Consider the following 144,179-nt stretch of genomic DNA (forward strand, 5'->3'; position numbering starts at 1 on the left):
TTATTTGGAACACTAAAGTAAAAGGACTGTTTCCTCAAAAAACCAGTTGCTAAAAATGTTAGGTTAATGCCAATGAGTCCAGTTTAATTAGTGCGATTTGACTATTGCAGGTACTTAACACGTAATGTAAAAAGTCAACATTGTGATCGAAGTTTTTAGATTAACTGCCATCTGATCTATAATATGTCATTGTCGTGGTGACAGTTATAATGAAGTACTGTGTATAGTTGTTCGGAATATGGTGTTAGGGAAAGAGGCCACTAGCACCTAACACTTGGGCTGCCCATTTCTCCCAGCTTGTATATTCTCTGCACACATTTAATTTTCATGTAAGCACAGATTCCTAACTAGCAAATTCTTTGCTGTGTATAGTGGACCATTCAGAGTGAGGCGGATTGTCCATGAAAATGCTGTTTTGATTGAGACGATCAAGGGAAAACAATCTCGTAGGCTTCATCACATTTCTAACATCAAATTATGGAAAAGTTAAGGATAGATCGAAAGTAGGCAATTTATGGTAGATAATCAGTGTATTTATTTGTGGTGTGTAACGTTGTGCAGGGTCAAATCGAACATAACAATTTTCAGGTGGGATGTCAGGAAGTATGACGGAATAGACTGGTCGAATGAGTCATGAACAGGAGTCGACAGAGTGGTGTATGTACATATTTTTTATCATATTAATAAGGATCAAGCAGAAATGACGTGATGATTAATGAGTGGATAAAGATGGTAGATAGAGAAGCGACGTGATAAATAGTAGTGGATAAAGGTGATATTTAAGGAGAGAAGCGACGTGAAGCAGTGTGATTAATAAAGAGAGATTCGACGTGATGAAACAGTGGTAAATAAAGGTGAGTAGAACTAATAATGTGGAGATGTCTTAGAGGTATGTTACAGAGAGGCCTGTGTATGCTGCAATCGAGATTGATGCGAATGGCGAAGGAAGACCAGGAAATGATGGAGTAATCGACGGACGGAGAGCCGAAATACGAATGAAGAGATGAGGACAACTGCACAACGTGAAGGGACATAAAGGGAGTATGAGATCCAGATGGTGAACGTTGTGGAATACTGACGTAAGATGTAATATAAGTGTAAATCTAATTCTTACCATAACATTTGCAATAGAAAAAAATAACTTTTGTTGTTGTTGTTGAAGCCTGGTACCAGTATAACTAATCAAAACGGTACCAAGAATGTGTACAGTTATTTTGCAGGATGAATAATTTGTGTATTTTTTGTTCTTAGATGAAATGTCGCAATTCTAAGTTGATATTTAGCAGGATGAATAATCGGTAAAGTGAATGCAGAGGTAAGCCGATGGAGAGAGGTGCCAGAGTGAAAGGACGAATTCGGAGACTGGAAAGCTATCTCCGAAACAGCTTCATGTGTTATGTGGTTGAGTATAAGGGAGCAAAGGTATGGTATGTTGTCGTGAGTGTGGTGGTGTTAAGGTTAGCTGACTTCTAGACCTATTCCGTAAGTGTATTAATGGATTGAATGAGAAGGAAAATGTGATGTCTCGTGAGTGAGAGTCGTAGAGTAGTGTGATCAATGCGCACACTCCTGTAAAGGGGATGCTACCGATCCATAACTAAAACATTATTGTGCTTTATTGTTTGATTTGGATGAACCTCGATGGCAGGTCAGGATCTGACATCATGTGGATGGTACATACATGTCCTAGAAATGTTGCTATATATAATAAAAAGGTAAAATATATAAAGAGACACTAATTTCAGTCTGTCACAAGCACAAAGGTGCATTGTATGTTGTAGATTTAGAGTCACCAGTTTCTAAAATGTTTATTGTGTTAGGATGTTAAAGTAGTTTACTATTTAATAACATGTGGTAGGTAATTGTGAGCTGTGTAGATTATTTCTTATTTTTTTGTTAGAACACTTTCAAGGGGTATTAATTTCAGTCTGTCACAAGCACAAAGGTTCACTGTATATTGTAGTTTTAGAATCAACAGTTTCTAATACTTTCACTGTGATAGGATGTTAGAGTAGTCTACTATTTGATATTGTAATTATGAGCTGTATAGATTGTTTCATATTCCTTTTGTTTTTTTTTCTTTTTTACACTTTCACGTTTTGTATGAGGGACGACAGGTACAATCAATAGCACAAGTGTGGGCTGTATATAGAAAAGGGATAAATGTTGATGTTGTATGTGTAGAAAACTAGGGTGTATGATTTTAAGTTTTTTAGAACGAAGATTCTTTTATTGCCAATGTATCTAATAGATCATACATATAATCAATGAGTATTTAAATACTGTAAGAATATCCTTTTGTCTGTAATGTTGCGAGATGCACGGAAGGGTCTAACTGATTGGGTGTCGTAGCACTGAGGTGCTCATGCAGAACGCGCCCGTACCTGCATAAGAAGGCGGGAGGCCAAGCTGACGTCGCCATGGGAGAGGCGACAGAGCCGTGGCACACCCCACTCCACTGCCGGTCGGGGTACACTCCATGCGACCACTACAGCAGGTCAACGGCCTGGAGCGACACGCACCTACCACTGGCTGCCATTCATAAGTTCCGCCACCCTTATGACTGGAGACAGTATCCTGCGGAGGCAACAGCGGGTGGTTTCTTCGGCTCAACGGCTAGCGCGGAGGCGGCGCCACGGCAGAATGAACGATGCGTGGCAGAGTCCGGCGGGCATTTTTTACGAGCAACTATTAACTAGTACTGGACTGTGGAGCCGTGAAACAAGATGACTGCTCGTATGTCTCCATAACGTGGAAAGTGAAGGACAGGTGTTATCACGTTGTGAGTGGTGGAAAAGATTTTGTCTTTAGCAGAAAGGACGATTGTCTTGTTTTGTCTTGACCACTGAACGGTGTGATCCATAAACTTTTGGCAGTGACTTGTTAAGTGTGCTTTGTGAATTGCATGTGGGATGCTTGGTATACTTAAAGAGGACAGTTGTCGTTTGGTGACTAATTATTGTATGAACGCAAGAAACTAAAGTGGGACATTGACATTTGCATTTGTAGTAGGAGACATTTCTTTAATTGGTGCGGGAATAAGTGCTGGTTGTTGGAACTTACGACTTTTAATTACACCATTAACTGAAAGGACAGAACCGTGGGTAATAGTAGTTGTAGGGCCATTTCTGGAAGACCAGATTCGTGTGGATGGTACTCTGAGAGTGACTATGACATTTGTGTTTAATGTGAGATACAGTTTACTGTTCAGTGCGTGTTCAAAATGCCGATTCGAGTGACCTAAAGACTTTCGTCCGGGTAACCATGGGAGAGCTTTGACACCAAGACAGTGTTTCTAGGGAACCTGTCAGCAACTTTTTTGACCCCAAGAAAATCACAGAATGAAATGATTCCGTGTGACTCGCGAGATAGGGAATAATGTATTTGTACTTGTAATTGTGTAAATTTTTTTATATGTTTCATTCCAGAAGGAACAGCTAGTGTAATTGTATTTCATTAATATTTGTGTTTAGAATAGTTAGTGTTTTTGTTTGTTTGTTCTGGGTTATCAAGTTCACGTAGCATGTTTATTAGATTATTTGGTACAATGATACTTTAATTACTAGCCAGTGGCGTAATACTAATGTAGCGGCTCTTGTTGCATTGGACAGTAAGGTTGTCACAGGGGACAAAAGTTTGCATTGCACAACAAATATCGGAATTAACGGATGCACTTTGATGTCGTGGACAGTAATAATCTTGTTGGTGTGTTGACTGAAGCCACTTATTTGCATTATCACAGTGGTGATATTTCACATTAAAGTGTAACGAAGGCTAGTCGAAATGCAAGTTCTTGTCGTCTAAATGTGTAACAACAGAGAAATGAGCAGTATAGTAAGATACGAGAGCTACTGGTGGATTCAAGCACTTATTGCTAACAATTTACTCCGTGTATTGATCAAAGTTGATGGACTGACTAGCTCAGCAGCAGGTATTTGTACTGGTGGACAAGGATAAGGTTAAACTCACAGTCGAGTAGTGATGGCAATTGCTTAAGTGATGATAGTTAATGAGGTATGACATGATGTCTTAGGTTGACTATATTACGTAACCAGTATGTAACTTGTGGTATATTTCATTGTTTTTCTTCTCAGTTTTATTTCTCTGTAGGTTTGATGTATATTTTAGAGTACTGATATGGAGCCTGACATTATACATGGAACTAGTGTATGCAATTTTTTCTTTTGTTGATTTTGTTTTGTATTTAGACATTGCCGTGTAAAGATTATTACAACGCTATTTATGAATGTCAGATTACTTGTTCTGTGTTTGGACGGTGAGCTATTTAAAATTTCATGAGTACAATTAGTATTTTTTTATTTGTCATAGAATTAGTGAAGTCTGGATTACTCATAAAAATAACGAAGATCCCAGTAACTAAGCACATTTTTATCTCAACATTATTTTTTATTTGTATGATGTAATGTTTTATTTGTCATGTGGATTGCTGTAAATTTGAATGTGTACGTTACTCCGGATTGTGGAGAGTACAATAATGCAACAAATGTGTCAATAATTTGGTAAAGTAACAGCATTTGGTCGTCTATTTGAGGTCACCAGGGGCTAAGGTCTCCTCCTGGTTATTTTGATGACTTGCTACGTTTGTTCTAACACAGCTTGCCTAAAAAAAAATGTTCGGAACGATCCTCGCACTGCAAGGATAGTACCGTGCCATTTTTTTCTGCATGGGTAGCCGGTGGTGAAAGGGTACAGTACCGCCCGACATTGAAAATAGGTACAACATACTTCATTATTCGGAACTATCCTCGCACTGCAAGGATAGTACAGTGCCATTTTTTTCTGCATGGGTAGCCAGTGGTGAAAGGGTACAGTACCACCCGACATTGAAAATAGGTACAACATACTTCATTATTTTTGTCAGAACAACACATTTTTTTGTAAAATAACTCAATTTCAATTAATACAGCGAAGCTGGATACCAGTGTGGGAAAGAATGACAATTTATTTATTTAATTTATCACATGTGCACTCCCACAAAATAAATCGCCACATCCAGTTTGGTGAGATGTGTGAAATGAATGAATGTATGGTCGTCTACTAACCGCAGATAGTGAATGTGAATATATGATCATCTTTGAGTCGGTACTTGGGTCACCTTTGGTGGGACCAAAGAGATGAAATTTACCTGAGCTTTGAGCGCCTGAAATGTGGCTGACCAATACGGTAGCAGGGTGCTCCCCCACTTCGGCAGAGGTGCGAGAGGACCTGAAGAACGGCCATGTTTCAGCACTCTGCCGCTGGATCTTGTGCTGTTAAGACCTGTCTTAGGTGTGCTCCATAAAGACAAAAGAGTGGAGACATGGTATGCATGTGGAATATTTAAGAGTAGTTTGAAATAATAATTTCTCTATTTCAGGAACTTTTGTGGGGAGAATAAAATGTCAGGCAGGTAATATTAATGGGATCATAGTAATCTTCGGAAGTGACCAACGGTCACAATGAAACCACGTGTAGCAATAAGTTGAAATACTTCCGTGTGCTTAAGTTAAGCTGAATTACTAGCGTGTGTACTATAAGTTGAAATATTTAAGAAATAGCGTGTGCAGGACTTGATATTAGAGGCGATTACTTCCACGTGGTGAGTACTGTGTGAGTCTCAATCTGTGTATGAGACAAAGGATAAAGAGAAGTACTCGTCCATGGTATCAGTTGAGGACTCGTGTTCTGGTATGATTTTTTTTTTTTTACTAATTTAATTGAAAGCTTTGTTGCTTTGGTAAAAATAAAATTGGTTCTTTTTGTCATGACAGAATAAATTACTATTAATCACACCAGATTTGTCGGAGAACAGCAGCAACATGTGTAATTGATCCAGCTTTAAGAAATTCTATTACCTTTTAGCGGAAAATTCGTGCGGTACTCTCCGACGTTAGAAAAGTCGTGGTGTTCCGTTCGGAGCAGGAGGCGGCTGTCTTTTCTCATTCGCGATATCGAAAATTACTAAAAAAAATGAACAGAAATTTTTTTCGGAGGAAGATCGCGCGGAGAAAACAGACGGAAGTTACATGAAAGAAACCTAAGGGACCAACTAATTGGATTTGTATGAACATATAAACGGAACTGAAAGAATTTGGAATAAATACTATAACGATGTCATCACAACAGCCTCCTGTTCCGACAGAACATACGCTGCATCATAAGATGCATAAATCTTTTAAACAGGAAAGATTATCACAAGTATAATTAATAAAAATAAGGTTGAGAGATTTTCTTTGAAATTAAATAAACTTCAAGGCTTCAAGTATTATATTATGAAATGGAAACTTACATTAACATGGCCACCCATTGTGGCGGTGGAGCGAATTTTCATGATATACATTCTCGCTTGTTTGTGGCTACATATATTTTCTAATCACTTAAACTCTTAAAGCTACAATAAAATGATTATATCAGTATGGAGCACAATAATTTTGCGTCCGACTCGCAACACATTCACAGAATAGCTAGAGAGCGGCGCGGCTCCCTGCAGTAGTAAAAATTGGCAATTGTTATTTTGAAACATAGGTGCATCGTTTTTTTTTACTGATCGATAGCAGCGTATAACAGTTTATAGCTATCGTGATATTCTGCGCTTTTCAGGAGCGCGGCAAAGATATCTGGTTACAACATTCATTGGTATATGTTAAAAGTTCGCACATAGTGACGCGAATACAGAAAAAAAACTTTTACATGTTAAAAATCGCAGTGATAAAGGCTGTAATGTCACAGTGTGTGTGATGAATATGTTCTTAATATTACTTTGCGTGATATGTTTCCGTGTGACGCTGGATTCAAACTATAATACTCTGAGAGAGAAGCAAGGTGAGTCAGCCGTCTATCCAGCAACGCCACTTGGCTTGCATTGCACAGGAAGACGTGCATATATCTCCAGAGTTCATAGTAGGAAAGTAGAATTACAAAGTGGGACAGTGTCGTGTAAAACTGGGATAAATATTAATTGAAGTGGGAAAGCTGAAAGTGATAATGTTGTGACTATTCCCTGTCTTGTATTTCATATTGTAGTGTGGTGTATGTCATGTAATTTGAGTATGTGTGGTTTGCATGGGAGAGTAGCAAGGTAGTTTCAGAGGTAGTGGGTTATGCGTGTTCCTTTTGTACCGCTCGGTCTGGAGGAAAGTTTCGTGATGATGGTTGTGAGAGTCGAAGTGTGAGATATAGCAAAAGATCCACCATCCTATCCAGAAAGTGCACTGTAGCGTTAAATAATTACGAGACCATAAGGTAGAGAATCACCAATGTAAAGCCATGCCCACTGCGCGGAATTTCTCATGTGTTATTGTTGTAGGTTATAGAATTTCTGTGTTTAGGTTATAGAATTTATCGGTATAAATAAGATAGTGAACAGAAAAAGATTGGTGGCCTTTTCCTTCGAATTGTATGTTGTCATGATATCCAAAATTTATAATGTGTGCGCCACTCATATTCAGTGCGACGGCCAGGTGTTGATAAAAGCCGTTAAATAAAAAAAAAAATAAATGTGGTATTGCCAGTGTGTAGTGAACAGTCAGAGTTCTGTAAATTACTGATAGTCAGACGTTCGTTTCCGTTGCGTATTATTCATATAGGAGGATAATTTGTAACTCAATTGTGAGTACGAGAGCTGATGTTACTCGATAAATAAGAATGAATCCACTCGCTTGGCAGACCACTCATCTTGCAGGCCTGACTGCTTGATGCCACAGTATGAGCAAGGCATGTGGGTGCCTCTCAGCTGAAGAGGAGAAATTTGTTAACATTCAGTATAGATTTAAGTGTTAGGAAGTTGTTTCTGAAAGTATTTGTATGGAGTGTAGCCATGTATGGAAGTGAAACACGGACGATAAATAGTTTGGACAAGAAGAGAATAGAAGCTTTCGAAATGTGGTGCTACAGAAGAATGCTGAAGATCATATGGGTAGATCGCATAACTAATGAGGAGGTATTGACGAGAATTGGGGAGAAGAGAAATTTATGGCACAACTTGACTAGGGATCGGTTGGTAGGACATGTTCTGAGGCATCAAGGGGTCACCAATTTAGAATTGGATGGCAGTGTGGAGAGTAAAAATCGTAGAGGGAGACAAAGAGATGAATACACTAAACAGATTCAGAAGGATGTAGGTTGCAGTAGGTACTGGGAGATGTGGGAGCTTGCACAGGATAGAGTAGCATGGAGAGCTGCATCAAACCAGTCTCTGGACTGAAAACCACTACAACAACAACTCATGATTGCAACATTCTTCGAAAGAATTATTGCATTGCAATTCAGCTAGGCAGGTAGAGTAAAGGTGATGTACTATTTCTTTCTAATGATGTCTTCCATACTCAGTTAGGTAACATGTGAAATGTTTGGTCTCTCTGCCATATTGTGGGATGGTACCTGTGACGCCCTGCCACATCCTGTCCACGTTCTGTGTGTGAATGGAACTATGTTTCGTATCTCTGAAGTTCAGAGCACTGTTCCCTTTAAGATGAATCTTCGCTACCTTGAGTGTTGTATGATCTGAAGTAAATACTAATGATCGTGGACTCAGGGGGTATGTTTTCTTTTATTATTCTGAAGAACACTTCCTTGGTCTGAAATTCTGCGAGCGCAACAGCATTTTCTCGATTCCTACTGAAAAACCACTGAACATCAAGTTTCCTACGATTTCACGGTCTTCGTTGTGTTTCCATTTCCCAAATTTCGCTTCCCCAACGCACAACCAAACTGTACATTCATGTCCCAGCCTAACAACACCATAGGAAGTCGCGAGATATTCGGTAAATACAGCTGAACCACACTCCTGGAAAACGAGACCTATTTGTAGAACAACAACAAAGTATTTGTAACAACAAAGAATATAAGAGTCACTGCTTCATTCCCAGCAATTTAACTCTAGGTCACTGAACCTTACTAGAATTTAGGATTGCAGATGGTACCAATTCGTGGTTCCTGTCAACATTTTGCGCAGTAAAATTATCAGTATATGGCGTAAAACAGGATATTCTGTACTAATTTTGTATGAGACATACCACTGGAGACCTCGTATTTAGCTCCATTCGATTTTCGAGGATTAACTTCTGTTTTTACTTCCAAGCCATACCATACTCTCGGATATTGCGATATGGAAGTCACGACATATTCAGAATAAAACAGCCATATATTTCTCTCAAACAAGGGTAGCACTAATTACTTCATCAGTTTAAGATGTCGTCTTACATCCCAGCCCAATAACATCTCTGGCGGAAAAAAAGCAGAACCAAATTTATACATGAAGCCATAGCCCTTCTTATTACTATACTGTACGTCTTTTGATTTGTGTGTCCACTTGACGAAATAGTCACGTTGTCGTTGGCTGGATAGATTACGTCTGCTATGCTCACTGTAATTGGCTAACTAGATCACGTGGCCTTTGCTCAGATTGCATAACAAAAGCACATCATATAGCACAGTCTCAGTTTCACAGTGTGGTGTCACCGCCAGACACCACACTTGCTAGGTGGTAGCCTTTAAATCGGCCGCGGTCCGTTAGTATACGTCGGACCCGCGTGTCGCCACTGTCAGTGATAGCAGACCGAGCGCCACTACACGGCAGGTCTAGAGAGACGTCCTGGCACTCGCCCCAGTTGTACAGCCGACGTTAATAGCAATGGTTCACTGACAATTACGCTCTCATTTGCCGAGACGATAGTTAGCATAGCCTTCAGCTACATTTGCTACGACCTAGCAATATATTGAAATGGAGATTATATCTGTACAAGAGCGATGTACACCAATTATGGATTAAAGTTAAGTATTCCAGCAGCTACGTACTTTTCTTTATAGCATTCATTACGTATCCTGTTTCAGACCTCACGCCAGTCAGCGTGTAATTAAACGCGTGCCTTTCAGCTACCCGTCCTAGTGGATTGGCTATCGGGTCAGTCCACAATACACAGTTTCCGAAGCTATTGTTTCCTATTTGGTGGATTTCATATTTGTGCTTGCTTATTCCGCAAATAGGCAGTTTCAGTGCCACCGTGCATCTATCAAGGAGACGTCCTTTTATTTTCCATTTGTTGTGCTACATTGCCTGTTACCTTTGAGAGTGTGTCATGACTAACATAAGAAGTTGGCCTAATTAGTTATATTCAGTTCTTCTGCATGCTTAAGGAGACTTGTATGTGAATAACCGTCAAAAAATCGACTTTTTAATTTTTGTGTTAAAAAACTCTCTGTAGTTTTCTGAACGAGAAAAAGTTTACTTCCAGGAAAATGGACCACAGAAAGTATCAAAATTAGAGGCATTTAAAAGTGGCTGCATGCATCACAACGTCCCTATGGCACAAAGTCAGTTATTTTAAAAATAAAGATTTGCTCTCATTTGTTCCATTTTTATGACTTTTTAGTCCCTTAGGTCGGCTAACATGCGGAAGCTTCATCTTTCGTTTGTACAGAGAGTTTAGTCATTGTTTGCGGTTATTTTGGCACGAATATTTTGTTTACAGCGAAGTAATTGAGTGTGTGAGTTTCTTATTGTGACGTGAGTTTCTTATTCCACTTGAAAGCATTGAAAATCGTAAATGTTTGATTAATTTTAGTGGTTTTAGTGGCGGGATGGGATTGGAAGATATTGTGAAGATATTTCACAAGTCAGTGGAGAAATATGGTTTGATGTATACATCTTACCTAGGAGATGAGAACTCAAAAGAGTACCAAACAGTTTGTGAATCCAAACCTTATGCTGACACAAAAATTGAAAAAATGGAATGTGGTGGACATGTCCAGAGAAGGGTAGATACAAGATTGAGAAACTTGAAGAGGAATTTGAAGGGAAAGAAATTAACTGATGGTAAGTGCATTAGTGGACGTGTTCGGCTTACAGATGAAGAAATAGACAGTTTTCAGTGTTATTGTGGACAAGCCAAAAGACAAAATACAAATGACCTTGAGGGAAAGAAAAAGGCAGTATGAGCTATCTCCTTCCATAAACCTTCCACTCTGCCCACTGGCAGTGATTCATGCTGTGGATACCAAAGGGCTATTATTCAAGATGAGGCTTACAACCATAAACATTCTTTGCCATTTGCAATAATGGAACTTATAAAACCTATATATAGGAATCTTAATGACACAAGATAATTAGAGAAATGTTTACATGCTATGACACAAAATCCAAATGAAAGTTTCAACAATTGTATATGGGACCAGACATCAAAAACTGTTCTAGTAGGACTAAGTACTTTGAAAATAGGTCTGCTAAATGCTGTTCTATGTTTCAATGTCAGTGCAGTGTCAAGGCTTAATGTTATGGAAGTGATGGGAGTACCTGCTGGACTAAATACACATAGAGCTCTAATAGCCCTTGATCGAAGGACACTCTTCAAAGCAGAAAATGCAGTGTTGGAAGCCACCAAAGAAGCAGTGTGAGGTAACGGGCGAGTTATGGCGCCCTGAAATTGTTATATGTTCGGAGTTAGAGCGGCTGCACGGGCCTCTCGGCCAGCCAGGGCCCAGCAGCAAACACGTGGTGCCAAACGTTAGCCAGATGAGAGTGGCAGCCTCATCGCGTGGTCCAGCCGCATGGCTGGGAACTCTGCTGTGATGAGGATGGTGTTTTGTGTCAACAAAGAGACTTTGTGAAACCATCATGGCAAACATTTCACAGTTCGTATAGAAATTAATAATAGCCAAATGAATCATGATACCTCAAAAAGAAACACATACATTACGATTATTTGCACGAGTATTCTGATGGTGTAATTAGATTTTTAGATATCTTTATTAGTTTAAAGTTTACTAGGTGATGGTAAATTATACAAGTAACACCTAGCAACGAATTTCCAAATTCTAAACACTTCATCCGATTTCAACGATCAACGTGTGTTTAGAAAGCTATAAGCGTAAATCTAAATTGGTATGAATTACAGGCATGTAACTTCAATAGTACATTAGTTATTGGAGGTCAAAGTGGCCGATTACTACCGATCGCGTCAGGCCTTAAGTGCTCCACAGTTACACGAAAAACCGGTAGGAGCATGGTTATAAATATATTTATTCATCTATGTCTTTCATTATATCTGATATATACTTTTCATAAAGAAATTGTTTAAATATTTACTGTGTTTTAGAAAGCACAGAGACATTAGACCACGGGCTTACCTTTTTTTGATATTCCTTTGATATATGTTTATGTAATTTGTTTATGTATTTAATAATGTGTGTTAGAGCGTGTTTATTGTGCAGCTGTAGGAACATTTATTTAATTTCAAGTTATTTAAATGTAAATCCAGTATTTCAAATGTGTTTCATTATGTTTGTGTGGATATTTTGGCTTGGAGCCATGGAGGGAGTGCACTAGCCAACCACAGCGCTCGTTAGTAAGAGAAACGTGTGGAGGTTGGGGAGGAGTATAGTTTCCGGAGAGGACACGTAGTAGTTTGGAGGAGTGCGGCGCAAAGGACAGTCACACACAAGACGTGGAGTGCTGGACGCGACGGCGCGACGGACGGACAGTCGCGGGAAAAACTTGGACTGGCAGTTTGCGCGTGGTCGCGGGAGGTAGAAACATTTCGGAGTGCCGACCTGTGCTCTTGTGTGATTTCAGTGGCTTCTGCAGTGAAGACGTAGTATACGTTCAAAAGCGAATATCTCGCAAGCTATATTGTTGTTCACAACTAATTACTTGAAGTAGGAATCTATTGTTTCCCTGTTATTCAACATATATTTTGTATAATTACTGGACCATCGACACCAATAAGTGTTTTTCAGAAATATACCGCATTCTTAAAAGTACTTCTACTATCGTACTCACCATTTAAAGTCATTAAGATAGTACCTGCAGATTTATTTAATTGCAATCTTTCATTTATAAATTTATATGTTACTTTCATAATTCGCAATTGCCGAGTGGTAGATACGTTCGACCATTCGATTCATGTGTATTCTTATCGTATACTGTAGACCCAGCAGTATTTGGCCTGTAATGCGACAACAACGTATCCCAGCCCCTAAACAACGAAACCAGCCAAAACTTTTAATATTGCAACACTGAGTCGGAGGGTACGTAGTTGAGGGCCACTCATCACATATTTTTCTGTTTTGAAAGCCCAAAATTGGGGGCTCTTCCGGGATCTGTGTCCTGCAAAGTGGTAATTCCTTTGCTCTTTGTCATCCAGCGTACTATACGAAGCATAAAAAACCTTTCCAAAACCAGTAGAGGTTTCTGTAGAGCGAACCTCTCACAAAACACAATGTGAGACCGTTTTTTACGCAATAAGTGTCTGGAAATAGTGAAATTACACAGCAATTTTCACAACTGACACGTGCTATCGATAGAGGTCCTAATCTGTCACGTTAAAGGCAATTTTCCTGGTGGCTCAGAGTCTAAAAAGTTGATTGCAGGGAACAGTAGCTGTTAACGCGTTTAACAGACAGCGGTATCGAAGACGGTTGGAACACGCGGTAACTGGCAGCAGCTACAGTTACATCAGTTTATTTCTCCAGTGGCGGACGCAGATCCAACAGCAGTACGACGGCAGCATCTCCGAGTACTCCAGGGCAGTCTTCAATGTCTTCTTCCACTACAACCGACGGCATCATCATGGTAGAGGGAACTATCTAAAATCAGATAAGTGCCTGTGCAAATAGTCAAATAGTGTGTGACTCTGAAGTTCAATCCCCACTTAAAGAACTCGCAAATATGAAACAGTCACCTAGCATGTGTAATTCTGAAAACAGAAGTGAGCCAGTTAGTCCAAAACAAGAGTGCGAAAGTGTAACTAGTAGGAATCCATTCAAGATGAATTAATGTAGGTGAGATATGATGTCCCAGCTAATGCAAATGATCCAGGGATTGGGAAATAATATAAAAGCACTGGCAAATAATATCTGTACAATTCAACAGTTATGGATACAATTCGAACTGATATAGGTACAATGCGAACTGAAATAGGTTCCGCTGTGAAAGAGGAAGGTGAAAAAATTATGGGTAACCTTGAAAAAGCAATTGATGATAAATTAAAATGTGACTGAGTGGATATGGGGAAAATTACAGACGAAGTTGTAATAGAAAAATCTAAAATCGAATCAGTGGAAACAGATCTTGGGGAAAAAATGGATAAGATACAGACAGAACTTGGGGGCAAGGTAAGCGACTGAATAAAAGCGCAAGATGCTCATAAAAGCGATATAAATTTAGCAATTAGTGACATTGCCAATTGTGTAGGTGAGGGGGAGAAAGAAGTAAGCAAAATTAAAGATAAAATAGTGAAAATGAATTTAAAAAAACAAATGCAACAGATAAAAAGTTATTTAAATTCGTTAGCCTCCCAACAGGCCATGGCGCTTATAAATATCCCTTGGGCAAATACCGGATCTGTGAAATGCTACGCAGATGATGCAAAATATCACCCAGTAAATTTCTTTGCTGTGTTTAGGGACACCTTTGTTCACAGCATGTCGGACGAAGCGAAAATAAAATACGTTAATCGGCATTTGAAGTGCGAATCGTACGAAGTGTTTGAAAAGTGTTTTTTTTGAATAAATTTTGGAGTGAGGCAAAGCAGATGCGGATCCAAAAATAATTTTTGAAGGGGTCGATTTACAGGTATGGTAATGGGACGATGAGAGATTTTTGCAAACGCAAACTTGGCAAGCTTATACATGTGAAACATCTGTTGGGGGTTTTAACAGAAATCACCATGTTAAAAAGGCGATCACCCGAAAATTTGCAGTGGGATCTTGTCCATAGTCCATCTGATCCTGTGGAGAATTTCTAGAATTTGTAGAAAAATTAGAGAGGGCTTTGAAGTTTAAACCTCAGAGCAAATCGGGTGGTAGTTATCAAAATGGGAATCGTAATAATCACCACCAAAATAATAATCGTGAGAGAAATCAAAGTAATGATCAGGGAGATAGTAGCTGGAATGAGCAGAATGGTTGGAGAACATACAGAAGTGATAACTTCCATGCACGGGGTCCGAGTAAAGAATGAAGATTTGACGGAGGAAGTTCGCGTGAAGTGCAATCACATGACAACCGGTCGGGAAACTGATGTAGGCCACATCTCAGATCCGGGGATGGCGATCTAAACATGTGATGAAAAGCACTAGAGTTAATGGTAATGATAGAAATGATAGGTTTGGAGACAGGCAACAAATAAATAATATGGAGTATGTTAAAGACGGAGGCTATATAAGTGGCTCTTTCAATAAACGAACGGCGAAAGCATAGATTTCTGAGAGATTTAAGTGAAAGTAATGGAAATAAATTTGTGGCGAATGATGTAGGTTATGAATGTGTAATGAATGAGTGTGTGAATGGTGATGAATGCAAAGATTCCGATATATACTATTCATGAAGAAACTGGTTAAATATTTACTGTGTTTTAGAAAGCAGAGAGACATTATGCCAAAGGCTTACCTTTTTTGATATTCCTTTGATATATGTTTATTTAATTTGTTTATGTATTTAATAATGTGTGTTAGAGCGTGTTTATGGTCCAGCCATAGGAACATTTATTTAATTTCAAGCTATTTAAATGTAAATCCAGTATTTCGAATGTATTTCATTATGTTTGTCTGGATACGTTGGCTTGGAGCCATGGAGGGAGCGCTCTTGACAATCACAACGCTCGTTACTAAGAGAGACATATGGAGGTTGGGGAGTCGCATAGTTTCCCGAGAGGACACGTGATAGTTTGGAAGTGTGTGGCGTGAGGGACGGTCGCACAGAACACGTGGAGTGCTGGACGCGATGGTGCGACGGACGCACAGTCATGGGAAAAACTTGGAGTGGAGCAGTTTGCGCGTGGTCACGGGAGGTAGAAACATTTTGGAGTGCCGACCTGTGCTCTTGTGTGATTTCAGTGGCTTCTGCTGTGAAGACGTAGTATACGCTTAGAAGCGAATATCTCGCGAGCTTTGTTGTTGTTCATAACCAATTACGTGAAGTAGGAATCTATTGTTTCCTTGTTGCTCAACTTATATTTTATTTACTCATAATTTAAAGTCATTTTGATAACTACCACCCGGTTTATTTAATTGCAATCTTTCATTTATAAATTTATATGTTACTTTCATAATTCGCAATTGCCGCGTGATAGAAACCTTCGACCATTCTATTCATGTGTATTCTTATTGTATACTGTAGACTCAGCAGTATTTAGCCTGTAATGCGACAACTACGTATCCCCAGCCCCTAGACAACGAAACCAGCCAAAACTTTTAATATTGCAACACCAAGTCGGAGGGTACGTAGTTGACAGTCACTCATCAGATATTTTTCTGTTTTGGAAGCCCTCAACAGGAATAAGAAGAAGTGTGAAAAACAGAAGGGAGGAAGAAAAGCACAAGAAACAAGATGAATTTGGATCTGGAACGCGTTAGTGCCATGCAAGTTTAATATAAAAAGCGAAGTTTAACTTTAAATTGATTTCCCCAAAAGTTGAATTATTTCATGTTCTGGTACACTTTGGCTAAAAACTAATAAAGATAGTGACCTGAAATTTTGAATACTGTCTTAAAATATGCTTAACCTAAGAGTAGACTACTCTTGTGCCTTAACTTTGCCTGAATCCCAGGATAGATTTCTAATCTGAATGTGTAGCCAGTTTTAACATCTACGAATGCAAACATTTTAATATATATTTAGCTTGCTTACTGGGGATATAATGCTTCAAAGAGCAGTGCCCTCTAAAAGCTAATAGTTGTTCATCAATGTTTAGATATTCACTGGCAGTAACATTATTTTAGAGATTGGCTACAAATAATTCAGTTGTATTTGTAATTGGAGTCAACTTGTCTATTTCTTTCCTTTCCGTTCTGGTTCTTAGAAATCGTTGGAGGAATCGAAATATTTTTTCACTCATTGTAAATAATATGATTCTATTCCTGATCTCTTGGAATCTGGTGCAAATGTTTTCTTGAATTCTGGAGGCTACCAAATCTAAATAGGATCTCTGTAAAAGCTCTAATTTCTATTTTGTCTGTGTCCCTTGAGCCATGACTCTAAGAACCTTTCCCTAATCGAATATTGGTGACTGCCTTGGTTTTTGTTAAAAGTGATTTCAGACATTGTATTTCGTTTTTCTTTTCTTAGCATTCATTTTAGGGTCTGGGAAAATTTTTACAGTATTATGGATATTGGTTATACCATTAGCAATAGGGGGAGGTTTGTTAAGTTTTTCCCAAAATAATATTTATCAGAGTCACTACTATCTTCCTCATCACTTGAATTTTCCTGAGGTTCATTTGTATCAATTTCCTGTTCTGATTCGATATTATGCGTACTTTCCTCATAAACGTCATACTATGACTCATCTTCATCATTGGTGTTACCATATTCTGCAGGACTGTCATTATCATCAGTGTGATATTCGTTCAGCCATTGCAAAATGATATTTGGGTCACAAGTATGTTCAACTCGCTGATTTTTGGATTCTGAGATGTCTCCCTGAAAATAAGAAATGGTTTAAATTTAGAAAATGAAAGAGTGATTTTTCTAGCTGATGCTTGGAGGAAGAATACGTTAATATATCCTACAGCTCACAAAAAAGAAATATGACCCAAAGTATTTAAAGTAGGAGTAATTAAACCTATTAATCTAGATGGAGTAGAAAAAATTCACTCACTAAAAATGGTTACACTGTAAGGTTCATGGACTGTAGTTGTAGCAATTTTGTTTTCAAATGGCACAAGTCAACTCACTGAAGGTCAGACCTACATGGCTTCGGTCTCACCCCCCTACATGGAGCTACTAGTTCCAAGACATGTCTATACCTCTCTAGAACGTGAAGGCTGACATTAGTGTTCATGTGGGTTACATTTCTATCCAAGCGACTAACAGGGGGTTAAGTTGTGGTGTGCCACAAGGTTCTATTTTAGGTCCATTGCTATTTCTTATTTTTATTACTGACCTGCCACTTCGCACCAGTGCCAAAACTGAATTTACCCTTCTCATAGATGATAGTATAATTCACATCGACAAATTGCCAGATAACAGTCTTGAACCAAGTTTTCACTGAAATCTTAAACTGGCTTTCTTCAAATTGTCTCTCATTGAAAGCAGATTACACCATAATATGAGGTTCGCTACACTACAAAGAAACCTTGCTGAAATTGACATATGGTACTGAGATTAATCAACAGATTTCAGGGTAAATTCGTGGGTGCTTATACAGACAGCAAAAGTAATTGGTCAACCCACATTCTTCATCTTTTTAAAGGAGTTAGCTCAGCTACATTTTCACTAGGGTTAATACTTCAGTGGCTTGGCTGATTTCATTTATTAATGTCATATGTGATTATATTCAGGGAGGACTAACCTCTCACAAAAACATTTCAGTGCACAAAAAAAAGCCATTAGAGCTATGAGTGGTGTCCACCATAGACATTCATGCATACATGTGTTTTGAAGAAGAGGGATCCTTACCACTGCATCATAGTATATTTTTTCCTTATTGACTTTTGTCTGTAATGACTCTTATTTCTAAAAGACAACAGCAAATATCATGACAACAACACAAGAACCAAAAACTACAACTCAAGAACCGAAAAGAGTCTGCATATTGAAGTAAGAAGTCTTAAACTGTTTCATAAAGGAGTTTGCTATTTCAACATTAAGCTGTTTAATGCATTCTCATCATAAAATAAATGTCCCATAAACAATTACCCAAATTAAAACAAATTTTCAAAGAGTACACAATAGTAAATCTTTTTATCAGTTGCTGAATTTCTAAGAAAAAATAAATGTTGCTGCTAAGCTTACAATTATTTTAGCACTAGATTTGATTAATTTTATGTAAGCAGATCTAATTTAAATATTTCTGTCATGTACAATTTAAGAAACAGTGTAAACTGCAATATCTGTATTATGTTTTTCTTCTGGCAACCTTACAATTGCTTTGGAATTAGTTTTAGTTAATTTGATGCCGTAAATTCTATTTTAAACACGTTAATGTTGCGCCATGCAAGAACAGTGTAATCTATGGTATCTGTACAATATTGCTCATCTTTATTGTCTTCTTAAGTACGTATTAAGTTCGAAATTTTACCACCTTATATTATTTTGAGCTCTATCATACATAAGTGAAAATAGGTTTTTTGTTTTTATGTACTTATCTACTGTAATATTAAGCAAACCTTTGGTACCTGTATATATTGCTCATCCTTCTACAGTGAAACACAATTTTCTATTAATTCAATGTATGTTCCGTTATTGATATTTTGTTTACATTAAATCTTTGTTGTTATGTTATACCGGTATTTGAACTTTGTTCAATTTGACACAACCCATATCCCTGCATTTCAATTGCTACTTTATCTAAGGAACACAAAATAAATAAAATATAATAAAACACCCATTATCACAACATCATATAAATTTCATGGGGCTGTGCTCTTAGTGTGCCAACAATGATTAGTTAATTGGCTTGAAGCTCTTGCAGAATTGCTTATCGTGAACAGACAAGTGTCCAGTGGTACATGTGGAGAAAGAGGCATCTCTACCTGTTGTTTGGATGTCGATACTGCTGAGTACAAATACTTGCACAATATATGGTACACTGACTTTTGCAAGTATTTAGTTCCTGCTTCACATTACATCAGACATTTTTATTTAGTATTGGATTTGCACTTAAATAAATTCTTGGTGTGTTGATACAGTGTTGGATTGTAGTATGGGGACTAGTTTCCACAGCAACACAAAAGAATCTGGTACTGTACTAATCTTGTCCATTGTGATGTAGAGCTGCAAAGAATTTGACTATCAGAACGCAGTGGGAAAGATAATATGAGTACAAGTTCCACCATGAGACATAAATTGTAGAAAGAATAAAATGCTACAACAAATGAAAGATGTACAAGATCCAGTGTCAGTCTTACCATTCTGATAAATCGCCTTTTCGGTAGACGTTATAGTTTGTGGGAGAATGTTTTGTTCATGATGAAAATGTAAATTGAAACATTGGTTGACACACTGTATCAATCGATGAAAAGCTCATTAAGAGCTGACGTGGCTGTGCACTCAGATCACTATCAGGAAACTGCATGCTCCACTACCCAAGGTGCTTCCCCTAATCGAAGATTTTTTAAAATGTAAGATGATATTTTCATCTGTACATCATATGGTAATTACTTTATCAAACCCTTTAACAGGAACTACTGTGTATATAATATCTTTATTCCTAAACAGCTATCATGGTTCATGGTTTGTGATTGACAGTCCCAGTTGTAGGTCACCTATCTAACGTTTTCTAGGAGAATATGGAAATTAATTTTTAATATATTGCTGGCCCAATTTGAAAATTTAAAATGGTGCAAAATCTACTCATTAAGAGATACAACCTTAAGTTATAGATTTAACAGTCAGATAGATATTACAGTGTATATGTCTTGAGGCAATGTAACTCACAACATGCAAAGTATCCAGACTATTTTTATCCAGTACTTGCGAATGAAATCACTCAGCGACTTTGGACAAACCTTACACTCAATTCCAAGCTCTTAAAAAACTTTTTCTCGCTGTCACTCCCAACAAAATGATTAAAGAAGAAAGTTTATCGTACTAAATTTTCGCTGCTCATTTAGTGAAACTGCTGCATCACCATGATGTTTTAGTTGATTACTTCTTTAGTGCTAATTATATTCGAAACACATTTTCCATACAGTATCCACATATACCAGTGAACATACCTGGAAAGTTATATCATAGTACGATCTTTAGTTTGGAAGATATGATATCATAAATGTTGAGATGTGTGAGAAACTTACATTTGCTTATAACAGAGCACAAATTACCCAGATTATACTCATCCATTGTTTGGTAATGAGAAAACTTTGCGACTGTCAACAAACTGTAAACTCAGTTTAAAGCCTTTTCCAAACTATTTATTGTTTACATACTTAACACCAAAGTGAATTAGAAGTCTCAAGCCATTTTATATATGAGAGTTTGAGTCATTAAAGATTCAGAGTGTTACTGGTTTGGTCCTACTGATCTCAGAATAACAACTATTTACAACTTTATAGTTCTTCATTACAACAAATACGAATATAAATAACCATTAACATTTTTAATAACAGTAAAACAAAAATATTGAAATCAAAGAAATATTTCATATGTCTCACGTGAGTTTAAAATTGTGTTGTATGTGTGCAATAGTTATATTAGATACTGTAGAGCTGGATATTGTAGAGCTAAATCACCCAAAGCTGAAACCGAACTTTATTCGTTAATCATCAATGCATAAATGGAAGAAATTGACTGTTGCATGTAATAAGACTGCTTATATATTGCCCAAAGGAAATATTCCAATAACCATGAAGGTATCTATTAGAATAGATGGTGTTCTGATCAGTACGATATGGTTTAACTAGTGTTTGGTGATATATCTTAATGAAGGACCTGTAACAAGTGAAATAGCCACTATTGCCGATAAATATTTTATGTTACCATTGAGTCTTGGAAATTCACCTCTAGAACAGTATTCCGTACAAGTGTGTGGGCTTTCGAACTTCAGCAAGTAAGATCTAAGCAGATCCTCAGAAGTTCGCACTGCTGTGTCCTTGTAAAAGAAAATCCAGTGCTTATAAGACGATTTCTCCAGGAAAAAATGTGTTTGGGCTCAGAAATGTCAAAGTGTTAGAGGAACAACTAATCAGTCAACCACTAACAGTATAATACTAAAAAGATAGATGACAGATAAATGGCAATAAATGTGTAATAGTATCAGTATGGAAGAAGATTATATAGTACTCTACCAGCCATCAGGGAAAGTATAAAAATGAGCCCGAATGGGCTTTCAACTGATCGTTCAGTGATGCAAAAACAACGAGCACGCCAGTGAGGAATGCATTCTTCATACGTAGAATGTTACTCAATTTTGTTTCATGGATTCAGTGCGTGTGAAAGTACTTTATATATAAGAAATGTTATTAGCGAATTTATGTTTTTCTTACATAAAGACGTGAAATTTGTTTTCGCACTACATTCTCCTAATTCTGTTTACTCCAGTATTTCAGGAGAATAGTATCTCTGCGTATGATGTTTATAGACTTTGTCTTGTTATAACTTTGGGTTTCTGTGTCCTCATGTTTTGTAATATGCTGTATAAAAGTGTAAACTCGTAAGCGGAGTGTTTGTTGACATTGTCGAAGTAAATGTGAATGCTTCACTACAAAACATTAGAAAAGTTTATTCTTTTCATCTTCGAGACGCTGAAAATGACGACTGAAATAATGAAATCTTTTGGTGCACTCCAAGCAGAACTGGAGAAAGCGAAAGATAGTTTGAAGGGTGTGGATGAGCATATAAAGAAACTGATTGGTAGAGACCCAGCCGAACCTCCTCTTCGGTAAGTTGTCGTCGTCATATTGAAAACTTTGTAAGATGTATTACTTTTATTTCAAATATAAATGTAAGTGCGGTGTAAACAGAACATTGTGTACATAATTCTTTAAATTTAATCACTGGCGTTTTTCTTCTGCCGTGATCGATGAGAATATCTACATGTGATTTAGATGGAAGTGCAAGTAGCTTCCTGTAGCATTAGAATTTCGTAGGTTGCTTAGGCCTACAGTTAGTCTTACCGGAACCAGGCTCTGTTTATTCCTTGAATAAATATTTAGTTTTGATATAACCACGATTTAGTAGTATAAAAATGTAAATAATGCATACCACTCTGTTTCGGATAGTTAAATGAATGTAGGACGAAAAATGTTATCATCCTCCACTGGATGTGGAGCTTCATTGAGTTGACGGTTTTACTTTTTGTTTTTAATGGTTATAAGTTTTTGCACCATCAAGTTGGACGGTTTAATTTCTATTGGTGCTATCGTTAGTAGGGCGGTTTAATTTCTATTGGTGCTATCGTTAGTAGGACGGTTTAATTTCTATAGGTGCTGTCGTTAGTAGGACGGTTTAATTTCTATTGGTGCTATCGTTAGTACGTCGTTGGTTCCGTTTGAATATATTTATAGCAACATTCACTAATTCTCTCCTTTGATAGAAATTCATGTGCTGCTATACTATAAATTTTTTCGCATATAGGCCTACCATAACATCTAGATTGTCAAATGCTATAGCATATAGATCGATGATTTCGATTTTCTAGTATGAATTACTAGATGATTATTGTCATCCTGCTTGGAATTATTTTGTCAGTAGTGGTTTTCAGATTGCTGTGGTGTCTGATACAATGTAGAAACCAGCTTCCCCTTGAGAGAGAAGTAGTTGAATTCATCACTGTTGTTGATACTGAAGCCTTAACCACTCCTACTCCACTAACCATAGGTCGCAAGGTCTTCTGGATACTGTCTGGTTATGAAAATAACTTGTCTATACTGCTCATTTGCTGTGATCCATGACGTTGTCAAGATAGGGAAAGTAAATGATGCACCATAATCTAATAAAAGTGAAATATGTGCTGTAACAAAAATTATAATTATTTTCATCATGTGGCATTCATTGACGTTGCAGCTCAGAATCAAACTATCATCTTGCATCCTAACCTAGAACTTGGGTTGTGCTACATGTAAGTCTGTAAGCCCTCCTACATTCCAAAAAATAATACTGCAGCAGACAAAATATTGCCAGTGATCTGTTCTACCTCTATTTCACACATATAACGCCACAGATCACATCATCATTATGCCGTGGGTCAAAGCTGACATTCGGTACCAGTAGTATTAACCCACTACAGATAGTTGTATCCTGCAGCAGTCACTAAGATATGCACAAAGTGTATGTTAAGAGAAATGGTGATGCACACCAACTCTCATGTTTGAAAAGCCTCTCTCAACCAGACATGGCTGACTTCTGTGGTGCACCATCTACGAATGACATTTAACTTAGGAGTGTGGCTGATTGTAGGCGGGTTTCCTCTCTTTAGTAATTGACAGCTGTAATTGTGAAGTGTTGCAAACTGAGTTTAATTTCCTTTTCCATTCTTCGAATCTTTGTCACAGCATGATACAAAATACAGGAATGGTCACATTTCTAATGGTTAATTTGGTGTGCTGTGTTAGTGTCTAACAGTTTTTTGACTTGATCTGTGTCATTAAACTGTGTCAAGTTAATCAAAATTGATCTATGCTATAATTGCTAAGTCTCTGGTTTCATTTTAAATTGTGTGCAGCAACATTCAGTAATTCCCCCTTGCACCACTGTACTGTAAATTTTTTCACATATAATTACTGCAACATTTATATTATCAAATGCTACCACATATAGACTTTTGTTTTCGACTTGTTGGCATGAATTGTTTGATGTGATTGTCATTCTGTTTCGAATTATTTTGACAAAGTGGATTCAGTATTGCTTTGGCGCCTAAGACAATGCAGAAGCCAGCTTCCCCTTGAGGGACATTTTCCTGTGTTTTATCTTAAGTTCCTGTTGTGGAGCTCCTGGACAGCCTTGAAGAAGATAGTACACATATGTATTTTGAGTAGTAAGAGGATCCTGTTCTGGTGATCACGATTTGTTGAAAGCATTTGGTAAGTACACAAGTTTGCAGCTGCGGTCCCATTTCTTTTCTGTCAGATCTTGTACTTTTCTGGCAAAGCATGAAACATGTCTTCATTAAACTGCTGAGGTGAATGATTTTTGTCGCAGTGTGACACAGCACGAGCACACAATTATAGGTTGTTAAATAGTCATGCACAAATATGCCCTGATATTAGTAGTAGTAATTTGAACAATTTTGTTTATTTTATTTTAAAATGAGATAAAACTATGCCATTCCTCCAGGCGCTTACCGTAGTTTGTAGATTCTGAGATTCATGAAAGAGGGTTGTGTGTGAGAAAGTGACATGGAGCCAATGTGAGGTTTAAACTATGAAGATGGGGCTTAAACATATTGTAGGTGGTTGTTTCAAAAGCAAAGTAGGCAAAAAGTAACAGAAATAGGGGCAGTAGATGATGGGTCGCTGTAAGAGATTAAATAGTAAAGGCAACAGGGGAATAAGTAGGCAGAAAGAAATAGAAATCCTGAGGTTACACACAGTACATTAAATTTAAATACTTAGAGAAGAAAATATGGAACTGAGCAAATGAAATGGGAAGTTTGGAGTGTACAGGTGACTGTGAGATTGCCAGAAAGTGCAAAATGGGCACAGCAGGAAAGCTTACCGGAGGAATGCAGAAATCTAAATGCTTTCACAATTATAAGGAAGGTATATTTTGATTATATGGTAAATGAAAGAAACCTTTGGAAGAAAGGAAACCAGTTGTACGAGTTGCTCTATGAAAATAGTGAACTCAGATGGTGAGCCAGTGTGGTAAAGCTAAAAAATGGGGGAAGATATAGAAGGGCTGTACAAAGGAAACCGATTTGATGACAGTGTTGTAAAAGAGGATGTAGATAAAGGTGAAAAAGGATATATGATACTGCAAGAAGAATTTGTCAGAGCACGGAAAGACCAGCATCAAAACAAAACATTGGAGTAGAGGTGTTTCCTCAAATTATAGATGACTTGGGAAAGCTGGTAATGACATAAATTGGTTCAAATGGCTCTGAGCACTATGGGACTTAACTTCTAAGGTCATCAGTCCCCTAGAACTTAGAACTACTTAAACCTAACTAACCTAAGGACATCTCACACATCCATGCCCGATGCAGGATTCGAACCTGAGACCGTAGCGGTCGCACAGTTCCAAACTGTAGCGCCTAGAACCACTCGGCCACCACGGGCGGCTGTAATGACATAAGTACTCCACCAGGTATGTAAGATACGTGAGGCAGAAGAAATACCCTCAAAGTTCAAGAAGAATGTAATAATTCCAGTACGCAAAAATATAGGTGCTGACAGGTATTGCTGAACCGCCTGTTTAAAAGGTCACGGTTGTAGAATACTCACATGAATTTTTTATGGAAGATTGGAAAGATTGGTAGAGGAAGGGCAAAATAAAACTGGCATGGAAAATGTTTATAAGACTGACATGAAAATTACCCTTGTTAATGAACAGGAGAACTGCCCATCACACTGGTTTCAATACACCAATCAGCTAATGTCATATGTCTGCACACGCTCTGTCCCGAGTATTTCACCGTGTCATTACATTTGAGTGGGCGGAAGGTATTTAAAGACCAGCTGAATGCAACACAGTATGATGCCCGTGATAATACGTTGCAAGTTAATTGTCAAATGTTCTACAGTGCATAGATGAAAAATGTATGCAGAATTGTTCCTGCAAGAGATAAGACTAGAAGAGTTTTCAAAAGCCTGCAATGCAAAACTTAGTGGTAAAGTGGCACAAAATGGGCTCTACAGTGATTAAAAGCCATACCTACCCAAAAAGAGTTTGGATGCCAGAAAAAGTTGTTTGAGTGGAATGAATTCAGATGAAATCTCAACACTTTAATGGTGCGAGTGGTAATTACAGACATTGTCATGTTGAAACGTTATAAAAAGAGACCTGCATCTTTATACTTACAAACTGAAATCTTTGTGTATTGAGGTCTGGTTGTGATTTCTGAGTAAAGCGGAAGAGGACTTTTGAATCCACAATTTTTTATTTCTTCAGACGAGGACTAATTCAGCCTGTCAGGGATATGAAACCACAGGACATGTGCCATTATGCACCAGAAATTGTCCATCAGAACTTTGAAGAGCCATTGCATAATCTTAAGATTCATGTTATGCGAGTTCTGTCAATACATCATACAGTTGCAGGTTTAAAAGAAATTCAATTCACTTCAAAGACTTTGTTAAAAAATTTTCTCTCTCTCTGTCCCTCATACTTGTACAGACATTCAGAATAAACTGTGTGTTATTTACTTTTGTATTCATGAATTAAAGCTGTGATGTGCAGCAGATGAGGTGTCCAACTAGCAGAGAATAACTGTGTCCTATTGACACAAATGGACTGAAATACAATACAATGTTCTAGGCCGTGAGGCCATGTTTGGCTGAGAGTGGTAGATCTCTTGAAGATGAGTAGCAGTTAAAGTCAAGTGAGATGGCAGCCTCCTGGATGCTCGGGGTGGCATCCAGTGAAGCGGCAACCCCGTGGACTGTCGGGGATAGCGTCCATCGAGGCAGCAGCCCCCTGGATGGTCGGGATTGGTGTCCAGCGAGGTGGTGGTCCTCTGGAGAGTTCGGGGTGATGTCCAGCAAGGCGGAAGCCCCCTGGACACTCGGGGGGTGATGTCCAGCAAGGCGGAAGCCCCATAGACAGTCAGAGGGTGATGTCCAGCAAGGCAGAAGTCACCTGAATGGTCAGGGGGTGGCGTCCAGTGATACGGTAGCCCCTGAATGGTCGGATGTGGTGTCAGCGAGGCTGTAATACCTGGACGGTCAGAGAGTGTGCCCAGTGAGGTGGCAGCTCACGACAGCCAGAGAACATCCTGATCCTGGGTGATCAGCAGTGGCAATAGCCCTGTCGATTGGAGTTTGTAGAGGAAGTGCAAAATAAAACTGGAATGGAAAATGTTTATAAGACTGACATGAAAATTACCCTTGTTAATGAACAGGAGAACTGCCCATCACGCTGGTTTCAATACACCAGTCAGCTAATGTCATAAGTTCTGGCAAGTTGGAGGCCAGCTGGAGGCTGAGTGGGGAGTGAAATTCAGAAAGGCGACGAAGAGGAGGCACTCGATGATAGTCTGACAACTCGAACGCAGTGTTGATTAATCCTCAGCCAACTCCATTGATGTACAAGGTGAGCACAAGCCAAGTACACTGCTGTGGATTGACTGGGTGGTGGCCTAAAGACCCTCCTGGCAGAAGAACACACACACACACACACACACACACACACACACACACACACACACACACACACACACACAGCAAGCACGTGATCTCATTGAAAGGAAGAAGGGCCCATGGTCACAGTGCTGTATACTACAACACAATGCCACCATTGGCAGTGCTGCCACCATTCCATTCCATGGTGATAGCTAGTAAACCACCCCATTTTGTTTGTTATCGTTGGTCTGTTGGCATACTGTGGTACTGTTGCTTGCGGATTGTAGTTGCAACAACCTCTGATCAACACCTGTAAGATTGGTTGTAGGTCTATATTGGCATCAGCCTGGGGGTTCAGTGCATTAGACCCTTGCTAACCTGGCCAGTCCTTGCTCATATGTGCCAGATTAGCAGACATGCTGGATTATTGAGTGTGTCATAAATTTAGTGTAAACACATAGGGATTATACTTTATTGAATGCAGAGATACATTTAGTCCTCAAGTGTGTACATGGTACAATATTATCACTTTATATGAAACATATCCCAAATTTTTTTGTTGCAACAATGACATTCGATGGAAAAAATGTTTTATCACACAACAGCTTTACAACTATTACATCGGCACTACATGTTTCTGAAGGTTGCGTTATGTATTCCAGGAAGATGTCTGCAGCTTCAGCACCAGCAGTTTGAGATACTGTCATCTTCTCTCCTTCTATGTCCTCTTCGTCTTCAGTTTCATCATAACTGTCCTGTATACTTTTAATTATCGCTTTGTCTGTTATAGTTTGATTATAAATAGTTGCTCATCCAATATTGTACTCTGCAGCAATGGCTCTCTGTAAAGAACCTCAGTTCAATGTATCTCTAATTTCGAGTTTCTGCTTGAGGTCAAGCTAATGTGTATCCTTTAAGGAGTCATGATTACACACACACAATTTAAAATACGTATAGCATTGTTCAACATTGTAATTATCGGACATCTCATTGTTGCTCATGAGACTTCATTATTGTTTTCGTCATTTCTTCTTGAGCAACTAGAGGCTGGATACGAACCTGATTACTGAGAGACTGAACTACTGAGTGCTGGATTGGCAAGAATTTAGTGTACCTACAAATGCTTAGTTTATTCATTTCACAGATGAAATATAATTACAATAACCTAATTATGGTTAAAATAACAAATAAGGTTAATGCAGCTGGGTGATCACTTAAAAGCAAAAAGTAGAAACATTGTTGCGGTGTAGGTCTTCAATCAAAACTCTGCTCTGGTTAATCTGTTCCTACCAGGCCTTCACTTCTGCACAACAGCTATAACTGTCATTCTCTTGAACTTGCTTACTATATTCAAACCTTGGTTTACCTCTACAATTTTTACCCTCTCTCCTCCACTTTGCTATATTATTATTATTATTATGTCCTACAAATCTTTCTCTTCTCCAAGTCAGCTTGTGCCATGAAAACTTCTTTAACTGTTAAAATTGCATGCGAATCCTAGACTTAAACATAGATAGCAGCCTTTTTTGACCCTGTTGTTTTGATTGAACCACATGAGCACACTTTGTGGTCCATCTCTTTCCTAATCCTTGTTTCAGTTTATTGCCACAAAATTTTTAGACATTTTAATTAGATTCCCCAGCATTGTTTTAGTAATGGTTTTGTTAAAATGCTGGTATTTTCCGTTACGTAGTGAATATTATTGTTGATAAAAACAGTTACCTCCTAGGGATAGTAGCGTAATGGTGCAACATAAAGGAAAAGATTTCTCAACCAAAGAATGACCAAAACATCGCAGTATTTTCTGCTTTTCTGAACCACAGCATTCTGGTACGTTCATTATATTTACTATGTGTGCCTGAGGTAAAGTCAGTCACAATGTTGGTTGCCATGAAATGGATATAGAAAAGTGTCATCAGCCATTGCAGTACAGTGACACCATTTGTAATTCATAGCCTATGTGAAAGTTTTGACTTATTTTAATTGATTTCAGCCCTGGTGTGAAGAGACCTGCAGGACAACAGGAAGAATTCCGGGGCAGAGGCAGAGGTTATGCCCTAAACAGGTACAATTTGTCAGAAAATCTCAAGATGTATCTATGTTGTTATTTTCAGAGTGTGTGATTACCTTTGTGTAGAAAATGTGATGCATTTGTAAACACTGGTTTAAAGTCACAATCTGTGAGTACATATTGACATTGATGACTGAATCTGTATGCACTGCTGACCATTAAAATTTGCAACACCATTTTGATGCAAGTAACAGTTGTCAAATTCTTGCTTGCATTGGTCCAGATTCCATGACTGTCATGCGAATATGGGACTGATGGGTTCAGTATGGTCACACTTGAGGCTGTGCAGGATGTCAGAAACTCATGCCCAAGAGGAGAGACAAATTGTTCACTCAGTCATGCAAGATCTTACAACCATGTCACACACTTTTAGGCAGGAAATGGACTTGTTTGCAATGAGAAAAAGTTGCCTCCACAACACTGACAACATCTCAAGCATGATGGACAGTTAGCACGGTGGCCGTTGTTGCAACAGCAGCAGAGAGAGGCAATGACAGTGGCAACACTGAACACCAGAGTTGCACCGTATTGCTGGATGAGTCTCGGTTTTGTGTACAGTATCATGATGGACAAGACCATGTGCGGATGCTCTGGAGGAGAACATAGATTAAAAGATAGCAGTTGTTGATGTCATATGGGCCCAGCACTTGGTGTGGAGTGCCATTGGATACACAGTGTATTGTAATAACCTCTGGTTTGTGTAGCTGGTAATTTGGACAGTTGGCAATAGATTTGTGATGTGTTAAGGCTGGTGGCTGTGCCCTATCTTTAAGGTCTCAGTGAAGTTATTGTTCGACACAATAGTGCAATACTGCGTGTTACCCTTTCTTCCAAGACCAGAAGATACAAAGGGGATTTGATTTTTACCCTGTGAAACACATTCTCCAGATATTTCACCCTGGTTATGGGCTGTCAAAAGGGAAGCAGTGGTTGAGAATGGAGTAAGAGATGGTTGTGGCCTATCTCCAGTGTTATTCAACCTGTACATTGAGCAGGCAGTAAAGGAATTTTTTTAAAAGTAGGAATTAAAGGAGAAGAAATGAAACCTCTGAGATTTGCCAATGATATTGTAATTCTGTCAGAAACAGCAAAGGACTGGGAAGAGCAGTTGAATGGAATGGACAGTGTCTTGAAAGGAGGATAACAAGAATAATATCAACAAAAACAAGGATAATGGAATGTAATTGAATTAAATCGGGATGCTGAGGCTTTAGATTGGGAAACGAGACACTTAAAGTAGTAGATCAACCTTTTTATTAGGGCAGAAAAATAACTGATGAAGGCTGAAATTAAAAGGGTGTAAATGTCTACTACCAATGGCAAGAAAAGCATTTGTGACGAAGAGAAATTTGTTAGCATCGAATATAGTTTTAGGAAGTTTTTTCTGAAAGTATTTGTGTGGGTTGTAGTTATTATTGAACTGAAACAATGATAACAAACAATTTAAACAAGAAGAAAATAGAAGCTTTTGAAAACTGGTGCTACGGAACAATGCTGAAGATTCGATGGGTAGATTTTGTAATTAATGAAGAGTTACTGAATAGAATTGTGGAGACAAAAAACATTGTAGCGCAAACTTGATTAAAAGAAAGGAGCGGTTGATAGGACTCATTCTGAGACATCAAGAGGTCACCAGTTTAGTATTGGAGGGGATTGAAGGGAGTTACAATCATAGAGGGAGACTCAGAGATGAATACAGTTAGCAGATTCAGAAGGCTGTGGGTTGCAGTAGTAATTCAGAGATGAAGAGGCTTGCACATATTTGTGCAGTATTGAAGCAGCATGGAGTGACGTCCCCATATTGAACTTCAATTAAACTCGGTGCCTAGTCGGGTTAGAACTGTTGCTGCCAGAGACGGCAGCACTGTGTACTAAATTTTGCCTATTGTGTGGCATCAAATCATCTTCAGATTTAGTTGTGTTCTATACAAACTCTACAGGCACAATAATTAAAGTTACCCTACATTGTTTACTATCCTCCCTGTTGTTGTAATTTTAATGGCTAGCAGTGTACATGTACATTAGCTTGTGCAGCAGTGTTCCTATATACATTACTTTTCTGTGAATTTGCTTTTTATATTTAATTGTGATGTTGAGGAACAGAATTAGATAGGAGCAGTAATGAGGTCCATTTGGCCACTTATCCAGTCAGAATGGATTTTTCTGTCTTGTGTAGTAAAGTATAATTTTCAAACCACTCTGAAATGGAAAGTGTTACAAAATCATGCACCAGCCCGTTATTTATTATTTATTTATTTATTTATTGTAACAGGTTTTAAGTGATTGAAGTTTCATTCCATTTGGAACCTGGAAAGCTCCTACTGCTCCTGTTGCCTCACTTCATTGGTAATCACCCTTCCCCTTGACGATGATGCAGTGTTTCATCACTCATATAATTTGAATATCGGTTAGGTGAAGCACAGTGGATTGAGATTCCACTAATAATGTATTGTATTCTGCTTCAAAAGGTATTATGGAAACATAGTAAAAAAATAGTGCCATAAGAGTCAAATAAAACTTTAATCTTGGACGACACTCCCAATGTGTGAGCTGTTGTTCACTATTCTTCTGACACATGACCATAACTTTCAGTACAAAGTTTGGCTTGGTGGCGGCCAGCCACGTCTGAAGGCTCCACATTCATGGCTGACACGTGCTCAAAAACAAACAACCATAAAACTGATTGCTGAGGGTAGAGATGCTTAACGGCATGTTAGTGTACTTCCCAGAGATTTTAATTTTTTTTTCTGCTATTGATCAAGATGCAGAAATGGTGGCTATACAAACAAATTTCCATTGTCAGTATCATATATTCGTTGTGGCATGGGAGTAAACAACCTCCAGATGTTGTCTGGATGAATTTCTCACTATGCCTGAAGCATATACTATGTCACTTCATGAAGATTGCTGGCTGAAAGCTAATATGAACTATACATCACCCTGTTCAGTTGTATCCAGGACGTGCTATATTGAAGACAAATAAGAACTGTGCAGCCCCATTGGGTCCATACATTCTTCAAGGCGGTTGTGGCGTGTGAACTGTGTGGTACTTTGCATTATTCTGCTGGAATATGTCGTCTGATACTATTACAGATCATGATTCGTTGTCTGTATAGAATTGATTCCACTGCTGGAGCTGCACATTCTGGTAGAGAGACAGGTTATCCACTCTGACAGTGCCAGATGGCCAAGAGACCTTGGCCTGAACTGTGGGACAGCTTTGACAGTAGGGGAATTTGTCCTTGAGTGATAGCAGACTGGGGGAACTCTGCCACCAAAATTGGTGGCAGAATGCATAACTCTCAGTAATAACATTAAATGCGTGATTTATTTAAAAAACAATCTAACCATGCTGACACTTTATGATTAGAATATCATTTATCAAAAGTTAACTTGCAAAACATAATTACTACTTTAACAAATGTCATTGGAGATGGCCGAGCTATCATGAAAATGTGTGCACGGTGTGGACTGGCAGGAAGTGATTAGTGGTAGTAATCAATCTGACTTTGTGATGTGAACATGTATCACTCAATCTAGCCCAGTGCATTGTCATGCAAACGTGTAACTGGTTTAGCACTGTGATTGGTAGTGTGAACTTGTTATTCATTATCAGGTAGATCAGTCTTGCTACTGTAATTGAAAATGATATAAATGATAAGCTTGCCTTGGGTAACATTGATTCGATACTAAAAGATTTGGAAGAAAAGGCTGTGAAGTTATGTTGAATATCTGCGGTGTTGGGATAGTATGATTTAACTTATGGCCTTTACATTGATCGATGGATTCTTAAGGTTATAATGATCAGCATTGAAACATTTGCATTTGCCGGTAAAGAATGTTGGTGTCTCATGGCCACTAGCTGGTAACTTGGGTCTTTTCATTGTGCAAGACGTCTACCATGATGCTGCCTGCTCCAGTCGAGAGCTCTACCTGTGGCTGCCACCCACCCTGTCTTTCATAGCTGTTGCCTGGAGTCCTGTTGCCCTCAAAACAGACACCTACTCCTCAGCATGCATGAGAGGAAGTAATACCTGGTCATAAAACCTTGCATGGCCAGGGGCTACTACTGTGCAGGTACCTGACTATGATGCCCCCCCCCCCCCCCCCATCCCCCTCCCGCCCCACACGTATGAAATGGCTACCATGTTGAGTATTGTGCAACTTTCCCCACATTGTGTGCAATTGTGCAGCTTCAGATGGATGAGGGACTGCAAGAAACCTTGGAGAAGTAAGGATCCACTTTGTGCATCTTGTACGTTGAAGCCTGTCGGACAACAAAGTTGACACCAGGCATTCATCCTCATTCGGATGGAGATTCACTTCCTGCGAAAGTTAAAATCGTGGTCTCGCCATGTATTCCCACCCTTGATGCAGTGCCGTAAATGCCATTTAGGCGTATGTTCTCCCATTGTATGAAGTACGAACAACCCAATTTATGGAGCTGGATCAGCAATTTCATAAAAATTCCACATGAGAGCAGTGCAGATTACTGAGATGATAGTCCCCTCCCTCTGATCCCTGAGGTATGCTGCCTTAGTTAAGGAACGTAAAATCGAGGAATTTAAGCTCTTTGAAAGTGTCTCATATTTTGAAGCCCAAAAAAAGTATGATCACTTATACCCCATGACAAAGGTTGAACTTAGCCGCTACTGTGGCCAGGCTAACTGCAGTACCTCAAGTACTTACTCCCTATAGTCTCTCTGGCAGTTGTGCGAGTATTTTGACCCCAGTGGGTGATTGGCCTCCTCCTCCCCTCTTGTGATTCTAGAAGCCACCATATTCAGGGACTTCGATTGGGTGCTCGTGGACAGAGAAGCAGTGACCTCTTCCCGCATCTGTTGGTGACAAGTCTATTTTTTTAGGGACTCCTCTCCCTGGAAATCACCAGATCAGTGATCCAACATCAGCCAGAGTGTGAAAGTGCCACAGGCTGTGAATCCCAGGGCTGCCCACTGAAGCCCTCGAAACAGTGCTGTCTCTCTGAAGGAGTTAAGGAGAAAAAGAAGAAATCGTGCTAGCAGACTCAGAAACTATGTTTGTCAATGGTTTTTATTTATTTATTTTTTAAAAATTTAATTAATTAATTAATTAAAATTTTTAATTTTCGCTTGTGTTGCTGGAACTGCTGTCCCCCTTTCTAAGAGCCCAATCAATTGGTTTCTGGTGGACCAAAGATATTGCAACAGCTGTTTAGGACCATCAAAGGGCACTTCTGTGTCTCTAGTGATATTCTTTGTAGGCTGCCCTCATAACTTGTAAGCAGTTCTCTCAAAGGCTCCCTACCTAATTAACCACAGCAAACAGTAATTCTAAGGGTACTTTGTCTCCCTCTTGGGAACGTACATCTCAGGTGTGGACGAAGCACTATAGTCTACTTGGCCACTGAAGATTAACTGTTCTGGGTCTTCTCCTTCATTGTAGTATTTCTACTGATGTATCAGATCTTGCTGAACACCTCATGGTGTTCTATTCTTACTCGGCTACTTTCTGAATGCGTAAAGGACATTTTGAAGACATCCTGCTACCCTCTACTCCCCATAATTCTGAATTGAATAATGAACCATTCACAGAAGGGGAACTGCTTCAGGTTGTCTCAGGATATGGATTCCGGACGTGATTTAATTCATAATCAGGTGATTAAATATACAAATGTGGCTTGCAGACACCATCTACTCAGGATTTGCCAGAAGGTGTGCTAGAGGGTGTTTCCTCTTTGAAGTGGAGAAATAGTGCCATCATCTCAATCTGTAAGTCAGGAAAAAACTCAGTGTCCGTTGACAGCTACTGACCAATTAGTATGCCAACATGCTCTATGCCAGCTACTTGAAAGGACATTAGTCTGACAATTGTGCTGAATGACAAGGCCATTTGACCTCATCAGTGTTGTTTCTAGGAGGGGATGATCCACACTCAACTATCCAGTTAGGTTGTGAACAGCAATCCAACAGGCTTTTTCTAAATGGCAACATCTAAGTGCAGTCCCACCTCCCCCTTGTGCCCCCCCCCCCCCCCCCCCAAACATAAGGCATACAACACTGCTTGATGCCATCAGATTTTACTTAACTTCTGGACTAGGGCTTTCAAAGTACTGTATCGCATTCTATTCACCAGTTTCCATTCCTCCAATCATTTCAGGTTGGAGTTGGTATGTCACTCAGCTCCCCACAGGTTTAAGATAAGGGTGCCCCTTGGGCTCCATGTTGAGTGTTACTGTTCCTTACAACCATTGGTGGGATAGTGACCCTATTGGGCTAATGGTTACCCTTATACTGTATGTGGGCGACCTTAGTATTTGGTATATCTCCTAATCTGTAGCCTGACTGAATGCTAGTGAGTCATCTAAAGGTCAGTCATCCAAAGGTCCGCTACTGGACCCTTTCCTGTGGGTCAATCCAAGTGAAGTGATCCAAGTCATCCAGTAAAAATTTAGTTGGTTGCTTGACCATTTTTAAATATTTTGGTTTTTTTAATGTATGATTACCCTGTAACTGAGAAGTTCAAAACAGTTTTAAATTTTTTTTTACCTTGCATCGTTACTAAATTTTTATTATATCTGTGACTGGCTTAAGTTACAGCATTGCAGTTGATGTGATTATTTTTAGAAAATTCTCCCCTTCAAATTGTTTATTACCCAAAATACCCTAAATTAAAAATAACTAGTCGAAATGTCCTCCAAAGTTTGGTATTGAAAATTCAGAAAATCCACTTTTTGATCCAAAAATAACAACCAAGGAATGATTCATCAGTATGTGTTTTTTCTCTAGTTAGATAACATAAGCTACTAGCTTTATATAGAGCAAGAACACTGACAAGTATTTCCTTAATTGTATATAAATTTTTGTAATTTGAATATCTTTATTTTTTATAAATTTCAGGGCTAGTTATCTCTGATGGGACTGAATGTAAAAATTTGATTTTTGCACATTTTGTACACCAATATGATAGCAATGTACTCTAAAAATTTCAACATTGATATTTGACTATGAACTAAGATAAGAGTTTTTGAAGATCAGAAAATAATTCACATTACACTGCAATTGATCTTATGGCTGTTGCCTAATTCTTGTGTGATATTGGCTAGATGTCATCTATTGTTATTGAAGTTATGGTATTGAATTATATGCAAAAGACCTCCCAGTTGCTGTGGTACGTTAAAGCACTAAAAACTTCTTTAATACCTTTTTCATTGGTATCCAAACTTTGCCACTAGTAGATTTCTTGAATGTTGTTCTTGGGTCAGCAGGGTGGTCAGTGTGCACAAAAACATCATTGTTTTCCAAACTTGTTCTTTCAACTTGTGCAAGCCACCATTGTCCATCATACACACTTGCCACTGAATCATTCAATGTTATAGACAGGTGTAATTTTACTGACACAATGATTCTCATAAATTTCAGTTTCTGGTGTTACGTAGCATCGAACTAAGTTTTATATAATGCCAAGGAATGTGTGTAATTACTTTGTTCCTTTTATCGCTGTATAGTTTTCAGATCTGGTTTTAAATGATGTCTTGATATGAAGAACTACCTCTTCTTTCTGAGAGAGAAAATAAGTGATGCGTTTAATATTATCCTTGCAAAAGGTATGCATGACCTGTATTGTAAGAATTTGGTCTGCGGTCTTTCTTTGTAGGCTGGCATTACTTGCCTTATGTTTATTGTACCTCCTACACCATCACATGCATTTTTATTTATTTATTGTTCCGTGGGACCACATTAAGGAGAAGTCTCCATGGTCAGGGAACGAGTCAATACATGAAATTATAACATGATTGTAGAAACAGATAAAATGAAATACAAAAACTATGGCAAGAGGCAGAAAAGTGCCATTTGGCCTCCAAACCAAAATCTGCTTATCTGCTTTGTGGTAGTGAAGATTTGAAAAATTCTTTTTGTTCTTGTATTGACTGCCACTTCCATCTGAAAAGTATATGAGCATCTCAACTTTGGGCAACCATTCTTTTATGTAATTTGTTACATACTTTTGAAACACATGGACAGCCAAAGTGTTGTGCTCCAAGCAGGCACGTAGAATGCAAATTGAAGAACTGCAAACTTCGTCTTTCTCATTTTTGAAGAACAAAACAAAACAAATGGGTTCACTGTTGCCTGGTCACTGATTCAGTGCTACCCTTGTATTTCATCCTGCACCACAAATGTAAAGTTCCCTGCAAAAACTTACTTTGGATTTTAGAAACATAGCCCCCCTGCTTTACAGCCTATACATTGATGACTGGGCCATTGCAACGAGGTACACTGATTTTGACACAATGGAAGAAACCCTGACATCCGATCTATCTGCCCTGGCAGCATACTTCTGTAAATGGAGGCTTGGGTGTAACGCCATGAAGACAGAAGTAATTTGCTTCCACCTCAATAACAGAGAAGCCGACAGAGCTCTGGAAGTATACCTTGACGACACACACCTCAACCACAAGGAGCCAAGGTACCTAGATGTCACATTAGACAGAACCTTGTCATTTAAATCATACCTTACAAAAGCAGCTGCCAAGATGAGAACAAGAAACTACCTCATCCACAAACTCAGCAGAACCACATGGGGATCAACGGCAACAAATCTGAGGACGTCTGCGCTGAGCCTGGTATACTTTGCGGTGGAGTACTGTGTACCAGTGTGGCTAAACAGTAGTCATGTGAACAAAATCGATGTTGAACTTAACAAAACCATGCACATTATTTCCGGAACAGTTAGGTCTTCACCTAACATATGGCTACCTGTCCTGAGTCATATACCACCCCCAAAAATTCGACGAGAAGCAGCCTTGTTTAGGGAATACAAAAAGATTGAAGCAAACCCTGAACCACTGGTACACGTTGATATACCTGAGTATCAAGAGGCTTCGTTCAAGACATCCTTCTTGTGCTCTCGACAGCCTCATTGGGGCTGACATTAACTCTTGGAGAAGAGAATGGCTCCAAAATGCCCCAACAGTTTTCCACCTAATGCCTTGTATTACTGAGGCAGTCCCGCAAGATCTGGTCAACTCTGAACCGAATAAGAACTGGGCATGGAAGATGTGCTGACTCACTCTTCAAATGGGGACTGATGCCTTCGCCAGAATGTGACTGCGGCGTGCCTAAGTAGACCACCCAACACATCAGGGAAGAAAGCAGTGTCAGAGCGTTCAGTGGGGACTTTGAAGAATTCTTCATGGCATCCCAAAAATCCATTGAGTATATACAAAATATATCTAACTGGAGGAGACTTTTCTAAAAACAATCATATCAATTCCAATGTTGTAACTTAACCCAGTGCAGAGATATTTAAATTAACGATAACGTCTCCAAATTGAAAAACCGCCGTGCATTTAAAATAAAAATGCCTGCTACTCAGTAACAGTGCAAGGTAAATTTTTTTAAAAAAATCTCTGTACTTCTCAACTATAGGGTAATTATGAGTAAAAAAAATCCAAGTATTTAAAAGTGGTTTAGCAGCCATCATTGGATGTTTTCATATGGACTGACCCATGTGGCTTCCAATTTTCTCTTGCAAAAATGTGGTTCATGTGCTTTTACATTGTGCCATAGTCCATCTTGACACAGGACTCTACTTTAGTACCAAGTGTTTGGACATTGTTGCACAATCCTGATTTCAGGCACATCTTGTGGATAAAAAAACTGACATGGCTGCCCCATATTTGTCAACTGAAGACTAACTTTATTCGAATACTTAATGGTGTCTGTGTCCTCACCCAGACCTTGTGGTCTGTGGAACATGCTACTCTGTTCTATATTTACTGGGTTTTGGTCTTGTCCTTGGTGCACTGTTGTTGCCAGGCTTCCATCTTAGGTCCGTTTCACACTGGGACACTGGTGACGGTCACTAGTGACGGTCACAGACAGAGATACATTCGTTTGAAGTGGAGCGTTCAATCAGAACTCTACACTGCATCACCGAGCCACTGTGAGACAGCAGTGACTCACCCTCACCACATATGACGGACAAGGTCACTGTGTTCACAGCAGTCACTGCTGAACATGCATTAGTTTGAATTGGAGTGTTCACACTGGGACATTGACCACAGACACAGCACTGCAGATTTGCCAGTTTCAGAGTGTGCAACCTTTTGTGGCATGGAACTACAACCACTGGCCATGATAAAGTTGTTGAAAACTTGCTCGCTGAGCTCGATCTTTGCCTCTTGATACTGATGTTCCCACACATTCAGCGTGGCATATGGGTCTTTTTCAGCCATCGATCTTTATATTTGCAGCACAGGTCTTGTCCTGTCCATCCATTGGAGAGTCTATGATGCGTGTGTGACAGTGATCATTTTCCAATCATTTTGACGTGTTCTCGTCGTCACTCGACTGGATGTCCACACAGATGGACTCTGTGCAAAGCTGATTGGGATGTTTCACCAGTGCTGTCACCCTTTGCACCCTGCCACATTGTGGTATGAGGCAGTCGTCCAGAGCACAATTGCAGCCATTCTATCTGCAGCTGACTCTGCCTTGGGATCCCCAATCGAAAGGCAGTATCTCGATGGATCCCGAGATTGCCACAGCCATTAGAGATAGTGGGTGGGCTCCCCGATGCCATAAGCAACAGCCATCAATGTAGCAACTCATTGCCTTTAAATGGTTGTGCCCAGGACTGCCATCTCAAAAAAAACAATAGAAACGAGAATGCTTGGAGCAATATGTTGCTACCATTGTACAACATTCTACTGCTTCGCATGTTTGTGTGAAGCTTTGGTGCCTCTGTGGACACCAGTTCTCCACAGGTGTACCTGGTATCTCTGTAATGAGCGAAGTGGCGCAGTGGTTAGCACACTGGACTCACATTTTTCAATTGCTTCAGGCAAAAACCCACGTCCAGACACCCAGTTTTAGGTTTTCCGTGTGATTTTTTTTTTAAATTGCTTCAGGCAAACGTCAGGAGGTGCCTTTGAAAGGCCATGGCCAATTTTCCTCCTCATCCTTCTCCAATCCGAGCTTGCGCTCCGTCACTAATGAACTTGTTGTCTACAGGATGTTAAACACTAATCTCCTCCCTCCTCCTCCTCCTCCTCCTCCTCTTCCTCCTCCTCCACCTCCTGGTATCTCTTTGAATGATGATGACTACACTGATCCAGATGCTGTTGCGAAAAATTGTGCTTTTCGTTATGCTTGGGCCTCTGCATCTGAGAATTTTCAGCCTGCATTTCATGTCCACAAACAGCTGGTAGAATGAGTTCCTTTATCATTTATTACACCTCACCTGGAACATTGTAATGCTCCGTTAAGTGAATGGGAATTCTTCATTGCCCTACCCCTTTGCCCTGACATGGCTCCAGGATCAGAGCACATCCATAGCTAAATAGTCAACCACTTATCAGTGGATTGCCAGTGTCACATCCTTGCAATTTTCAACCATATCTGGAGTGGGGATGAGTTCCCCTCTCATTGGTGAGAAAGCTTGATTGTTCCAGTATTGGTGCTGGGTAAGTACCCCCTTGAGATGGGCAGCTATCACTAATGTTCTCTGCGAGTTACTTAAATGTATGGTGAGCGGATGGGTTAGTTGGTACTTTGAGTCTCGGGAACTTGTGGTTCCATGCCAGGGCGGTTTCTGCCAACTACTGCTGACAGTTCTGCCTGGAGTCTGATATTTGGTCTGCCTTTTCCCCACTGTGGGATGACGACGGTTCAAACCCATGTCTGGCCATGCTGATTTAGGTTTTCCGTAATTTCCCTAAATCACTTTAGTCAAATGCTGGTATGGTTCCTTTAAAAGGGCATGGCCAACTTGCGTCCCCAATCTGATGGGACCGATGATCTCACTGTTGGTCCCCTCCCCCAAATTAACCAACCAACCTTTTTCTCGCATCAACAACTCATTGCTGTCTTCTTCGACTTGCATAGGGCTTATGACACTACATGGTGTCATCATTTACCTCTATGAGTGGGGTCTCTGGGATCTGGAACTTCTTGTCTTGCCATCCTTTCTGGGTTCAATTTGGTGCTTCCCACATTACTCCCATATACAAGAGAATGGGGTCCCACAGAGCATTGTATTGAGTGTGCCCCCTTTCTCTAGCAGCTATTGAAGGTCTAGCTGCAGTTGTGAGGCCTACAGATTTGGTCTCCCTGTATGCTGATGACTTTTTATATCTACTATTGCTCCTCAGTTGTGGCTGTTGCTGAACGTCGACTACAGGTTGCCATATGAAAAGGTGAAGTTGGAGGCTCTCACCTATGGCTTCCGGCTTTCTGCCAACAACATGTCGCGCACTTCTGTCGCTGTCGTACTGTCCATTTCCAACCAGAACTCTACCTCGATGACCAAATGGTCTGTGTGGTGGAGTCTTATCAGCTTTTGGGATTGGACTTCCGTGCATCGTTGACATGGCTTTCCCTTCTTCACTGACTTAAGCAAACATGCTGGTCACACCTTAATACACTTTGCTGTCTCAATAACACCAGCTGGGATGCAGACTGCTCTACACTTTTGCTGCTCTACAAAGCTCTCAATCTGCACACCTAGATTATGGGAGCCTGGCATATGGTGCAGCGTCACCTTCAGTATGCAGATGCTTGACCTAATACACCATTTTGGGGTCTGACTTGTGACACTTGCCTTTCAGAATAGTGCTGTGAACACAGCTGTTTTCATTTAGGAAGATGAGAGTATTTGCAGCAGTTTATAGTGTGTGTCTAGTAATTCATAATCATGTCTTGGCTGTTCACTCAGTATGATCTCCATACACTGCAAGTTGAATGGCTTGTTGGGCCATTGGTGCACTCAGTTGGCTTCCATCATATGAAAAGAGGATAAATTGTGACTAACCTACAAACTTCAAATCAGCTACCGTTAACGGTCTGTGCTGTTTGGTGTATTAAAGATGTGAAGCGTTGTGTACCACTATGAACAATGGCTTTTTGCGAGGTACCTGACTCCAAATGTCCATGGCATAAGTCCTCTTTGCAATATTCTTTAGGATACTGGCTGAGATCGACCTTTATTCAGTGACAGCAGCAATCCCTGTTGAGTTTGAACTCTTGTGTCTGGTCCCTGTCGGTTACGCTCTTTTTACAACCACTGTTCTTATGTCTCATTTCATGGTTACAAATGGTAGACCATTCCTTGTATGTGTGTAGATTTTCTATGAGTTTCCCAAATCATCTCATATGAACATATTTCCTTGAATAATGCCATCATGAATAGTCTCCCTCATCAGAATTGTTACTCATCCTCAAATGTTTTCAGTTGTAATGGTGTGTGAAATACTAGCCCCCTTTCCACATTAGCACCAAGCTATTATTATCACACCACAACGCTGTGGGATACAACTCCACAGAATGTCTGTTTCAACACTCTTTGTGTTCACTTTGCAGTTGGCTATGGCTGATGGTATTTTCTTTTAGGAGTGGGGTGTTGTTATCACTTGCATACTGAAACTACAAAGTCTGATAGATACTAACAATTAAATTTATATTGGGCACTCCCATTGAAAGCACTACTATGTGCTTACCATTTCTTTGCATCCATTAGAGAGGATATGGAGGTGGGTAGAGTGTGTGCCATGAAGTGTTTTGTGAGGGAGTGGAATGCAGGGAGTTGGTGCCCCCATCACTTAATTTTGTCAACAAGAGAAACGTGCCTCATAGTCAGTGTTCGTGCAGACTACCTGTAAAGTCAAGACTGTCATGTAAAAATTTGAGTATTTGTTCATATAAAAATGTTAAATAAAACAACTAAAATTTTCAGTACAGATATTTTGGTTGCAGCTGTGTTGTAGTAATTTAGATTGATGCATGTGTGCTATTTACTGGAAGTCATCTGAGTATTACTGTTTGAGGACTAGATAGAAAGTGTTTCATCTTTGAGTATCCACTAGTATTTGTTACTAAAACTTGTGTGTGTAGGGGTGTCAGTAACTGTGATTATGGAGGTTCTTTGAACATTAAATTGACACATTTATGTGGTACATATTGTTCTTTTGCAGGGTGCAGAATACCTAAGCCAGGTAGAGTAGTAACTTAATATCTGTTTTTAGTTGAAATTTGTTATTACCTTTAGCTGTTAGTAGGAACCTAGCAAACAATTATGTAATCAGTAGAAATTTATTTATTCAGAGGACGCCGGGATCCAGGTGCAAGACCAGAAGAGGATGAGTCACCAGCGGTGAAGAAGAGGCCTGGAGATCCAAGGACTGTATTTAGCAGGTAACCCATTAGTTAACTTTATAATTTGACGTATTTTACTTTGACTGAAGACTTAGGAAAACTGGGAAGCTTCCTCAGCTTGCTTCACAAGTTCTAATAAATATCAGTATCATTTCCTCCACTTCTTTTATTGAATGCTGGCAGTATAAACAATTGCCTGTATATGTAATCCACCCTAATCTCCATAATTTTATCCACTGTAGTGGTGCCCGATAGATTTGCAGATCGGTGTGCATGTAGTCTTAAAAAATTTATTTGCTAAAACCTTTTTATTTGATTTCTGAGCATGAAAAGAAATTCTTTCATAACAGTAAATTAAGCAAACTAGTTTTTAATTTGGACTGTGGCTTTAGTTACATTAAGGGAGACACAGAAGACCACCAAATGTTGGATATTTGTAAGTTATAATTGAACTACATTGGCAGTATTTTGCTGATGAATTGGGTTTCTGTTAGCTGACTGTAATTTGGCTTCTGGAAGGTTCCATTGCTTAAAGATTCTGTTGGACGAGTTACTTGATATGTTTGCTAGAGGTTTTCTTATTGTTCTAGAGGAACATCATGATGATAAATAATGTTAGCCCCTACTAGCAGACAGCATTTACAGGTTTGCAAATAGTAAAAGAAGAAGAAAAACCGATGAGGAAGCCTGTGCTGATGCAAAAGCCAGCAAAGCTGTAGTTAGAGCACTGGTTAGCTGTAAAGTCAAAGTGTTCAACATTTTTGAGAGTTGTTTGAATTTCAGCAAAGCCTAGATGTTCATACTACTATGGCATGCAGGGAAGAAGACAGATTCTGGTGTAGCATTGGATGTGGGTTTGGTGACAATCCTTTATGTGAGCTTTTCGTATTCTTGTGATCTGAATTGTAATCTGAAGACATCAGCAAAGTATGGAGAGTTGCATTTCTTTTCTCTTGCGCAGTGTTTTTATTTGCATTTCAGATTTTTGAAGGTGTGTTGTGATTTAACTCCAAAAATTGTTATTTACCTGAAAATTAGTATTAGACTAAGAGGCTGTTGGGAGAAAGTTCTGGTCTTTGTGCACTCCGCAAAAATGTATAAAAATAGACTTAGCAAAGTTTACTAGTGAGGAAATAAAATGGGTTATTTCTCTTCAACTGAAGTGTTTTATTTTCTGAAGTTGTTTGACTTACTTATGAACCAGCATCAAAGTTGTTTGACTTACTTATGAACCAGCATCCTGAGGCTTAATTTTTATTATATTTTGGGAACATATGCAAGTAATCGGTGAAGATGTAAAGTAATGACCTCATAGTACATTGCTGTGTGTTATGTGTCATCTGCCATGGTGTCATAGTAGTGTGGTAATATAGGTGTTGCTGGTTTGCTTCCCACCATGCAGTTATTTATCGTTTGACTATTGTGAGTTCTAGAAGGTTTTGGGACTTACTTACTTGTGGATACTGTAATGTACCAGAACATTTTTGTGTTTACAAATAAAGAAGAATACTCGGCCAAGGCAGGCAATTGAGCTTTATATGACAATATTGCTTCCAGCTCAGTGGTTACATCAAGAGTTTATTTGTTGACAGGTGGACAAAAGCTCAGTTATGTTCAGGATTCTTGTTCAATTGCCTGTCAATGACTAAATGTGTTCAATGTGACATAGATTGGTGAAGATGCCACGTAGCTGTCGGTGTGACTCCAGTACACCTTCACAAAAGCCATTGTCTTTACGGGTAGGAATCCAGCACAGACAATGCATTGTCCATATGATCTGCATTATCAAAGTACCAATGGATGTGAAAATAGGTAGCATATGCACCATGAACGTTGGACCTTGCCGTTGGTGGAGAGGCTTGCGGGCCTCAGTGATACAGATAGCCGTACCATAGGTACAACCACAAAGGAGGGGTATCTGTTGAGAGGCCAGACAAACGTGTGGTTCCTGAAGAGGGCAGCAGCCTTTTCAGTAGTTGTAGGGGCAAAAGTCTGGATGATTGACTGATCTGGCCTTGTAACACTAACCAAAATGGCCCTGCTGTGCTGGTACTGCGAATGGCTGAAAGCATGGAGAAACTACAGCTGTAATTTTTCCTAAGGGCATGCAGCTTTACTGTATGGTTACATGATGATGGCGTCCTCTTCAGGTAAAATAGTTCTCCATTCGGATCTCCAGGCGGGGACTACTCAGGGGGACATCATTATCAGGAGAAAGAAAACTGGTGTTCTACGGATCAGAGCGTGGAATGTCAGATCCCTTAATCGGGCAGGTAGATTAGAAAATTTCAAAAGGGAAATGGATAGGTTAAAGTTGGATATAGTGGGAATTAGTGAAGTTCAGTGGCAGGAGGAACATGACTTCTGGTCAGATGACTACAGGGGTTATAAATACAAAATCAAATAGGGGTAATGCAGGAGTAGGTTTAATAATGAATAAAAAAAATAGGAGTGCGAGTAAGCTACTACAAACAGCACAGTGAACGCATTATTGTGGCCAAGATAGATATGAAGCCCACACCTACCACAGTAGTAAAGTTTATAAGCCAGCTAGCTCCGCAGATGGCGAAGAGATTGATGAAATGTATGATGAGATAAAAGAAATTATTCAGATAATGGTAAGACAGAGATTTAGGAACCATGTTTTAAATTGTAAGACATTTTTAGGGGCAAATGTGGACTCTGACCACAATCTATTGATTATGAACTGTAGATTAAAACTGATGAAACTGCAAAGAGGGGGGACTTTAAGGAGATAGGACCTGGATAAACTGAAATGACCAGAGGTTGTAGAGAGTTTCAGAGAGAGCATTAGGGAACGATCGACAAGAATGGAGGAAAGAAATACACTAGATGAAGAATGGGCAGCTTTTAGAGATGAAACAGTGAAGGCAGCAGAGGATCAAGTAGGTAAAAAGACAATGGCTAGTGAAAATCCTTGGATAACAGAAGAAATATTGGATTTAATTGATGAAAGGAGAAAAAAATGCAGTAAATGAAGCAGGCAAAAAGGAACACAAACATCTCAAAAATGAGATCGACAGGAAGTGCAAAATGGCTAAGTAGGGATGGCTAGAGGATAAATGTAAGGACGTAGAGGCATATATCACTAGGGGTAAGATAGATACTGCCTGCAGGAAAATTAAAGAGACTTTTGGTGAAAAGAGTACCACGTGTATGAATATCAAAGAACCCAGATGGAAAACCAGTTCTAAGCAAAGAAGGGAAAACAGAAAGGGGAAGGAGTATATAGAGGGTCTGTACAAGGGTGATGTACTTGAGGACAATATTATGGAAATGGAAGAGCATGTAGATGAAGATGAAATGGGAGATATGATGCTGCATGAAGAGTTTGACAGAGCACTGAAAGATCTAAGTCGAAACAAGGCCCCAGGAGTAGACAACATTCCATTAGAACTACTGATAGCCTTGGGAGAGCCAGCCCTGACAAAACTCTACCATCTGGTGAGCAAGATGTATAAGACAGGCAAAATACCCTCAGACTTCAAGAAGAATATAATAATTCCAATCCCAAAGAAAGCAGGTGTTGACAGATGTGCAAATTACCGAACTATCAGTTTACTAAGCCACAGCTGCAAAATACTAACATGAATTCTTTACAGACAAATGGAAAAACTGGTAGAAGCTGACCTCAGGGGAAGATCAGTTTGGATTCTGTAGAAATGTTGGAACATGTGAGGCAATACTGACCCTACGATGTATCTTAGAAGATAGATTAAGAAAAGGCAAACCTACATTTCTAGCATTTGTAGACTTAGAGAAAGCTTTTGACAGTGTTGACTGGAATACTCTTTTTCAAATTCTGAAGGTGGCAGGGGTAAAATAAAGGGAATGAAAGGCTACTTACAATTTGTCTAGAAACCAGATGGCAGTTATGAGTTGAGGGGCACGAAAGGGAAGCAGCGGTTGGGAAGGGAGTGAGACAGGGTTGTAGCTTCTCCCCAATGTTATTCAATCTGTATATTGAGCAAGCAGTAAAGGAAACAAAAGAAAAATTTGGTGTAGGTATTAAAATCCATGGAGAAGAAATAAAAACTTTGAACTTCGCTGATGACATTGTAATTCTGTCAGAGACAGCAAAGGACTCGAAAGAGCAGTTGAACGGAATGGACAGTGTCTTGAAAGGAGGATATAAATGAACATCAACAAAAGCAAAACGAGGACAATGGAATGTAGTCGAATTAAACCAGGTGATGCTGAGGGAATTAGATTAGGAAATGAGACACTTAAAGTAGTACAGGAGTTGTGCTATTTGAGGAGCAAAATAACTGATGATGGTCGAAGGAGAGAGGATATAAAATGTAGACTGGCAATGGCAAGGAAAACATTTCTGAAGAAGAGAAATTTGTTAACATCGAGTATAGATTTAAATGTCAGGACGTTGTTTCTGAAAGTATTTGTGTGGAGTGTAGCCATGTATGGAAGTGAAACATGGACGATAAATAGTTTGGACAAGAAGAGAATAGAAACGGTGCTACAAAAGAATGTTGAAGATGAGATGGATAGACCACATAACTAATGAGGAGGTATTGAGTAGAATTGGGGAGAAGAGAAACTTGTGGCAAAACTTGACTAGAAGAAGGGATCAGTTGGTAGGACATGTTTTGAGGCATCAAGGGATCACCAGTTTAGTATTGGAGGGCAGCATGGAGGGTGAAAATCATAGAGGGAGACCAAGAGATGAATACACTAAGCAGAGTCAGAAGGATGTAGGTTGCATAGGTACTGGAAGATGAAGCAGCTTGCACGGGATAGAGTAGCATGGAAAGCTGCATCAAACCAGTCTGGACTGAAGAAGACAACAACGACGACGTCATCTGTACCTAACACAGATAATGCCAAGATATTCACAGTCAGCCAATTTATTTCATATTAACATGGGATGGCTATCAATTGTCATTAATGTCTGTTCATCCAGACATGCAAGTAAGTGGATATGAAAGCATTAATGAGTCAGGTACACATCATGGAACCAGCAGAGTTTCAGGAAAAACTCTGGACAATATTCAGTGAAAAGGCTGAAGGGATTATAGTATGTTGCTGTGTATAACGTGGGATTACATGATATGTCTTCCATTAGTCAACTTGTCCTTGGGTAGTTCAGCCCAGTAGTGATTTGAAAACAGCTAGAAGCTCAAGAGGTGGGACAATTTCAGGTGGAGATTGAAAAACATTTAGTGGCAACCAGCAGAAGATCTGAATGCTGCAAGACAAATGAAGAATGGAGCCAAATGTCGGGGAGATGATGCAGACAGTATATTCTGTTTTCATACTGTTTCTCATCTTGAACCTGAATATGGCAGAAACTGACGAAATTACACACGTATGGAAGGGTGAAGCAGAGGACATCTGTCAAATGTTTCTTTTGAAGGATGTTACGATGAAAGAGAATATCATCAAATGGAGCCCATTGAGACAATGCACAGAAAAGAAAGACTTTCAACAGCCTGTCCTGGACTAGGCCACTCTCCAAAGCGTGACAGTCATTCTAAACTGCCAGAGGTTCAAGTTGCAGAAAACAGAAAAATTAATGAGACGACAATCTGCGGAAGTGAGAACTTCATAGATGAAAGTTCTCAATGGATGCCAGTTACCAGAATATTAGGCATTCACATAGACATTATCATAGGCAACCAACCAGTTCAGGTGCTAGTAAAGTTTGGGTCATGTTGTATTGGTATCAAATGCTTGACATAGAGTGTAACAATACCAGAGAAGGAAAGTTGCTACTCACCGCCATTAAGGCCTTTGTCAGCAGTAGACACACACATGCGCGCACGCTGGATTACCATATAGCGGAGATGCTGAGTCGTGATAGGCACAATAAAAAGATTCACACAATTAAAGCTTTCGGCCATTAAGGCCTTTGTCAGCAGCAGCAGCACACACACACACACACACACACACACACACACACACACACACACACACACACACACACACACACCTGCAGTCTCAGAGAGCTGAGACCATACTGCGAACAGCAGCACCAGTGCATGATGGGAGTGGAGACAGGGTGGGGGTAAGGAGGAGGCTGGGGTGGGGAGGGGGAGGGATAGTATTGCGGGAGTGGCAGACAGTCAAGTGTTGCAGTTTAGACGGAGGGCAGGAGAGAAGGTGGGGAAGGGGGGAGGGGGTAAGTAGCGGAAAGGAGAGATATAAAAGAAATTAAAAGACTGGGTGTGGCAGTGAAATGACGGCTGTTTAGTGCTGGAATGGGAACAGGGAGGGGGCTGGATGGATGAGGACAGTGACCTTCGGGGTGTGGCAGTGAAATGACGGCTGTTTAGTGCTGGAATGGGAACAGCGAGGGGGGTGGATGGGTGAGGACAGTGACCTTCATTAGTCACTGTCCTCACCCATCCAGCCCCCTCCCTGTTCCCATTCCAGCACTAAACAGCCGTCATTTCACTGCCACACCCGGTCTTTTAATTTCTTTTATTTCTCTCCTTTCCGCTACTTACCCCCCCCCCCCCCTACCCCCCTCCGCACCTTCTCTCCTGCCCTCCGTCTAAACTGCAACACTTGACTGTTCGCCACTCCCACCATACTATCCCTCCCCCTCCCCACCCCAGCCTCCTCCTTACCCCCACTCAGTCTCCACTCCCATCATGCACTGGTGCTACTGTTCACAGTGTGGTCTCAGAGAGCTGAGACTGCAGACATGTGTGCAAGTTGTGTGTGTGTGTGTGTGTGTGTGTGTGTGTGTGTGTGTGTGTGTGGGCGCGCGCACGTGTATATGTGTCTACCGCTGACAAAGGCCTTAATGGCCGAAAGCTTTGTGTGAATCTTTTTATTGTGCCTACCACGACTCAGCATCTCCGCTATATGTTGAGTAGCAACTTTGCTTCTCTGGTATTGTTACATTCCATCCTAGATTTTCCATTGTTTGACGTATAGTGTGGAAGATTGGAGCTCCAGATTGATGAAGCTATTCCAAGTCCACTCAACAACGGTGTTTCTGGAAAAGAGATTTTCCCCCACCGTCATAAATAAGACATGCTATGGTAAATTGCCTGAACATTTAGTATAACTGTAAAGTTCTAGTCTACATCTACACCTACATCTACATCCATACTCCGCAAGCCACCTGACTGTGTGTGGCGGAGGGTACCTTGAGTACCTCTATCGGTTCTCTCTTCTATTCCAGTCTTGTATTGTTCGTGGAAAGGAGGATTGTCGGTATGCCTCTGTGTGGGCTCTAATCTCTCTGATTTTATCCTCATGGTCTCTTCGCGAGATATACGTAGGAGGGAGCAATATACTCCTTGACTCTTCGGTGAAGGTATGTTCTCAAAACTTTAACAAAAGCCCGTACCGAGCTACTGAGCGTCTCTCCTGCAGAGTCTTCCACTGGAGTTTATCTACCATCTCCGTAACACTTTCGCGATTACTAAATGATCCTGTAATGAAGCGCGCTGCTCTCCGTTGGATCTTCTCTCTCTCTTCTATCAACCCTATCTGGTACGGATCCCACACTGCTGAGCAGTATTCAAGCAGCGGGCGAACAAGCGTACTGTAACCTATTTCCTTTGTTTTCGGATTGCATTTCCTTAGGATTCTTCCAATGAATCTCAGTCAGGCATCTGCTTTACCGACGATCAACTTTATATGATCATTCCATTCTAAATCACTCCTAATGCGTACTCCCAGATAATTTATGGCATTAACTGCTTCCAGTTGCTGACCTGCTGTATTGTAGCTAAATGATAAGGGATATTTCTTTCTATGTATTCACAGCACACTACACTTGTCTACATTGAGATTCAATTGCCATTCCCTGCATCATGCGTCAATTCGCTGCAGATCCTCCTGCATTTCAGTGCAATTTTGCATTGTTACAACCTCTCGATATACCACAGCATCATCCGCAAAAAGCCTCAGTGAACTTCCAATGCAATCCACAAGGTCATTTATGTATATTGTGAATAGCCACGGTCCTACGACACTCCCCAGCAGCACACCTGAAATCCCTCTTACTTCGGAAGACTTCTCTCCCTTGAGAATGACATGCTGCGTTCTGTTATCTAGGAACTCTTCAATCCAATCACACAATTGGTCTGATAGTCCATATGCTCTTACTTTGTTCATTAAACGACTGTGGGGAACTGTATCGAACGCCTTGCGGAAGTCAAGAAACACGGCATCTACCTGGGAACCCGTGTCTATGGCCCTCTGAGTCTCGTGGACAAATAGCATGAGCTGGGCTTCACATGACCGTCGTTTTCGAAACCCATGCTGATTCCTACAGAGTAGATTTCTAGTCTCCAGAAAAGTCATTATACTCTAACATAATACATGTTCCAAAATTCTACAACTGATCGACGTTAGAGATATAGGTCTATAGTTCTGCACATCTGTTCGACGTCCCTTCTTGAAAACGAGGATGACCTGTGCCCTTTTCCAATCCTTTGGAACGCTATGCTCTTCTAGAGACCAAGTGCAAAGATGTGCTTAGCCTCGCAAAAGAAATGTATATGCCAGTGAAGATTGTATTGATCACAAGTGGACGAAGAGAGCTCTCGATTGCCAACTTCTATAAATGCTGTCAATGACTGGTGTCTAGCTTCTGGAGCATTCAAGCCCGAAGTGGATAGGAAGCAGACCCAATGACCAATTATGAAACACCGTGCATATCAACACTGAGGATAATACCCTTCATATCTCAGAACTGGTATAGGGTGCCTATAGCTCCATCAGTAGGAAGAGGAGTAGATGCTATGCTGCATCATTCAGCTATCAGAGTGTCCTCAGTCCTCCCCTGTGATCTTCATTTAGAAGAAAGATGACATCTGGTGTTTTCACATCAATTACAGACCGACAAAGTCACCAAAAAGTGTGTATACTTGTTGTCATGGGCTGTCTGAAGGGAGTGAAGTATACTTCACTGTCGATGTGGCTGAAGGGGTTGGCTGGGAAAAGGCTACTTTCAGGGCAACTAACAGTCTCTGTGAATTAAAAACTGTGCTGTTTGGTCTGTCTAATACTTCAGCACTCTGAATGCATAATTGACAGCCAGTTTTAACATCTTAAATGGAAGACATAGCGTTGCTAATTGAATAATGTTGTTTCATTTGAAGAGTGTTTAAGTAGCTGGTGATATTTGCATCACCACTTATATTCCTGCTATCTGCAATTATTTATCATTTGACATCTGTGGTTTCTAGGAGATTCTGAGACTTACTTGTTGACACAATATTGTTGAATAGAAGCACACTCTGAAAGGGCAGGCAGCTCAGTTCTGAGTGTACTGTTACATGTGATTAATAATCATGTTTTAAATTTGAAGTGTCATTTCTTGTTTTTGACACTGCTCGTAACTGTTACTTGATTCCATATTGTACATTGCAATATTGACCAATGGTCAGATACAGGCTCTGTTTTGCCATGTAGTGAGATTTCTACAAGGTTACGTGAGTGGTATGTGAGTTATGATGATTTAAACTTCTCCCGGAGATCAAAACAAGGTTGGTAGCCTTTATCAAAATCGTTCTACAACTGTAGGAGTAAAGGAAGTTGGTAGATGTTGACATGTAATGTTTCCGTAACTGACGGTGATGTAATTACATTGCATAGCAAAATTCTGTGGTGCATCACCTGGTGCACACAAATGATGAGAGTGGATATTTTTTCATGAAAAGAAGAGGGGTAAGAACTATTTGACTTTAGTGCTAAGAGTCCAGAATAATATAAATCACAGCTTTGATACTGCATTTGTTTAGAAGATACAAAAAATTTCATGCATGTGATTTGTAACATACATGCTGCCTACAATTTTTTAAATTTAAACTTGAGGATTCAAGAATTTCATCAATAGAGAGTGAAGACAGTGAAGCTTTGAATATGGAAAAGTTTAGTCCATGCAATATTCATCACGTGGCTTAAATTACTGGCTTGATTCTAGTTGGTGCCATCAGATTAAAAAGATTATCTCATTTTTTTGGATGATGTGGTAAATCATCACAATAACACACATAGGAGGCGTCTGTGTTTCTGAAGCTTCATTTTAAAAGAAAAATAAAACATGCCACTGCTTTAGGCTTATAAACAGTGTAGAATTTAGTTTCTGTTTCTTACAGTCGTTTGCTAAATGCCTGTCTGACTGTAACAGTTGTTGCACTGGCAGCAAAGAGACTGAATTTATGTTCAAACTCTTGTCTGACCATTTAAATTTATGATTTGTATGGTTCCTGTTGATCACTTCAGGTGGGTGGTAGTTCATTCCTTCAACAAGTCTATAGTCATTTCTATATCTCAGCTGTTTTATTAGTGATCCAGTGGTAAACTTAAACACCACTCGCGGATTAGGCCATAGCATGTTCTGAGAGGCTGACTGCTACCTACAAGGCAGTGTGAGGAGTGATTTATGATCGTGGGACATTTGAACTGCATGTCACGAACTTGCCAGCTATTATTTCCAGTAACTGAATCCTGATGGTCCAGGTGCTTATTAATTCAAGCAGTTCCTCATTTGGCCTTGTGGAGCTGAGTGTAACCTGTTCCAGACTACACTACCTCAGAAAAAAGTCTGAGGGGTTTTAGTAAAAAACCCAGGTCCTTATCTACTGAAGGCAGTGACACTAACCATTTGGCTGTGGAAATGTTCAGTGGCATAACCAGGAAATGAGGGGATTGATGGGGACCTTGTCAGTGCTAAAATTAATCTTTATTATCTATTCTCCACTTTCCTTGCTCAATTAAACAAGCCTTTAGTTTGGTACACACCATTTTACAGTGAAAGCAGCATATTTTCTTGAGATATTTTGTAGTTACAGGATGCAACAGTGGAGCTCAGTGGTGTTGAAAGATGTCAGAAATGAGGCAGCCTGTGACTGCTAGATTGATCTTATTGTGACCACTTACCATTTGTTTACATCAGCATCACATAATGTTGCAAAATGTTTTGAAAACGCTGTCTGTCCGACATTTCCTTTCACATGTCTTGTGAAGTTGCTTGTTGCTTCTTGCTTAAATTCACTCCCTGTGATCAGAACTGAATAAATGTTTGTGGAGAGAAATCATTATGTGCTCTTAATTATTTTATTGATACGTAAATATATATGAAATAAAATACTTCAGGATTAAAGGAGACCACACACCAGAAAGCAGAAGCACTGAGTTTTTGGTAGGCACCACAAAAGCTTGCTGGCTTTCAAGAGTAGAGTTATACTTTTATGAACTAGGGTAAAATAACAAACACACACACAGACACGTTTAGCCAGAGTAGATCGTTAATTTAGGAATGACACATTGTGAGATAATTAACAAATCAGCTTTTAATGTGTGTGTTCTTGAGACCAAATAGAAGTAGTACCAAAATAACTCTTGTAGCGTAGTAGACAGTTTATAACATTCATAATAATAAACTCTCAAATCCATTTTTCCATAACTTAAGTATGCAGTCAATCAGGATACAGATTGTTGGGTTGCCTATTTTTTATATACTTATGATACTTTTTGTTGTCAGGTTGTCTGGGCCACCAAGGGCCAAACGAGGTGACACCCCTGATGATGATGAGCTCCCTAACAAGGTGTGATATGGCATATTTTGTGTTTGTTTCACATGAGTGTATATTTTATTGAAGGATAATTTTGCAGATTGTAAAATGTCAGTTATCTTTTGTTACAGCCTCTCATATCTTCTCGGGTAATTGCTACACCTAAAGAGTTACCTTCTCGACAGGAAGCTATGGCTGCCCAGAACACTGATGAGTTGAGCAAAGCAAGGTAAACACCAAAGCAGGTTGTCAGTACTGGTGACACAAGTTACTGTGGTGGCCAAGTATTCGGGACCTTAATTACTCGTTTGTTTTAATGTCAGCAGTTTAATTGCTAAAAGTTTTTTTAGTTGATATACATGATTTCTCTGTTATAAAGCAGTTATGTAAAGGATAGACTGCTTACTCATTGTGTAGGTCACATGTTGAGTTGTAGACGGGCACAATGAAAATACCGTAGTTCCTGAAGAAGTCAAAAGTAGGTCAAGCAAACAAAAGTACACAGTGGATTAAAACAGATTGCACTAGTCAGTATTTTCTTACAATAAATATAAATGGTGTTCATTGCTAAGTCATGGATGCTGAATTCGAAAATGAAATTAGTTTTCAGCTATTGGGCTGTTTTCGTGTGACATACTAAACTATCAATCAAAATCCTTTAAAATACTGCAAATTGTTTATTCTTATGTGAGTTAAATTAAATATTTGGTAGATCTAATTGTTTAAAAGTAATCAAAATACCCTGTCAGTTTAAAAAGTTTCGAGGCTGCATTAATAAAAACTAGAATAAGGTTATGATGGTGGTTTTAATGCTTCAATTGTACATAATCTCCCCCACATGAGTGCAGTGCACAGAACATTCATAGAACCAGGTGAAATTGTCAGAAAAACAGAAATGATGTTCCACTTGTGCCTCACATTCACTCATAAAACAAGGTTATACTTATGCAAGCTTTTGGAGCCAGTGGATCCTTCTTCTGGCAGAAGGGTTGAAGGGGAGGACTGGAGAAGTTTAGGAGAAGTGGTAGATTTTAGAAAGTCACCCTGAACTGATTGTTAGGGTTCCTGGAGCTTGTATAAGTATAATCTTTTATGTGTAGTGTTCTCCTGCCACCACTTAGTGAGTAGATTTTTGTTATCTATCCAGTTACTTGGTATTGTCAAAAACTGATTATTTTCATTGGTTCGTTCACTTGAATGTTGGTTATGTCACACAAGCATTGACACTTCATGTGAATTTCTGCACTTTTGTCATTTTGTGGTAGTTCCTATTGGTGGTAACTCTCATCACCCGTGACAAACTGAGTTTTGAATGTTGGGCTCAATAAGGTTCCCTTTCTATGCAGTGACCGTGGAAGATAAAATTATAAAGAATGTAGCAACCAGTCAAGGAAACATAATTTACTTATCTTGTTGCAAATCAATTTCGACTGATATCAGTCATCATCGGTGCCTTTTTAGGCTATGGGTGGGGAGGAGAGAAGAGCGCTGTCTGGCAGAGCATGCGGGGTCTAGAAGGTGGCAGGACAATAGGAGTAGGGGAAAAGAAGCAGAGGGGAATAGGGGAAAAGAAGCAGAGTGGGGGAAAAAACTGACGGGTGGTTTGGCAGAGAGCAGTGCGAAATGAGTGTGAGGGGATGTGAACTGTGAGGAGTTCATAGGACAGAGGAGGGCTGAAACTGATGGGTAGAGGGTATGGTGACAGTAGGTTATTATAGGTTGAGGCCAGTATAATTTCGGGAGTGGAGAATATGTTGTAAGGGTAACATCCATCTGCACAGTTCAGAGAAGTTGGTGGTGGAGGGGAGGATCCAGATGGCCCATGTTTTGGAGCAGCCACAGCCATCAAAATCCTGCACGTTGTATTCTGCTACATGTTGTGCCACAGGTGTCCAGTTTGCTCTTGCCCTGGTGCACTACATGCAGCTGAACACAACATACGTGATCTCAATGTCTGCTTCACAAGCCAGGCCATCTGGATCCTCTCCTCCACCACTAGCTTGTCTGAACTGTGCAGATGGGAGTTATCCTTCCAAAACATTCTCCGCTCTTGAAATTATCCTGGCCTCAACCTGTGATAATCTGCTGTCCCCACACCCTCCACCCAACAGTTTTAACCCTCTCTGTCCTATCAACTCCTTCTACTCCACTTCACGTCACCTCAATCACATTGTGTACGACTCTCTGCCAATGTATCCACCTCTTCTGCTCCATTCATTTTTTGCTCCCCATCTGCCCTTCCTATACCCTCCCCCCCTCCCCCCCTTTCCCCTACAGCTTCCCAACCCTTCATCAGGTGGCCTTGTTCTGCCAACTTCTAGCCTTGCATGCTTCATCAGACAGTGCTCTTCTCTCCTCCCCACCCATTGCTTGCTATCCTTCCACCTTCCCTGCTCCACTCCAGGTGGCTGCTTTTGTTCAACGCAGCAGTTGCAGTCTGGACAGAGCATCTAGAGATAGCGGTCATGTGTGTGTGAGGTGTGCCTACTTCTGTGAATGTGTGTGTGTGTTTTCCTTCCTGTTCTGAAGAAGGCTTTGCCGAAAAGCTCATTGTATAATAGTCTTTCTGTTGCGCCTGTCTGCAACTCAACTTATCATCTTTAATGTGAGTAGCAGTCAGTCCTTTCATAAGTGTTGATATTCCAACCTGGACTTTCTTCTGTTAAAACAAAGGTATTTGTTGACAGAAATAGGAGAATGTTTGGTGCCTTACTTGGGACTCTGCAAAAATTTCGACAAGAAGAAACTAGAATGCGTGACAAAGTAAGTTATACACAGATTAGCTCTATGACCTGATAGGCTGTATAAATTATCAATGTTTAATGTTTAATTGCTTGTTTCAAGGAAGAGAAAAGAGCAAAGGTAGAGAAAAAACTTGAAGAAAATGCAAAGCGTGAGAAAGAGGAGTTGAAAAAGGAGCGACAAGAACTCTTCCTGGAAAGAAAAAGAAAACAAGCGGAGATAAGAAAAATAGAATTAAAAATGCTTAGGATTAAAGAGGTTAGTTCTTTGTTGTTATTCATTTGCCCTTGTCACATTGTGATACAAATTTCTGCCCTTTGTCAGATTTCCAGTTGTTTTAATTTGTTTATTATTGTTTTGTACCATAAGGGTCAACTTACTTTGCAACTTTTCATTTGGAAATTGACATATGTTGTGTATTTCATTTGGAGAATGCACAATTATTTGTACAGTCTGCCTTGTAAACTACCCAATAGAATTTGTTTGTGGATATGTACCTTCCTGATTGGAGTCTGTGTCCTGCTCTGATTCCATAAAAAATATCTATATATGTTTGGAGTCGCCGGATACCAATACTATTTCAGAAATCATATTTGTTTTACCTTACTCACTAAAATTGCTTCTCAGCTTTCTTTGGCTGTGGAGGTGCCTGTCACTATTGACATATAATTAGAGGCTCATTGCAGTATTGGTCTACTCTACAGTCACTGAGCTACTATCTTTGCTGACAGTGTTTCCATAATGTTTCTTGTTAGATGCTTGATATATCTGAAACTGTGTTTGTTAAGAAGGGTTGCTGTACATTTGTTACTAGAAGTTGGTCTCTCATCTTTCAGAAACAGCCCATGACACATTCTTCCCTCCTTGATCTCTTACATGAAAGCATAATGAAAATTTCTCAACCTCCTGCAAGAATGGTGGTACATGCCAAAGAAATTTTTTGTAGTGTTGGAACATACTGCACAGTAACTTTGATATGCTGAATAGTTTTATTTGTGCAATTGTTAAAAATATATGCGTGTTGTGTTTTCATTCAGGTGGATAAGGTGGAACACTGTGACATCAGAAAATTCCTTGTTTCTGTGGTTTATTGCCAGCAGAAATTCTCCAAATATAGTCAAGTTTTATGAGTCATTGCCCTCATGTTTGAATTCAACTATCTATTTCTTAAGCATAAATTTGAAAATGTCACTTGTGAAGGGCAGTTTCAAATTTGGAAATTCAGATAACAGTATTGAAAACATTTGAGGTGTAGCATTGGACGAGAAATGATCAGAGGTATATGACCTAGCTGACACCAAAGGCAAATCAGACAGTGTGTGGTATGAAACTTCCTGGCAGATTAAAACTGTGTGCCGGACCGAGACTCAAACTTGGGACCTTTGCCTTTCATGGGCAAGTGCTCTACCAACTGAGCTACCCAAGCACGACTCGTGCCCTATCCTCACAGTTTTAGTTCTGCCATTACCTCGTCTCCTACCTTCCAAACTTCAGAGAAGCTCTCCAGAACTAAAGCTGTGAGGACGGAGCGTGAGTCGTGCTTGGGTAGCTCAGTTGGTAGAGCACTTGCCCACAAAAGGCAAAGGTCCCAAGTTTGAGTCTCGGTCCGGTACACAGTTTTACTCTCAGGGCACACTCCGCTGCAGAGTGAAAAATCTCATTCCGGAGTATGGTGAATTTAAATGAAGAATCTGCTATTAAATATATTTCAACAAGGTTTGTGCTGAGTTAATTTGGGTGTGGGGTGGGCGTGGTGGGGGGGAGGGGAGGGGGGGGGGGGGGGAGGGAATACTATGTGATCAGGCCCAGAGAATCATGTGATGTCAACTGCCATGTTATCCTCAGTCATATGACATAATTCAGGTGTCGCTTGGAGTTTCATATGATCAACACACTGCTCTTCCAGCCATCATGTTATCCAGGCCTTGACACTACTTCTCATTCAAGTAGCGCCTCAGTTGACATCATGGAACTGAGTACATTCCATTCTAGTCTTCCATCAAGGAAAAGTGCATGGGAGTGCCAGAACAGATGTCCTATGCAAGGCAGTTGGAGTTGTTGTCATTGGACTGCGGTAATTGAATATTAACCAAAAGTAAACATAATAAGTGGATCATGTTTGGACCATTCTGAAAACTAAAAATTATATTTGAATGCCAATTCATTACTATAAATGAAACATGTTCATCCACTTCATGCTGGATATGAAACAACAGTCAAAACAGTCTGTGGTAGTGCTATACCAGTTGAAGTGTGATTGATTTATAATATTTTCTGTCATCAGCGAGAGTGCCATGGGACAGTAGGTTGTGGTTTTTTTCTTTTTTTTTTTTTAATTAAACACTCCATGCAGCAGAGAATGCCATGAAGTTCTTCTTTGAAAACTATTTCTGTAAGATTTGTCCTAATCTCAGCGGATGACCTTTTGTTTTCTGTGCCTTTGTGTTTGACATCTGCGTTAAATGTAACAGACAGTTGTTCTCATGTCCTTTGCCCAATCTTCAATGCCAAACAGCTTGAGAAAGAGTTGAGAATGGGTAATGACTTGCCCCACCACTTGACTTGCTTGGATGCCAACCACAAAGTTTTTCTACATACAATGTGCCAATCACGCATTTATTTCAGCAGAAAGATAATAATTCATAAAAATGTTTTTTTCTTCAAAATATCAGTAGGGTTAAATCAAACAATGGAAACTCAAGGTATGAATATCAACAATGTAGGAAAAGATAGATTGCTACTTATCATAAAGAAGACATGTTAAGCTGCATACAGGCACAGTTAAAAGACACTTACATACAGCTTTCTGCCATAGCCTTCATCAACAAAAGAGAAACACACACCATTCATACACAAGCAAGTACACGTCATGTACACATGACGGCCACCTCCGGCGTCTTGGACTGGATTGGTTGGTATGGTTAGCAATTGAGTGAGCACTTCGAAACCAGAGAAAAAGCTGTAATTGCAAGAGTAGGTACTCATGTTACACTATGATCTTTGTTACAGCCTTAACAAATGACAGCTGCATGTAACGTGACTTAAGTTTTTCACAAATGGTGTACCTCCTAGAGGCATCTGTGTAGCTGAGTTGCTACCATTTGGCAGAGTTAAAAACTGAGTTACCATAGGAATATTTATCAGAGTGTACACTTTCCCATTCTGGCACTCTTCGGACAATTTTTTATCATTGGTGCTCTGCGATTTATGTTTGCTGCTTCAGTGAGAGAAGTTAGCCTGCAGTTTCCTATGTGCGGTGTAATTTATTTACTTATGGAGTTGGGTACATGCAGTAAGGCAATATGAGATATCTACCAACCAGAAAAGGCTGATTGTTGGAGTGCACTCAAATGGAGTGTGTGTCTGAACACTTCTACATGTACGTCCATACTCCGCAAGCCACCTGACGGTGTGTGGCGGAGGGAACCTTGAGTACCTCTATCGGTTTTCCCTTCTATTCCAGTCTCATATTGTTCGTGGAAAGAAAGATTGTCGGTATGTCTCTGTGTGTGCTCTAATCTCTCTGATTTTATCCTCATGGTCTCTTTGCGAGATATACGTAGGAGGGAGCAATATACTGCTTGACTCCTTGGTGAAGGTATGTTCTCGAAACTTCAACAAAAGCCCGTACTGAGCTACTGAGCATCTCTCTTGCAGATTCTTCCGCTGGCGGGTAACTATCATCCCCATAACGCTTTCACAATTACTAAATTTTCCTGTAACGAAGTGCACTGCTCTCCATTGGATCTTCTCTCTCTCTTCTATCAACCCTATCTGGTACGTATCCCACACTGGTGAGCAGTATTCAAGCAGTGGGCAAACAAGTGTACTGTAACCTACTTCCTTTGTTTTCAAACTGCATTTCGTTAGGATTCTTCCAGTGAATCTCAGTCTGGCATGTGCTTTACCTGCGATTAATTTTATATGGTCATTCCATTTTAAATCACTCCTAATGCCTACTCCCAGATAATTTATGGAATTAACTACTTCCAGTTGCTGACGTGCTATATTGTAGCTAAATGATAAAGAATCTTTCTTTCTATGTATTCACAGTTCATTACACTTGTCTACATTGAGATTCAGTTGCCATTCCCTGCACCATGCGCCAATTCGTTGCAGATCATCCTGCATTCCAGTACAATTTTCCAATTTTAAAACCTCTCAATATACTACAGCGTCATGTGCAAAAAGCCTCAGTGAACTTCCCATGTTATCCACAAGGTCATTTATATATATTGTGAATAGCCACGGTCCTAAGACACTCCCCTGTGGCACACCTGAAATCACTCTTACTTCCTAAGGCCTCTCCATTGAGAATGACTTGCTGCATTCTGTTATCTAGGAACTCTTCAGTCCAATCACACAATTGGTCTGATAGTCCATATGCTCTTACTTTGTTCATTAAACGACTGTGGGGAACTGTATAAAACACCTTGCGAAGTCAAGAAACACAGCATCTACCCAGGAATCCGCGTTTATGGTCCTCTGAGTCTCGTGGACGAATAGCGCAAGCTTGGTTTCACACGATCGTCTTTTTTGAAATCCATGCTGATTCCTACATTGTAGATTTCTAGTCTCCAAAAAGTCATTATACTCGAATGTAATACGTGTTCCAAAATTCTACAACTGATCGATGTTAGAGTTATAGGTCTATAGTTCTGCACATCTGTTCGACGTCCCTTCTTGAAAACAGGGATGATCTGTGCCCTTTTCCAATCTTTTGGAATGCTACGCTCTTCTAGAGACCTACGGTACACCATTGCAAGAAAGGGGGCAAGTTCCTTTGCGTATTCTGCGTAAAATCGAACTGGTATCCCATCAGGTCCAGCGGCCTTTCCTCTTTTGAGCGTTTTTAATTGTTTTTCTATCCCTCTGTCATATATTTCGATATCTACCATTTTGTCATCTGTGCGACAATTTAGAGAAGGAACTACAGTGCAGCTTTGGAAAAATACATTTAGTATTTTGGCCTTTAGTCTGTCATCCTCTGTTTCAGTACCATTGGTCACAGAGTATCTGGACATTTTGTTTTGATCCACCTACCACTTTGACATAAGACCAAAATTTCTTAGAATTTTCTGCAATGTCAGTACATAGAACTTTACTTTCGAATTCATTGAACGCCTCTTGCATAGACCTCCTTACACTACATTTTGCTTTGTGTAATTTTTGTTTGTCTGCAAGGCTTTGGCTATGTTTATGTTTGCTGTGAAGTTCTCTTTGCTTCCGTAGCAGTTTTCTAACTTGGTTGTTGTCCCATAGTAGCTCTTTGGTGGACGCAAGCACTTGTGACACTTGTAGTGTCCCATTTTTTTGAAAGCAACGGTATCTAAGCATTAGGTGTGCTTGCTTGTGTAAAGGTATCTCAAGGGCAGATTAACAGATGATGAAAATTTGTTCTCGCTAATCAGTTTTGCTGGCAGTTGTAAATAATTTTATCAAATTAGTGTATAGGTCAATGTGATAATTGATAAAAATACTATTGGATTTATCTTTTCCATGTTGAAACTCCCTAAGTATTGATTTAAAGCAGATTAAGCTGAATGCTAACTGGAAGTAGTCCTTTGTAAGGTGACTGGCTGCACTTGTTAGAATATCAAGAGCTCAGATGGCAACCCAGTTCTAAGCAAAGAAGGGAAGGCAGAAAGGTGGAAGGAGTATCTAGAGGGTTTATACGAGGGCGATGTACTTGAGGACAATATTATGGAAATGGAAGAGGATGTAGATGAAGATGAAATGGGAGATACGATACTGCGTGAAGAGTTTGACAGAGCACTGAAAGACCTGAGTCGAAACAAGGCCCCGGGAGTAGACAACATTCCATTAGATCTACTGATGGCCTTGGGAGAGCCAGTCCTGACAAAACTCTACCATCTGGTGAGCAACATGTATGAGACAGGCGAAATACCCTCAGACTTCAAGAAGAATATAATAATTCCAATCCCAAAGAAAGCAGGTGTTGACAGATGTGAAAATTACCGAACTATCAGTTTAATAAGTCACAGCTGCAAAATACTAACGCAAATTCTTTACAGACGAATGGAAAAACTGGTAGAAGCGGACCTCGGGGAAGATCAGTTTGGATTCCGTAGAAATGTTGGAACACGTGAGGCAATACTAACCTTACGACTTATCTTAGAAGAAAGATTAAGGAAAGGCAAACCTACGTTTCTAGCATTTGTAGACTTAGAGAAAGCTTTTGACAATGTTGACTGGAATACTCTCGTTCACATTCTGAAGGTGGCAGGGGTAAAATACAGGGAGCGAAAGGCTATTTACAATTTGTACAGAAACCGGATGGCAGTTATAAGAGTCGAGGGGCATGAAAGGGAAGCAGTGGTTGGGAAAGGAGTGAGACAGGGTTGTAGCCTCTCCCCGATGTTATTCAATCTGTATATTGAGCACGCAGTAAAGGAAACAAAAGAAAAATTTGGAGTAGGTATTAAAATTCATGGAGAAGAAGTAAAAACTTTGAGGTTCGCCGATGACATTGTAATTCTGTCAGAGACAGCAAAGGACTTGGAAGAGCAATTGAATGGAATGGACAGTGTCTTGAAAGGAGGATATAAGATGAACATCAACAAAAGCAAAACAAGGATAATGGAATGTAGTCGAATTAAATCGGGTGATGCTGAGGGAATCAGATTAGGAAATTAGACACTTAAAGTAGTACAGGAGCTGTGCTGTTTAGGGAGTAAAATAACTGATGATGGTCGAAGTAGAGAGGATATAAAATGTAGACTGGCAATGGCAAGGAAATCGTTTCTGAAGAAGAGAAATTTGTTAACATCGAGTATAGATTTAAGTGTCAGGAAGTCGTTTCTGAAAGTATTTGTATGGAGTGTAGCCATGTATGGAAGTGAAACATGGACGATAACTAGTATGTACAAGAAGAGAATAGAAGCTTTCGAAATGTGGCGCTACAGAAGAATGCTGAAGATAAGGTGGGTAGATCACGTAACTAATGAAGAGGTATTGAATAGGATTGGGGAGAAGAGAAGTTTGTGGCACAACTTGACTAGAAGAAGGGATCGATTGGTAGGACATGTTTTGAGGCATCAAGGGATCACAAATTTAGCATTGGAGGGCAGCGTGGAGGGTAAAAATCGTAGAGGGAGACCAAGAGATGAATACACTAAGCAGATTCAGAAGGATGTAGGTTGCAGTTGGTACTGGGAGATGAAGAAGCTTGCACAGGATAGAGTAGCATGGAGAGCTGCATCAAACCAGTCTCAGGACTGAAGACCACAACAACAACAACAATTTTGCACTGATGTAAATTTGTTACTGCAGTCACGGTCCAGTGCGAGTTTACTAGACTGATCGTATGTGACAGCTATCTCAAACCCTCTCAGCATCAACATTGAATGCATACATATGTCAGAAATGTTGAGGTGATCCAAAGTAGAACAGCGACAATTCAAAGAGAATGTATGCTCTTGTGATTTTTGTGTAGAGATTGGTCTTTCTGCGTGTTGGATAACCAGAGAGAGTCGGAACTCTCAGTGGTGAGATAGAAGCAGCAACAAACACGATGTGATTCTAAATGTTCAAGCATGCTGCCAAATCACTTTCATTTACTGAAGGTAGATTTCTGATCCGAGGCTCGTGTTGTAATTCCTTGTATACGCTGTCTATCCAAAAAGTTCTGAGACTGGCTTTGTTCCTGGTATATGAGCTATGTCAGCACAATAGCTTCTTAGATCCAATGACAATAAACAAGTGCATTCAACAAGTTAGTTATGAGCAGGCAGCTTTTAGTTATGGATATGTGGCTTTAGTCTGTTAACATCGTTACGTCGCAAATCATAGTGGAGGACCCTACCCCTCCCCATCCGCCCCCTCCCTTCCAAGGGGCTTGCTGCTCTTTGACAGGCTTGTGCTTGTTTACCACGGGCCCCAACCTTCGCAGCATCCTTTCCCTTTTGTACTGCATGTCTACCCTCTTCCTATTCTTTATCCCCTCCCCTGGGGAGCATGTCTGGGATGGTTTTGGGAATGTGTTCTGCATTTTCAGTAGCCAATATCAGAACAGTCTCTCCACTGTTTTTCATTCCTTTTTTCTTTCTTCGTATTCCTTCTTCTATCCCTCCTCCGCTTCGGCGTTCGAGGTTCCTTGTTTTCTTATTTCTCCCTGTGTGCTCCTGAAGGCTGGCCCATGCAACTGATGCATAACAAGTGACTGGGTAACGTGTAATTCACATGCCCAGGTTGACAAGTAGGGATTGCTTGTACCCCTTGACACAGGCTGGGCCCAGGGAAGGATGATTGCCTGAGCTGCTACCTTACCAAATTGCCGATTGGTCCCTTTGTCAGGTGTTCAGGAGGTGTGACCTGAGGTGTGAACTGTCACTTAAGCTGGGTGCACCCACTCTGAGAAGGGGTCCCAGCTGGAAGCAACACGCCATCAGAGACTCTGGCAACCATGGGAGATCTTCTCACAATGAGCCAATCATCTTCTTCACACTCAACATCTACTAAATGTAAACTGAATGAGGCTAACGATTCAAAGACCCTCCCAGCTGCACCTCGGTGCCTTGTGGTTTCACGTACTGAAGATGATCAGTCCGTTGCTACAGTAAATCTATTTATTATTCAGAAAGATGTTGATGCTGTTGCCGGCTCTTTGAAATCGTGCTCTTGTTTATGCACTGCTACTTTGCTTTTTGAGACTACTTCTGATTCTGAAGCACAACAACTGTTTGAAGCTTTGCTCCTCCACGACTGTCCTGTTCCTGTCGATGCCCATTGAATGCTGAATTCTCCTCGTGGTGTTATTTACACTAGGCTGCTCGATGGTCTGACCGAGGTGAACAGGGTGTCATTGCAGTCCATCGGGTGGTAGATGCATCCTTACTGCCCACACACACTCTTTTTCTCACTTTTGATAGTGTTGCTTCCGTCAAAGAGCAAAGCAGGCTATGAAGTTATCATGGTCCTTCTGTACATTTTCCGATGCGCTGCTACCATTCTTATCGTTACAACCACACTCAAATGTCCTGTTGACACGTGGCCAAATGTGTAGCCTGTGGTAGGGGTGCTCACAAGGGTGATTGTCTGCCTCCTCCTCCCCACTGTATCAATTGCAGTAGGGACCATGTCACTGCCTCCCGAGATTGTCCTGTGTATATCGATGAGATTCGGGTGAAGGAAAAAGTACCTTACCTGGTTGTTTGCTAGTTGTTGGGTAGTCAGAAACACTGCGGTCTACCATATGGCACTTACGCTACTGTTCTTTCTACATCTCGCTCCACGAAGGATGTGACCATCCAGACACGCAACCTCAGATTCAGCACTGCAGTTGTAAAATCACCCGTTGCCATGGTAGCATCCCCATCTCCTCCTCCAGTTGTGCATCAAGCCACAAAAATGTTGCCTCACAGAGTGAAGTCATCTGTTACACAACTGGCAGGCTGGAAAGGACAGAAGGAATACTCCTGCAAAGACTTACATCCCTCTGGCGAACAACCATCTGAATCTTCGCCTGCCAACCCTGAAGATTCCAAGAAATCAAACAAAGGCAAACTACTCTGTGGCAGTGAGTCTTTGGAGGCTGGCACTTGGCAGCCACTAAGGTGATGCTCCTTTATTTTTTTCTCTCCTCCCCTTTCTTTTCATGACTCCTTCAGTGGAACATTCGCAGCCTTTGATCCGACAAAGAGGACTTGCGGTTTCTCTTGGAATCACAGCCATCCGCTTGTTCTCTGCCTCCAGGAAACAAAACTGTGTCCTCACAACCATTTCAAGCTCTCACGTTTCTTCCTGATCTTCTTTGACCTTCCCCCTGTGGATGGCATTCCATCTCATGGGGGAGTCATGCTGCTCATCCGGTACGATGTTCATAGACATTCCATCTCCCAGACTGCCCTGCTTCAAGCTGTTGCAGTCCGCATTTTCCTTCCTCACTTCACCTTTTCGCTTCATACCTTTTACATCCCTCTATCATTCGGTGTCACCAGGGTAGACTTTCTCCAGCTTATTGGGCAAGTCCCTCACACCTTTGTGCTGCTTGTTGACTTTAATGTGCACCATTCCCTTTGGGGCTCTCCCAAAACCTGGCAGAGAGGTGCCCTCTTGGCTGACCTTCTCAATCAAATTAACCTCACCTGCCTTAACATGGGAGCACCTACGTTTCTTTCAGACTCTGCACACACCTATTCTCATTTGGACCGCTGCTGCACTGTCCACCTTGCGCATCATCTCGAGTGGTAAGTTCTCTCTGACACATACTTGCGCAACCATTTCCCGTGTGCTATCCATTTTCTGATCCTACCCTATGTAAATGCACACTCAAATTGCAGCTTTCTAAGGCCGACTGGAAGCTTTACTCTTCCCTGGCGATCTTTGACAAACAAAATTTCCCCAATTGTGATGACAGGGTAGAATATCTTGGAAATGTTATCCTTACTGCTGCAGAACGTTCCATTCCTCACACTTCCTTTTTACTGTGACATGTCTCTGTCCCTTGGTGCACTAAGGCATGTCGTGACGCAATTCACATGTGGAGACATGCTCTCCTCGATTTTAATCATCATCCTATGATGGCAAATTACATTCGTTATAAACAGTTGCATTCTTCGGGCTGGCAAAAAAGCTAGCTGGGTTTCCTTTACTAGTTCTTTTAAGAGTTCCACTCCCTCTTCTGCCATATGAGCCAACCTTAGATGGCTCTCTGGGACCTAGGTCCATTCCCCAGTTTCTTGCCTGATAGTAGCGGATGTCATAGTGGACCCTGTTGCTATCTCCAACACCTCTAGCTGCTACTTCGCGGTGATTTCGAGCTCTGCCAACTATCGCCCTGCCTTTGTCCATCAGATATGAGTGGAGGAGGCTTGGGTGATACCCTTCTCTTCTCAAAATCGTGAGTGCTATAATGCCGCCTGTACTACGAGGGAGCTGGATCAAGCTCATACTTCATCCTGATCTTCCGCTCCAGGGCGGGACATTGTTCACATTCAGATGTTGCAGAACCTTTCTCTTGTGGGCAAGCACTTTCTTCTTCATATATACAATTGGATCTAGGCAAAGGGTACATTTCCCAGACTCTGGTGTAAAACCACTGTCATACCCATACCTAAGCCTGGTAAGGACAAATACCTTCCTTCTAGTTATCCTCCATTTCTCTCAACATCTGTGTTTGCAAGGTGATGGAATGTATGATTCATGCATGGCTGGTGTGGTGGCTCAAGTCTCGTAATGTACTAACTGCACAGTGAGGATTTTGAGTGCGCCATTCTGCAGTTGACCATAGCATCATTTTATCAACCCATGTCATGAATGGTTTTCTGTGGAAATACCAGACTGTGGCCACGTTTTTCGATTGGGAGAAAGCCTACGACACCTGCTGGAGGACTGGTATCGTCCGTACTCTCTACACTTGGGACTTCCATGGCTGCATGCCCTGTTTCCTTCAAGAATTTTTAAAAGACCTATTTTTCAAGGTATGTGAGGGTTCTGTCTCACCAGATCTTTATCCAGGAAAAGTGAGTGCCTCAGGGTTCTGTCCCGAGTGTCATCCTCTTTGCTGTCACCATTAACCCTTTTATGGCCTGTCTCCTGCTGGGCATTTTCAGCTCCCCCCTTTCCATTGACGATTGTGCAGTCCGTTGCAGTTCTCCACGGACTTGTCTCCTTGGGTGGCGTCTTCAGCTATGTCTCAGTTGTCTTCACTGATGGGGCATTGACAATGGCTTTTGTTTTTCCACTGACAAAACCGTTTGATGAATTTCTAACAGTGCAATTGGTTTCTTTCACTATCTTTACACCTTAGTGCTGTTGCTCGTTCGTTGAAACTACGAAGTTCCTGGGACTCATGCTTGATAGGAAACTTCCTTGCTGCTCCCACTTATCGTACTTGGCCACCGGCTGTACATGGTTCCTAAGTGTCCACGTGCCCTCAGTAGTACTTCCAGGGGAGTGGATCAGATCAGGCTCCTCCGTTTTTGCCGGTCCCTTGTCCATTCAAAACTGGGCTGTGGGTGTTTTTGTGTACGCATCTGCACGCCCGTCCCTCTTATGCTGTCTCAATACTATCCACCATTGTGGCACCCGTTTGACCACTGGGACCTTTCACGCTACCCCAGTTGAGAGTCTGTATGCAGAGGATACCAAACCACTGCTGTCATACCGCTGTGACTTTCTCCTCAGCAGATACACATGCCATTTGTGTGCCATTCCTAGCCACGCATCCCATACCTCCTCTTCGATGACTCCTTTGATTGCCAGTATCAGGCACAGGCTTTTCAGTTGTGTCATCTGCTCCGGAAGAGCAACAGCACCAAGGTGTAAAGATGGTGAAAGAAACCAATTGCACTGTTAGAAATTCATACAAACGGTTTTGTCAGTGGAAAAATGAAAGCCATTGTCGCTGCCCCATCAGTGAAGACAATTGAGACATTACTGAAGACGCCACCCAGGAGACGAGTCCATGGAGAACTGCAACAGACTGCAAAATTGTCAATGGAAAGGGAGCCGAAAATGCCCTTGTTAGTGGGTTGTGTCACTTTGGCATCACCACTGGTTCTCTCTTCAGGGAAACAAGCTCAGGGAATTTAAGCCTCTTCCAGTGGCTTGGATGACTTGCTCTTGGCGCACTCACCATGAAGAGATCATTTTAGCTATGTTGCATATTATACACTGTCTTTTTAGCCATTAGCATTTGTTAAGTGGTGCTCCCCCATCACTTTGTGCTCATTGCCCTCAACCTTTGATGGTTTGCCATTTCCTAACAGAATGCCCTTTTTTTAACCACTTACGTTCTCAATTATGTTTGCTGCCTCTGAGTTAACGGCCGTTTTAGCGAATGAAGTGTGGACTGTTGATTGCGCTTTACTTTTTAATCATACCAATATGGTGAAGGACATTTAATTTTTAGTTCAGGACCTCCATTTCTGTATGGCCTATTTATGGACTTCTCTCCAAGTCCCTGTTTTTAGTCATCTTTCCTTCTGTCAATTGGACTTAACATCTCCAGAATGTTGCGAAAAAGAGGACAATTTTGTGCAAAGATTGTCCCACATAATTTGACCTCTGAACAAAAATGATACAAAGGGACACTTGCTGTGACTTGGCTAAAGTGAAAATTGCAGTCAATTCTTGTCTGGAAAAAATTGTCAAAGGTGATGACGCTTTGTGTTACCAATACAAACCTACCACAAAATGACAAAGTGCCGAAATTCACATGAAGGTCAATGCTTTGACGACATAACCAACATTCAAGTGAATGTGATGCATAAGTTGAACATCATTTCTGATTCTCCGACAATTTCACATGGTTGTATGAATGTTCTATGCACTGCACTAGAGTAGGGAAGATTATATACAACTACTGAAGCATTAAAACCACCATCTTAATTTTCTTCTAGTTTTCATTAAGCCAGTCCAAAACTTTTTGAACTGACAGGGTACTTTTTGACAATTAGATCTGCCAAATTTAATTTAACTCGCATAAGAATAAACAGTTTGCAGTATTTTTAAGGATTTTGATGAAAACAGCTAACAACTGAAACACAATTTCATTTTCGATTTCCCATTTGTTGTAAGAAAATACTGAACATTGTAATATGTTTTAATGCACCATGTTCTTATGTTTGCTTGACCTACTTTTAGCTTCTTCAGGAAATAAGTGCAACTCACTTCATTGTGTCAAATTTAATTTTTTACTTGGTAGGAACTTTTATGGTAAACATGGAAACTAGGATTCTCAGAGGAAGCAAGTTCACTGTAAAAGCCAGGGAAGTGTCAAGGAATTCGTAAAGTCTTGGAATTTGTCTGAGAGACATTAAAGTTAGTTGAAGTGTTGATTGATGGAAATACATGTTCAGAGTCATTTTGTTAAAAATAACTCAGAGTTTCTGCTTCATATAAAATTGGTTGTAGAGTCACATGTTGAGAGAGAGAGAGAGAGAGAGAGAGAGAGAGAGAGAGAGAGAGAGAGAGAGTGAGAGAGTTCAGTCCACATTTAAACACACGTAGATATTCAGGTTTTGTTTCCTTTGCTACTTTCAAGCAAAGTAGTATTGTGCAGACTTTCTCGCAGTGTCTTCTTTAAAGTTTAGTGGTTGTAGTGTGAAGACCACCTAGTTTGAAACAATATGTATAATCCCTATCAACCTCTATTGGCGTTACATTCCTGCAACAATAGTTTGGATTCCATGGAGGTTTTTCATATATTTGAAGTTATCACATAGTGACAGGACCTGGCATGGAATGCTGACAGACACCAGTAATGGAGGAATTTCCACAAATGACAAGAGCTTACACAATTCTTGATAAAATTGTAAATCCTCCTGCTAAACATGGAATTATTATTTATAAGTGAGGTGGAACCTCAAAAAAATTTCCTTTCTGTCAATGAAAATTGGTAAAATAAAAGTTACTCTCACTTGCATTAAAAATTGGCTGAGAGAAATTGGAAATTTCAGGGACATCTTTTGCTCAAACATTTTTGCCATCCTGCTTTAGCATCAGGGTCCTTCATGTGTCTCCCCCCCCCACCCCCCACACCGCAGTATAATTTTATCAAACATGTTATATCTGTGGATATCTTAATAATTTTTATTTTTATTTTTAGCAAGATGAATGGGAAAGTAAACATAGACATCTTCTAAATTTTATCCAAACAAAGGCAAAACCTCACATTTTCTACCTTCCAAGTACACACAATACGAAAACAGAAGAGAGGCTTGTAGCTAGCCAGAAGTTGGTTGCAAGTAAGTAAATAATTATTTATTATGCTAATGCTGTATGTGTTCTAAGCCGTGTAGACCGTTTTCAGTTTTGTGTTGTAACAGACATAGTTTTTATCAGGAGCATATAATTGATGTGAATGGAGTGTTTTGTACAACTACGATGCTTAAAATGTGAAGTGATATAGTGCTGTATGTACATTTCCTTCTTTTTTTGAGCAGAAATGATTGAGAAGAAAAGGGAGGAAGTGCGGTTGGAACTGGAAGCAATTGAGAAGCGTGGGAGATGGAGGCAGGGCTTAGGGGATCAAGAGGGAGGGTTAGCCCAAGAGGCAAGTGATGATGAGCAAATGGATAGCCTTGAAGTAGGAGATAAGGAAAACCGTTTGCAGAGTGTGGGTAAGTTAATCAGTGCTTTGAGTTTATGTGCGTTTTATGTTGTTGTTTTAGTCATCAGTCCAAAGACTAAATCGTCTTTCACTATATAATACATATGAGTTGAGTATCTTAATTATGAAAGTAAATGATGCATGTCTGCTGTGCTAGATCTGACCTACAGTATGTTGATGCAGTTGCTGTTGAATTTGAGGAACTGATTATATTTAAATGGTATTTAGTGATTGCAAGTAATTTTTTAAGTTGAAGAACTAAAGGACCACATAAAGTCTTACACATGAAAAAGATAATAGAATCAGATGTTTGTAGGAATGTGAAATGCTCAAAATAATAAAGATATGAAATGGTAGAGAAGTGTGGGTGAGAGAAATCTGAGATGAACATTGGACTGGGACGTTACATATGTGAAATTTCAGTTTGCTGTCTGCTAGCTTATCTCAAAATCTGCCCACTGGGTACTCTGCAGATTTCACTTGTTGACCATCCCAAGAAGATAGCATATGGAGGAGAATAGAGTAGCCATACCCAAATGACTTTTACGAAATAATACTTTCTGCAGTAAATTGTGTACTTGTACGTGTACCAAAATGTACAATAATTGTGTTGAGTGGCATTTGGCCCAATATCTACATCTGTACTCCACAAACCACCTCTTTCTTTGTGGTGGAAGGTAATTAGTGCACCAGTCACCCCCACCCCCCTCCGCTTTCCTGTTCCAATCGCAAATGGTCCGATTGTTGGTAACCCTCTGTGTGAGCTCAGATATGCCTTATTTTGTGTTCATGATCTTCGTGTAATATGCAGGGTATTGTCCTCCTTCACCCCCCCCCCCTTCACCCCCCCCCCCCAAAAAAATAAAAATGACAAGCTTTAGGGGCAGGTTCTTTATGCAAAAATAAGAAAAAAAGTCTAGTAAACATGTGCTCCAAAATGTCTACCTTAAGAACTGTGAGTATTTATTACTCCACAATACTATGAAACAGATTTCTTCTACTGAAGTGACTTCTGCTTTCCATATTTTGGAAGGACCAAACAAAGGAAAAAAATGTCCAGTAAACATGAGGTCTAAAACACATACTTTAAGAGGTCTGAGCATATGTTCATCTTCACTAGTGTGAAACATACCCCTTCTACTGAAAAAGTGCTCATAACTCTTAAGGTATGTTTTTTAGAGTCCATGTGTACTAGACATTTTTTTCTTGTTTTTGGTGTAAGGGGCCTGTCCCTAAAGCTTTATGGAGTTTGTTTTGGGAAACCCTGTATGTAGAAGGGAAGCGATATACTGGTTAAATCTGAAACTGACTGGGTGTACAGATTTTTCAATAAAATTTTGGGTGACTGCCAGATATCTGCTACAAGAAGTGGCAGATATCTGACAGTTCATCTGATATTTTATGGAATAGTATATTGGTTGACTCTTCTAGGAGTGTAGGCTCTCTAAATTTTAATGGTAAACCACACCGTGATGTGGAATATCAGTTTTGTAGCTACTGCTACTGGAGTGGAATGAATATAGTACTAAGGTGTTCAGTTGTAGAGGTTACAGCAGTCTAATAGGAAGTCATCACCATGGTATATTTTGCATTTAACAGATATTCAAAGCTTTTGCCATGTCAAAACGGCCAAGAAGTTGCAGTAGAAAGTGCAGGATTAATCAACAGTTGAATCCTGAACCCTTGGTATTGTGGGGTGACACTTACCCACACTAGCCACTCACCCTCAATAAAGGCAGTGGCTAAGATATAAATTGCAGTATTGTAGAGTCCTGGTAATTTGAGCCCTGGTATTTCGAGATTCAATGTAATTCAAGCTGGGATTAAGAAAATTATAATTATACATAAAACTACAGTAAAAACTAGTTTTCATGTTGTCCACATGTACATTTTATGCACTTTGAATGTTTTACGGTATTTACTCGAATCTAAGCCACACTTTTCTTCCGGTTTTTGTTATCCAAAAACCCGCCTGCGGCTTAGAATTGAGTGCAAAGTAAGTGGAAGTTCTGAAAAATGTTGGTAGGTGCCGCCACAACTAACTTCTGCCGTTTTCACCGCCCCAAGTTTCGACCACTGCATTTTCATACATTATCCAACGAAGTAAATACAAATTCCGTATTGTTCATCTTCGAATGTAGCAGCATTTCAACGTACTACGAAAATCCGACTGGCAAGATTGTTTGGGATGTTTGTCAATATGGCCAAATCTACATTCTGAATTTTTTCCTACCTGTGACAAGAGATCGTTGCTAATAAGAACTTTTATGAATTGTGAATCGCATGCAGTATTCTTTTCATCATAAGAATAATACCGTACGAATATAAACATGTTGCCATGTATTCTTTCGTGTTTGCTGCTATCTCATTTAAATCCTGTCTGCCTAATAAACTACGAAACTAGGGTAAGACTACAGCAAACGCGGAATAATATACATATCATGCCATGTTTATATTCGTATTGTTCTTATGCCTAATAGTGATACAGTCAGAAATGAAGCACGACAATTGACAAGATTTTTAAATCTAAGATGACTAATTTCTGTGCAGAATGTAATGTACTACAGAGGCGTCTGCAAAGATTTTCAACCGGAGAAAAATTTTCGCTAAACTCTCGTTCAGAACATCTTCTATCATACACAGTCTATTATTTGGTTCTTGTTGATCATTATCAAAGAAAGCAGCAGTGTAAGTAACAGCAAATAGCAAGCAGTCTCTTGCCACTGTTTCGCTAATGAGACGATTCCTTTTTTTTTTTATATTGTAAGCGGTGGTAGCGCGCACAAAAGCAAGCCATGCCGCGAGCGGCGACAGGTCGTAAACACTCAGTATCAGAATGCGACAAACAATGCATGACACAGTACAGTAATGCATTTTCAGCTTAGAGTGATGTAAACATCTATAACAAAGAGAACGACACTCACCAGATCAAAGAAAAATAAGCAATCAATTCAAACCAGACGAAGCACGTGAAAAAGGAATGGTACCCGTATAAATATGTACGGAGCACCTGTCGCATAGCAATTGCTACATGGTAAAGCTTAACTGCTAAGCTTAAGACTCGAACCAAACTACTGTAGCTTTATAGTCATTCATTCGACCTAAATTGTGTCTCATATTACAGTGGACCAACTTTGTTTCGATTTGGATGTGTGACCTAAAACTTTTCTCTCCCTTGGAATTTCGAGTCTCAAATTTCAGGTGCGGCTTAGAATCGGGAAAATTTTTTTTCCTTGATTTCGAGTCTCATTTTTCAGGTGCGGCTTAGATTCGAGTAAATACGGTACATTTCAAACTTTCGTTCAATTTTTCATGCACAGTGCAGGTAAAACTGTCCCACTTAGGGTTTTTGTTCATAATGCACAGAAATAACTTTGACCTCTGACTGCTAATGCATTTTTATTACAGATGGACAGGTACCATTAGATTTCTAGGAGTGCATTTGCACTTTCTTTGTCGACCATTCACTAATTGGTACTGGCTGACTAGCAACAGTGGTTGTTAAATACAGTATGCCTAAGTAGCAATACAGTACACCTTTTACAACATTGGCTGAAAAGTGTTGTATGTACTGTCATTGGTTGTGTAGTAACATCTATACTGTAGTGAGCCCACCTGCATCATGTTAATTTTAAAGTATGTACGGCGTACTGTACATTTCTAACTGGTGTGCTTGAACCAGTTTGCAGTCAGAATCAGACTGACTGTAAAATTGGGCAAATACTCAACAATAGCATACATTTCTGCAGGAGAGGCTAAAAGCCTAGATTGGGGCCAGTGGCATACTTAAGTGTTAAGGTGCAGCAATGTTGTTGATGCTCACCATGAGGTATGAGTGGAACAATACGTGGTGTAGGCTACTGGTTCTAAACAATCAGTAAAAGAGTGGCGGGCAGATAATATATTTGGAAACAAAAGACATTGTAACATTCTCATGTCAGTAGAGAAGTGAAATCCTTAAAGTGTTCAGAAAAAGAAAATGGCAACATATTCAAAAGAATCAGCTAAATATCTGTGACAGCTAAGTTTCACAGCTGTCTTGTTAGTATGATGATCAAAAATAGAGACATCACAGACAACAGTCTAGTAAGTAAACAAGAAAGGCAGTGAAGATAAAAATTAATGTAAAAAATTTCTTTTTGTTTATTTTATTTCTCCTTGTATTATCGAAATATAGACCTGACTGTCTACATTTTGTAGACATTTTGTAAATGGCATAAGTTTAGAATAGGTGTAATGTTAACTTTTTAGACAGAAACCTTACCTCAATAAAAGTTCGTAATTTTAATTAGTCAGAATATGTTAAAAAATAAACTGTACTCAAGGTGCTGCTTAAAACTGGGGAAGTTGTCTTATATTCAAGGTCACCTTGTACTTGGCTCAATACCGTATATGCTTTGTTTTTGGGTATTTGATTCAGTGCTTTTTTTTTTTTCCAGTATGTAGAAATGATCTAGTGGATGACCTCAGAAAGTTTGAGGCTTTTCGCAGACAATACTGTTGTCAATAGGAATTTTGCAACACCAGAAGGTTAAAATCTTTCAGTGTTGCAACCTTCCTATAGACAACAACATTGTCTACAAAGTGCAGGAAGACCTGCAAAGGATTGATGGTTGGTACAGGCACTGGCAGTTGACTCTGAACGTAAATGAATGTAACATATTGCATGTAAGTGTGTTAAGAGGTCCATCACTGTTTAGCTATGCTGTTTGTGGGAACTCACTGGAAACATTAACAGCTGTAATATATCTAAGTGTGACCATCCAAAGTGACATAAAGTGGAATGACCACATAAGACACATTGTATGCAAACCAGATGCCAGGCTGAGAGTCATGGCAAGAATCTTAAGGAAATATAATTCATCATCAAAAGAAGCGGCTTACAAAGCACTTGTTCGGTCAATTTTGGAATGTTGTTCATCAGACTTTGACCCTTGTTGTTGTTGTTGTTGTTGTTGTTGTTGTTGTTGTCTTCAGTCCTGAGACTGGTTTGATGCAGCTCTCCATGCTACTCTATCCTGTGCAAGCTTCTTCATCTCCCAGTACTTGCTGCAACCTACAGCCCTCTGAACTTGCTTAGTGTGTTCATCTGTTGGTCTCCCTCTACGATTTCTACCCTCCACGCTGCCCTCCAGTGCTAAATTTGTGATCCCTTGATGCCTCAGAACATGTCCTACCAACTGGTCCCTTCGTCTTGTCAAGTTGTGCCACAAACTCCTCTTCTCCCCGATTCTATTCAATACCTCCTCATTAGTTATGTGGTCTATCCATCTCATCTTCAACATTCTTTTGTAGCACCGTTTCTATTCTCTTCTTGTCCAAACTATTTATCGTCCATGTTTCACTTCCATACATGGCTACACTCCACACAAATACTTTCAGAAACAACGTCCTGACATTTAAATCTATACTCGATGTTAACAAATTTCTCTTCTTCAGAAATGCTTTCCTTGCCATTGCCAGTCTACATTTTATATCCTCTCTACTTCGACCATCATCAGTTATTTTGCTCCCCAAATAGCAAAACTCCTTTACTACTTTAAGTGTCTCATTTCCTAATGTAATTCCCTCAGCATCACCCAACTTAATTCGACTACATTCCATTATCCTCGTTTTGCGTGTGTTAATGTTTGTCTTATATCTTCCTTTCAAGACACTGTCCATTCTGTTCAGCTGCTCTTCCAGGTCCTTTGCTGTCTCTAACAGTATTACAATGTCATCGGCAAACCTCAACGTTTTATTTCTTCTCCATGGACTTTAATACCTACTCCGAATTTTTCTTTTGTTTCCTTTACTGCTTGCTCAATATACAGATTGAATAACACAGGGGACAGGCTACAACCCTGTCTCACTTCCTTCCCAACCGCTGCTTCCCTTTCATGCCGCTCCACTCTTATAACTACCCTCTGGTTTCTGTACAAATTGTAAATAGCCTTTTGCTCCCTTTTTGTTACCCCTGTCACCTTTAGAATTTGAAAGAGAGTATTCCAGTCAACATTGTCAAAAGCTTTCTCCAAGTCTACAAATGCTAGAAATGTGGTTTGCCTTTCCTTAATCTATTTTCTAAGGTAAGTCGTAGGGTCAGTATTGCTTCACGTGTTCTGCGGAATCCAAACTGATCTTCGCCATGGTCGGCTTCTACCAGTTTTTCCATTCATCTGTAAAGAATCCATGTTAGTATTTTGCAGCCGTGACTTATTAAACTGATAGTTCGGTAATTTTCACACCTGTCAACACCTGCTTTCTTTGGGATTGGAATTATTATATTCTTCTTGAAGTCTGAGGATATTTCGCGTGTCTCATATGTCTTGCTCACCAGATGGTAGAGTTTTGTCAGGACTGGCTCTCCCAAGGCCGTCAGGAGTTCCAATGGAATGTTGTCTACTCCCGGGGCCTTGTTTCGACTCAGGTCTTTCAGTGCTCTGTCAGACTCTCCACGCAGTATCGTATCTCCCATTTCATCTTCATCTATATGCTCTTCCATTTCCATAATATTGTCCTCAAGTATATCGCCCTTGTATAGACCCTCTATATACTCCTTCCACCTTTCTGCTTTCCCTTCTTTGCTTAGAACTGGGTTTCCATCTGAGCTCTTGATATTCATACAAGTGGCTCTCTTTTCACCAAAGGTCTCTTTAATTTTCCTGTAGGCAGTATCTATCTTACCCCTAGTGAGATAAGCCTTTCCATCCTTACATTTGTCCTCTAGCCATCCCTGCTTAGCTATTTTGCACTTCCTGTCGATCTCATTTTTGAGACGTTTGTATTCCCTTTTGCCTGCTTCATTTACTGCATTTTTATATTTTCTCCTTTCATCAATTAAATTCCCAATGATTTCTACTAGCCCTCGTCTTTTTACCTACTTGATCCTCTGCTGCCTTCACTACTTCATCCCTCAAAGCTACCCATTCTTCATCTACTGTATTTCTTTTCCCCATTCTTGTCAATCGTTCCTTAATGCTCTCTCTGAAACTCTCTACAACCTCCGGTCATTTCAGTTTATCCAGGTCCTATCTCCTTAAATTCCCACCTCTTTGCATTTTCTTCAGTTTTAATCTACAGTTCATAACTAATAGATTGTGGTCAGAGTCCACATCTGCCCCTTGAAATGTCTTTACAATTTAAAACCTGGTTCCTAAATCTCTGTCTTACCATTATATAATCTATCTGATACCCTCTAGTATCTCCAGGATTCTTCCATGTATACAACCTTCTTTTATGATTCTTGAATCAAGTGTTAGCTATGATTAAGTTATGCTCTGTGCAAAATTCTACCAGACAGCTTCCTCTTTCATTTCTCTCCCCCAATCCGTATTCACCTACTGTGCTTCCTTCTCTCCCTTTTCCAACTCTCGAATTCCAGTCACTCATGACTATTAAATTTTCAGCTCCGTTCATTACCTGAATAATTTCTTTTATCTCATTATACATTTCATCAATTTCTTTGTCATCTGCAGAGCTAGTTGGCATTTAAACTTGTACTACTGTAGTAGGCATGGGCTTCGTGTCTTATCATGGCCACAATAATGCATTCACTATGCTGTTGGTAGTAGCTTACTCACACTCTTATTTTTTTTATTCATTATTAAACCTACTCCTGCATTACCCCTATTTGATTTTGTATTTATAACCCTGTATTCACATGACCAAAAGTCTTGTTCCTCCTGCCGCCGAACTTCACTAATTCCCACTATATCTAACTTCAACCTGTCCATTTCCCTTTTTAAATTTTCTAACCTACCTGCCCAGTTAAGTAATGTGACATTCCATGCTCCGATCCATAGAATGCCAGTTTTCTTTCTCCTGATAACGACGTCCTCCTGAGTAGTCCCCACCCAGAGATTCGAATGGGGGACTATTTTACCTCCGGAATATTTTACCCAAGAGGACGCCATCATCATTTAACCATACAGTAAAGCTGCATGCCCTTTGTAAAAATTACAGCTGTAGTTTCCCCTTGCTTTGACCCTCATCAAGTATTATTAACAGGAAAGAAAGAGAAGATTTTACTAAAAGTGAGATGTTCGTCATGGAATTGTTTAGTAAGCATGAGAGCCATTTTGGAGATGCTCAACAAACTCCAGTGGCAGTTGCAACAAGAGAGGTGTTATGTATCGTTGGGAAAATGCTGTTGAACTTTTGAGAGCCGATGTTTGCAGAATAATTGGGCAACATGTTACTTCCTCCTGCATACATACTGAACATGATTTTGATGAAAAAAAATCCAGAAAGTCTACTTCATATAGCTGTTCATCAACAGTCCTACACACACATCATTTTCAAATGTATCAGAGAAGGGGGAAAGGTGGTTATGAAACCAGAGGTGTCGTGCACCGCAAACTGTAAGGTGGCTTGTGGAGTATAGATAAGATGTAGAGGTTTCCTATTGTGTTAACTTAATGTAATGCTTTCATTCTGACACAATAACCATCACCATCCTTGAAGTTAGGATTCCAGAGCCCCTTAGCGTGAGATTATGTGTTATATTCTCATTAGACGCTGTGAATTGTATCATTATCAGCTTAATAGTTTATCTATTGATAAAACATTAAAAAAAGAGTTGAGCTCCATATGTTGTTGACAGATGATGTGTAATTTCTGCTTTTTGACTAACCATGTCCAGTAAGTGTAGACAAAATGTAGCATTTTGTACGAATATATTAACATACAGCACATTTAATATCTAAACTTGGAAACTAGTGGTGCCATAAATCTCAGTGTGTAATATTTCTACTTGTGTGCAAATTCCCAGATGAAGTAGCAAGCTCATATGCTAGTCTTCTTATATCAAATACTACAATAGTATTTGATAAATGCTGCCTTAGTTCATGTACAAAAAGCAGTGCGTCCAAATTTACTATAACTGTATTTTTGCATTGAATGCCCTATGAACCCTTTCCATCACAGACTGATTTCATTAGGCAGAAGTCTCAAGTTGTACTTAACTTTATCCTGTTCAGCTAAACTATATAATCCATTGCCATTCTTTATACATATGAATGATTATAGCCATATGTACTGTTATTGACATTACTGTTACCAGTGTAACTGGTACTGCAACTTTAATCTGACATTTATTTTGCAGGTGGTGAAATGAATGTTAGTATAATTGAGAGTGTGGTCAAGGTACCAGGATCAGGTAAGGAAGGGGAACATTACCGTAAGAGTAAAGATAATGAAAAGTTAGGCTCAAGGGACTCAAAATCTAAAAAGGTAGATATACAGTACAAAAAAGAAGGTGGGAGGGAAGAAAGGGAGGAGCCTATGGATGCTGAGTCTGAGCATGAGCAGGATGATCAAGATGATCAAGATGATCAAGATGATCAGGATGATGAGGAATCAAATGAAATTAGTGGGGAAGTTGAGGAAGGTGAAGTAGAAATAAGGACAGTTATAAAAAGAGAAAAATCAGTGGAGGAAAATAGTACAACAAATGAATAAAATATTCGTGTTTGTGCAGAAAAATTTAAGGCTGATTTCTCAAAGCTATTGAGGAAAGACACCAGTCCAAAATTGCAGTCAGGGCAGCTGCGAGATGTATTAATAAAGATGGGTTGTACAAATTTCTTTTGATAGTTTTGTATTATGTATAAATTGACAAATTTGTGGATTTTTATTAAATTTCAGTCTTAATTTCCCATAGATTTTTGAGCAAATTTGGCGGGGTAATGTTGCCTTTCAAAATTATTCTCTGCAAATTATACACCCTTATTAAGTAAGAAAATTGACGAATAGGAAAGGTAAGTATCGTGTGAGGGTGCAGTAGTTACAAAGATGTGGTGGAGTGTGAAAATTGTTTGTGTGTAAGGTGCTTGTGTGTGAGTTTTTGATGGACTATCATTCCTATATTTACCTCTAAACTTTTTTTTCCAGTAGTTGAGTTGATTCTTGCTTCCTGTCCTTTGTTTTGTTATGATAGTGGAAAGAAAATAAAATTATATTCTGTGCACAAGTGGAGTGTGAGATTAGTGCAGTTTTGTTTTGAATATAAAACTTATTTCCAAAGTATAAGAAATATCAATTCAGAATTTACTTTGTCATGTTCACCTTGGTGCTCATCAATTTTTTAACTGAATATTGTCCGTATGTTGACCTGTGAATGATTCAGGTGAGTTTTTTGAGTACAGTGCATGTAACAACGAAATATTGTAGATTCCAGTGCAACAATCACTTCAGGAACAAATAGCCCATGTTCATGTATCAGTTCCTTGTGGTTACTGTACACAGGAAACTTTTACAATACACTCTCATGACCAGTTGAATCTTACATTGCACAGTTCAGCAGGCAAGATGATTTTAAAATAGAACTTAACTAGATTTATGAGAGAGGTTGCAGTTCCTTGCCATCTTTGGACAGGGAGGGGAAATTTTTCAGCTTAGGTATTATTGGAAATACCTGTTAAATTATGCCTTACAGAAGTCTTTTCTACCATATTGGTGGTACAATGACGATGTGTCAAACTGACTGAACAACTTCAAGCTACAGTCCTTACTTTTGTTGTCTTATCATGCTGCTGTTACCATAATGGTAATTTTTTTTACAAAGTTCATGCAAGGCGTTACATTAAATTTTATTCTAATGATTCAGTTTTATATGATTTTGTTATTTTCACAGAACTTAACAGAAAATTTTTGTATTTGAAACAGTATTTATGCTTTGTTGCCATTATAATGGAATATACAAATTTTTGTTAAATATTCAAATTCACTGGAATAGTAATTTGTTTTTAACTGCAAAAAAATTCATTACTTTTGGATATGAGTAATGTTCATCTTATGCTAATCATTTATGATTTGTAACTGCTGGACATTATATTCAAGAAAAAATATTTTTTGTTTTAAAACCATGCATATTGCTACTTTTTGAAATAAAAGTTTTAAGGTATATTGTGATTATATTTGGGCGTGTTTTGGTTATTTTTCGTCTTAATAATATGCTCTATCCACCTTCCTTCCCCACTCCATTCTGTGGATTTGCAAGTACAAATTTTTTCTACCTGCACTTGCAATGTGATCAAAAGTATATTTTAGACACTTTTGTAAGAGACTAAAAACACAGTCACTGTATATAGATAACTATGTTTCCAGTGCTCAGTGAGTACTTCAGCATTATACTTAGAGAGGTCAGAAAGTCATTAGAAATGACACAATTTGCCTTTGTATTGTCATGTGGACGCAACATATAGAATAGCTTTTACTTTCTTTGGACTAGTACTTTGAGCCAAGTTATATAATTCGTGCTTCATAATATTAAGTGCCACTTGTATGAAAATCGCTGACTACATGTCAGTTTTGATCTTAGTTTTGAAATTGAACTCTGTCCAGGACGCCAAGCTATTATATAATTCTAATCTTGAGTCCACTTACAGAGGTTCAGTGTTGTTCTACATTAGCACGAAACATGCTTGACAACCTAGCATAAATCAGCTATCAACATGATTATAACACTTGGACAGCAGCAGATATTAATCATACATTGCAAATACACAGTGAAGGAAAGTTATGGAAAGAAGATCCTCTTGACTTTAATTCACAGAGCATAGGGACAAATTGTGACTTGAAATGTTTGAAAATGTTTTATGACTGCATTCTGAAAAGGATGAAGAGAGTGCATGGACAGGACACAGTATAATTTAAGTCACATTTTACAATTAACTACATTTAATATCTGTGTAATTACATGTACTGTGTAAATGGAGCAAAAATGATGTCAGAAGTTTTCAGTGTTGAAATGCATAAAACTGGAAACATTTTTGTCAGATATACTGATACAGAAAAGGGGTGGAAGTTAATTGCAGGTCTGAAGCCACAATTTATTCCTATTTCCAACATGTAGGATGACAATGAAGATTTTCCAGTTTGCTGCATAAAAGGTAGTTTATATTATTACTCATTATGTTCTTGTTGTAATAGAGATTTTAATAATGCTGAAGCCTGCAGTTCATTCACAACATCAGCAAATAAGTAGACGGCTGTAACTTCTTATGATTGTCTGAAAGTGAAGATGAAGGAGAGTGTGTGTTTGTTAGGTCAGTAAGAATGAAAATGTCAGTTAACTAATGGTAATATGTCACTTATTTTGAACTAAAAATAACCTCTAATTACAGGCAGATGCACAGAACAAGAACTAGGATTTTGTTGTAGAATTTGCACTGTCAGTCATGTCCCAAAAATAAAAATAGAAAACGTCCTTCATGTGAAATGCCAATTTGCTTACAGTACCTCGAATCCGAATGTTAAATAAAAGTACAGTGTTGCATGGAGACCAGCAAATAAAAATGGTAACACGGAAAATAGATAGAGAAACTAAAGAACTGGAACAAAAAGAAATGAACAGATAAATCGGGCTTTTAAACTGACACTTTGTAAATTCATTCTAATTTTGTAATTTTTTGTGTAAATATATTGTTACTAAATATCACCCTCATTGCAGTGTGACTGCTGTTAGCACCATTTTCTGTTGGTACTGGAATTCCTTCACAGGCTGTTCTCCTACCAGATAAACAGATAGTATCATCCATTTCAGGCTCCTGATTCAATGCATAGACAGCTGTATTGTATTATACAGGTCAAATGCTGCAGCAATAATAACTGCCACAGGATGTAGTTTTACTCTGAGTCCTAAACTTTAACAGCTCGGCATTTTGTACACTGACAGACATTGCCAGAGGCAAAAATAATGGCAAGTGGGGGGGGGGGGGGGGGGGGGGAAGAAGACTCCAAGAACTGGCATAGAATTGTACCTATGATCCTGATGAAAATAATTAATTTTGGTAACACCATATATTATAGCCAGGGCTTCCTTCACCAGCAGACTGTAATTTATCTGAGCACTGTTCGAAGTTTTGGAAGCAAGTGTGATGGGAGTGTTTGTCAATTTTGTCAGATAAAACTGCCCCAGTGCCATGGGACGAGGCATTGACTCCAAGCACAAGTGGTTTGAGCGGGACATAATGTATCGGGTGAGGTTGATGAAGCACAGCATTTTCAATCTTTGAAAAGCTTGGTCACAGTCTTTTGTACAGTGGAGTGGAAATCTTTACATCTGATGTGGTCAATTTATGTTGCATTAGGAATGAACTTTATGTAGCAAGTCAGTTTTCCAAGAACAGCCTGCAGTTCATGTAAATTCCTAGGAGATGGCAACTGCTGAACTGCTTCCAAACGTTTCATCGAAGGACAAGCACCAGTGGCGTCGATGATATCTCCTAAAATTTCTGCAAGCTACATTTGAGGCTCACCTTAGTTAAAAATTGAAAAAGACAGTCCGGATTTTTAAGGTGTTGTTCTGGTGTTTGTCTGGAGACAGTGATGTCGTCAAAGATAATTAAAACAAAAAGGCACCTTGGACATTATTTGTTTGAGAAATTTTTGAAACAATGCAAGTGTGGAAGCAGTTCTGAAAGATAGGCTCTGATATTCAGACAAGCCAACGTGAGTAACTGTCCTCCCACTAGCTCATCCAAAATTTCCTCTAGACGTGTGAGTGGGCAGGTATCGATGACTGTCTGTGAACCTACCATGCATTTGAAATCCGCACAAGGATGTATCTTCCCATTTGACTTATGAATGATGACTAAGGGTGATGCCCACAGATTTTCTGAAGTAGGTTTGAAGACACCAATGGATTCCAGTCTCTCAATTTCTGTAGCCACATCATCACATAATGCATGTAGCACTAGGCATTTGTGGCAAAATTTGGGTTGTGCCTTAGCGTTCAGTGTGAACATGAAAATCTTTTGCACATTCAAGAGTACCATCAAACTATCGTTGGTACTTGTCACAGAGTTGCTGAATTGCGGCACTGGAAACTTTTGTGTAAGTGGCATCCACATTGCCCTGTATGTGTAATCTGAAGGAATCACGCATACTTGGGCTCTTGCGTGAGTGGACTACAGTGAAAGGGACTTCTTTGGACATGTTTTTGTATTTTGCAGGTAAGCGGCATGTTCCAGGCACTGAAATGCCGTTGCCATTATAGATGGTGACATGCGGACTTGATGTTTGCAAAGACGATTTGTCAATTTTCATATGTGTCTAGGTTAAGCAGTGTGACAGAAGCTCTGGTATCTGTTTGACTGGTTAAAAATTTGCAAAGTAATCCACAGTTTGTGGTGTGTTCTCTGTATACAATTGTCCATTCCATGATGTGAAAAACTGTTCTTTGTTTCTGCATATGCACTAGAGCACTTTTGTGAATTTTGAGACTGGGAGAGCATTTTTGAAGTGTGTGGTATTCGCTTTGAACATATGGGTGCATGTTTTCTGCTCCTTCACTTATCTGATTTTTGAGCAGGAGGAGGTGAATAATTTGAAAATGAAATGACACTGATTTCAATCCATTCCTGTTTTGCTTTATTCCTGCACAAAGCAGAGGAGGGCTTTCTAGTCTTTTGCAGGCAGACTGGTTTTGTATATCTTGTCCAATGACAAAATTTGCATTCAGCTTGTCTGAAGAAGCAGTTCATCTGATCATGGGTGACACAGCATTTCACACGACTTCACTTTGCGTGGAGCTGGAGCAGTGTAATTAGTGTTGTGCTGGTGCAGCAAACACTCACTGTATGTAGTTTTTCTGGCCTTGTTTACGTGAAGCAGACTTGCGAGTACTGGGGCTGGGTTTGGGTCTGGATCCATGTCTGGGGCATAGGTTGTTTGTTTCAAGTGAAATGATAACTGGTAGACAGAAACCTGGCTTGGTTACATCTTGAACTTTGCGTGCATCAATAACTTTAAGCATTTCACTCAGGCTAGGATTGCACAATTTAGAATTTCAGCTCTCCATCACTGATCTGATAGATTATGAATAATAAATTTATACTGTGCAACAGCAACATGTATTTGATTCTCAAAAGATTTGTTTTATCTTAAAATTATGACCTCGTAGGTCTGTGTTTGGGGCTCACTGAGAGGAAACAATTTCAGTAGGATGTAGTAGGTGTACACTTCTACAGGACGTGATTCATCTGCAATTTTGTAGGCAAAATGTTGATGCAGCCGTGATATGTATTCTTTCAGTATTCCTTCGTTTCACGAACTGTTGAAATGGTGCAGGCGGCAGCTGAATTCCTTCTTTAGCTTCAGACACCTTTTGCTGCTGGGCTGCTGGCACTTCATCTACATCTACATTTATACTCCGCAAGCCACCCAACGGTGTGTGGCGGAGGGCACTTTACGTGCCACTGTCATTACCTCCCTTTCCTGTCCCAGTCGCGTATGGTTCGCGGGAAGAACGACTGTCTGAAAGCCTCCGTGTGCGCTCTAATCTCTCTAATTTTCACATTCGTGATCTCCTCGGGAGGTATAAGTAGGGGGAAGCAATATATTCGATACCTCATCCAGAAACGCACCCTCTCGAAACCTGGCGAGCAAGCTTCACCGCGATGCAGAGCGCCTCTCTTGCAGAGTCTGCCACTTGAGTTTGCTAAACATCTCCGTAACGCTATCACGGTTACCAAATAACCCTGTGACGAAACGTGCCGCTCTTCTTTGGATCTTCTCTATCTCCTCCGTCAACCCAATCTGGTACGGATCCCACACTGATAAGCAATACTCAAGTATAGGTCGAATGAGTGTTTTGTAAGCCACCTCCTTTGTTGATGGCCTACATTTTCTAAGGACTCTCCCAATGAATCTCAACCTGGTACCCGCCTTACCAACAATTAATTTTATATGATCGTTCCACTTCAAATCGTTCCGCACGCATACTCCCAGATATTTTACAGAAGTAACTGCTACCAGTGTTTGTTCCGCTATCATATAATCATACAGTAAAGGATCCTTCTTTCTATGTATTCGCAATACATTACATTTGTCTATGTTAAGGGTCAGTTGCCACTCCCTGCACCAAGTGCCTATCCGCTGCAGATCTTCCTGCATTTCGCTACAATTTTCTAATGCTGCAACTTCTCTGTATACTACAGCATCATCCGTGAAAAGCCGCATGGGACTTCCGACACTATCTACTAGGTCATTTATATATATTGTGAAAAGCAATGGTCCCATAACACTCCCCTGTGGCACGCCAGAGGTTACTTTAACGTCTGTAGATGTCTCTCCATTGATAACAACATGCTGTGTTCTGTTTGCTAAAAACTCTTCAATCCAGCCACACAGCTGGTCTGATATTCCGTAGGCTCTTACTTTGTTCATCAGGCGACAGTGCGGAACTGTATTGACCGCCTTCCGGAAGTCGAGAAAAATAGCATTTACCTGGGAGCCTGTATCTAATATTTTCTGGGTCTTATGAACAACTTGTGTGCGGCAAGAAACTGCTGACAGCAGTTCTGTTATTTGCTGACTCTGAAACTGAACAAGAGATTTTAGATGCTGCTCAGAGCACTTAGATGTTGCTTTCCCTGATTTGTTGTGATTCCTTAAATGTTGTGTTGTTATGGTCTTCAGTCCTGAGACTGGTTTGATGCAGCTCTCCATGCTAATCTACCCTGTGGAAGCTCCTTCATCTCCCAGTACCTACTGCAACCTACTTCCTTCTGAATCTGCTTAGTGTATTCATCTCTTGGTCTCCCTCTATGATTTTTACTCTCCACACTGCCCTCCAATGCTAAATGTGTGATCCCTTGATGCCTCAGGACATGTCCTACCAACCGATCCCTTCTTCTAGTCAAGTTGTGCCACAAACTTCTCTTCTCCCCAACCCTATTCAATACCTCCTCATTAGTTACGTGATCTACCCACCTAATCTTCAACATTCTTCTGTAGCACCACATTTCGAAAGCTTCTATTCTCTTCTTGTCCAAACTATTTATTGTCCATGTTTCACTTCCATACATGGCTACACTCCATACAAATACTTTCAGAAACGACTTCCTGACACTTAAATCTATACTCGATGTTAACAAATTTCTCTTCTTCAGAAATGCTTTCCTTGCCATTGCCAGTCTACATTTTATATCCTCTCTACTTCGACCATCATCAGTTATTTTGCTCCCCAAATAGCAAAACTCCTTTACTACTTTAAGTGCCTCATTTCCTAATCTAATTCCCTCAGCATCACCCAACTTAATTCGACTACATTCCATTATCCTTGTTTTGCTTTTGTTGATGTTCATCTTATATCCTCCTTTCAAGACACTTTTCATTCCGTTCAACTGCTCTTCCAAGTCCTTTGCTGTCTCTGACAGAATTACAATGTCATCGGCGAACCTCAAAGTTTTTATTTCTTCTCCCTGGATTTTAATACCTACTCCAAATTTTTCTTTAGTTTCCTTCACTGCTTGCTCAATATACAGATTGAATAACATCGGGGAGAGGCTACAACCCTGTCTCACTCCCTTCCCAACCACTGCTTCCCTTTCATGTCCCTCGACTCTTATAACTGCCATCTGGTTTCTGTACAAATTGTAAATAGCCTTTCGCTCCCTGTATTTTACCCCTGCCACCTTTAGAATTTGGAAGAGAGTATTCCAGTCAACATTGTCAAAATCTTTCTCTAAGTCTACAAATACTAGAAACATAGGTTAGCCTTTCCTTAATCTTTCTTCTAAGATAAGTCGTAAGGTCAGTATTGCCTCACGTGTTCCAACATTTCTACGGAGTCCAAACTGATCTTCCCCGAAGTTGGCTTCTACCAGTTTTTCCATTCGTCTGTAAATAATTCGCATTAGTATTTTGCAGCTGTGACTTATTAAACTGATAGTTTGGTAATTTACACATCTGTCAACACCTGCTTTCTTTGGGATTGGAATTATTATATTCTTCTTGAAGTCTGAGGGTATTTCGCCTGTCTTGTACATCCTGCTCACCAGATGGTAGAGTTTTGTCAGGACTGGCTCTCCCAAAGCCGGCACTCAACATGGCGTCCGGTACAGTTGTTTATAGTGAGAAAGTGAACAAAAGTTGTAGTTGTGTGGTGAAAAACGGAACATACATAAATTATAACAGTGAAATAGTGAAGCTAAATGAACGTGTATCAAGCCTGCAATTAATTGTAGATGTACTAAGGCGGGACATTGCGCATTTAGAAAATGAAAATGCCGAACTGAAAAAGGCGCGTAATATCCCGATCGCCAAAGCAAGTAAAACACGGAACTGGGAGCACAGGACTAGCATGATCACGGAAGAAAAGCGAAAAGGTGAGAAATACAACGAATGGAACGAACCGCGGCAGTAAAAGCAGTTTCAGTGTCCTACCTACAATAAACGAGTGCTCTGAAGTGGATATAGGCCTAAAGGCAGAAACAACAAGGCAACATATGTTTACTAGGCCAAAAAGGGTTGGTCGTGTGAAACTCGGTGACTGTAGAATTACTGTGGTAACAAAAAACCGTTTTCATGCACTAGATTCAGATATAAATGTGGAATCCACGGAAAACTGTGACGACAACAACATGCCGAATGTATATAGTGACAAGCACATGAGCAGAAACTTTCGCAATAAACGTGAAGACAAACTCAAAGTGAAAATATTCTCTCATAGCCATGGACGTGAGATCGCAAAAATGCTACGTTACAGTCATTGTATACAAGCAACTAGTATTGTCAAACCAGGTACACCCATCCAAGAACTCGTTAGAAACATAGAAACTGAAAATGATCGTCATGTTGTCATCATAGCAGGAGCCAATAATGTATATAAAAACGACCTCCACAGTGCAACACGAAACCTTAAAGCAATACTAAATTCAACAGGAGAGAAATCAGTTTTTGTAGTCGGAATTCCACATAGGCATGACCTTTCGGAATGGTCATGTGTGAACGTGGAAATCATAAAAGCAAACAGGCAATACTCAAAGATTTGCAGGGCCTACCAAAATGCATATTTTATAAGTATGGACTCCTTGCAAAGAGACTGTTACACGAGACATGGCATGCACCTTAATAACAGAGGCAAGAAGATTCTGTGCCAAAACATCAGCATGATACTGAAAGCATCTGACAACCAAGAAGTAATTGCTGCTCTTCCAGTTCCTTGCTTGATGCAAGCAGAGCCTGAAGAAATGGTTACTTCTATTGCAGCAGTAGAAGTAGAGTTGGAAGCAGCAATTGTACCTACACACATAACAAATGCTGCAGCAGCAATACCTACCACACTTCATCTACAGGATTCAACAGCAGCAGAAGATGAAGCAACATCCAAATCTCCACTGTCACCAGTTGCCACAACAATGCCTACAGCAGCAGCAGCAGCAGTACCTATCACACTTCACCAGCAAGATTCAACAGCAGCAGAAGAAGAAGCAACCACCTTATCTCCTCAGTCACCAGATGCCACAACAGTGCCTCCAGACACCATAACAGCAGTTACATCAATTCCTCTAGTAGCAGCTTCATCTACAGTATCATCACAAGGAGGGAAGAGTAGGTATACAACAGTAGATGTGCTACCACTCCAAGTGAACAATTTTTTAGTAAAAGGCAACAATAGGCAGAAATCCAAAAGATAAGCCCTGAAAAACGTTTGAAAACCAATCACCATAGTGTTCAGTGTGTAAGCAATAAGAGCATGGATCTTAAAATATGTTACCTTAACGTTCAAGGACTGAAAGATAAAGAACTTATCATAAATGAGTTTGGACTTGATAACCAGTTTGATATTTTTTTGTCTGAGTGAACACTGGGCTAATGAGAATTAACTTGCAGTTGCCAAATTTGACAATTTTAGTATAGTAAATAGCTACTGTAGGAAAAAGCACATTAGAGGTGGTGTGGCAATTTATTCCAATCAGTCACTCAATTGTACAATAACCAAACTAGACCTAAATTCCTTGTGTGATGAACAGCACTTTGAAGTTATGGGTACAATCATTAATAGTCATAAGCTAATAGTAGTATCCATGGACAGATCACCAAAGGGAAGCATTAACATATTTTTAGAAACAATGGACATGCTGTTGAGTGAATTAAGTAATATTAAATGGCTACATTATGATATTGCAATAGGAGGTGATTTGAATGCTGATTTTGATGTTACTAAATGTAAGGGTAGTGTTGCAGACCTGGAAAACTTGCTAAGACAATACAATTTACATCATGTTAATAACAGGCCCACAAGAAACAAAGCATGTTTAGATAACATCTTTGTAAACTTCAAGACCACTGAAAACACATGCGAAGTTGTAGTGTTCCCATTCTCTGACCATGACTCCGTATCTCTAAATTATGCAAGTAAAATTCCCCTCAATAGGAGCAATGCAAACAGACCTGTCCCAACAGTTGTGATTACCAGACCCATAACTGAGGATAAAATTAACACATTTCGTAATTCCCTTGCTGACAGAGACTGGTTTGGCCATTGTAGTGTCGATGGACATTACACATCAAGTAATGATCTGCCAGCCAAAATAATATTTGATAGATTTTTTAATGCATTCTTGACCCTATTTAACCATAGTATTCCCATAAAGAAAATCAAAATAATGGACAGCAGCCACAAATCCAGATCTCAAAACAGACAAAATATATGGTACACTAAACAGCTGACAGATCTAAAGAAACATGTTTTGTTACTGTACAACATATACAATAGTATGAAGTCTGACTGTGCCAAATCAGCCTATGTGTAATGCAGGAATGAATACAAAAAAGCCATCCTGCAAGCCAAAAAAACCTACAATGCCAACAGCATACATAATTCCACCAATAAATGCAAAACTGCTTGGAAAGTAATTAACAGTGCTGCCAGAGATACTAAAAAGGACAAAATTAATATCCCACCACAAACACTCAATGAGTTTTTTATTAATTCAGTGAAAGAAATAGGAGATGCAATTATCAAACCAGACATTAGTCCATCAGAGTTACTCTCCCAAAATTGGGGTAGACAGTCACTAAAAACAAGCATGGTAACCTTCTCCGAAGTATCGCCTAGATATGTACAAGGGGTCATAAAACAACTGAAATCATCTGATAGCTTAGATATATATGGCATATCATGCAACCTGCTAAAAAGCTTATCTCAACAACCGTAAACAGGTACTTTGTGTTGGTAAGGAAATGTCAAACATAGAAAATGTTAAAGTAGGTGTGCCTCAGGGATCTGTACTGGGGCCCTTCCTGTTTCTGATAATGATCAATGACCTCCCCTCGTTTATTAGATCCACCACTGTATTCTATGCAGATGATACGACTTTTCTCCATAGCAGTAACAGTCTTAATGATCTTAAAACCTGTGCTGAAAATACACTCACTCATGCACCATATTGATTCAGAGCAAATAGTTTCCTGCTAAATGAAAATAAAACTCAGCAGATAATCTTCACTCTAAGAGACAAGCCGCTATCTGATGACCCTAGTTCTGTTAAATTCCTGGGAGTTTATGTAGACGAAAAGTTATCCTGGGGCCAACATGTAAACTATATTAGTAGTAAACTATCTAGAGTAATTTATTTATTAAGACAACTCAGAAATTGTGTACCTGAAACATACATCAGATCATCTTATTTTGCATTTTTCCAGAGTATAATATCCTATGGCATTATCTTGTGGGGTAACTGTAGTCATATACATGACATCCTATTATTGCAGAAGAAAGCCATTAGGATAATTACAAATTCTTCACATAAGGCTCACTGCAAACCCTTATTTACTAAACAAAAAATTATGACTGTAATAAACCTCTATATATACAATGTCTTAATCTTTACGAAGAAGAACCTACAAGATGTGAAACATAGAGAAAATGTACATTGTTACAACACAAGAAGCATCAAACACATATACACGCCTTACCACAGACTATCAAAATCAATAAATAGCTATGAAGTCACAGGGCACAAGCTATTTAATAAGCTGCCACATGCCATACGGGATCTTCCTGAACATACATTCAAAGAAAGACTGCATGAATGGTTTATTGCCCACCCGTTCTATGATATCAATGAATTCTTCAACTGTAAAATGCAGTAATCCAACAGATGACCCACTGTACATTTATTGTAATATAAGCTAAAATATTTCAGTAGTCAATACCTTATCACACTGTATTATAAATTGTAACTTCATTTGACGTTGTCAATTGCTGTAATGGCCTAAAGACAATAAAATCTTTATTATTATTATTATTATTATTAATGGAATGTTGTCTACTCGTGGGGCCTTGTTTTGACTCAGGTCTTTCAGTGCTCTGTCAAACTCTTCACGCAGTATCGTATCTCCCAGTTCATCTTCATCTACATCCTCTTCCATTTCCATAATATTGTCCTCAAGTACATCGCCCTTGTATAGACCCTCTATATACTCCTTCCACCTTTCTGCTTTCCCCTCTTTGCTTAGAACTGTGTTTCCATCTGAGCTCTTGATATTCATAAAAGTAGCTCTCTTTTCTCCAAAGGTCTCTTTAATTTTCCTGTAGGCTGTATCTATCTTACCCCTAGTGAGATAAGCCTCTACATCCTTACATTTGTCCTCTAGCCATGTCTGCTTAGCCATTTTGCACTTCCTGTCAATCTCATTTTTGAGACATTTGTATTCCTTTTTGCCTGCTTCATTTACTGCATTTTTATATTTTCTCCTTTCATCAATTAAATTCAATATTTCTTCTGTTACCCAAGGATTTCTACTAGCCCTCGTCTTTTTACCTACTTGATCCTCTGCTGCCTTCACTACTTCATCCCTCAAAGCTACCCATTCGTCTTCTACTGTATTTCTTTCCCCCATTCGTGTCAATTGTTCCCTTATTCTCTCCCTGAAACTCTGTACAACCTCTGGTTTAGTCAGTTTATCCAGGTCCCATCTCCTTAAATTCCCACCTTTTTGCAGTTTCTTCAGTTTTAATCTACAGGTCATAACCAATAGATTGTGGTCAGAGTCCACATCTGCCCCTGGGAATGTCTTACAATTTAAAACCTGGTTTCTAAATCTCTGTCGTACCATTATATAATCTATCTGATACCTTTTAGTATCTCGAGGATTCTTCCATTTATACAACCTTCTTTTATGATTCTTGAACCAAGTGTTAGCTATGATTAAGTTATGCTCTGTGCAAAATTCTACCTGACAGCTTCCTCTTTCATTTCTTAGCCCCAACCCATATTCACCTACTACGTTTCCTTCTCTCCCTTTTCCTACTGTTGAATTCCAGTCACCCATGACTATTAATTTTTTGTCTCCTTTCACTACCTGAGTAATTTCTTTTATCTCATCATACATTTCTTCAATTTCTTTGTCATTTGCATAGCTAGTTGGCATATAAACTTGTAATACTGTAGTAGGCATGGGCTTCGTGTCTATCTTGGCCACTATAATACGTTCACTATGCTGTTGGTAGTAGCCTACCCCCACTCCTATTTTTTTTTATTCATTATTAAACCTACTCCATTACCCCTATTTGATTTTGTATTTATAACACTGTATTCACCTGACCAAAAGTCTTGTTCCTCCCGCCACCGAACTTCACTAATTCCCACTATATCTAACTTTAACCTGTCCAGTTCCCTTTTTAAATTTTCTAACCTACCTGCTCGTTTAAGGGATCTGACATTCCACGCTCCGATCCGTAGAATGCCAGTTTTCTTTCTCCCGATAACAACGTCCTCTTGAGTAGCCCCCCCCCCCCGGAGATCCGAATGGGGGACTATTTTACCTCCGGAATATTTTACCCAAGAGGAAACCATCATCATTTAACCATACAGTAAAGCTGCATTCCCTCGGGAAAAATTACGGCTGTAGTTTCCCCTTGCTTTCAGCCGTTCGCAGTACCACAACAGCAAGGCTGTTTTGGTTAGTGTTACAAGGCTATATCAGTAAATCATCCAGACTGTTACCCCTGCAATTACTGAAAAGGCTGCTGCCCCTCTTCAGGAACCACACGTTTGTCTGGCCCCTCAAGAGATAGCCCTCCTTTGTGCTTGCACCTACGGTACGGCTATCTGTATCATTGAGGCACGCAAGCCTCCGCACCAACTGCAAGGTTCATGGTTTCAACTTAAATATTTCATAGTATGTATTTCAACTTAATACATGTGCATACACAAAAGAGTATGCAGTGGAAAGAAAAAATTGTCCTGCTCTGGTGTCCAAAGCTCCTTGTTCCACTCTCCTGTCACTCATCGTCAGTCTGTTATGTCTTCCTTTGCACACTTTGTGGTTCTTTAGTGGATACACAACAAGGAACAGGTGCTGTTCATGAACAGAGAATTCAGTTATTAATTTATTCTACATCTAACATCAAATAGTAAAAATAATACATAACTTTGTTACTGTATTTGCTGCACCATTTGCTAACAGTAACTTTGAATATTGAAACCCTACAGATACAAAAGATTTAGAAACCTGTCACTCTTCAATAAAATGTCTATTCAGAAGATGCCAAGCCTGGACACTGTGCAAGTCTGTAAATGGTATTCAACTGGCAAACACATAAAGTGGGGTCAGTGCTAAGTACACTCGCTGCTTCAGCTCTGGAAAGGAGATGCTTGCATCTCATAGGTAGCAGCATAATCATTCATGGCCATGATGGTGGCTGTAGGAAACACAGTGGCATTACTGACTAAGTGCGTATTTGAAAGTGTGGCCAACTGGATAGTGGCTGATACTGCAACTAGAATGGTCTTTTAAAATCCGAACTGTAATTTGCTAAGTATCACATTATTACACAGGTTGGTGATAACCTTAAAGTGTGTCACTTTCTCAAAAATTTTATAAAATGACGTAAGAAGTGAAACTTTAATCATTTATGAGAGCATGCTGAAAAGTAATGCCTCCAAATGTTTTCTTTTTGTGAAAACACATGAAGATTTTTAAATAAAATAAATGTTATTATCATTCTACACCTTCATTCTTCAAGACTACATATTTATTTCTCAACATTATCACTGTGGGGATGAACACATCTCCCAACGAGAGGTCACTTTGTTGATTCTGCCACTGTCCGACTTCGTTGATGAGGCCACAATCTCATCTCTACTTGCAACACTTCATCACTATCAAAGTGAAGTCCTCGGTCAACTTTTTGACAGTTTGATCTCCAAATCTGATAGTATCCCTAACACAGGTGTTGCAGAACTTAGACATTCAAGATGATCTGTAACATGTGACTCCCATTTCAGGTTTGTATCAAAATAAACATCTAAGAATGTTGAAGATTCTTTTTTCTTTTATTGAATTACCCCAATATGTTAATTTTAATGATGTGGTCAGGCCTTTTTTACTGCATAATTACATGTATTGTGTGTGTGTGGTTTTTTTTTTTTTTTTTTTTTTTTTTTTTTTTTTTTTTTTTTTTTTTTGCAGTGACAGTCCATTTGCAGAGAACAAATTATTAATTTTGAAGACAATTTTGTTTGCATTTTCAAGTGTTGGAAGTTTCTCCATTAGAACTTAGTATAGTACTTGTGTCATCAGCAAGGAAAACTGTTTTGGCTTCTTGGATGTGTGATGACAGATCATTTTTGTATAACAAGACTAGACTCAGTATCAGACCCTGTGTTATGCTAGTACTGATTACTTTCCATTCTGGAGATGATGATTTTTTTGTGTACACTATCTGGGTTTCGTAATGTGACACTCTGCGTCCAATTTAGTTAGAGAGAATGAAAGCCGGTTACTGCAAAGGTCTCTTGTATATTTGGCATTCTGTAGGAGAATACAGTGAATTGCACAGTCGAATGATTTTTAAAAGTCACAGAAAATACTAACTGGCAATTTTTTGTCATTTAAATTTTGTGTAATCTGATCAATGAACTGAAAAATGACATGTTCTGTGGATGGCCCTTTTGAAATCAAAACTAAAACAAAATATCTTATTTCGAAAGAGCTTTATACATTATCTTTTCCAACACCTCTGAGAAGGAGCTAAATATTGAGCAACTGTGGTTTACATGTATGTAAGTGACATTGCTTCTTGCCTGTATTCTATTGCTTTATTCCTTGAATGCACTATACCTGTTTTCTGAGCTGCTTCCAGCAAATGATTATTATGCTTTTTTTTTTTTCCAAGGACATCATGTTTGCTGTTAACTGTGGAGTATTTATTTCACAATTGCAATTTCAGCATTAAGGCTGTTGTCAAAATGTCCTGCAAAAGATTTTGCTTCAACTATTATCAAACTTCAAAACCTTCTACATGTACATGTGATTGTCAGAAATGAGCCCTTTCACTGTAAGAGTATAGCAACACTGAATGAGCAAAAAGCTCTGTACATCATGAAATTATGTAAATTACATGAACTAGTGCCGATTTTAACATCCTTAACACAAATCACAGTAAACTGATGTCCCTAAACACTGTGTACATGTGAACTGAGGCAGTTAGTGTGAGAAAAGTGGAATGTGTTTTTGTGCCGACTGCCTAGTTCATATGTAAACAGTGTGTAAGAATGGTGGTTTATTACAATTTGTGATAAAGTTGTTAACATTGGCAACAGTTTGTGTAATTTACATAATTTCATGAAATACGGAGCTTCGTGCTTGTTCAGTGCTGTTGTATTCTTATAGTTAAAAGGCTCAGTTCTGACGATGACATGTATGCATTTCGTAAGATTAAAAGTTTGACATTTGCTGAACTAAAATCTTTTGCAGTGCTACTTGATAATGACCTCAAGACTGAAATTACAATTGTGAAATAAATAATCTCTACAGTCAATGACAGATATGATATTCCCTTAAAAAAAATTACCTGAAACCCAGACAAGAGAAGTTGGCTACCTCACTGCTATCATTTATTATGTGGCTGTTTTCTCTAATTACAAAGTTCTTATATTCCTTAACTGATTTCTTGGTTTCTCTCTTAACCCTTTCATGTATATGGGACACATTGTCCCACATATAAATCACCTTACTAATTGGACTGTAATCACAGTTGATGTGCTGCAAATGCTCTACTTGAAGCAGAGATATTTGTTTTCTTTAATATCATACATCTTTGGTGGCAACAATTACTATAACTATCATTAGTCGTCGGTTATTGTGGGTGGTTCTCACTTCGAGCAGACACACAAATTTATTCACTTATTGTGTTTGTATTGTGTTCTGTGCCTTACTATCAAAGCTTGAAAGTATATTCAAGTAAGTTTCTCTTTTACTTTAGACCATTCATTTAGAAAATAACTGTATTTCATCAGTGGAAATCTTTATTTTCGTTCTTTGGGACATAGTTGTCCCAATGTACCACAGGTCCTGAAGTAGGGCTTGGTGAGTCAGTAGTTCTGCAACTGACAAAATCACTATCCGGACTGGGATGTGAAATTTACATAGATAACTTTTTTAACTCTCCAGCTTTGCAGCATTACCTTGGTTTACAAAATATCAGATCATGTGGAACAGTGCGCACCAATCGTAAAAACATCCCAAAGACATTCCCTCCAGACAAGGAAATGAAAAGAGGTGATTCATACAGTCTCAGTAGCAATGGTCTGACAATCCTCAAATGGGTGGATAACAAGCCAGTTTTTCTACTGAATGATTTTATTTCCCCAGTACCATGTACGACAGTGAAGAGGCGTCAGTCTGGTTCTTCTGAAAAGATCAATGTTCAGTGTCCTCTTATTATAAGAAAGTACAACAAGTGGATGGGAAGGGTGTACCTTATGGACAAGAAGAAAGTGACTTATGAGATCGACAGGAAGGCAAAGATTAAGTATTACCTGAGGATTTTCTTTGTTCTTCTTGACATTGGTGTAAACAATGCCTGTGTAATATATTCTAAATTGGCAGAAGAATCAGTATTCAAATCAACAATATCATCCCTAGAGTTCAGACAATGCATTGCGAGAAATCTAATTGGAAATTATTCCAGTCGACAAAGGAATTTATCGACAATAGTGAAAACATCAAGAAGGTTGCAGACCAGTTGCAATCCAAAGAGTAGTCCAGAGCACCGAATGATAAAATTAGACGTAAGGAAGAGATGTGTTCATTGTGCTTCAAAGTGTGTTGAAAATCGCACTTACGATATTTGTGAACAGTGTGGTGCTAATTTATGCTTTACTTCAAGCAGTAACTGTTTTGCAGAATTTCACATCAAATAGGCAACATATACACAGCCTCTGTAATTTTATTGATGTATCAAGTGTAATATGTTCTGTAACTGTCCTTTAAGGACCACATGGACAAGTATGTCTCAGCTTTTTTTTTTTTAAAAGCAGTACAAATAAAAATGTTTGAAATAATAACATATTTTGTTTATAAAACCTCCAGTTACCACAGAGATACAAAAAATTTTAATCATTAGCACTTTAGTTTTCTTATGTACCTGAAAGGGTTAAATATTGTCCTAATAGATTTAATTTTATTATGTGGGTTGTTAATTTCAGATATTATATAAAGGTTTTTTGATTTTTCAAACAGTGAAAAATTGAGGATGGAATAATCCCAGACAGGTACAACAAAAAAGACAACTAAACATGAGCCTTCAGCCAAAACGCTTTCGCCTAAAGTAGAAAACACACTCACATATTCACACAAGCACAACTCACACAAACATTACCACTGTCTCAAACTAATGAGGCCAGCCTCAGTGACCAGAGACAGTTATCATGTGTGCATGAGTTGTGCTTGCATGAATGTGTGTGTTGTCAACTTTAGAAGTAGGCCTTTTGACTGGAAGCTCACATGCTTAGTGTTATTGTTGTGCCTGTCTGTGACTCAGTATATCTTCTGTATGTTGAGTAGCAATCTGCTGTTGTCGTAATATTGTAATAACTTTCCTTATGACACCACAATATTTCTTTTAATGCGAAATCAGTCCTACTTTACTGTTTTGTCCTAACAATTTAAAACTCCATCCTTTTCATTGCACATGATATTTTGACTAGTTTATATTCTATAAAAATAATAGTAACCTTTCCATACAGTATCAGGCTTGAAGAGTGTGGCACAAGACGAGAGAAATCACAAACTAATATGTTGTGTCAGTTACTGTTGCATTTCTTTCTGCTACATTGCTGTTTGTTATATCCAAATTGACAGTCCAGCATTTTGTGAAGTTGATGTACGCATCAGGTTTTACATTGTAAGCTTGTTTGTATGTCAAGTTCTTTAATTTGGGGGGGGGGGGGGGTGTCATGATGACAAACTTACTTGGAATCAGTCATGACCTGTAGATGGGATAGCAGTCCTCTTTAGCCATGATGGAAGCTGAAGGTGAACTTATTTTATGCTAAGAAGGAAGTGATATATCACCACTTCCATCTTCTTGCAAGGAGTTTTAAGTACCTTACCGAAATGTGTATCATTTCATATGAAACACACCCTTTTAGCTTTTATAAATTAAAAAAGAAAGTAAAAGTCACTTGTCATAGTCGGCAAGGGTAGCAATGTTACAGATAGTAACTGTTATTCACAAAGATGCAGTAGTTTGTAAAATATTATCTAATAGTTGAGAAAGATGTCATGCTACCTTGTATGACAATATTTGTTATTGCAATGTTGGTTTTTCTTTGAGAGACTAACATTTTATCACAGACCAATAAAAATGAAAATTGAGCAAATGTTTGCTTTATGTACAAGTATGCAGTAATTGTCTGTGGCCCATGACTAAAACAGAACAGCAAGTGGTTTGGCACTGTGACTGATATTCTGGACAAAGAAGTGGGATCATAACTCAATTTGGCCTTCCTAATTAATTTCTCATGCTTTTCTAGTTCATCATTTCAGGTGATTGCTGATACATCATTGAAGCTCTCAGGTGGGCAGTCAGATTGTCTCTCTAAGATTGTGATGTGTAGAACTACTTATTCATTGTCTTTTGGTGATGATGTATTCTGTCGGTGGGAGACTGACTCATAGCTTAATTGTAGTTATGGCACAGGGGTGTGCGTAGTGTAGAAGCTTTGTGATTTGCTGCTGATGAGCATTGTGGTAATTGTGCACAATTGTGTTCCTCATCACTTAACTAAACAGTGTGCTGTTATCAGGGTACCAGAACTAAGGTCTCCTGTTTAACACAAGTATAGTCTTGTGTGAAAGCAACTGTCTAGTGTATATGCTAATGAAAAGCTATCAGGTTTCCAGCCACATGGTTGCAATGAAATTCTGTGACATTTCAATGAGTCTTGATTCCTATAAATCTTCTGGTCCAGGCTTTGACTAAGATATGTATCTTAGTCAAAGCCTGGACCAGTAGATGAATAGGAATCAACACTCATGGAAATGTCACAGAATTTCATCGCTGCCACCTGGCTGGGAACCTGAAAGCTTTTCATTAGGAATATACAACAGGAAAGTTGCTTTCACACAACAGTGTACGTGTCTGCAGCTCTTGGTCTAGTGGCTAACATTGCTGCCTCTGAATCATGAGGTCCCGGGTTCTATACCTGGCCTGGTTGGGGATTTTCTCTGCCCAGGGACTGGGTGTTTGTGTTGTTGTCATCATTTCATCATCATCATCATCATCATCATCATCATTCATAACAGTGGGTGGATTGGACTGTATAAAAATTGGGACTTCATACAGACGCTGATGATCATGCAGTTGAGTGCTGCACAAACCAATCATCATCATCATCATCATCATCATCGTCAACACTGTACTTGTGCTAAACAGCAGACCTTAGTTCTGTACCCTGATAACAGCATGGTGTCCAGAGAAGTGACAAAGAGCAGGCCATCGTATGGACTGTTGCATATGGAGATAAAAAGTACCAATGTCTTAATTCTCTACATGGTTCAGTCTTTGCAGTGTCTTTGATTTCAGTATTTTTTTTTTTTTATTTCAGTAAATTCAGTGATGATTCCTAGCAGTCCAGTGACTCTATCTTGTGTGACTATTAATTTAACTGCAGGCAGACACATTGAAAAAGACTGCTGAAATATTAAGTTTTTACACAAAGTCCCCTTGAAACAGAATACGCCCACACATTCACACAAGTACAGCTCACACACACAGTCCCTTTCTCTGGGCACTGGAGCCCAACTATGAGTGTGTGTGATGTGAGCAGCAATCTGCTAGGGTGGATGGTGGGGCAATGAGGATACATAAGAAGGATAGCAGGATAGGGTTGGGTGAGATGCTGTTCTGTCAATGGGCATATGCAGTCAGGGTGGGGACAGAATAGGGCTGCTAAGTGCAATGTAGGAAGGGTGTACTTGGGAGTGGTGGTGGTGGTGGTGGTGGTGGTGGTGGGCGGGGGGGGGGGGGGGGGGGGGGGGGGGAGAGAAGAAAAGTAGAAAACTGGAAAAGACTAGTAGAAGCATTATTAGAATAGAAAGTGTATGTAGTGCTGAAGATGGGAGTAGGGAAGGGGGTAGGTGGGAGTAGGGAAGGGGGTAGATGGGGGGTGGAGGACAAGGACTAGCAAAGGTTGACATCAGGGAGATTATTGGAACAAAGAATGTTTTTTAGGGAGTGTTCTCACGGGCACAACTCAGAAAATCTGCTGTTGGTAGGAACAATCCAGATCATCAATCCAGCTATCATTAAAGTGAAGCATGTCTTGTTGGGCAGCATGTTCAGCAACTGGATAGTCCACCCGTTTCTTGGCCACAGTTTGGCAGTGGTCATTCATGTGGACAGACAGCTTGTTAGTTGCCATGCCCACTGTGAAAGTGGCACAGTGATTTGAGCTTGGTTTGTAGATCAATTTATTGACTGCTTCATAGCCTGTGCCATCTTCATTCTTGCTAACAACACCAGCTTTTCTAAAATTTGCTGGTGGAACTCTTTATATGACAAGACCTTTGTTACCATAATTCCCCCTGGCTTGAACCTTCACTAGTCCCTGTTCTCTGTCCACATATTCCCTTCCCCACTCTTGCTCCAGCACTACCACACCTTCTATTCTGCCAGTGCTCCTACTGGTCTTTTACATTTCTCTACTTCTGCTGTACTTCTGCTCCCTTCCTTCCCCCCTCTCATCCCCCCAGCACAGCCTTCTGACACTGCATCTTGTTTGCCATTTTCTTATTCCACACCACTCAACCCAGCAGATAGCAGCTCACATCAGACATAGTGGCAGTCGTGCTTCAGTCCCAAAGCTTAATATTTTAGCAGTATTTTTCATTTTGCCTGTCTGCGACTCAATACCTCATCTATGTGGTGAGTAGTAGTCTCTCCTTTTCATATTGTTGCTATTCCAGCCAGGACTTTTTGTTTGTTAATTTAATTATCATCTGTGTACATGTGGGATGACTGATTTTTTTTAGTTTCCACAAAGAGCATACATTGTTGGTTGTGTTGAATCTGTGTTTAAAATGAGTAGTAATATTGTTGGAGGTGTAGATGTCCACAAAGGCATAACAGTCGAAACCTTGTTCGTGTTTTTACCAGTCCATTTCATAACCCATAGATGAGGGGCAGTTGTTCCTTTGAAATATCCCAGAGTTTTTGCAACACTTGAACATTTATTACATTGGGAAAGCTTTAAAACAGCATTACACATGATTTCCCGAAAACAATAAAACCGATTTCATACCTGATCCTTCCCAATGTAATTACTGGTGCGTTTTGAATGGTTTTGATGTTAATGGGACACTAAATTTTATCACAATAAAATCTACATTACTGTCAGATATAAATGACTAAACTAAAGTTTTGCTTGCTACTTTTGTTTGTACCCTCTTGATACAGGTTTCATATGAGACACTGCAGTTGTATATCACAACAGATAGATACAGAGAAAGAAACACAGCAGGCTCCAGTTTTTCTTTGGAGTGTGAATGAATGCACATTGGTAAAACTCATACTTACATTGTTCATCACTGCCAGTGTCTTTGTCATCGTATTTTTAGTCTGCGGAAGACAAACTTACTTGTTTGTATAGAATATGCACCATCTATAGTTTGTTGCATGTTTCCTACGTCACTGGTCAAAGCCGACATCTTATAATGAATAATCTTCTTTATTCAAAGATTTACACATTCATTTAAGTAGTTGGAGACAGTTTTGTCAAGGAGGAACTTGAAACATTTAATTATGGGCAGGAGCATGTTGAGGAACCGTTCCTCAAATAGAAGGAAGAGCAGCTGACAAGCATAGGATAGTTTTGAACCTATTACAGAAGTTTGTGATAGGGGGAACTGTTCATGGTATACATTTCTTTAAAATATCCAGACAGTTGTGGATGACAAGGAACTGGAATTGAGGATAGCAAAGCAAAAATAGAAATGCTAAATTGTGTTTATAGGTGTTCCTTTACAAAGAAGGACCCAGCAACATTGCTCCAGTTCTCCAAAGATGAATGATACAGATATTAGTATCAGTGGTGTTGAGAAACAGCTGAAACCCCTAAAACTGAACGAGGCACCAGGGTCCAATGTAATCCCTGTCAGATACCACAAAGTGTCCCAGAAATATTATGACAACTTCTAGGGTAGGTGGGATCACAGGTTAAGAATTAAGAATGGCATAGCACTAACGTTGTTTTTTTTATATATATATAGTGAGTGCATGTGGTGTAGAAAATGAATGCAACTCTAATATTACAACAGATGCTCGAAATATGCACCATTAGACACCATGCATGCCTGACACTGATGGAGCATTGACTGCCAGACATGCTCGAACACACAGGGAGTTTCTTCAATTTTAGCAGCTGTGCAGATGATTCTTGCAATGAGTTCCATTTCAGACTTCACAGGATCGCATTACATGAGAGATTAGTGGCTCCTCACAGAAAGAAATCAAGACTCAATAAACCTGGTGAGCATGGGGGCCAGGAAAATGGTCGACTAGGTCCAATCCAATGTGGGAATGATCTGTTATGGTGCCAGGAACAGTCAGTCTAAAATTAATGGGCTCCTCATCATGTTGGAACCACATGCTGTGCCTCAGATTTGCTGGAACATCTTCAAGCTTGCTGGGAAGAACTGTTTCAGAAAGGTCTGGTAATTTGTTGCAGTCAAGCGGGATGATAAAAGGTATGGCCTGACTAAGCACTTGCCGATTGTACCTGCCCACACATTAACCGCGAAATGATGTTGTGCCGCACACTGTGGGAGTTGTCTGGTGGCCATAAATGTTCACTGTGGTGATTGAATATGCCATTCCTAGTGAATGTGACCTCATAAGTTGGGAAATGCACATCTCTGCCACTTTATTACAGAAACCCCTGTGCAAAATGCTCATGTGTAGGATGGTCATCAGTGTGCGATAACTGCACAGTTTGGAGATGAAAGGTGTGTAAGAATTCAGTGTTCAAAACACACTGGACACTGCTGTGAAACATTCTTACTACTGAAGCAATGGCATGTATGCTGGTGCTTGGATTAGTTTCCACAGCATCCAGCACACTTTCTTCGCTAATGACTGAACATGCTGATCGAGGGCTGCCCTCACTAGCCCTGCCACTTCTTAATGACTTGAACACCCACAAATTTTGATGCAGATGTGCAAAAAAAAAAAAAAAAAAAAAAAAAAAAAACTGTGATGTGGTTGATGTTGTCTGTGTGCGAAGTGTTCATGATAAAAGCATCCAGCAGCTCATGCATTGCATTCAGCTATTCCAGACATTTAAGTGCATGTCTGCCAGCTCACCTTTCGTATAGCGTTCCATGCTCCTCATATGCTGGCTAGCACTTGAAGGAGGACATCCTCATATTCCCCTCCAGTACTCTTGTGCACCACTTAGAATATTCCTCTCCTGTAGTCTTGTATACAGCACCACTTTGTGGTGTACAATGATTTTTGCAGCTGTGGGTTGCTAAGCAATTCTCAGTCCTTAGGATGAGGCCCACCTCCCCTAGAAATTTGTTGCAACATTTTTGGGACACCCTGTATACAGAATTTGCTGTAGGTTTAGCCCCTCTTTTAACCATAATATACATCCTTTGAACAAACAGCTGTGTACAGTAGTTGGAAGAAGGTGCAGATCACACCTGTCTACAAGGAGGATAGCGCAAGTGATCCATAATACTACCATCCAATAGCAGTGACATGCTTCTGTTGTGGAGTATTAAACAAATCTTGAGCTCAAACATAATGAGGTGTCATGGACAGAATGACCACCATGCAAAACAGTATGTGTTTTGAAAACATTGGTGATATGAAAAAAAGTGTGCTTTTTTCATATGACATCCCAAAAACCATGGATCAAGGCAGTCAGTTAGTCTATGCCTAGAATATCAGTGACTCACAATTAAAATCAGTCGATCCATGCAAATGCTTTGCCTGACAAATAACTAAGGCACCCAGAAGGGGAAGAGGATATGAAATGAAACTTTACGGGTTGAAATGGTAAGTGATGTTATTTCAGTGATTACAATATCAAGTCAAATTAACAAAGAAGTCGGCAGTACAAGTCCACTTGTAAGTATGATGTTGTACTCCTTCCGACTTGGCTGTATGTTCTGATTTGGCTGAGAAATGTGTCATAAAGCAATTGTATCGTCTCCTCATGCATGCTGGCCCACAGCTGTTGTAATTGGTTTTTGATGTCCTTGATACTGGCACTGGGATGGAGTTGACATATGAGCTGGTCCCATACATGTTCTTTCAGGGACAGACCTGGAGATCTTGCTGTTCATGGGAGTACCACAAAATCTTGCAGACAGTTCATAGACACACATGCCAGGTGTGGGCCAGCATTGTCCTGTTGAAAATTGGTACCATGATACAGCCGCATGATAGATAACACGTGAGAATGTAGGTTGTTATGAAAACCTTAAGTTAATAATTGGCAACCAATGCTGTAAAATTGCAATAAAGTCATGAGATGTTCAATTGACTCTTTTATTAGAACATGTTATGCATTTTGGGATTACACTCATCTTCAGACATCACGAACTTCAACTCCTTCCTAACCAACCAGGTGTACAGCCTTGACAACTCAAAGGAAATGTCAAATAACATATGACTGCTACACAAGCAGTCTTGAAGCAGAGTGTATACACTATGATCTTGCCAATGTAAATATAACCTTTCTGAACATAAGCAGATTCAGTACAATGCTGTTTATTACTTTTATTTTGTAGACAGGGGATCAATTCCAGCTTCATGCTTCTATGGTGGCGGACGTTCAGCAGCAATTAGGAATATTCTTGAAGAAGTGACAGTTCGGAATTGGGCAACACTGACAGTGAAGAAGTATCTGCAGATGATTCAGACCTTAAGCACTACAATTATTATATGAGTATGATTACATGTAGTTACGCTCCTTTCAAGAAGTTAAGAATGTCCTGTGAGGGTTTCTATAGTTCTCTAGAGGAAGGTAACTGTAAGCAGAATAATTGACTTGGATGTCAATAGCGGCCTGGAAAGTGGGAGCTAATATTATCATAGACATACTAAGTGGATTAATTGGGTTTACTTTGCATAAGACAACTACAGTAATACTGATAATACCTGAAGCATTGTGTAATTTATGAAGTGCCTGTGCCTAGAGTTCTGTTACTTGATAATGATGACACTCCAGATGTTATTTGCTTGTAGTTATTTAATCGTCTATTACATGGTGTTGCCATATGGCAACAAACCATAAATATATGTATGGGGTTAAGGAAACTGCTTGTCTGGCTGCATCAAGATAGACTGTGTTTAGTGTCGTCATGTTGGCAGAAACTGCTGATAATCTATAGTCATTGCTGGAGGTCCACTATACTTAAACACACGCTACAGCAGCGGAAAAAGTGAATTATTTCTGTCACTTAGATCACACCCAATGAAATTGTATTTTTAAGTTATGTAAAATGGTGCTTAATGATAGTGCAGATAATGTTTTGATGTCTCTGTAACTGAATGAAAAATAATTACTCAGTATTTTCGGTTTGTTGTCATATGGCAACACTATGATCTTGCCAATATAAACAACCTTTTTGAACATGGGCGGATTCAGAACAATACTGTTTATTACTTTTATTTTTTTAGACATGGCATCAATTCCAGCTTCATGCTTTTATGTGGCAGACGTTCAGCAGTAATTAGGAATATTCCTGAAGGAGTGACGATTCGGAATTGGGCAACACCGACAGTGAAGAAGTGTTTTTGCAGATAATTCAGTGGATGAAAGTGCTGGATGTAATATTCCTCATGGAACTTTGGCTATAGTTGTTTCTGAGACTTAAGATGGCAGTGAAGAGAACTAGAAGAAGAACAAAAGGAGCAAGAAGAGGAAGAACATGAGAAACAATGTATTACATCAAAATGACATTGGAGCAGCAGAAGAAAATAGTGCCCCAAAAACAAATAAAAGGCCTAAATGTGCATGTAGTTGGAAGAAGTGCCGGAAAGTACTAGTTATGCCAAAATGGACTGGTACACTTGACATCCCTTCTCATGTACGCAGTCTGAAAGAATATTCTCATATGTTTCTTGGAAGCAAAATGTTGGACATTATTGTTGAGGATTCAAACAGACTATCCATTCAAAAAAATCCTGCAAAAGGACTGAAACTTGACAGACAAGAATTAGAAATTTGGATAGGAATGGTGTTTTTATGTCTGTGATTAGACTCCCTTCTACTAGAGATTACTGGAATCCTGAGACTAGAGTTCCCATTGTAGCTGATAGAATGCATATAAATCGCTTTGAACAAATAACAGGTAACATACATTTTGCCGATAATTTAACAATACCCAAAGGAGATCCAGGGTATGATCCTGTATACAAAATTAGAAGCCTTATTGACCATACTGTTTCTAAGTGTAAAGTGCTACCGAAGCCGGAAAAATTATACCATTCAAGGGGCGTCATACAATTAAAAAGAGAAGAGAGAGAAAAGATGGGGTTACAAAATGTTTGTACTATCTGATGTGAGGGGTTTGGTATACAACTTTGAACTGTATACTGGCAGAACGAACCAAAATGAACATCTTTCTGACATAGGAGCCAGTGGCAATGTTGTGTTAAGGCTAGCTAGTGTAATACCTGAGCACAAAAGTTTTAAAATATTTTTTGCCAACTGGTTCTGTAGTTTAGGTCTGCAAATGGAACTGGCAGAAAGAGAAATTACAGCCTAGGCGCTGTTCATTCCAGTCATCTAAAGGGATGTGTGTTTGACTCCGACAAGAAAATGAAGAGATCTGGAAGAGGTGTAACAGATGAAAGACAGTGTTCCATGGAAAATATTCAGTATTCTGCTGTAAAGTGGCATGACAACAGATTTGTGACATTACTCAGCAATTTTGTGGGACAAATCCAATGACTGAAGTAGAAAGATTTGACAAGAAGTTGAAGTCAGTCAAGGTGCCTTGCCCCAGGGCAGTAGTAGAGTATAATGAGTTCATGGGAGGTGTAGATCTTGTGGATGCAGTTCTAGCATTGTATAGGTTCCAGATACATTCCAATAAATGGTATCACAGAATACTTTTTCATATTCTAGACCTGATGGATGGTAGTGAATGCTTGATTTCTTTACAGAAGAGATGCACTATCAAGTGGAATGCATTGGAAAAGCATGCTCGCTTTAGCAGACTTCAAGAAGGCCATAGGTATAGGTTTGTTGTTCCAGGGGAAAAGTGAGGCAAAAAACAAGGATGACCTAAAAGTAATTCCACTGAGAGCCTACAAGGTGAAGAAGGAGAAAGGACCAACAGCTGAACTGCCTGAAAAAGATATGCAACTAGATGGCATAGGACATTAGCCTATTATGGATATCAAAGGAAGGTGCAAAGTTGCATGATGCAGTGGAATTGTGAGGGTAAAGTGTTTGAAATGCAAGGTGCATTTATGTTTCTCTGCAAATAAAAACTGTTTTTTGAAATTTCACACATAGTAATGAAATTGAGGTATTGAATTGTTGAATCATATGACAAAATATTTTTTTGAAAACAGAAAAGTAACAGTTTTTCAGCTTAAACTATTCATAAATGTATGTAGAAGCACATTTGTGTCTTTCCTAGGTCATTTTATACATCTATATAAATAAAAGTGTTGTGAGTCTTCTGGGAAGTGTGTTGACATACCCATGGTGTTGCCATATGGCAACAAACCTAAATATTGAATAAATCAAAATTACATCAAAATTTCTATATTTAATCTATTACACAGTATTTTGTGTGCCAGGCCCTACCCCAGATATGTTTTTCATTGAAACTGGTTCCCTAAAAAAAAAAAAAAAAAGGTCATGCAATAGAGGGTTAAACTGGTGCAACTACACATTGTATTTGCAAGTCCAGTGAACTGTGCGATACAGGGTAACTAACAGCTTCAGAATGTGGAGTAGAAATGGTTGAGCAGCTTCCATACTTGGAGTAATGTTCTAGGGTATTTGTTTGTTGTAGTGGTGGACAATATTTTGGCTAGAAGCTAAGGTTTTCCCCACAGAAGTATAGTAAATATAAGGTCGTCACAGCCCATACTCAGTAGATACAACCTAACAGTATGTGGAGGCTAATAGTATTAGTCATTGCAAAATGATGATGAAAGAGAATTGGTAATTGGATTGATGACATATTTGACACAGCTAACCTTATGTGATGACAATAAATTGAATGTTGCACATGAGTTTGTAATGAATGTATATATTGTGTACTAGGGGGAGTTGGAAAATAAGTTTCCCCTGTCGACTGTGGGCAGAGTTGTGTGATATGGGCAAAAGACGACACGGCAGGTGAAAGCACACGTGCAAGACACCGATACACCATTGGGAAGAGGTCAACCGCAATCAAGTAGATGGCACTGTCACTGTGCCTGCGGAAAGTGGAGGCCAGTCGCTTGGTCTTTTCCCGGAACTATGGAGAGAGGTTGCGTTTTGGAGTCATGGTAAAAGGCAGAAGTGAGAGCTGTTATCTGCTATGAATGGGCACGTGGAGTATCATGCACAGAAATTCATAACCGGATTGTTGAGGTGTATGTGTCAGGCGTGATGTTGAGGCAAATGGTGCGGAGATGGTGCCAGCAATTCAGTGATGGACATCAGCAAGTGCAGGACATACCAAGACCTGGACGGACACGCATGGTCACTACAGATGCAAATGTCAGGAAAGTGGATGACATGATTAAAATGAACCGGCATATCACCATCAGTGGAGTAGCGGCAGAACTTGGAATCGGACATGAGCGAGCTCACAAGATCATCTACGATATTCTTTGATACAGGAAGGTGTCAGCACGATGGGTATACATCTGTCCGAAAGAAGTTCAAAAGCACTCCGTCTGCAGGTAAAGTGCTACTCACCATTTTCTGGGATGCCAAAGGAGTTTTGCTGCTGGACTTTCTGGAGGATGCAACCATCAATATTGTGTGGTGCCGTGCCACTCTGTCGAAATTAAAAGAGGTGATTTGGAAAAAGTGGCCTGTCCTTCTCAGACCTGGCATTCTGCTGTTGGATGACAATGCGAGACCACACATGGTGACGGCAGCACAAAGCTGTATTGCAGCTCTTGGTTGGGAGCACCTACATCATCCACCTTGCAGTCCAGATCTCACACCAAGTGACTTCCATCTGTTTCCTGCTTTGAAGAAAACTCTCTGCGGAAGGTGCTTTGGGAGTAATGCTGACGCCAAAAAAGCCGTTCAATGCTTCTTCTGTATGCAACACTCTGATTTTTTTCTTGAAGGCTTTTTGAAGCTTATAAAGCGGTATGACAAATGTCTCAATGCGCTTGGAAATTATGTAGAAAAATATAGACAGGTGATGATGGATCTTTCCACTTCATGGATACGGCCTTTGATTCAGGCATGTAATGATGGACCCATGTTTCATCCCCCGTCACAATCCGAAACAGAAGGTCATTGGCAGATTCATGATAATACACGAGCTGTTCCAGGATGAACGCCATGTGTTGCTCCATGTGTGTTGGGATCAGTTGGCGGGGTACCCATCGTGCTGACACCTTCCTGTATCGAAGAATGTTGTGGATGATCTTGTGAGATCGCTCATGTCTGATTCGAAGTTCTGCCACTACTCCATTGATGGTGATATGCTGGTTCATTTTAATCATGTCATCCACCTTCCTGACATTTGCATCTGTAGTGACCACGCGCGTCCGTCCAGGTTCTGGTATGTCCTGCACTTTTTATGTCCATCACTGAAATGCTGGCACCATCTCCGCACCATTTGCCTCAACATCACACCTGATCCATACACCTCAACAATACGGTTACGAATTTCTGTGCAAGTCTCCTTCTCTTTTTTTTCCCTTTCACACACAGCTCTGACCACAGTCGACAGGGGAAACTTATTTTCCAACTCCCCCATGTAACAACCATGGCAAGGCACTATTCAAGTGAGACTTGCTGACTATGCAAAATAGAGAATGTAGTTCATTTCTGTATTGCTCAGGTAGCACTTTCAGAATGTATGCTGCGTTATTAAGACTCAGTATAAAATAAGGTATTTAATATTATCCTGCATTTGGTCTGTGCATTCTGTTATGCTCGAGGTGTCCTATGGACGTCATGTGGCGATATGAGACTGCCACCTGACATGTTTATGTCAGCGTGAGTGTAGGTCTCACAGTCTGCAGCGCTGTGTGCTGTGCCATGGAGTCTGCAGTGCTGTGTGCCATGTCATGGAGTTCCTCCTGTGGGAAGTTCTGTGGCATTGGGCTTCCCAAGAGTGTTGAGTTTCTCTAGGATGGAGAAAGTCTCAGAGGAAGTGAGGGTTGTCATTGATCAGATTTTGAGCAGCAAGCACATAATAGGTCCATTGCAAAGTCTATGTTAAATCTCGTCAGCTGAGTAATAAATGCAGTGCTCATGAGAAACATATTCTTTTGTACTTATTGCAAGAGTAATTGATTCAGTGGCGCTCCAGTTGATGGATTTCAATCCCACAGTCAAGAAGATAGACAGGAACCCTTGCAAATGGTGGCCACTTGCAAGTGCCTCATCGACCTCCTTGATCGTGGGACTGAAATCCATTGATTGGAACCTTGCTCTGAAGTCAATTTTCCTTCATACTAATCAGTTACTTGTAGTACAAGTACAAAAGAACACATTTCTCATAAGCATCATATTTATTACTCAGGTAATGAGATTTAACATAGACTTTACAATAGACTTGTTACGTGCTTGCTACTCAAAATCTGACCAACAAGAACCTTCATTCCCTCTGAGTCTCTATTCAACCTGGAGAAACTCTTCATTCTTGGGAAGTCCAATACCAGAGAACTTTCCATAGGAGGAACTCCATGGCACAGTGCATAGCACTTGCAGACTCTGAAACCTATACGTACAATGATGCAAGCTTGTTGGGTGGCAGTCTCATATTGCTACATGACATCAATGTAGCACCTTGAGCATAGCAGGCATTTTTGTTAAAGAGGGGACAATATTCAGAAAAATTGATATTAGCCCATACTGTTCTGAAATGGATGGGGAATTCACCTGTGTAAATCTTGTGGATCATAACCTAATTATTGTAAGTCTCTACAGATCACCAAGTGGTGACGTGTGTTTTCTTTGAGAAATTTGAATTAATAATGGAAAAGTTGTTAAAATCTAAATCAAAAATTGCTATCTGTGGGGACTTCAATATAGAAATGGGAAATGATTGTGAGCAAGACAAAAAGTATTTTTTCAACCTCCCCAGAATGTTCAATCTATATTGTAGCAATAGAAATGCCACACATGATGGGGCATATATAGATAACATCATTGTTAGCTTTTATAGGGATTTGTACACTGTCAGTATTGCAGGTGGGGGATTTGCAGACCATGATCCAATACTCCTCACACTCAACCAAAACAAAACTGAAGGACTCCCCTCCAACACAGGTGCCAATCTTAAGGAAAAGGTAACGTGGGTTAGACGGCAGAAGGAAGAAGTAGTAAACCAGTTCATTCAGAAACTCGGAGATATTAAGTGGGACTGTATATATAACTGTCAAGTGGGAATAAATAAACCTGAAACTGCTTTTGAGAACTTCATTAAAATTTATTTAGATTTGTGGTATTCTTGTTGTCCTCTTATAAAAATCAATCATAAAAGCCAACCTATAAAGAAAAACATTAAGTGGTACACGGATGAACTTACCAATATGAGGGAAAATATGTTATCGTTGTACCACATGTATAAAAATTCTCTTAAATATGCAACGGAGCAGAAAGATGAATTGTACAAAGCATATCTTAAATGTAAGAGAACCTACAGAACTAAGCTTAGAATGGCAAAAAGAACAGCATACGAAAGGTACATTGAAGGGGCTCCTAATAAGTGCAAAGCTGCATGGAATGTTGTTGCACAAGAGCATTGCAGGAATGATGAACATAGCATAGCTCTTGACCTGGATAAAGTTAATCATTTTTTCATGGACTCTGTGAGTGATATTAAGAACAAAATTGAAACAACAAACTCCATGAACTTGAAATCAAGGATATTTTGCAGCTCATCAGAGAATTTAAAAACAAAAAAATCCACTGGGTAGGATGAAATTTCTCCATTTTTACTTAAACAGTGCGAAAACAATCTAGTGTATCCTTTGGTGCATCTAATAAATAGTGTCTTAAAAGAATGAGTGTTCCCTGACATACTAAAATTAGGTATTGTTAAATGTCTCTACAAAAAAGGTGATAAACAACTAGTAGAAAATTATAGACCACTTGCCTTAACTTTTGTTTTTAGCAAGCTAATTGAAAAAATAATTCTGAAATATATGTTAGAGCATTATAATAAGCACAACAGCCTTGGAGATTTTCAGCATGGTGTCAGAAGTGGTCATAGCACCATGAATGCAACACTTCAATTTATGCTGAAAGCTCTTGACAAAATTGATGAAGGCATGCAAGTAGCTGGAGTTTTCCTAGACCTATCAAAGGCTTTTGATAGGGTTGATCATAAGGTACTTCTGTCAAAACTGGCCATAGATGGCATAAGTGGAAAATTATTGCACCTCATCACATCATATTTAAAAAAACAGAAGACAGTATACCTCAATCTCACACAGTAGTGGAGAAATATTAAAAAGTTATACATCAAGGGTCAGGATTATTAAATTTGGTGTGCCTCATGGATCGACAATTGGTCCCTTCCTTTTTATATGTTACATCAATGACTTTCCAAAGATACTAAAAAATGATACCTTCATTACATTGTATGCAGAAGACACTTCAGGCATTTGTTGAGGAAATGATATTCTTAATCTCGGCATAGAGGTAAAAAAAAAATTATTGATATTGCAAAGGAAAAGTTTGAAAAAGACAATCTAAAAGTCAACTTACAAAAAACAAATATAATCCCCTTCAATGTTGGTGGTTTGTGAACTTGTATTGATTCTCAAGATAGTAATATCATAGCGAAAATCTGCAGTGAATGTAAATTCCTAGGTATATGCATAGATAGCAAACTACTATGTACACAACAAACTGACAATGTATGTGCAAGGCTATCATCTAGCCTGTATGTTTTAAGAAGAATAGCTTCATATGTCAATACCCAAACAATGAGGATGATGTATTTTGGTTTAATAAATCCATTTCTAGCTTATGGTTTTGCACTGTGGGGCGGGGCTTCCAAAACTCATGTAGACCGAGTATTTAAATTCCAGAAAAGAGCCTTGAGAATATTAGGCAAAAAAGATGCTAGAACATCTTGTAAGGTATTGCTTATAGAATTTAAAATTATAACTATCTATTCAATGTATATGTATGAAACAATAGTATTAACTGTAGAAGATAAGAAATATACCTGTCGTAATGCAGAAATTCATGAGCACAATACAAGTACAAAATTACCATATGACACACAGAAGACTGAAAAAAACTGCAAACAGTCCATATATTAATGGAGCAAAATACTTCAATGCACTGCCAAATGAACTGAAGGTAATAACTGGAGAGACATTCAAAAAACATCTAAAATCGTGGTTCATTGAGGAGTGCTTCTATAACCTACTGTAGAAACTAAAATCTAAAGTACTATTATGTCAAATAATTTGGACTACATTCTTAAGTTCCTATTATAAAGTAAAATTAGATTGTATACTGTTGTATTGTACTACCAATTGCTATGCATGTAATTACATGTTTCACGCAAATAAATTACAAAATTTCTAATGCAAGTGATCTACTTAAGCAACAACAACCTGCAAACAATACCTTTAACTGGAGGACAATTGCACCCACTGAGATTACAAAGGTAGCATGGACTACTCTTGGTTGTCCAATTACATAATTAAAAAAACAGCGCATATAGTTAGTGAACCATTGGCCTTTCTGTTTAATAGGTGTCTAGAGTTTGGAGTCTATCCTACAACTCTAAAAATATTGAAAGTTATCCCAGTGTAAAAAAAAGGGGACAAACATGATCTCAAAAATTACCGACCAGTTTCAATAGTTCCCATTTTCTCGAAAATATTTGAATCTCTTATTTATAACCAACTAAACTACTATTTTGAGTCGCATAACTTAGTCTCTAATAGTCAATTTGGCTTCCGCGAGGGAAGAAATGCCACCACTTCTGTTCTTTCAATTGTGAATGAAGTAATAACAACCTTTGAGAATAAAAATAAAGCCTCACTTCTTTTATGTGATTTAAGTAAGGCATTTGACTGCATTTCTCATGATATCTCACTTGCTAAACTCAAATTCTATGGTGTACAAGACTCTGCATTGGCAGTAATTGAATCACACCTAAACAACAGGAAGCAGTTTGCCTCTGTCGGAAACAAAGACTCACAATTGCTAGAAGTTAAGACAGGAGTTCCACAAGGTTCTGTTCTTGGCCCCTTCTTTTTTATAATTGCAGTCAATGATTTACTCCATTGTATTCCCAATACGGTTATTTGTTATGCTGATGACACAACTTTGCTTGCTCAGCATGAGAACATATCAGTTCTGCAAGATATGATGAAAAATGGCCTGGAAGCAGCACTAAATTGGTTCCCATCAAATACACTGCTTTGCAGTCCTGATAAAAACCAACAGATTATACTAGGATTGTCAAAAGAGGTAGAGGTGAAAGAAGTTAAAATTCTAGGACTTCATGTAGACTCTAAGTTAACATGGGAAACACACATCAATCATACCTGCACAAAATTGTTTCGAGTTATGTATTTAATGTGGAAACTGAGAAGCCTGGTGACAAAAGAATATTTAAGAGTTATTTATTTTGGACTCTTTCAGTCACATATAGAGTATGGACTGCTGATATGGGGACACTCTCTTCACATTACTGAAGTTCTAAAAATTCAGAAGAAAGTGATACAGGCAATGAGCAATTCTGGTAGGTCAGAGCACTGCCGGCCACTGTTCATTCAGCTGAAAATATTAACAGTTATTAATCTTTATATATACACCTCAGCATTGTATGCAAAATACAATATAGCAGATTTTGAAATGAGGGAAAACATACACCACCAGAATACCAGAGGCAAAACAAAATTAGACATACCTAGGCACAGGCTGACAAGAACAGGGAATTCCCATCTAATCAATAGTCTAAAAATATTTAATAAACTTCCATTTTCTTCTCGGTCGGCTCACATAAGTAGCTTCAGGAGCAAGCTACTAAACTGGTTACTAATCAATCCTTTTTACAATATAACAGAATTTATGAATATAAAATCAATTGCCATTAATTTTTAAGGATTTCATTATGTGATGTCACTGAATATATTTATCTTATGTTATGGTGTATGTTATCATGTATGGGCACTAATTGCAATCACCATTTAGCTTTAAGGTACTATTCAAGGAAAATGTTATATAATATCCATGTAAATTGCCTACTCCACCTCAGGTGGTCAATGGTGAATAAAGAATCTGAATCATAATCTGAAGAATGCAAAAACCAAATGTAGAATAGTGTTAGATACCTAAAAAATTTCTTTTAATGAATCTTAGGTGTCACTGAGCACGATTACTCAGTTATTTAAGACATCAAAGGTAGAGACATTATACCTATCCATTTCAAGATTATAAAATAATTCTGTACCCTCACAGTTAGTCCATACCATTGTGCCTTGAATTTTCCCTCAATTGCCACCAGCTATGACCTGAAGTTGTACCTGATGACTCTGCACACCTTGATTCCAGGAGTAACACTACTGTGCATCTCCAAAACATAGGATCATTATGACCTCTCCCGTGGTTACCACCACACTTCATAATGATAGTGATCTGGGGTAGAGCAGGACTGCAATTCAGTGCTGAACACAATGTGATACCATTCATTGGCAGTCCATACTTGAGTGAGACAGCTTTATGAGCATCTCCATTTGGCCACCTAGTCTAATCTTCCAATATCCAGATTTGTGGGATATTCAGTTGTGAGATGGTCTTATGGTGTTAGTGGCAACCTATGAATGAGATAGTAATTCTCTAGTCTGGCTGCTGCTGGTGTCTGACCAGAGTTGTGAAATGACATAGAATACTGCAGGGAGTCCTTTACTTGTTTACAGATGGCTGGTGCAGATGCAAAGGTTCACAATAATATGATACTCCCTGATGGTGGTCAGACACAGTTGACAGAACATTGACAAAGAGTGTGCCTATCCTCATGTTCTCATGCAGTCCAGCATCAGACCACATCACATCTGATTGTCCCACAAATCTGGATATTGAAAGATTAGACTAGCTGGCCAAATGGAGGTGCTCATAAAGCTGTCTCACTCAAGTACGCGACATCTCCATGCCCTTCACAGTGATTGTTCATGTTTTATACCTTTCTTGGCCCTTGTACACCATACCAGGACAGATAATAACATTAAACATGAATAACACTAATGCACTCATGGCCATTCTACCTGTCACAGAGAATTGGAATTCTGTATCATTTACATACCCATTGCAGGTGTGTGCTTGTTCAAAGTTACACTGATTTCAGACCATGTCTTCTGGGTGCTTCACTTTGTTTGTCAGGCAGTGTATTTGAGTGTAACACTTCACTAAGATAGGAAATGGAATGATCACATTGGCAGAGTTATAGGTAAAGCAAGAGTCAGACTTCAGTTCATTGATAAGATACTAGGAAAATGTAAGTCTTAGAAGGGAGACTGCTTACAAAACATTTGTGCAACCCATCCTAGAAAATTGCCCATGTGTTGGAACCCGTATCAAATAGGACTAATGGGATATGTAAGATATCCAAACAAGGGCACCAGGAATGGTTACAGATTTGTTTAACCCCCTGGAAAGATTTGCAGAGGTGCTTGAAGATGGACATCTCCTAATCTGTAAAAGCATACTAAGTTTTAAGGAACCAATATTAAGGGAGGAATCTAGGAATGTGCTACAGGCCTCTACATATTACTCCTGTAGGGGCCTCTAGACAAAATTGGACTAATTACGGTGCACACAGTGACATTTAAGCAATCACCTTTCCCATGTTCCACATGCAGATGAAATGAGAAGAAATCATCATACATGATACAGTGGGTAGTAGCCTTGTCCAAGCAATTTATAGTGGTTTTGTGAGTGTGGATTGAAATGTGTGCTAGCCAGAGCAAAACAACAGCCCTGAGATGGCAACTGATATGGTACGGCCAAAACTGTTGCATCACACCATAGGCAATACCTGAAGTCGCATGGAAAAATCAGATGATTATGATTTGTCAAACCTAAAATACAGTGCAAGTTCACCACACCAAAACAATGTTAAGCTTGTATTATAGTACTGTAACTCACAATTCGCTACAAGGACTGAACTGACCCTCTTGACTTTGAAGATAAATAGTTAACTGTTTTGATGAATTTCTGTTCTGATTACAAAAACCATTACCACACTTTACACGTATCTCTATTTACAGAGACTGCCAGTTGCCCATATGTTGGATAAATGACATTTGGTCTGTGGTAGTTTTTGTACAGTTATAATAAAGGGTTTTTATAGTGATATTTTTGGATGATGCACCACCAATCTTCCACAATTTATGGCTTCTATTCATAAGAAAGAAAAAGTTCTTGTCTTGTCAACAGTAAACAACTTTTCTTGTCTTTATGTTAGAAACATCTCCATGCAATTGAACTTCATGAAGTACTAGGCATGAAGAACTTGTGTGACAGGAGCCAAAATGAGAATATGATGTAGTAAATTTTACCACATTATGGATGTAGTATACAGGAAGTATCAAATTTTAAACCTGAAATAAATACTTTATTCTTTAGTACTTTGCAAAGGATGCACAAATTTACAAGATATAAGATGGCTCATGAAAACCAAGGCCTATGGAAGCCTTCTCCCGGGATAAATTAAATTCTCAGACAGCCACCAATGGGTGCAATTTATCCTTGGTCATTGTGTATGGAAGGAGTGACAGTGAAGTGGAGAGGAAGAGTACATATTGCTGTGTATTTGTTCTTTCATGGGAATGATTGCCAAATAGCCCAATTTCTGAATTGAAATTCAAATATTTCTGGTATTACATTAAAACAAATGCTGAGATATTTAAGAGTCAGTGAAGGAAGAACAATTTTGTTTTATGAATAAACAGAAATGGTTTTGAAAAGCTAACTTTTATTGGAAGAAGTATATTAGTGCTCAGTGAGTGGCACTTGAGGAAAAGAGGTGGTTGTTTTTTTTTTTTTTTGGGGGGGGGGGGGGAGGGGGAGAGTGTTTTTCTAATATGCTTTGAAGTGTCAAACTGTACAATCATATGATGTGAATGACGGAAATTAATGATATGATTAGTAGTGTACATGATTACTGAAAAATATGTTAAAAGTAATAATTAAAAATAGAATCTCTTGGGAAGTCAGCAATGAGGTGTCAAAAGAGATTTGGTTTGGTGTACACAGAGATACAGAACAACAATGGTGTTAACCTGCTGTTGTGGTTTCTGTCCCTGTCATTCTAGTAAAGCCAGCCAGTAACGTTAAGGGGATTTACTAGATCTTTATTGGACACACTTTCTTCAGGAATTAATGACCAGATATTCTGTGTCTTTTGGCCTTGAGTGCTTCACACTGGAAGATTAAATGTGGTATGGTTTCAACCACATCATCACATAGTCTGCACTTAGAGCTTCTTAGTCCTACCATGAGTTTAATTTGCTTCCTGTTCAGGCACAGGTTTGCAGAACTTTTTTTAAAACTTGCCATATTCTTTTCTTTGAATCTTGTCCAATATTCTGCATGCAGCCTCCTGATCTAATTATGTTAGTACATTTTACCACAGCTTTAGCGATGGTTAAGACAGGTTCCAATCCAACAAATAGTGTTGACACTCCTGTCCTATCCAGCCTCTCAGCTTGTTTGTTACCACTAATTCCTGAGTGACCAGGGACCCAGGGCAGGTTTACCTTGTTGCTTTCCCCAAGCCTCACATGGGGTTCATGGCATTCTGTAATGATCTTTGCTCTTCTTGCAGGGGTTGATAGAGATTTCAGAGCTGCTTGGCTATCTGAATGAATGTAGATGCCATGAATCATATAGCAACTATGTAGATTCTTTATTACACATAGTCTGATTCCAAATATCTATGAATGGAATACCATGGCTAGCTTCCCCAGAGATTGCACACTCTAATCTATGCTGTACCACTTATACCCCAGCCCCAGCACCTCCATCTGTTTTCAGTAGGTCAGTAAACCAGACTGTGTGTCCTGAATGTATCACGGTACATCCTTCTACAGCTACATACTTCCAGTTGTTACATTGAACGATTATTGAAGCAGCTGGCCGTAATTGTATTATCAGCAGTAATTTCCTCGATCATTCTTTTATTCACCACATTCATTATTTTCTTTTATTCAACACATTCATTATATCTGTGTGTGATTCTGGATGTTCTAAAGGTTTCCAGTTTTTAATATTTATGCACAAGCTGTTGCCTCCATTGTAACCCAGTTATGGAATGGGAGCATGTTCGGCATTATCTCCATCACAATAGTGGGTGTGCTTCTGATTCCACCTGTTATGGCTAGATGGGCCAATCCCTGCACCTTCCTAAGCTTCTTAGTTGCCATCTTCAGTTCTACTTTATTCCACTGTAATGTAGCTCTAGAAATTATTATAGGTCCTGTCACTGTATATCCAGTATTTTATCCTGGGGCTTAGATCACAGTTTTACTACAGTCTCTTCTAGAGCATCTGAGTTAACTTTTTGCCTTGGAACATATATTTTTTATGTGAGGGGTCCATCTTAATTTCACATCCAGGGTTACTCCTACATACTTCACTACCCCCTCCACTTTCCCCTAGATACTTCACTGTCCTCTCCACTGGTAGAAATTAATTGAAGAGCTTAAGGTTCCAATACATACCATTTGGCAGGATGGCGTCAAGAGCAGATGTTAAGTAATATTAATATGAATAAAAGTTATAGTTACATTATAAAAAAATGTTGTCTACGATTAGTGTAAAGATGAAATTGAGAAGTTAAACAAATGATTAAAAAGCCTTCACTAAGTTGTTGATAAATCTGAGGTAAGAAAACACCAATCTTAGAAATGAAAACCATGACTTATTAACATCAGCATCATGCAGAGAAAATGTTTAGAAGCAGATTACCAGCAGTTTATTAAAGTGAAATGGAAAACTACAAATGGTATGAATCTCGTGTGCACAATTGGTTGCGATGTTCTACTGGAGAAAAATGACCTGAAGTGCATAAACAATGCAAACATTCTTCTCAGTGTAAATAACGACCAAAAGCAAACTTGTCGATGACTGTGGGTTACATTTTCTCTGCATGTTAGTATCAGTGCTAAGTCACTCACAAACATCTCGATGGAAATATATTCCAGTGTCTCATTGCCCAGCAGCAAGCTTCCGCGGTACAACAGCAGGCTCACACCATTGCTCTCAATCAAGTAGTGTCTGCATGTTCGCAGCAGGTTACTGTCCCATCAGTGCAACCATTGCCCTTTCCAGCATCTGATGCATTGGCTGAAGATTGGGACTCTTACGAGACATGGTTACACCAACATTTCCAGGTTTTTCTTGTGGACTTTGCAAACCTGTGTAGGAATTTCTTTCTTTGCTTTCTATGCATATTTATCAGTTGTTGTGTCAAATTGCACCTTTACCGGAACCAGCCAGATTATCATTTGATGAAATGTACAAACTTCTCTTGACATATTACTGTGAAAGAACGCATGTCACTGCAACACTTGTAGAGTTTTACCATTGTCTGAAATGCCCAAACCAATCTTACAAAGCCGGGGCTGTAGAATTGCAGGATTGAGCTGTCATTGTAAATTTGTTACTAGTACCCATCAAAAATACTATGCTGATCATATGGTATGCGATGTTATTCGTTTGGCAAAGGTAAGGGAGTCTGTGAAGTAGTGCTTCAATCTGAGAATTCAACACTTATGGATGTGCTCAATATAGCACAGTCCTTTGAAGTGTCACACGCCTGCAGGCGATTGTATTGCTGCATGGAGGGAGGTGCTGGAAGTTGCTCAGTCAACCTCTGTTAGGCACGCTGCAATTGTTCAGGATGACAGGGAAGCCATTGCAGGCTTACAACCTTCAACTCAGCATTGCGCAGGGCAGCATCATTTACAGCTACAGTAGCAACAGGTGCATGACAACAGCAGCTGTGTGCCCCTCTTCCATCTTGCCCATATTGTTTTGTCCAACACGAGCATGGTTGTGTGCACTAAGCATTGGGCTGCTTGCAACAAGTGCATCAGTAACTCCTCTTCAAATGTAGTGGACACGGTAGTACTAATGGTTGTGTACTATGTCTCTACATGACCGTCTCCCCAAAACAAATTGTTTATTGCCTTGTGTGTGTCTGATAAACCACTAAAATGCAAGTTGACACAGGAGATGCAGTGACTTTAGTGAACACACAAATGTACGTGGACTTGGGCTCCCCTTCCCTCACACAGGTTTCATGGAAGTTGGTTCACTATAATAAACAGCAGATTCCAATCCTAGGTCAGTTCTCCACTCCTGCCTGTTACAGATATGTTGTTTGTTCTCTCACCTTGCTTGTCATGGATCATACCTACATCGCAGAACTGTTTGAGTTAGATGCGTTTACTGCTTTTCGTTTCTCCATTACTGATGAGGTAAATTTAGTGTCAGATTTAATTCTGTATTAGTAACTGGAGTCTCTCTGTTCTGAATTTTCGTCTCTGTTTTTCCCTTGGTCTTGGTTGTGTTACCAGTTTTCAGGCCTACATTATCTTGAAAGAGTGTGCCTGCTTTCATTTTGTTTCAGGCACAGCAGATGCCTGTCATGTTGCACAACTATGTCAAGGCCAAATTAGGCTGTTTGATGTCACTTGATGTCTTTTGAGCTATTTCTTCTGGTGAATAGGCTACACCTTTGGTCTTAGTTAAGAAGCCAATTGGTAAGCTTTGTCTCTGCGGTGACTTCAGTGTCATGATTAATGCACAGTCTGTGATAGATGGATACCTTTTGCCCCACCCTGATGAGTTACTCGCAAATTTAACAGGTGGCCACTACTTTTCAAGACTGATTTGTTGGAAGTGTACCTCCAGCTCCCCTTGGATGAGGTCATCCCTTCTCACTGTCAATAAACCTTTTGGCCTATACCAATATCATCAACACTTGCCTTCTGGCACCACTAGTGTGCCTGCATTTTTTCAGTGCTTTTTAGAACAGTTGACAGCTCTTTGCTCAGCTGCATCAATTATGTTGACAGTATTCTTGTTTTGGATTCTTCCACTAAACACCACCTTAGAAATCTCTAATCATTGTTTTCTGTTTCGCAGGCTGTGGGTCTCAAGTGCAATCTTGCCAAATCTCAATTTTTTCAGCCATCAGTTGAGTACCTAGGTTTTGTGGTTTCTCACTGAGGGGTTAATCTGTTGTTTCACCATAATGATGCAACTGGGGCTTTGCTGCAGCTGATCTCCATTAAAGAACTGCAGGCATTTCTAGGTAAAGCTGAGTACTACCATAAGTTTTTACTGGATGCATCCACTGTTTCTCAGCCCGTGCATGCACTATTGCATAAAAATGTGCCCTTCTTCTGGTTCCCAGCTTGTGACTAAGTGTTCACTTTACTTCAGTCTAAGCTTCAATCTAGCCTGTCTCTGCCTGCCTTTCAGCTGGTTCAGCGTCTTTTGTTGGCTACAGATGCCTCTAAGCATGGTTTTGGCACAGTGTTGGCACACTAATGTGTGGACAGGCCTGAACGCCCCATTGCTTGCACTTCTAAGACTTTAACTTCCACTCAGTAGGTATTCTTAGATTGCAAAGGAGCCTTTAGTGACTGCGTCCACTCTCACGAAATTTCACCTCATCTTTTATGGTTCTAAGTTCCATTTAATCACAGAACACAAGCTGTTGGTTGTTATTATTAACCATTTGGCTTCCATGCTGGACAAGGCAGCACATTATTTGCAGTGGTAGGCTCTCTTACTCTGCCATTATAATTATCAGAGCCATTACTGGCCGACAGCACAACACGCCAACACCAGTGCCTTATCTTGCCTTCTGATATGTAAACAGGCAGAATATGGTGCTGCCATCGGTAATGCCTATATAGGACAACAAGTGTCTGGAGCAGTTGTTGGATCGGTTACTGCTGCTACAATTACAGGTTATCAAGATTTAAGTGAGTGAACATGGTGCTGCAGTCAGCACATGAGTGATGGTACGTAGCATCTCTGAGGTAGCGATGAAGTGGGGATTTTCCCATACAACCATTTCACGAGTGTACCACGAATATCAGGAATCCAGTAAAACATCAAATCTCCGACACTGCTGCAGCCAGAAAAAGATCCTGCAAGAATGGATTCAATGATGACTGAAGAGAATTGTTCAACATGACAGAAGTGCAGCCCTTCTGCAATTTGCTGCAGATTTCAATGCTGGGCCATCAACAAGTGTCAGAGTGCAAACAATTCAATGAATCATCATCAATAAGTGCTTTCAGAGCCAAAGGCTCAGTTGTGTACACTTGATGACTGCACAACACAAAGCTTTATGCCTCGCCTGGATCCTTCAACACTGAAATTGGACTGTTGATGACTGGAAATGTGTTACCCGGTTGGACAAGTCTCGTTTCAAATTGTATCAAGTGGATGGATGTGTACCTGTATGGAGACAACCTCATGAATCCATGGACCCTGCATGTCAGCAGATGACTGTTCAAGCTGGTGGAGGCTCTGTAATGGTATGGGGCATGTGCAGTTGAAGTGATATGGGACTCCTGATACATCTAGATATGACTCAGCATCCTGTCTGATCACCGGCACCCATCCATGTTCATGGTGCAATCCGATGGACTTGGGCAATTCCAGCAAGACAATGTGACACCCCACACGTCCAGAATTGCTACAGAGTGGCCCCAGGAACACTTCTGCTGGCCACCAGTTCCCCAGACATGAACATTATTGAGCATATCTAGGATGCCTTGCAACGTGCTGTTCAGAAGAGATCTCCACTCCCTCGTACTCATACAGATTTATGGACAACCCTGCAGGATTCATGGTGTCAATTCCCTCCAGCACTACTTCAGACATTAGTCGTGTCCATGTCATGTCATGTTGTGGCACTTCTGAATGCTCACAGGGGCCCCTACACCATATTAGGCAGGTGTACCAGTTTCTTTAGCTCTTCAGTGTGTAAGTCAGTCACTCACTCAAGATGCAAATGCACTAGGCAGATGCAGTATGGTAGAAACAGCGGATTTGGTGAAACCATTGCCTCATCCCAACGTTCACTACATGATATCTGCTCTATCAATATCTGCACCTAGGCTCATGAGGCGAAATTTATACTCTACATGGAAGCACAACCCCAAAACAATATCCTCAGTGGTTGCATGTCAGGTGTCAGGAAAGCACCACGGTTAGGTGCTTTCTCATGTTGCCAGTTCCTCACAACATGGGCTTGGAGCAGCAGCTGAAGTGAATGCAACGAGGAATGGACAAAGACTAGTGAAAATTGGTCAGTGGAAGCCTCAATAGGGGCTGCTATTGTTCTGCATTGGTAGTCACTGAAGTTTCCTGTCATATGGCAAGATCAACAACTGTGAATGGAAGTACTGCATTAGGGGTGAAACTGTCTTAGCAGATGGCAGTAGTGAATTGTGAGCATACAGAACTGCTAAGGCAGTTGTGTTGTGCCAGCAGTGAGGCTGAGGTAGTGGTGTTGATGGTCTGGCGGCAGCCTTGTGGCGGGAGCGGGTGCTGCATATCAAGGTGGAGTGTGGGGCGGCTGGCTGCCACTAGCACCAGTCCACGGTGTGCCAGTCTGCAGTGGCGTGCAGGATGAGGGGTACCATGCCAGGACAGTCTGAACCTGTGTTCTGTGCTCCATGCGCAGGGTTAGGGAGACACAGGGTGTGGTTGCCAGCACAGAACTGTAGTTGCAAGTGTGCAGCTGCATTGCTGGGTGGTTGTGAGGTACTGTTGACAGGATGACTGCGTTTTACAGCTGAAAATGCATGTGCCAGGCACTGCGAGCATCAGCCTCCAGTGCCAGGATGGGTGGCAGTGGTGGTTGGGGGCATGGTGCTTGGACCATGTGTAATAATGGCATTGCGGAAGCATCATGGGCTGCGATGTGATGTTGGGGGCATAACTGACAGTTGACAGTGGCAGAGGGGAAATTGCTGGTTTGGAAAATAGGCTGTTGTTTGTAGAGGCAGAGAAACAGGAATATGAGCGTCCTGTGCATCTGTGTTGTCAACAACTGTTGGGTCGGGTGCAATGCAGCTATAGCATGGTGAGTTTTCTTCAGTGTTTTCAGCTGTAGTGTTGTGTGTGGGCATCTCATAGGCGTCGGTGGCAGGGGTGGTTGGCGTGGTGTCATTGGTGGCGACAGCATCATCACAGCACCTGGCAGTGTCGTCATCGGTGGAATGTGTCTGTGGGTTGTAGATGTAGAAGGTTGTTGAGCTGGGCAGCATGTTCTCAGGCAGCATATAGGCGGGTTTCAGCTTATAGATCAAAACACTGGTTGGTGTGCCATGCAGATGCTAGATGAATGTACTGAAGTCCCATTTCAGGATCAGGTTCATGTTGAAGCAGTGTGTTCAGGGAGGAGGGGGAGGGGGGGGGGGGGGGCACCGATGCACAGTATAACATGGGTGCATGACACAAGGTCACTATGAATAAAATTTGTGTTTGCCAGCAGACCATGCAGTTCTGCAAGCTGGTCACAAACTCAGGCATGATGTCATCTGCAGGCTCTAGAAAGTCTCTCGGGGTGGTGAGAGGCTGGCCATGAACAAGATCAGCAGCTGATGTCTGAAGGTCAGACTTGTGAGCAACTTGTAGACTAAAGAGTACCAGTGGTGAGGCAGCAGTCTGCCTGTTGTTGGGACAGGTGAGGCAGTGATGGAGCTGTTCCACCATGCTGTTGCTGGCTGGGTGGTAGATCAATGTCAAGTACAGGTGAGCCCTGGATAGATCTGTCAGCACACAAAAATTGATGATGCAAGTTGGAGCCCGTGACCTGTAGAGACATGGCATAGGCAGCTGAAACAGGCAATCTAAGTGAAGATGAAGGCAGCTGCTACCATGGTGGGGGTAATGTTAGGTGTTCACTGTTGCCTCAGGCCAGTGGGTAAGCTGTAGGCAGCTGTTAGATGAAGGTAGGGATCGTCGATGTCCACATGTACATGGGGAAAGAGATGCCTGACCTATGGGAAAGCAGTGACGGGCATGTACATGATAGGTGAAATTGGTGTGCTGACAGGTGAGGAAGGTGTGGGCTGAGGTCCTGCAGTCTCTCTGAATACTTGGCCACAAGAAGTGCTGTGTTACCAGAGTGGTGAACACACACATGCTGGTGTGTGCCAAATTGTGTAATCGGTTGAATGTGGCCTTGCAGAAGGCAACGTGTAGGAAGGGGCACAGTGAGCCAATGGGTACATAACACCAGATACTGCTGTCAGAGCTGGGAGCCAGTGTGCATTGAAGGGGGAGGCAGGAGGAAGTGTCCTGGCCAAATCATGTGAGTTCTGGGTTATGTTCGTGGGTGGTATTAAGTGCTTTGCAGCCCAGTGATGAAGCGATGATGTAGATGTGGCTGAGGGAGTTGGTGATGATGATGTCAGTTCTGGCAACGCAACACATATCAGCCATAAATTTGGAGATGAATGACAGCTGGTAGAATTGATGTGGGGAGCACTGGTGAATATCTTTTGTAAGGACAAATGTTATGGGTTTGTGATCAGTGAAGACTGCAAAGCGACGGGCCTCAACCAATAGTTGAAATTACACTCCTGGAAATTGAAATAAGAACACTGTGAATTCATTGTCCCAGGAAGGGGAAACTTTATTGACACATTCCTGGGGTCAGATACATCACATGATCACACTGACAGAACCACAGGCACATAGACACAGGCAACAGAGCATGCACAATGTCGGCACTAGTACAGTGTATATCCACCTTTCGCAGCTATGCAGGCTGCTATTCTCCCATGGAGACGATTGTAGAGATGCTGGATGTAGTCCTGTGGAACGGCTTGCCATGCCATTTCCACCTGGCGCCTCAGTTGGACCAGCGTTCGTGCTGGACGTGCAGACCGCGTGAGACGACGCTTCATCCAGTCCCAAACATGCTCAATGGGGGACAGATCCGGAGATCTTGCTGGCCAGGGTAGTTGACTTACACCTTCTAGAGCACGTTGGGTGGCACGGGATACATGCGGACGTGCATTGTCCTGTTGGAACAGCAAGTTTCCTTGCCGGTCTAGGAATGGTAGAACGATGGGTTCGATGACGGTTTGGATGTACCGTGCACTATTCAGTGTCCCCTCGACGATCACCAGTGGTGTACGGCCAGTGTAGGAGATCGCTCCCCACACCACGATGCCGGGTGTTGGCCCTGTGTGCCTCGGTCGTATGCAGTCCTGATTGTGGCGCTCACCTGCACGGCGCCAAACACGCATACGACCATCATTGGCACCAAGGCAGAAGCGACTCTCATCGCTGAAGACGACACGTCTCCATTCGTCCCTCCATTCACGCCTGTCGCGACACCACTGGAGGCGGGCTGCACGATGTTGGGGCGTGAGCGGAAGACGGCCTAACGGTGTGCGGGACCGTAGCCCAGCTTCATGGAGACGGTTGCGAATGGTCCTCTCCGATACCCCAGGAGCAACAGTGTCCCTAATTTGCTGGGAAGTGGCGGTGCGGTCCCCTACGGCACTGCGTAGGATCCTACGGTCTTGGCGTGCATCCGTGCGTCGCTGCGGTCCAGTCCCAGGTCGACGGGCACGTGCACCTTCCGCCGACCACTGGCGACAACATCGATGTACTGTGGAGACCTCACGCCCCACGTGTTGAGCAATTCGGCGGTACGTCCACCCGGCCTCCCGCATGCCCACTATACGCCCTCGCTCAAAGTCCGTCAACTGCACATACGGTTCACGTCCACGCTGTCGCGGCATGCTACCAGTGTTAAAGACTGCGATGGAGCTCCGTATGCCACGGCAAACTGGCTGACACTGACGGTGGCGGTGCACAAATGCTGCGCAGCTAGCGCCATTCGACGGCCAACACCGCGGTTCCTGGTGTATCCGCTGTGCCGTGCATGTGATCATTGCTTGTACAGCCCTCTCGCAGTGTCTGGAGCAAGTATGGTGGGTCTGACACACCGGTGTCAATGTGTTCTTTTTTCCATTTCCAGGAGTGTATTTGACAGTCTCTTAGCTGTCAAGGAGCTCTCTGTTGTATGTGCCTGAGCACTGCTGAGGCAGAGTGAGTTTGCTGGAGAAGAAAGCGAGTGGCTGCCATGTGTCACCCACATGCTGCTGCAGGACTGCACCGATGGCCATCTGGCTGGCATCGATCATGATGGCAAGCGGGTCGGTGGCTGCGGGTGGGTGATCAGCATGGCTTCTGCTAAGTTGCGCTTGGCAGCCAAGAGGCTGTCTTCCATTTGTGACATCTACAGCACTGGTTTGTTGCCTGTTGTTTTGATGCTGTGAAGGGCAGTGGTGGGCAGTTCCTGTGTGGCAGTGGCATTCCTTAGATAGCGGTGGAATAAGTTCAATATCCTGAGGAAATGGCAGAGGTCCTTAAATGTCTTTGGGCACAGAAAATCGAGTATAGCTTGTACCTTATCAGGTGAGCCAGTGGCGGAGATGGCATAGCCCCAAATTCCACCTTGCTGGTGCTGAGCACTCATTTTACTGTGTTGACGTTGATGCTGGGGTCTTGGAGACGTTAAAAAATACTGCGGAGGTGCTCGTGGTGTTCCTCTGGTGTGGCATAAAAAAATAGTGTGTCATCCAGGTACGCAAAACAGCAGGGCAAGTCTCACAGGATGCTGTACAAGAACTGTTCCCATATTTAGGCAGCATTATGGAGGCCAAATGATTTGAGTCCAAATGATTTGATGATGCTGTCTTCTGGATGTCCTCGGGTGTGACTGCAATCTGGGTGAAAGCCTTGGTGCAGTCAGTCTTGCTGAAGCCAGTGCATAGTTGTAGCAGCTTAGGAATGGCTCTGGGTACCAGTCAAGGGAGTGTGAGCACTTGGCTTCTGGTAATTCCCACATGGGCACCAGAAGCCATCCACCTCCAGGGCAAGGTGAAGGGCAGATGCCCACAGACTCTTCAAAGGCCAGTACGCCGGTGGCAAGCTGCTCATCAAATTCGGCCTTAGCAACATTCAGTTTGTGTGGTGCTAGCGGGTTTGGTCGGCAGAAGATGGGGGGGGGGGGGGGGGTCTGGGGGTGGAATCAGTGTAGTGTACAGTTGAATGGCAGAATTCCCAAGGTGCACTGGATGGGGATTTGAGAGCAAGGAATTGCATCAGGAGGTTGGCATATGGACTGGAATTGCCACAGGCTTCACATCAAAGAGACCAGTAAAACAAGTGGTGCACTTTGTTGATCTCCTGGTGTCACTGTCAGTAAGGAACTGTCCGGTGTCAGGGAGCAGGCGGCAGTGACTGATGAAGTCCACTCTGATAATGGTGTCACTGATGTTGGCAATGGTGAAGGTCCAGGGCAGGTCCTGTTTCAGACTGAGATCGAGGACATGGTGATAAATGCCATACATAGTGATGGTGGAATTATTCAGTGCCATCAGAAGAATGGCTGAGTCAACACCAGTATTGTGTATGAGCTGCCATGGGAAGATAGACAACTTGGAGCTGATGTCTATGAGGAATGGCATGGCAGAACACGCATTGCAGACAAACAGTTACTGGGAGACCGAGCAGCAGGTGGGTGTACCTAATCTGGGAGGTTGTTGGCATTTGGGAGCTGCAGGTTTTTGCATCCGGGATGAAGTGCTGGTGATACCAGCACAGGATGGCCGTCACGAGTGGCATCAGCAGGGTAGCTGGAGCTGCAGTATAAGTAGTAGTCATTGCACCAGCAGCTGGGGTGTGTGGAGTGTGGTGGTGAGAGTCAAGTCAGGCCACAGTCACTTGCAGCATTGCCATGTCAGCACTGAGGCAGGCATGCATGGGAACGCTATGCTGCAGGCTGGCAGGGAACGCTATGCTGCAGGCTGGCAGGGAGGGCTGGGGTGAGTGATATCATTAATGGTGCATCAAGCAGTGAGGGTGAGCACTTGGCAGGGTGGCTGGCAAGGTGGCGACCAGCTGGCTGATCTGGGTGGAAATGAGGTTGGCATATGGTGGTGACAGTTGTGGGCAGTGAGGCCAGTGTCTCATGCTCCCTGTTGGCGTGGCTGGTGGCATCCGTGAGGGAGAAGTCAGTGTGTGACACAACTGCTGTCTGTATTGGGGCCAGGAGGCAAGCCAGCCAGATTTTATAACAAAAACCACTGGAGACATAATGTGGCTCTGTCAGACTTTGGAGGTGGCACAGAAATTGAGAGGGTTCTTGGTCCCCACACTGCTCAAGGGAAAGGAGGACCCAGATGAACTGCATCACAAGACAGCACCAGAGTGTCTTGTAGCTGTCAGTGGCTGGGTGCAACGAGATGATGTTATGGACTTCCATTGCATGTGTTGGCTCAAGCTGGCTGATCACCATTGCAAACTTTGTGGTATCCTTGGTGATGCAGCAGCTGGCAAAGATAGTGTCTGCCATAGAAAACCATAGGCATGGGTACTGCGGGTTGAAGAGCTGGAGATGAGCTTTGGTATGGCCGGATGGAGTGGTTTCAGCATGGGCTCAATCAGACAGTGGCACTTCGAGGCTGGGAGGAGTCGTTGCTGCAGAGGTGGTGGAAGCTGGGGCCAGTGCGGGCGGCAGTGTGGAGTCTGGCATTGGGGACTGGGCTGATGGCAGTTGCGCCACCATGAGTTGTGAGGACAGGTCAGTGTTGCAGCATTCCATTTCCATGAGGCATGTGGTCAGCTCAGTGATAATGTCATGAGATGACGGCATGACATCTCCACCCCTATGCGCCAGTGCTTGCATGCTACATGCTGCAGCAGCTGCTATTGTCAGGTGATGAATAGAACATCAGTGCAGTCACTGGTGTTTTTGGTACTTGTAAGCTAAGTGTTTTGTGAGAGAAGTGCTTTTTTTCATGGTATCAGTGCTTTTTTGGTACCAGCATTTTTCCAGAACCAATACTGTGTAGGTACCAGTGCATTTTTTTTTAACCGGGCAGTCTTTCTATACCATGCTTTTTTTCTGTACCATGTATTTTTCTGGGCCAAGTGTTTTCATGTGTGTGGTTTCCTCTCACATCTGGAGTGGAGTAGTTACATGCCTTCCTCAAGATGTGCATAATTTCAGAGATTGTGCATCCATACAGTTCACAGGTCCAGTTGTAGAGACTACCTGAGTCAGCCCCTAGCTGCCCTGGTGAGCAGCCAAAGAAACAATATTACTGAAGCGACTACAAATGAGTGCTTGGCCTACTCTGTGCCCTGTATAACTGTTACATGGTTAACATGTTCAGTGCTACACACAACTTGTATCTTACATGTTACTCTATAAAGTAATGTATTCTGTAAATCATGTTTGTTCTTGCTACAACAGTGAGCATCTGAACTACCATGGGAAGAAATTTCTGCATCAAGATATAAAATTTATAAATGAAACTTGCGAATGCAACAACCTGATTTTAGAAGACAGTCTTTTCATGCATGTTAATGTATCATTTTTTTATGGAAAAGACATTAAAAGGCTAGGATGGGTAGAAATCACATTAAGAGGAAACTGTAGTGGACTAGTTCATTCAGACAGATGTGCTGCTTTAGATCACCCAGTGAAAAAAAATTAATGTGTAAGGCTCAGTGAAATCAAAATAACTTTCTGTACTAATAACAGTAATATCCTTCTCCATATAAATGTAGAATATTGTAGAGATAAAGCCAATGAACTAAAATTCTGGCTTGATAAAATTAACTGCAATGTTCTGTACGTCAATGAACACTGAGTGAAAGAGTCTGAAATAGACCTGTGTGTTCCTCTTGGGTAGGCCTACTTGCTAGTTACTAGCTTCAGCAGAAGAAGCATGTTACATTGTGGGATTTTGAACTATATCGAACTCAATGTTGGTTTACATTACTCAATCATAGACCTTAGCAGAATCTGCCTTGAAGATATATTTGAAGTAGCTGGTGTGGAAGTGCACACACAGACAATTGTAATTGCCTCTGTTTATCAAACTCTGGGCTCTGATGAGATAGTAGTTACAAAAAACTTAATACTTCAATATTGAGTGACCCAAATGTAAACAGCATAAAATTATAAGTGGGATTAACATAGATATGAGGGCAAAGAGAAAAATAGTGATTTGTATGGCTAATTCTTTAAATCCATTGAACTATTACTGTCTCAATGAAAATTCCACCACCCTGACTTTGTGTCTTGATAACATAATTATTAATATACACAGATGCTCTCTTGAATATGATGTTATAGAATTAGGAATATCAGAGCATGCATGGCTATGGCTTCAAATTGAAAATTCAGCTCTCAATACTTGAGGAAGAGAAGTGACATAAAGACTACCAGGAGAAGCCAATGTAAACAATATCATAAACCAGTTAAAGGAAATAGATTAGTCTCATATAATTGATAATAATGAAAGAATTGATAAACACTTTTCCATTTTCCTGACAGAGATTAAGTGTATAGTAAAAAAGACATTCCCCCACTGTAATCAAAAGATACCATACTGAATTACACATAAGCAGCATCATACCAACAAGTGGTATAGTCTGCAACTTAACAAATTCAGAATACTGCTATTATATCTGAAAGTCTCATAAAAGTGATCAGGACAAGGAATATTACATAAATGTGAGAAAACTCTACAGATCCAAAATAAAAACTGCTAAGTGTAGTGCAAATGTGAGCATATTTTAAATTCTGAAAATAAATATAAAGCAGCCTGAAATGTTATTAAAAATACATTAATAGTATCAATAAAGATACTGTGATAGACTCGATGAATATTTTGTAAATAGTACCAGTACTACCATTCCATTCAATCATTCTACCTTAGGTGCTGAAGCCCTAATAACTCATGTAAAACCAACAATTGAGGAATTTATGTGGACCCTGATCACTTTAAATGATATTCATATATTGATATTCATACTAAGCAATTTCAAAACAGGGGACTATTTTGGACTTGGTGATTTCATCATAAAGTGTAAAGTGTAAAGGAAATCAAAATTCAAGTTCTCTCACTGTTTAACAGAGTACTAGATGAAATAATTTTCTCAGAATGTCTTAAGCTCACATTTATATTACCTGCAAATAAAAAAGTGATAAAAACTTCCCAAATAACTACAGTTCCATATCAGTAGTACCAATCATATCCAAGATAATAGAAAATTGTATGCATAAACAAATGTACAGCTATTATGAAAGCAACAAAATTTTAAATGAACAACAGTTCAAATTCGTGTCATACTTATCAACTGTAAAAACAGTTGAAGATTTGGTGAATAATGTTTACGAAGAGTATGAAAAACTGCTATATGTGTCTGGAACTTTTATTGATTTCAGCAAAGCATTTGACTCATTGTTACATGACACAATCATCAAAAAGTTAGAATATTATGGCATACAAGATAAATCACTGAGTTTATTCAAATCTTATTTAAGCAATAGGTTACAGCTTGTGTACGCAAATAAGCAGAGATCAGCAATACTCTCAACAAAAAAAGTGTACCCCTAGGCTCTGTTGTCAGGCCTTTCCTTTTTATTGCCTACATTAATCACTTTTCAAATTATATACCATGTAAGAATATACTGCATGCTGATAACATGACATTAACAGTCACAGGTGAGAATTTACGAAGTTTACTAGCTAACAATAGAGAAATGATGCAAATAACTAATCACTGGTGTCAGGTCAATCAACTGTGCATAAACTAAACAAAAACAGAATAAATAAACTTTAATCTAAAGGTAACCAAAAATTAAAATAAAAAGTTGAACTACTTGGACTATTCGTAGATCAAAAAACCTCTTGAGAAGAGCATGCAAATTATCTGCGCCACAAACAGCTTAGCTCATGTACTTTTTTTATTTATAAATTAAGGAACAGTGCGAGCAAACAGTTGTTGCTCCACACTCATTTTTACTTTCTTCCATTCTTTTATGCAGTAAGGAATGTTGCTCTGGGGCAATTCCCCAGTAGCTAAATTTTCAAATGAGAGTCCTGCAGAAACCATTCAAAATGCCTCAGCATGATGACATTACCTAGCCTTATTTGTATGCCAGAGAAAATCTGGAAAAATGTAACATGATAGGTCATGTGTATGTAACCATACTAGAAACAGTCACTTATTAGACTTGCCTTCCTCGAGACTTGCTACAGGCCATAACAACAATAAATACTTGAGCATTAAATTCTTAAGTAAGCTATCATACTTAGCTCATACAGTACCACTAAATAAATATAGAAGCGTTTTACAAACCTGGCTAAAATACAGCGAACTCTACTTAACTGAAGAATTCCTAGAAGCCAATCATCATAACAAGTGTGGCTTGTAATTAAAGGCTCTGAGGTGAAGCCACTCCAAAATATATGTCAGTAATGATTACAGAATTTATATGATCAGAATGCATTTCTCATGTTTCCCACATGGATCTATGGAATGCTGGTGGAGCATTTTTGGAATGCCTGATATGTGATGTCACATGATGGTTTTTGGACAGGTAGTAGCCAGTCTTATGGCTACACCTAAAAATCCTGCTTAGCGCTATGTAGCTGAGGTGTGGTGGTGTGGTTTCTTTGGAGTACAGCTTTTATGGGCATCATGAAGGCTGTGGTGTTTCAGCCTAAGGGTATCCTACCAACCTGCACACAGTTTTCATGTTCCCCTGCTTACATCGAAAGGGGATGGACAAAACTGGTGAAACTTCGCTATCAAATCCCTGTCTCTGTATATCTACATTATACTTTAATGTGTCTTTAATTTATGTTTAGTATTATTGTTCTGATAGTGTTTAGACAGTTTTTTTTTTTGTTTCTGCCATTGACCAGTCTATCTACTTCTGGAATAAGTTTGCAAATGTCTCACCAGAGTGTACTAAGGTACAGTAATGTAAGTACCACTACCTTGTGAGTGTTTCATGAATGATTAGAGGAAAAAATGTGCAAAATATAGCCCTTGTGCCAAATATGTCCCATAACTTTAGTTTCCTTGTTGCTGCCTATGGGTAAAGTGTGTTATTAGCAAGTTTATTTTTGTGAATGTATTATGCAGTTTAGTTTTACTTTCTTCTGAATAACAGCAGCATACCATGAATTCTAAAACAACACAATATGAATCCAATGTGCAATTTATCAGGTAAAATTTTGGAACATGCAGTTAGGATGAAAGTGGAAGAACTTGGTATGCTCAGACCCAATGTAAACATGAATCAAGAACAAAAACAGTGTAAATCGAGGCAACAGTATACAAGCAATTTTAATAGAGCAATATACAATGCAGTTGAGTGGTTGTGTGCACAATATCACGTACAATGTCTATTTTTGTAATACACAAGTATAAATTTGACAAATACGGTGTGGAAAATTTCATGGCAGTTGCTTGGGTTGATTATGTCAGCCAATCACAGCACAAGATCTGTGACATCATGGAAACATCACTGTTTCATCATGCAAACCCATAAACACGTGGTTTGAGGGTTTAGCCTTACACGTCTGAAGTTTAGAAATTAAAATACCAAAAATATTAAGCAAGCAGTGAAGCTAATATACACCACATCAATGATCTCTCCAAAACACCTCTTTTAGTATGATTTATTGTGGTAAATTGTCGGCAAATGTGACATTTGGGGTAAATAAGCTATCTATAGATTTTATCTTCAAGTTAGCTTGTGATGTTATTTAGCAGTTTATTATGAAACAGAAAGAAGACATAGTATGTAAATGTTTGGCTGGTGTGTGGTGGTGTCTCCTCCCACTTCTGAAATCTTGGTTGTGGTGGCAGACTGACCTGTTGCGTAGCCTAAGGTTAGTTTAGTTCTGATAGATAAATGTCTCAGCCTTCCCCAGTATGGAAACTGTGAACCACGCCTGCATTATAATATCTATTTTTCCTAACTGATAAATAAAATCTTTTATTTCTTAAATTAGCTATTTATTTTCTCTGTTATTTTCTACATATATAATTGATTATTATACAAAACTTGACACAATTGAAAACTTTGATGTAGCCAATTGTATGACAAATACTGGAAGGTGAATAAAATGTTCTATTCTGTTCTATGCTTCCTTGTGAACGGTACTAGAACAGTTTTCCTGGGACCAACCCTAGATCCTGTGATCTGCACCAGTTTTCTACACTGTTCAAAATGCTTTGAACCATTGTTCTAAGGATACTTGGGAAGTTACCAAGTATTACTATGACTATATCATCTGCACATTCTTGGCAAAAGTAACCTTTAGTATTTAAGCCATTGATGTGTTTATTCACCACTAATTTCCACAACAGTGGGGGCAAAAACTTCTCCTTCTGGACACCATCTGGGTGTTGATCATCATTTTCTCATTCATCATGGTGGCCTCTATCTTTCGTCTACTCAGCATGGTCGTAATCCAGCAGCTTTAATTCACCTTCATATAGTGGTCTTAATGACATTTGCATCTGCAGATTTAACCATGAATTCAAATGTTGTCTTGCTCAAAGCCCTCTCAATATGCAAGAAGATGAAGAACACCATTTCATGAAAGTTTAGTACATTTTCTACCTTTTCAATAAGATACATCATTTGCCTCATAGATGTGTGTTGGCTTTCATGTAGAGAAACCTCCATTACATAATGTACAAATTACTCGCGTTTATGATCGCCTGTAGAAAAAGTAGGCCAGGTATGAGTAGGACTTGTGTTCTGTGGGTTTCTTTATAAACTTAATTACAGACAGTTCATCCATCTCAGTATGCAGAATCTCAATGATTTTTGGCTGTTATCAATATTGTACTGACAAGATATTGTTTCTAGAAATTCCACATCTTTCAAGAATATTTTAAATTATAAGTGGCAATCAAAAAGTTTCCATCTGAGCACTTTACTGCAGCATACAGGGTAGTGGGACTTTGATGGGGTATACAAGCACCAACATGTTGACAAAGAATTAGTGTGGCATTAGTGGCTTTCTGATCTGCATGAATCATGAACTATGGTGTGCAGAAACTTGAGCTGTAGCAGTGTTATTACCAAATGCATCTAAACAGGAAAAATGTGCTGTTATTCTTTTCTTTGCTGCAGAAAGAAAACACTGGTTGACATCCATCAGAGATTGAACAATGTGCAATTAAGGTGAAATGTCTGGAAAACTGTGACATGTGGTGCTTCTGCTTCATGATAATGCACATCCCCACTGAGATGCCCAGCTTAACCTGCAGGACAGGACAGGTAGTTTAAATAGTGGAAAGGGGCCAAAATAAGGGGCTTCCAGTTACACTCAAACATACAACTTTATCATTTGATCAAACATTACAAGAGCCCAAAAAAAATTTTTTTTAAACACACAGCTTTAATCTTTGGGGCTTAATTACCAGCTGAAAGCCACTTTAATTTAAAAAAAAATGGCTGAAGGCCAATAACTTAAAATGCAAGTATAATCAGAAATTTAAAAGGCAAGTGTTATCTTACAACATGTCTTTATTTAGGTTGAAGCCCCAAAGAATCTGAGATTTTCAGAGCAAACAATTTGAATTAAAAAATGGCTGAGAGCCCAACACTTAAGGATAATTAAAAAAGAAAAACAAACAAAGGGCTTACGTAACACAGTTCTTAATTAGGCAAAACTCAGCCAAAAGAGAAAAAAGGCAAAGCCTTATCTTAAAACAGTTCTTTAGTTAGGCTGAAGGCCTAACAGTTAAAACTCCATAACATTATTTTTTTTAAATACCAAAGGCCTTATGTGAAACAGTTCTTTAATTTAGGATGAAGGCCTCAAGAAGCTTACACCTTAGGGGGGTTGGCCTGGGATTCAAACACTAATGCTCACTTAGGTGAGACAGGCAGTCGAGCCAACCATTCACGATCCGATGACAACCCAACCGACCAAAAGTCAACGGACCCACCAACAAGATAACTTCCACTTCACCTGACCAGGGCACAACAGGGAGTTTATCGGAACAATGTAGAAGATATTGGTGCCCACAACCAATCGTACATGGAGCTGTCAAACCACACACCATGATGGACAGCAACTACCTGAAATTTATGTCAATGGCCAGGGCAAGTAACCGGGATGTTAACCACCACAAGGCAGAAGATTCCGCTGGTGCACTTCAATTCAAATAACCAAATACAGTGAAGCTCCACTGGAGGGTAGCTAGAATTTTCCAACTTGAGAACCACATTGTTGCTCGCGGGAATATCCCAACAGCCAACAACAAACTCCAAATGACACAATGTGAACAGTCTTGACTTGCTGGTAGATTAAATCAAAACTCAAATTTTGTGTCCAGTGTCGGTGAATCACGGACCTTGTAGCAATGTGAACAGCACCACACACTCCGACACCACCTAGAGACTGCCAGCGGCCCCGGCCAAACTACATCCCGTGGAGAATTCCTCGCTGCTCCACGCCAACTGACTGACTGGTCACACACTGCCCAGATGGAAACTATCAGTGCCAGGTCAAAGATGGTCCAAGGTGCGAATATCGATATACACCACTGCTGCCACCTGCGGAAAGAGAGGATAACAGCATAATTGCGATAACTGCAGAAGACTAAACACAGAATCCAATGAATGTTTAATCCAGCACTTAGCATGAGCCAGCCACAGCTCAACCTCCCCCCTCCAACTTAACACAGGAAGGGGGTAATTCAACCCCAGAGCTACCTGAACTTAACATGGCTAAGGTGAACCCGACACTGCTTACCTGAACTGTTCTCCTTGACCAACAGATTTACCAGAAATATGCATGATAGTGCAAAGCCCCAGAAAACGAGCCATAAATTTACTAAGATTCCTGCCACACACCTGCCTCCCTGGGAAATTATGGACATAAACTTGATCCCCCGGCCTGCCCTTAAAGGTTTCTCGATTGCGATTATAATGCTCAGCTTGTTTATTATGGGCTCTGAGTATATTGTGCCTGGCCCAGTTCCAGTTTTTCCTTGATAACACAAGGACTAATATCGGCAGGAATAAGATCTTTAATTCCCCACAAGTTTGAAATAGGGGAATTAACTGGATAGGAAAATATCAAGGAGTCTGGTGTAGCTCGCAAGGCTTCATGACTGGCGGTATTAAAGGCAAAATTAAGCCACGGAAGACTGGAGTCCCATTTACTATGAGTTTTCTGATGATAAATAATCAACATGGACTTAAGATTTCGGTTAACTCTCTCTACAAAAGACCCCTGGGGGTAATACGGGGTGGTAGTGATATGCCTGACACCGTTATAAAAACAGAAGGCCTTGAAAGAAGCTGAAAGAAAAGCAAGAGCATTATCGCTAACAAGCTGCTTGGGTGGGCCAAAAATACTGAAAATATTAGTTAAATGATAAATAGTGGTGGCAGCAGTAACGTTATGGGTTGGGAGGAGCCAAGTAAATCTGGAGAATACGTCAATAATAATTAGTACATATCGATGACCCTTCTTAGTATGAGGTAAAGGTCCTTTATAATCAATATAGAGCTTTTGCATAGGACACGACTCTCGTCCATAACTCAACAAACCCTTTTGAAGTGCATTCTTGGGTTTGGCTACATTACACAAGCGGCATTGGGATATCATCTCTCTCACATCCCGGTCCATGGAGGACCAAGTTAAATGCTCCTTGATTTTTTGGAGAGTCTTATAAGTACCCAAATGGCCACCGACCAACGAATCATGAAAATAACAAAAAACCGGGCACACCAAAGTTACAGGCAAACAGATCTTGCACTGCTTAACCTTGCCCACCCTATTACAGAGAATACCACTCTTAACAACATACTCATCCAACAGCTCTCCTGCCAACACACGTTGCTTAATGGGGGCCCAAACAGGGTTCTGATCCTGATGCTGACCACATC

General features: G+C 40.0%; 1 protein-coding gene across 1 annotated transcript; it reads left to right on the forward strand.

Moving 5' to 3' along the window:
• The first annotated feature begins 22,032 nt into the window (after positions 1-22,032).
• Positions 22,033-83,944, forward strand: LOC124794910 (pinin). Its single transcript, XM_047258612.1, has 10 exons — positions 22,033-22,315; positions 29,647-29,718; positions 43,809-43,898; positions 55,348-55,411; positions 55,510-55,607; positions 58,066-58,141; positions 58,223-58,378; positions 72,693-72,831; positions 73,030-73,206; positions 82,282-83,944. The coding sequence occupies exons 1-10, from the start codon at positions 22,128-22,130 to the stop codon at positions 82,635-82,637; spliced, it is 1,416 nt and encodes a 471-aa protein (XP_047114568.1). The 5' UTR covers positions 22,033-22,127; the 3' UTR covers positions 82,638-83,944.
• The last annotated feature ends 60,235 nt before the right edge of the window (positions 83,945-144,179 follow it).

This window comes from Schistocerca piceifrons, chromosome 4 (genome assembly GCF_021461385.2).
Source record: "Schistocerca piceifrons isolate TAMUIC-IGC-003096 chromosome 4, iqSchPice1.1, whole genome shotgun sequence".
Classification (NCBI taxonomy): Eukaryota; Metazoa; Arthropoda; class Insecta; order Orthoptera; family Acrididae; genus Schistocerca; species Schistocerca piceifrons.

Bases quoted from the DNA above. Each gene is read 5' to 3' on its own strand.
- LOC124794910 (XM_047258612.1), top strand. From the start codon at position 22,128: ATGCTTCACTACAAAACATTAGAAAAGTTTATTCTTTTCATCTTCGAG. The intron at 55,412-55,509 runs GTGTGATATGGC...CTTTTGTTACAG, and splicing joins ATGATGAGCTCCCTAACAAG to CCTCTCATATCTTCTCGGGT. The intron at 72,832-73,029 runs GTAAGTAAATAA...TTTTTTGAGCAG, and splicing joins TAGCCAGAAGTTGGTTGCAA to AAATGATTGAGAAGAAAAGG.